Source organism: Anguilla rostrata, chromosome 1, assembly GCF_018555375.3.
Source record: "Anguilla rostrata isolate EN2019 chromosome 1, ASM1855537v3, whole genome shotgun sequence".
Lineage (NCBI taxonomy): Eukaryota > Metazoa > Chordata > Actinopteri > Anguilliformes > Anguillidae > Anguilla > Anguilla rostrata.
Window position 1 is genome coordinate 60842256 of NC_057933.1, and position 114526 is coordinate 60956781.

Here is a 114526-nt window from a genome sequence, read left to right on the forward strand (position 1 = left end):
TTTTTAAATGTCTTCATGGTCTTGCCCTACTTTACCTCAGTGATATGATTGTAAAGTATATCCCGGCTAGGTCACTTAGATCATCTGACAGCAATATGCTGGCCATTCCTAGAACCCGGATAAAAAGTGGGGAATTTGCTTTTAGTTCCTATGGCCCCAAACTCTGGAATTCTCTCCCAGAAAACCTTACAGCCATCAACACTGTCAGCAGTGTATCTGTATCTATTTACTGTTGCTTTTAATTAGGGTGACTGTATTAAAGAGAGTCCCTGGTTTTGTGTTTCATAGTTTTGGGGTTTGAGTCCCCTGAGAGAATCCTTATCCCCCATTTCCCTAAACGTTTTAGGGTTAAAGACGCCTTAGATTGTTGGGGTTTTGAGTCCCCAGACAAAAGCCCTTGGTAGGGCACCTTTTTCACATTCAATTTTATCTTTATTATCTCCTTCTTTCTACATTTTCTATGTATTTATTTTTTTCTTTTTACTTTTTGTTTTTTAATGTTATTTTTATTAAACCAATTCTGGTTTTGCTATTTTTTGCTATTTTCTGTAAAGCACTTTGTAAACTTTGTTTTAAAAATGTGCTAGGCTATCCAAATCAAGTTCTATATATTATTATTATTAGCCTATATTAAATAGTCCTAAACTGAATTTAACGAGTACTATTGAATTATGAGACCCCTACAGGCTAACTGACAGACCATTTGATCAAGTCATAGCACTCCATCATTGCAATACTGTAATTATATACACCAATATTCGCCTTGTTGTAGGCCTATATCGCTGAGCTATGTGAAATATTAAAATGGAGATTTCTGTTGGATGCTCTTCACAGAAATATGTATTTTATTACGAAAACAGACATGAATCACGCGTTATAATTTCAAAATTGTTTCAGAAAATTAACATTTGGTCCAATGTCGTGAAAAAATACGTCCCATAGATCTTTGACAAATGGCTACACATTACATATAACACGATGTAGCGTCTTCCCTCACTGGCTGCCTGCAAAGCTTTTGATACAGATGTAGGTTAAAAACGATACCGGAGATTAACATTAGAAGTCGAATCACACAGCCGTCACGAACTCTTTTTTTGGCATACACTAACTCGAAAAAAAAAACATAAATACTCGTATCTGATGATAAAATCATCCTTCCACAAACTTTATCAATTCTAAAATGTCTTATTTCTAAATGTCGATACGGAATTGCCTTATTTCGGAACATCAGGCGGCACCCACGACTCACAGTCGAATGACACCTGTTGGTCCGCGAAACGCTTGTATGGAAAACGGTATGTCGTGGCACCTGGACAGCTCCTGTGTTCTCAACGGTCGAACCCCAATGTGCCAACTCTTAGGGCGAACCCGAAAAGGTCTAAAGAGAGAAAAAAAGTCAGTTTCTCCTTTTTTAAGCTCCACATTGTCCACGTCCTCACAAGAATGGGTCCAATTAGACGGCTGCACTCGTCATCACCGAGTTAGCAGAGCCAATATTTCTGGAGGAGGCTGGCGGTACAGTAGGGACCACATCATAAGAGCGGGGTTTAGAACGGATCCACTCCCATTGGTTGATGATCTGTTTTTTTGACACGCAGTCAAAGGAACCTCCTGCCGTATAAATAGAGCGGATGATTTTAGCATCCCGGCAGCCAGTTTCTGTTAAGTTTGGAGTTACTCTGCTCACCAAGACTGCATGCGTACTTTTAGTAACTAAATCAAGGCACCGCATCACAAGGAGTCTGCATGTCTGACCTGTAGACATGCTCAGCTTTGTGGATACTCGGATTGTGTTGCTGCTCGCAGTAACTTCATACCTTGCAACATGTCAATGTAAGTTTTAATTATATATGTATTTTTAAAGCGAAGGATTTAAGGTTTTTCTTGTTCTAAACGAGAATTCGTTAGGAGTTGAATTTTTGGACACACTTGAAAAATCTCATGGACGGCGTCACCTGCTTCAGAGTGATTTCCCGCTGGCCGTGTAAAACAAACGGATTAACCTCATCTGATGGAATCTTCAGTTGATCTAAGGATACAATTACGCCTTGACGAATTGATTTCTGTGAAATTAGGGAGAATTAAAGGTAGAATGTATTTTTGGAGAGAGAAAAAACGTTCCCATATGGCTAAATAAACAGGTTTTATTTGATGGTCAAGATTCATCAAATAATATAGAGGAAATATAAGAGAACGTTTAATGAGTTAAATAGATGGTCTGAAGTGCCTTAGGAAGGTCTATTTTAGGGAGGTGGGAAACTGCTACCTGCAGGTCATTTTCGCAGATGTTAAACTAGGCAGATGCCATTCCTCTTTTTCAAGATTTCACCATATTAGGCATTTAGACAGCCTGGTAGCACAATTTCAACTACTTAAAATGTATTCACTGATTTTTAACAGTCACATTTACCATATAACTACATAAGTGTTCTAATTGTAGGAACGATTACCTACAATACCGATAGGCAGTGCTTGCCGTTTCTAAATGACTATTTATTTGATAACCATATTTTAGCAGGTGGGCTGTTTAAAGTCTGCGGGCGCCATCTAGTGGTTCTTTAAAGACAGGATATCAATGTTTCCGATTCAACTTTCACGAGGCTTTCCGAGTAATTGTGGCATTTGCTGCGGTTAGGTAGACGATTGATTTAGCGTTGGAGTTAGACCAATGATAAAACGGTTTAAGTTTATTAACATCTTTAATACGTATAAAAATACTGTTAGCTTAATTTTGTTCATATCTGGCATATATATATATATATATATATATATATATATATATATATATATATATATATATATATACATACACACACACACAGGTAAATTGTGTAGTTGCAAATGCAGATATGAACATTCACACAGATAGTTTGACACGCATGCCAACTCACCCATGGCCATATCACAGACGCTTGCGCCAATATGGACAGTATATATTATATAATATATATGAATTAAGATTTCAGATGAGCATACATATACTTGCACACCAACCACACACATGCATGCAAAATGCAAAAATACACACAAACTAACGTACAAACTCAAAATGTGGTGGGTCGTGGTGTTCATAACTACCAGCTATGAATACTTTAAAAATACTTTAAACTGCCAGGATATGCCGCCACTGAGAAGGCATAATTTACTCTTACAACCCACACAGTAGTTAGACCATTGTCCTCTGTAATTAAAATGGAAAGCCAAATAGGAATGAACAATCTTAGAATGTTCACTGGAGAAGCAAAATGGTGTGGGGGAGTGGTTCCTAACCCTGTTCCTGGAGATCTACCATCCTGTATGTTTTCATTTCAACACTGATTTGGCACACCTGATTCTGCAAATTAGCAGCTCAGTGAGATCTCTAGTTGAAATCCTTCAGGACGGTCGATCGCCACAGACACTGTTGGGATACGCTGGTGTAGAGCATCCTGAATGTGTCAAAAAAGTTTACTGTTGAGTTTAGATTTGTTTTTATTGTTTGTTTAGGTTGTATTATGGTTTGTCAAGCAGCAGATTCAATGCAGTCAGTTATATCAATAATAGTATAAAATAGGAATTTTCAGCATATTACAGTATATATAATTAATTGATTTGCATGCCGATTTGTCATAGTCCTATTTCATTGCTGCAGCATCCCCTCTCTATCTGGGTGAGCACAGGCATTCACCTTCATCTGAAGTGCATAATGCCACCACTGACTTTATTCACTCTGCTGTCCCCCAGCTGAGCTGTATGGTCAGTGTGTCAGTGCTGTACACCTAACATGCAGCAGGCACATGCAGGCTCCAAACTGACCAGAGGAGTCGATTCACTTGGTATTTCATTACCTAACTTTTACTGCCACTGCAAGGTGCACCTGGTTAATTCACCTGCGTGTGAGTGTAGTGTATTGCAGTGAGGGGCAGGTCCAGTCTGGACTGCAGTAGTGCTCACTGTGGACATATTGGCCATAGCATTGCCCAGTGAGAGAGGGCGTATCCTCCGACGCTCAGTAGGGGCACTCCTTCTGTCCATCAGGCACCTGCAATCTGCACAGTACTCAGTAGCAGCGGCTGCAGCGACCTAGATAAGAATTTGCAGACCGACCTACTGCACTGTGGAGGTACAGGTTTTCACCTGTCCAAATTGATGTGGAAAATGTAGTGTTGTCATGAGATTAGTAGTGTTTGGGGAAAACTTTAATTGTTTATATTAAACTGAAATATTAACTATATTATTAATTGTTATTATTACACTTTGCATTAATTGGACAGTTTACGAATGTAATTGCTTTGTATTTTAGCAATACACGGTAATGTTTTAATTCAAGCAATTCAATTCAGAGGTGGAAATTCCAGGAGTCAGAATATAAAAGTCCTGTCATGTGTTTCTTCCGCCAATGACCTCAGCCAGCTGATTTCACTAATTAGTTCCACCTCCTGGCTGAAGAATTGTGCTAATTAATAAATCTAAATGATTGGAACAAAATACTAGGGAGGACTTTTACTTTCTGAACCTGGATTTTCCACCTCTGACTACATTACAGTTATGCAATGCTTACATATTGTGGTTTGTAATGTACAGGTGTTATTGTTTCTTCTGAGGTGTTTTCACAAGATGTAGCTACTTTGTAACAATGTTATAGCAATGTAATTACAATGATAAAAAGTGGCACCATTGCCATAAAAACTCAAGAAGCTTTAAATTGCTTTCGGACAACTACTGGACCAATGACAGAGGTTGAATGTCATTGTAATTATGAACGGTCATGTCATTTTGCTTGTAAGGTGCTGTTATTATTGTCTACATGTCTGTCCAATAGACTATAAGCAGTAGGCATCAATATCTCAGTGTCAGCCACTGTACACTAAATTAATTTCAGATGTTTTGTTTCACGATATTACTTTTATGAATTGTGACCAAGCATTCCCTTTTCTCTTTTCTCTTTTTCTCCTCTATATGTATTTTCACAGTTGAAACGGTTTGTACACTTCTATTAAATTATATATCCTTTACTTCAATCTTTTGACATCAGTATATAGTCAAATTTTTCCTCTTTCTGACTGTAACAATCTCAATAATGGCAGCAGTATTTAAGATTTATGCTTTAAAATGCATCTATGATGTCATTCACCTTCCATTTCCTGGTATTATAATGATATGCACTACCCCAGTGGGCAACTGATCACTCATAGCCTGCATGTCAGCTACTCATGAGTGGTCTTCCTTTGATTCCTCTGTGCTGGTTGGGTGGTGGTGCATAGGGAGGAACAGGTGGCTGAGCCATATGTTTCAGAGGAAAGCCATGGGACTGCACTGAGGTCCGATAACCGCATTTCCCATGCAATGGGGTTTCCCTGTGAATGTGGTAGGGGTGAAAATAGGACATTCCAAATTAGAGTGGGAATTGGACTGCCCCATGTTAGGTGCCAAATTATTTAGAAAAAAAATAAGGACATGAATTATGTCAGCTAGATGTATTGTCAATGAAATGACACTCCACCCTTATCCACTACCTCCAAGGGGCAGGACTTTATGAACTTCCCCATGAATGTGGTTGAGTGACAATTGGACATTCCAAATTAGGGTGGGAATTGGACCTACACTGCCTCATATGGGGTGCCAAATTATTTATTAAAAAAAATAATAATAATGATATGAATTCTGTTGGCTAGATTTAATGTCAGTCAAGCAACACCCCACCCTAATCTGCTACCGCCAAGGGGAAGGGCTGCATGAACTAAGAAAATTCTTAGAAAGAGACAGATCTTGGAAAATGTAAAACTAGACAGGGTACTGGCCAAGAAGATTGTTTCACTCATGGGAATTTTAGTAAGCATTATGGAAATTCTGAGGTCAGTTTTTTAAATTTCTTTGTCTTATAATTGAGATTGTTACAGATTTGTCGCATGAATATCATTATTTTCTTGGACAGTTAAAAAGAAAAGTCTGAGACCACTTTCTAGATAACTTAGTTGATTTCAAGCTTGCGTCATTTATATTGCCAATTTCTGTCCAGCCTTTTGCTTGATTAAGTTTCTGTAAATTACTATGTAGTATTATAGTATAATATAATGACAATAATATATAGTATATTATTGCAGTTATTTCTGTGCATGACTATGCATGTGTGCTCTTTATTACATCATCTTATATCTGTGCTCATGTGCCTGCAAGCAAGAACATAAATCTGTATGATAACGATGACTTGCATATTTACATTTATGAACAAAATACAAAGTGATACATGATTGATTTTTTCTTTTTACAATACCAGGGGCCAAAGGTGAGCAGAAATGTTTAATTTCAAATTAAGCATTCAAAGTTTCCTCACACTATTGAATAGATTTTTGAATAGTATTCAGTCATTAATATTTGCCCACTGGTAATCAGCTTTACTATAAGTTATTTAAGAAGCTTTATTACAGCGTTTATTTCGTAAACTGTGCATGCGACCTGGCAGATTGATGTGTCATTCCTAAAACACTTAATGATTATGACCATAATAAAGCTGCTTGCTTGATGATGCTGATGATGATTGGTTGATGAAGATCATCGTTACGCAGGAAAATATCCAGTGTTAATTCAACTCTAACAGAGTACATATGGTCAGTAGGGACCGAATGTATGCTGTACTAGTTAATTTAACACTGAAACTTTTACTGTTTATTATCATTGTCATCATCACCATCACCACTAAGGGATTATACTTCTGTTTATAGTGTTAAATATTAAGAATTCTTAAATTATATGCATTGTCAAGTACTTAAATAATCTAAAATGTAGGCTTACATTCATATAAAATATTTTTCTAGTTGTAAAACAATATAACAACATAATACAGCATAATCAGTTTTTAAATAATATTTGTGCACAGACTGGTTACATAAGTGTTGCACCTGCCATACCAATTAATTCAGATAATGATATTACTGTACTGTGGCTAAATTATTGAACACATTACTTATACTCAATAGTTACACATTTTTACCACTGTTTTTTTAGAAATGAGAAGGTAAAATTTGATGCAGTTATGAAAAACATAAAAGAACACAAGTACAAAAAATTCACTGGTAATGACTGACTGCATGGAATCTGTAATATGAATGTTAGCAGTATGAACACTGCATAATGACACTGCCTGTGTGTTGTTGTTTTGTTTTTATCCAATTTTGTGTAATTGTGCTTTGCAGGGCCTAACAGGAGACAAAGGACCCAGAGGTGACAGGGTAAATAAAAAAAACTTATATCACTGTTCATCAAGAAGTGTCCCTAACATAAGTTTTTTTTAAATTAAAATAAAATGTCCTGATCTGATTGGTAAATTAAATAGGGCAAGGTTTAACAGTTTACCCAATCATGCTGAATACAAATATCTTATGGAAGCCTATATTTAAATACAAATTTGAACTTGAGGACAAGGTTTTATTTCCATTTCTAATAGTTTATTTTCTGTTTATAATTCATGCTGGTTACTAAGTCATTGTCATTATCATTTGTATTGTCTTCCTGTAGTAGAAGTAAGTGCAATTAAAATATTTTGCAATTAATAAAAAAATTATATTTATATTTATAATTAAATAATAAATAACAATACATGTTTTTTGTGTTTACTTTCTAGATATACATTATTTCTACAAAACAATAATGAATTATTTAACAATAGACAAACTATCACAATTCATCAAAATGAACGTGTTCACAATCATGTATACATATAACAAGCCGTACCTCACTCATTCTAAAAAGCTTCTCACAACTTTCTTGACTGGCATCTACCCCTGTCCTCTCTGTTTTTAGGGTCCTCAGGGACCAAACGGCAAAGATGGCATGCCTGGACTTCCTGGCCCCGCTGGGCCTCCTGGACCCCCTGGACTTGGTGGAGTAAGTTGAAACCTCCTCTCTCAGACCATCCCTACCACTGTCACAGTCTGATGATGACCTGACCAGAGGTTTAATTACCGTGGAGAGTGCATAGTGAAATGTCCAGTGTTTCAGAAGCTCTGATATGGTACATGGGACTTGTATCAACCCCATTAAAGGTTCATTAAGACTGGACATGTAATTGTGCATACTGGACTGTCAGTACTGCAACTGCTCTGTTCCCTCGTGGCATGGGAGCATTGATCACCAAAGAACTAAAATGTTATAGATGGTTTGTTGATTAACCAACCGTATAAAGAGGGAGGGCGTCCTTTTTTTTTTTTTTTACATGAAACGGTTGACCAATTTGTTAACAGCATACCCGATTTCTTCACTATTTAGCATCCACTGCTACTGATATCATTCAAAGTATGCATTCCGTCCTTCATTAACTCAGTGTGTACTGAGTTAATGTGGCTGTTTCACTGATATTCAAGAAGCCATATGAGCTTCCCACCTGTTTAGTCCACCGCATTACAAACTTGTCTAATTTTTTCCAGGAACATTTCATTGTTCCTTTTAAAATGGTGGTTCATTTAAAAATTATAATGGAAGGAGCAAACTTGACCTGAGGTTTCTGGAAGGTTAGCAGGGTAAAACCAGTGAATTGTAATATATTCATATTCAGGATTTATGGTACATTGCACAGCTTTATTTGCTCAGGTGTACCTGCAAAGCATACAGTTTATATTGCAAGCTGTGATGTAACTGCAAGTGAATTGTTGTAGTCTGTTTATATAGTTGAGGTTTGAGGTTTATCTCAAGCATTTTGATGAGTAGGCCAAGAGCACTCCACCCAGAATTTTGATTTTGAGTCCTGTCTCCTAAACCTCAACTACAGATCCTGTCTTTATACTATATATGTACATGTGTGTACTGGACTATTTATTTACACATTCTTATTTCCTGTAGAACTTCGCTGCTCAGTATGGTGCAAAAGGCCCAGACCCAGGCCCTGGCCCCATGGTAAGAATATTCTGGAAATCTGCTTTGTCTTTGTCTGAAGTAGGAATAGCCACATTGATTTTAAAAAACTATTTAATAATGTAACTTGACAAAGGAAACAACTGCTGAGTTGTCATTTTGGTGTGGATCAATCATTTTTGAATAATATTTGATATTTTACATTTACATTTTATGAATACTATTTTACTTTCTTCAATATGAGTTGATTGAGCATTACATTTGTTTTTTTTCTCACAAAAAGGAATTTGTGTGGGAGGTCTTAAGTATTATCATTAATTCATTTATGAATCAATTTCATGTGCATATTCATTCATTCATTTTCATTATCAGGGCATGATGGGACCCAGAGGCCCACCTGGACCTCCTGGAAGCCATGTAAGTATAAAGATCAGTTTGCTACCATAATTTAAAAAAACGTGATTTTCAAATTTGCATCCTGAAATTGTTTACTGTGTGAGTATCAATTTCATTCGATTCAAAAATGACCAGACGGCCATCAAACAGCCTTAATGTTCCATGGTGCAGCTCTCTCCACGCCAGTTTCCTCACTTTGTCTTTGTGAACAGGGCCCTCAAGGATTCCCAGGACATGCTGGTGAGCCTGGTGAACCTGGACAAACTGTAAGTGCACCATCGCGGTACCTCAAGCTTTCACAGATGTCATCTCCTTGTCATCTCCATCTCCCCTTCATCCAGCAGAGTCATCTCCTTGACTATTGATCGTTTGTACTTTTGTATCCCCGAAAAAGGGCCAGCTTGGTGCTCGTGGACCCCCTGGACCCCCAGGAAAAACTGGCGAAGATGTAAGTCATTGTTATTTTCTCAAAGAAATAACCATTTACTGTGCACAAAAAGTGTGCACTTTGGACACACAAAAAGGAGAGGACGCCACAGAGTGACATCATAAAAGACTGGATTGGTAAAAGATAATGGCTTGTCACAGCCACAAGGGTACTGCTTTTGCTTCTATCATCCAGGGAAATTGCTGGTGCAGGACAGTTTTCCTGCACCAGCAGGGATGCCAAACTTATTCTGCCTGAAACTGTGCAGTTTAGGGGACTCTAGTGAAGGCATGTGTTCTGTTAACAGTGATGTATCTATGGTTCAGATCAAATCCTGACTTTTATGTACGGCATCACATGGCCGGCCATAACATAGTTTACATAAGGTACCCTCATCCCAATTAAAAGTCAGTGACTCCGATGGGTGATTGTGTGACTGTGATCAGCCAGCTGCATCCAGGAGAGTCACAACATACAGTAGAGCAGCTGGAGAATGGCAAAGTATAACCATTTAGTTGCATTCAATTTGGAGGATGCCCACTAGTGTGCACCCTCCATTGACAGAAGAAGTTAATAGAATGGGCTTACAATTATGATGTGGCATATAACTTTCAACAGCTGTAGTTTAGATTATGAAACCAAAAAATTCACTGCCTTTAAAAATAGTAATTAGGAAATTTGTGTAAAATTAGTGACTCATTAATTAGTGAAACCTGAATGAAGTGTTTGTGCCTTACAATTAGCCCTTAGTTGTGTTCCAATAGTTGTGAGATTTAGTCATTTGAAACAATGCTTTCCATTGATATAATATTTGCTTTCTTTTAAACACTCATGGAAAACTATGGCCTGAATTTTAACTTTGACTCATAATTAAATGCAATTAATGTGCAGTTCACAAATAGAATTTGGCAAGTTTAGCAATAGCCATAGTGAATCTAGAAATTGTTTGCTATGAAAAAACTAACGCTTTAATAAGTTAACATTAAGGGAAAAGTGTTGTGTGAATCCAGGCTTCACAGTTTTGCTGGGAAGTCAATACAGTGGTGGACAACTCACTTGTAGGATTCTTGTAAGCTAAAGGCCCTTTAATGGCAATTAATCTGATATAATAGTTTACAATATTGACATTATTTTGATTGTGCTTGTTATCTTTAGGACTGAACTACACAAGCAAGAAAAAGGGAAATTCAAATTAGGTCATGGAGATTACATGAATAAGAAACTTACCATTTGATATTATTTTTGTCAAATATGTCAAATAAATGTACACTGACAAGTTACCTACCCACAACGATGAGCATCACATGAGTAAATGTTGCATTGTTTAAACAAAGATAGGCAAATGAATACAGAGCTATAATGTATATGTAAATAATGATATTATCCTTTCAGGGTAACAATGGCAGACCAGGCAAGGCAGGAGACAGAGGTGCACCTGGAGTGCAGGTAAGTGGGAGCTGCTGGAGTCCTGCTGTGAGCTGGACATGCAGGAAGGAATGGAGTTTATATGAGAAATGCAAGTACTGTACCTTACATGAGCATGCTCCCTGGCTATTACGCATTCCATTATTTCAATAATCCATCTTATATTTTCTTACAATAGTGAATATGTTTTGCATCCAGGAGCACAATTTAATTGTGCTAACTAGCGCTTCAATAAATTATTAAGTTTACAGCTTGATCACTGTTCCATACGCCTTCATTTTATGCACCTAAAATGATTTAATGGCAATTTTCATTAGCCTTAATTTCAGGAACGCTTTCACACATCTTATAAGAGTTTGGAAAGGTAACTTTTTCAGTAATGAGATATTTATACAAATGAGTGAGAAAAATGAAATTCAAGTGTTCCTCAGATGAGTACTATAAAATGATGTTTATCATTCTTCTGAGTGTGTACTGTGTTTATATATTATTTAGTGTGTACATGCACTTGCATATCTAAGCATGAGCTGGCATTCCAATTTCAGTAACACAAGGCATGGTGGTTTTATCTCCCTATACGATGCTTGTTTTAGCCATAGAGTAAATTTGTGTCTAGAAATGGCAAATGTTTTCAAATGAGGTACTGTTTTATGCATTTAATATGAGGTTTATTCAGCTCCTTCTGTCTGTTTACCTCAGGGTGCTCGTGGTTTCCCTGGAACCCCTGGCCTTCCGGGCATGAAGGGACACAGAGTGAGTCTCTAACTCTCTGTTAGGCTAAAGGCTAAAGTTCTTCACAGGAAGGGTATAGCACTGCTGTTGGTTACTCTGGCTATTTCACCTGACTAAGCTGAAATTCATTTGGTTCCTGAAATGCTCTACCACTGCAGCTTCATCTTGTGGATGAACAAAGTAGCTACAATAATCAAACTTATGGAAACAGGATGGCTCAGTTTAATCTAAATGTTAAACTAAAGCAAATCATTTTACTCATACAGTATAAACAGTTTTTTCAGCTGTGCTGCATATTTGGATAATACAGTAATTGTAGACTCACCACGACACATTAATATAAGCATCATAATAGTGTTACATAAATTAATAACATTAAGGTTACATTGTATTTTGTAAAGCATTCATAGTCATAACATAACAGATAACAACTAAACTTATTCTGATGTCAACACAAAACAGGGTACTTTAATGTGGCATGCCATATAAAACTTTCAAAATCTTTGATAATATTTTTTATCTGTAATGACATTGAGATTTTGCTTATTGATTGTCTACAAGGGAGAAGTGATGATTTAAAAATTAGAATTCACATACTTTTATGGATTTTTTCATTACCAGAACACTGGTCTATAAGACTACAAGGAAGATTAAAAATAACTTACAGACTTCTATCATCTCAGGGCTACACTGGTCTGGATGGACGCAAAGGGGAGCCTGGATCAGCTGGTGCCAAGGTAAGGAGACACAGATTCCATTTTAACAAACTATACATTTATACCAATAGTATTTCTTTATCAAAGCAATTCAGGTTAAGTACCTTGCAATGGCAGTGCCCCAGTTGACAATCAAAGGCACCACCTTTACAAGCCCAGTTCTTTAACCATTATGGCACGCTGCCACACAGTGTACACTACACTACACATTGCATGCAATATGTTTGCCACTATATACCAAGTTAAGCTGTATTTTTTCCACTTAGAAGCCAGAAACCACAAGGACTCAGTAAAATGTTTGATTTGCATTCATCTTATGGAATACAAGTTAAAAAAAACCAAATGTTTAGGAGGGTAAATGTTTTCTGTTTTTACAGCATTAGTCATACTTAAACATGCGATATTAAACAAAACATTGGACATCAAACAAAACAAGATGGAAAATAAAATAGTGATTTTTCTTGAATCAAATAAATTATGACGGTACACTGGATTTTAACCGATTTAACCGATTTTAATCAGTTCGAACAGCTGACAATAAATGCCACGGTGAAAAATATTATGTCATTAAGTGAAAAAAAGAAAAGACCCAGCAGAGTGATTTGCTCAGTAGTTAGAATGAGTTATATGTAAATTAAAGCAATACAATGGAGCCAGCGAAAGTAATTGAGCAGGGAAGCAGCACTTCAGGGCTGAGGAGCAGAGAAGGTAGGTGGGGATGCTGTACATACAGTAAGCTACAGACAAATCAGAAGCAAAATTAGTCAAAATGTTAATCTACACAGGACCCACTAAAAAAACAAGCACAGAAACTACTTGTCATTATTATTTCATCATCTTGTAGAAACAATTGTCTATTTCTTCTTCTCCGTAGGGTGAGACTGGCGCACGTGGTGCCAATGGATCCCCCGGTCTGGCTGTAAGTGTCACCGCTGACTAACGCGGTTCAGTGTGTGTGATCAGTGTGAGCGCTGAAGAGGGCGGAGCACCCTGGCCCGTGTTCGCGTGGCGGTAAAACACACTGTTGGGCTCTTTTTCTCCCTCAGGGCGCACGCGGCCTCCCCGGTGAGAGAGGGCGCGCTGGAGGAGCCGGCCCCGCTGGAGCGAGAGGGAACGATGGAAACACTGGCCCCGCCGGCCCTGCCGTGAGTACTGGTCTTTGGGAAAATGGTCCGTAAGGGCTGTACAACGCTGCTGTTTGTAGTGGCAAAAGCGAGGATATATGGGGTGGATAACCTGATCTTGGCCTAGTGTCTGGGTTCAGTGTCTATGTGACTATGTGCAAAAAATGCACATAGTCACAGTGCTTTCCGCAATAACAAAAAATAAAATGGACATATTTTAATAACCTAAGGCATATTATAAATTCCAGGACTCTATTTAACCTTTTTAAATAAGCCTTAATTTAATTTGTGTCTTGTGACTTAATTTTGGGTTGAAAGAATACAAAGGATCTTTCAAATCTAAATGTATTGTTTTGTTGTTTGTTTTTTTGGTGTTGCCCTTCAGGGTCCACTGGGAGCAGCTGGTCCTCCAGGTTTCCCAGGAGCCCCTGGTCCTAAGGTATGCATTTCATCATGCCATCACAATCAACATGACATTTAGTTTTTGTAACTATAATGATACATGATACAATACAAGCATGATTTAAAAAATCCTGATACACTACATGATAATACTACTAGCTTGCTCCCACATATACTTGACATTGTTAATTGGATCCTATAATTTGCCATTACAGTCATAACTATATCATCTTTACAGTCAAAATGTTCTTTGCTGACAGTGAACTGTGATTAGCTTGTGAGATAATGATATGGTCATGATGTTGTAAAAAAAATTAAAACCTCTTTGGTGGAACATTGCATTTTGCAGCTTAAGAACATTGTTCAACTTGATTATGAATTGCCTCTGTTCCTATGAACATATATTTTTAAAATGAGAACTGGTAACTATGAAACTAGAAACATAACTTCCTTATGAAGCCTGAGACTCATGTGCTCAGGGAAAGAAATTATAAGACTTCCTGTGACAGTACACCACTTAAGAGAAGAGCTTCAAAGCAGCGACAAATCAACTGGACTCAAAATGGTTCATCCGTTAGACAACCGAGATCTATTGAAAATGTGACTAGTTTCCCTCAAATGGGATATCAGCACACTAGTACAACATTTCCCTCTTCAAGTCTCTACCTGTTGAAACCCCTCATTCATATATTCAGGCTCCAATAATAACATTTAACACGGTAGCTGAAACTCTCTTCTGTTTAATTGTCAGACATAATTGGAGCTTCAGTTTCAATTTATAAGTAGATTAGCTAATACATGGACCACGTATTTTGGAGTGAAGCAATTGTGTATCCCAGGTGACAATGTGCACATCTCACAAGTCTCATTGAGCAGGGAGTGCACTTAAAAAAGCAGTCTTCAAGCGAGAATCTGGCTCTTAAATGTCCTTCAGAACTGCATTAGGGAGAAGTCTTGCCATTTGTGCCAGTTAGTTTTGCATTTCATTACAATTGACTTGGCGATTCAATCATCCATGGTAATGGCAAATCATACTGATGCTAGGTACAGGAAACTAAACAAGGATCCTCCCAATGAATTCACTGCTGCTCGTCTGAAGTATTTCCTACTATATAAATCAATCCTGTGTTGCAAGTCAGAAATAAAGCCTCTTAAAAATAAAATTTGAACTGTCTGAATCAGTATTCAATAGATCATTACTGTCCTCAAAGAGCAATTTGTGTGCAGCATTAGAAATCTACATACATTTAACGACCATGTAGAACATAGATTTTACAGAACGGTTAACATTACAAGGACAGGAAAGAGCCTGAAATTTAGACTATGTATAAAGGAGTAGATGTGTTTTGTATTTGTGATTCCAATCGTTATATCTTTTTTCTTTTCAGGGAGAGGTTGGTGCTGTTGGTGCCTCCGGCGTACAGGGTGCTCAGGGTGCAAGAGGCGAACCTGGGACCAACGGCGCTGTTGGTCCAGCTGGCCCTGCCGTACGTACTTACCTGCACTAGCATCACTGCTGAACCTTCTTTGGTCACAGTAAGTGGTCACAGTGACTTACCACTCTTCCCTTACCATTTTAGGGCAACCCTGGTAACAATGGTCTGGCTGGTGCCAAAGGTGCTGCTGTAAGTATCCACTCATATTGCACTGATCTACTTACATTGTATTTCGTTTTTATCAGTTATTTTATAGGACTTTATGTGCAAATTTCATATTAAATCAGCAGGTAGGTGTCCATTTCAGACTAAAATTTTTAAAAGAAAGAAAATACAAAGGATCTATAGTATGATTCTTTCCAAATTACACTACACTGGGCCAAACTAACCATATCTACCATTTTTCTTTCAATAAACTAAGCCGTTGTAGTGTTATCATCAAAGAATTATAATCTGTTTTTTTTTTACTTAGAAAATTTTGTGCTATACTACAAAATTATATACTTCTCAATATTGGCCACAATAAATATGAAAATGAAAACTCTTCATAGTTTTTTAACTATGAAGTTCAATTTCTAGTAATAGTTGATCGGATCAGATTAAAGAAACATTTGAATGCTACTATGATATTATATTGTAATTGTGAATCTTTAAAAGCATCTCTAAGCATGCAGGATGTCAGCAGGAAAAAGGCGAAATACCTCTATGTGTGGAGCTTTGAGAAGAGGGCCTATTTGTTATTATTTCTAGGGTACCCCTGGTATTGCTGGTGCCCCTGGTTTACCAGGACCAAGAGGTGGACCTGGAGCACAGGGATTATCTGGACCCGCTGGACAAAGAGGTCTGAGTGTAAGTACGCGCAGACTTCAGAGCATCACATAGTTTACTTCGTTTTTCTTTGACACATTATTAAGATCTTCCATACTTGCATTTGCCAGTATTTTAATATTTTTATGATATCATATATTGCCATCAGACTTCTATCCAGAATAATCAACGACAATGACATTTTTCCTACTGTTACATTAAAATTAGCATTACTCTATGAACAGAAGTTATATAGGATACACTTCTTGTACTCAGCTTAAATCATTCTCTCCTCTCATGGGATTTGAAACTTAACAGCTAGTTAAGCATCCAGGGCACTTCTGTCTGTTTCCATTCTTACAGTCTAAACTAGTAAACTAAACTGGAATAACTGCATGTTTCAGAATCTGAACCCGTGTGATGCATATAGTAGGATCAATAATGAGTTATTCAGCCAAACCTGGTTTATAGCAAAAAGGAAATGTAAAAAATAAAAAAATGCCCAATATTAATCATGTCTATACAAATGGAATTTGTAGCAATTGATCTTTGAACCAGGACAAGTGTAAAGTAGTTTTGATAAACTACTGTAATGAACAAGACTTTGCTATTTAGCACTGCTGTACTGCAGTTAACTGCAGGATAGCTATGTTAGCTGGCTCATAACAAAGACCGAGCAATATCTTTTTACTCAGAAAATGTACAACCAAGTTTAATTTGAGACTTGTATGAATTGCATTACAGTATGACTGCGTACGTGCAGCATGCCCTGCATACAGACAGGTTATTAGTGTGATTTTAAATTTAATCATTTAATTAACTGAGATTTCAAGGGAGTACTGACTTTATATTCAATGAGCGCCGTGTCATCATCTTCTTAGGATGAAAATACTCAATCTAAACCTTTCATTAATCTTTTTTATAATGTACTTGTAGGGTGATCCTGGTCTATCTGGTGCCAAGGGAGATGCCGGTGTAAAGGGAGAGCCTGTAAGTATTCTAGGTCTCTGCAGTCATCCTCATAAGGCCAACTAGTATGGGGAAAATTTATTGAATATCAAAATTGAAATTGAATATTTACTTTTTTGATTGTCCAGAGTGACATATAATTACCTCCATTGCTCAAGGGTGTAATTTTCCTTCTAGAAGTTGAACCTGTATCATGGTGGTTCTATTTTTCTATGCACAAGGTTGTATTAAGGAGTATCTAGCCAAGCTGCATATACCGTAAATAAAATGCATTTAGAATTATGAGGTTGGCAAATGTTTATTTGTGAATAATATTTTTTAAATATGATGAATTTATGTTTTTAATTAAGGGTGGCATTGTTGTGCAATGAATAGCACTGCCGCTATTCACTGCGCAAGATACCAAGTTTGAATCCCCCCCCCCCCAGTGTATTATCTTAATAGTTAAGGACCATACAGCAAGCACAGAACTAGTTCTACTGTGTTTTAGTAAGTCTATGAGCAAAACAGATGGTGTAAAGGTTTTACTGATAACAAGGTGTTTGTCTCTCTCTCTGCCATCAGCTGTACTAAAATCTGATTCCCATTCAGGGTTCTGCTGGTCCCCAAGGTCCCATTGGCCCTGCCGGTGAGGAAGGCAAACGTGGTCCAACTGGAGAAGTGGGCCTAACAGGTCTCATTGGCAACCGTGGAGAGCGAGTAAGTTCTTTGATTTCTTTGACTTTTTCTGGAGTTTTTATACTTGTTATCCTAAGAAACACTTGCTGCAAAAAACCTTTTTGAACCATTTGGCTATGGTTTTTGACCCTGTCAAGCACCACCACCCTCCCCCCTGAAAAAAAGATGGTTTTTGACCCTTTGACAGTATTACACGTAGAAAGGTGAAATCATTTTCTGTGTGTCTGCTGTTTATTATCAGAGGTAATCAGAGATTAATAACTTTCTTTTATTTCTCAAAACAGGGTGTTCCTGGAGCTCGTGGTCTTCCTGGAGTCGAGGGCAGAGCTGGTCCCATGGTAAGTGTGTGAACAAAATGGCCTGTCATTTTCTATACACACGGATAATGTTAAATCAGTTAGCATTTCAGAACCTACATCATTACATTAAAGAGTCAAGGGCAATGAAATTAATGCTAATTGCTCAAGCATTAGTGATGGGAGAATGAGGCTTCCTGACAACAAAATTAGGCATAGCTACCATTGGCTATCAGTAACTCATTTCTTTGAACCAGTCTTTTTTTTGCTGTAGAGACAGCTCCACACATATTGGGGATAATGAAATCTCGTTCTCCCATTAATACCAATCCCCTGCTATCCTCATGGAAATTTCTGCTCCTTCTTTTCCGATTTTTGCCACATCTCTTTGTTTGCCTTAAATCATTGCATTGTTGGTATAGACACTAAGATCTGAAAGATTTTCCTCTCTTTCTCCTATAGGGCATGCCTGGTGCCCGCGGTGCCTCCGGTGCCGCTGGCCCTCGGGGCCCCCCTGGGGATGCAGGCCGCGCTGGTGAGCCTGGTGCTGCAGGTGCCAGAGTAAGTACCTGCCCTATGCCACCAGAGGGCGTACATGTGTCCTGTCCCAGATCCACATGCACATGCTGAATGTGTAAGTGACACACATGTATGCCCAGGGTTTTTCTAAACCAGGAAACAAATTCTCATTGCTCTGACACTGTACGAGGGCACCTTCATGTTCATCTAGGTAAAAATGCTGACAATTAGCAATTACAATGATAGGCAGTTTAACTTTAAAAAAGTGTAAGCTTAGCACAGGCCCCTCACCAGCATTTGGATGAGTGTGTTAAAGGCTTCTAGAAAAAACCCTGTATACCCACTGAATCTGTTTTGAAATTTTGTGATTTTATGAAGCAGTTTCATGTAAAATTCATGAATTAGCTTCATTTGTTATTGTTATTTTTATTTTTATTGTTATTGATAAGATATTGTGTTGTGTTAACTCAGGGTCTTCCAGGCAGTCCTGGAAGCGGTGGTCCCCATGGAAAGGAAGGCCCAACTGTGAGTATGCATTTCCTTTACCTAAGACCATTTCAGTCAAACGTGAATCAGCATTTATTTTTCATAAGCCATATTGTTCATTATTTTGCCATGTACCTCCTTCTGATTTGTGGTATCACTTATCTTGTCCAGGGTGCTCCTGGAGCTGATGGTCGCACTGGACCTGCTGGCCCAACTGGGCCCAGAGGACAGGCTGGTACCATTGGTTTCCCTGGTCCCAAGGGCCCTGCCGTAAGTAGAACTGTGTTCTGTAGAAAAGTGCTGCTTGTGATAGAATAGAACTGAATTTTCTATTTACAACACACCTTAACATCAGCGACAGACATAAAATACATAAAACAAGTTGTTACCATAAACCATATACCATTAATTGCAATAATATGTATATTATTTAAAAGTGAAAATTTCAGCAGTATACAGTTATCCCTGTAAAATGTTTGTCAACATCCTGAAATATACATATATTTTGAAACAAAATATATATTTTTGTAATAGATACTGTATTTTACTGAGTATCATTCCATTTCATAAGTATAGTATAATTTGTAAATTCTAACTGTCATTGTTTGTCTCACAGGGTGCACCTGGAAAGCCTGGTGACAAAGGTGCAACTGGACCAGCTGGCTTGAGAGTAAGCATCTCATCAGCATGAAATGTTCTGCTTTCAGATGGGGGATAATTCCACAGCAACTATTCAGTGCAATATTACTCTGCACATGTACCTGTTTAAGGCCTCTTAAATGGCCACTAGAGAGATTTCCTATTATTGACGCAGCATTTTACATTTATTCAGTGCTGATTAAAAGGGGCTTTCATCAGCCACAAATATGAAAAGTGTATTGATTGAAATTCAATTGTTTTTAATTGATTAGGGTGCCCCTGGACCTGATGGTAATAACGGGCCTGCTGGAGCAATTGGAGCTGTTGTAAGTGTTGACTCCAGAACAACTACGCACATTAAAGAAATAATAATTAAGCAATTCACTGACATAAACAATGAAACTGTCTTTTGTGCCTCCTGTTGTAATGTAAATCCTCAAATTGCTCATTTGCTCAAAATGTAACGGCAAAATACAGAAGCCCAAGATCCTAACAGAACAAACTGAGTAATGTTATGGTAATGGTGCGTTGCTCTAATGCAGTATTCCAAGATGTATTTAGAACGTATTTAGTTTAATAAATCCATATATATCCCAGTATTAGTGCTGTTTCCATTAGATTTATTTATTTATGTTTATATATTTTCACATAAAAGTCATATTGATTACACCAAAAGTAGACAAACATATTGCCATTACCTTGTGTAAACCTATTTAGCAATATTGTGATATTATGATAAATCAACACATTCCTCATGCCTGCTATTTGGCAGTAAGGGCGGTTCTTAAATATGCTTTGTTATTTGTCACTTAAGTATTTATCAAAATGCTACAGAGCAAAGGTAAAAGGAGAAGCTGTGGCAAACTGGTTGCTTGAAATACATCTTGTTATCCCTATGCAGGGTAACGCAGGACCAAGAGGAGAAACAGGACCTTCTGGTGCTCCTGGTTTCCAGGTAAGAGATCATATTCAGGAACAACATGTCATCTTAAAAATACATTCCCTTAAAATATGGTAGATATATGTCATGCTTTGAGTGTCTGAGTAAATGTCAGTGATTGAGTCACTGAGTGTTTTGGTTTGAAGGAATGACTGAGTGAATGTGTAATAAACTCTCTCTCTAGGGTCTCCCTGGCCCAGCTGGCGGTGTTGGTGAGGCTGGAAGACCTGGCAACAGGGTGAGTGTCCTCTGAATTTGTCCCACTGCTGCTAAACCCCTCTAAGGCCCGTTATTATAAGTATGTACATGCCCTGTGACACTCAGTGATCAGAATCAGCTGAACCTAAATTAAAGTGGTTAAATCACTCCAGTTCCCATCAGTAACACAACAGCAGGGATAATGTACCACATACATGATGGCGACCAAATGAATCATGAGCGAATATCCATCAGGGCGATTTGATATCAGATTGGAAATCAGAGGTTTACTAGCTAGCAACTGGGTCTAAAATAGTTTAAGATGGGCAGTTATCCATTTCAGTCAGAGCATGAACTTGTATGCGTGTATGCTTTGTAAACTAAAATGTTGAATGTCCAGAATTCTGATGATAAAATATAGTCATGAAAATGGGACCGACTTTACAGTACAATAAAATATTAAATCAAATGCCTGATCTAGTTGGCAACTTATCTGGCTGTTTGCACATGCACTAATCTTGAAGTTCCCATGAATACTGTCAACAAGCTCATGGCTCAGGCTCAACATCACTATAGCTAATCAGCTCACAGTGGCAATGGAATGGGGGAGCCAGAGACCAACAGAGATAGCCTAGAGATAGAGATAGAGTCCCTTAAACTAGTGATAGACAGTGAGGCTTATTGAAACCTTTAATGTATGGTGCTACCCTGCGCTCTCAATTGCACTAATAATGATGGATATCTTTCGTCCATTATCTCTACCTCTGCTATGCTTTGTAATGGTTGATCCTTTTTCCTAAATCTTTTCTAGAGGGAAAAGAGCCTTTGATTTTTACATCTGTCTGATTTCTCTTTAGGGTATCTCTGGAGAGATGGGACCTCATGGCCCTGCTGGGGCAAAGGTAATCCTGTCGTTCTCACTCATTAGTATGTTTTCTGTGCCCTCACTGTTTGTGTGAATTTTTTTTTTTTTTAATAAAATATTGTTTTTTATAAAATACTATTGAAGCTTATGTACATTACAGTACAACTGCTTCTGTGCACAGAAAGGCATCCAAATAGGGTTTTATCTGTCTTTGCGGGCATATCATAGCACACTAATAAATACTGTCCATTATGTGATAATTACTGAATATTGCTTAGCACGATTAATTATTACTAGTGTTGCACTAGTACTAGCATCATAGCAGTCATATGACACTGTTGGTATTAGTGTTAGTATATCGTTGTTTTTTTTAGCATTTATTATTTATATACAGAAAATAATATATGAATGATAAATGCTAATAATGCTAATAATAGTCTATAACTACTAACACTAATACCAACATATACTACTAGATTCTTCGATTTGAATGTTATTCCTTTAATTCCTGTAATATGAAGGGATTTATTTCTTGTTGTACTATATATACTGTAAACTTTACTGTAAATTTTGGTGGCCCTAAATGAGAGTGAGCAGGGTAACCAGGGAGTTGGGGGGAGTTGGCCGATGTAATCAGGACCCGGGGGGAGGGAGGTGGCGGAACATGATCCAGGTTGTGGGGTATGGGAGCGTAAGGATCGGAGAGCCAGCGCAAGAACAATAGCATCCAAAAATGCTATTTACACCCTTTGAATATCGAACAAATAAAATTTCATTTTAAAAAAATTAAAAAAACATTTTTAAATTGAATTGTGTGGACCATGAACAGTTGTGGCCCTGAAGAACCACACAGAGCCTTTACACCAGCAGTGCTGTCTTGCTTGTGAAAGTAATACACAAAATTATTTTATTGTATAAATTAATTCCGCTGTCCTTAATATGTGTAAGTAGCTTAGACTGGAAACACATGCATGTATTTCCATATAAAACACCCTTATCACAGCTTACATTTTATTTTGCATTATGATCAATTTGTACAGCTGGATATTTACTGAAGTAATTCAAAAATATTTTATGTAAGACAGCAGTACCGCACCAGAGAGAGAAACCTGATAACTTCAGCCCACAAGCCCTTATGTCTACCACTTATGCCATACTAGCACCCATGAATGTCATGAATGGTCATGAATGTATAGTATATAGGCCAGAGGCCCAATGAGTGACTGTCTTCTCCCCCTCTCTTACTCTCTGCCCAGGGAGAGCGTGGTAACCCTGGGCCTGCTGGAGCAACTGGCTCTCAGGGCCCCATTGGAACTCGTGGCGCCACTGGACCCCCTGGAGCTGATGGAGGACCAGTAAGCACTCACCTTAAATGTCATTATGAAAATCCACATACATTGTGAACTTGGTCCACTTGATGTTTAACGCATGGAACCCCATTCATTCTGTGCCTGTCACTAATCTTGCCATGCAAAGCATGCTTTATTGCAGACCTAATCAAGCCTTATAGTTACATTTTTTTTAATTTCATTGCATAGCAGCTCAATACTATTTATTCACACAATTTTTTAATAAATTGTTTCATGTATTTGTTTGCCGGTGTTTTATGATATGATAGCGTAAGAGATAAATATATAATAATATGCATAAATATATAATATATAAAATTTAAGACACTCTGAACAAGGGTGCCTTAAGAAAATGTACCACCCTCGAACTGAACCTGGATACTAAGCTCTGCTCTGGAAGCCGAGTGCCACCCTGCTTATGATGTGGTACTGCAGTTAGTGAATGCAAGGCTGCCTGGGTGGATGGATGGATGGACGGATGTTTGGCCAGGTGACTGACTGTGTTCATCTGACCTTCAGGGTGAGCCCGGTCTTGCCGGACTCGCTGGTAATGCTGGACCCCAAGGACCCTCCGGAATGCCCGGTGAGCGTGGTGCAGCCGGCACCCCTGGATCTAAAGGCGAGAAGGTGATCAATCTTCGTTCAGTGCCAGTCAATATGCTAGTGGTTGTAAACCAGAGCATTGCAATCAGTGAAATAAGATGGCGACATTAAGGCTTACTACTACAGAATAAGACTATTTTATGGCTTAGTTACCACAGAATAAGTCTAAAGATATTTAAAGCTAAAAGTCTTTGTTTTTGGCCATTAGGGAGAGCTTGGACACAGAGGACCAGAGGGTAACGTTGGCAGAGATGGCGGTCGTGTAAGTACTCTTCTTGTGTAACAACATTATTGTATGTTAAATGATGTGTCCCCTTATTTAAAGAAAATATATTCAAGCTGAACAAAAGTCCTACCCTTTCTCTCTCAGGGTGCTCCTGGACCCAGCGGACCCCCTGGACCTTCTGGTGCTAATGGTGAAAAGGTACATTTTACCTGGGAATCTTGTGCTGAGGAATAAGTGTTGTTAGAAAAACAAAATGCCATGACAATGGATATTTATGCTTGATTCAACAACTCTTACATATTAATTTTCTCTCAGTTAATGAGTCAGAGAATCCTACAAGAAAAACTCATTTCATCTTTAGAAAATGTTTCTGTAGTATGCGGATCGGCTATAGCCAATAGATCATGAGGCAAATGCGATCCCATAATGTATCATAAGACAAATGAGATCCCGCCAGCTGGAAAGCCATAAAACATCTAAAGTAAAAAATCTATGTATATATATATATATATGTATGTAGTATATATGAAATTTGACTTAAGCCAATATGCAGTTTGAATCTGTCACAAAACTACAGAACTAGCTCATAGAATGTAGCTATCCTGACAGGTTAGCTCCAGCTGTTATCTGTTCTGCAATAACTGATAATTACTAATCCGTGATGTAGTAAATCTCTTTTCTTTCAGTTAAATGATATTTCATCTCAGAACTGGTCACAGTTTAAATGGGGAAGCAGTGTGCATATATCGTATAGGCTCTATCATTAAAGTTAAGTTACAATATGGTTTTCACCTCAAATTTTCATTTGTTATTTAAGATGCAGCTTAGCACATGTGCTCAACAGCCGTCAATGATTACTTATTAGTTAGGAGAAAAAGCACACTTAGTCACCTAATTAGTTAACATCAATGTCAGTGAGGTCAGTTGAAGTCAGTGGGTTGTGTGGTTGTGGTCTCTGCGCTTGATCAGTGTAATGTATTTGGAGTTCTTCTGTGTTTTAGGGTGAGAGTGGTTCTTCTGGCCCAGCTGGACCTCCTGGTGTTCGTGGTGCACCTGTAAGTATTTCAACAAGGTCACCTGTACCTCTGCAAAACCTCTGTGAAGCAACTTGCCCCACAGTTTCACCATTGCCATGCAGTGACTAAGGGCCATAGGACAATCCAAATTGGCCGTAGCATCAGCCAGAGAGGGTGGGTTTCAGTTAGCAGGACTGTTGCTGGTCAGTCCGACAACTGTAGACTGTCTGCGCCAATGCAGCTCACCTGCTCATTACGTGGTGGACAGAAAAGTGAAAAGAAGCACCAGCTGGCTGCATGTATTTTGAAGGACACTCGTCCATGCTCTTATGGATTGATTGAGGATGTTGCAGCATTTGGACAGGCTTTTGGATGAGCCTACAAATATCGGGATTTGGTTATCCATAGAGAAAGAAAAAAGGTAAATAAATAAAGAGGACAAGTGCAAGAACAGGCTATTCATTCTAGATTAGCTATTCATTTTGAGGTTCATCTAGAGTGGCTAACACTGTATGCAGTTTGGTCTTGAAGTCTCGACATCAAATACAAATAGGGCTGTTCCATGCATTATGAATTATGTGTTTGGTGTTAGTGTGAAATGTACTAGTTCCTTACATATTTTATATTCCTGAACATGCTCATGCTGATTTGGACTGGATTAGAATATCTTTGGTTTCTCTGTTCTAGGGAGAGCGTGGTGAACGTGGTCCTGCAGGATCTGCTGGCTTTGCTGGTCCCCCCGTGAGTACTCACGCACAAGCTACAATCAACAGAACATACAGACTGCAACATAAAGATCTGATATACTTAAGCTTCTCACTTATAAATATTGTGGACTGTGTGTTCACTATTTGGAGGGATAAATGTCCCAGGCCAGGCTATGTTGCCTTCTTAATTGGACATATTCCCAACAAGAAACTACTGTAAGATCCCTCCCGTGTTCACATACCTATGCAGTCACACACATTCATATCTTTGTATTTTTTTATATATCATTTTATTTATTCATATCTGTCGCTCCAACCATGCTCAGCTTACTGTGCTATTAGAATTTGTTGGTGTGTACCTGTTTGCTGAAGTGGTATGTGTCTTGTGTCCTCCACAGGGTAGCAGTGGCCAGGCTGGTGCCAGAGGAGAGAAAGGTGTCGCTGGGGCTAAGGGAGAACTTGGCGCCCCTGGTCCTGCTGGCCCTGCCGGAAACTCTGGACCTGCTGTGAGGCTTCATTTTATTATCATCCTGTTATTACTGTTCACTGAGGATGGGAAATGTTCACATTTCTGCAGACACATGTATATCGGTGGGGATAGACAGTTGGTTTAATCTTCAAGTTAGAGTGAGTTTATGATCTCAGGGTTCCTTAAGTTATGGTGTATTAGTTCATCCCAACAATGCTCTGACATTTTAACAGTTATTAAAAATGGTCCAAATGTTCTGTAGTACCATGTTACCTGCAACATTTCCCCTGCTGCGCTCCTCTTGTGGATGTGGGTGGCACAGTAGTAGTACCTAGAGCCACATTTGGCAATTCAAATTTTGGAATAAGAAATAACATTGGATCATTAAAATAATAATGTACTATAAATCAGAAGTCTATATAATGTAAAATATAGATCCTCCAAAGTAACGTTCCCATACTTTTTGTTGCATTGTTTGTTGCCTGAGTGATTGGGCTTTAGCATGTTTTTCTCCTCTCCTCAGGGCCCAGCTGGTCCTGGTGGACCCCCAGGCGCCCGTGGTGATGCCGGTCCCACTGTAAGTAACTGTTTTAGAGATGTGGCTAGTTTTCAGAGGCTCACCAGAGAGGACATGGCCTGTTGGTGATCACCTGTGTTTCTTTCCATCCCAGGGTCTGACTGGGTTCCCTGGCCCTGCTGGACGCGCTGGAGCTTCCGGCCCAGCTGTGAGTATCACTGCTTTCAATGTAACATTTCATACCACCCACATAATACACTTTCCAGTTATGTAGAAGACCAATGTAGAGCTCCAGAAGAAATTAAAAAAGGACTGCATTGCCCACTTCACTGGTCTTTTGTTGCTTGTCCTAATTTACTGTATATGAGCAAAATCAGGCCTTACATGTAAACAGCTGAGTACAGTAATATCAGCAGCTTGACATTCAGTGTATGCTTGAAGAATGCAGCATTGATACACATCTTTCAATATTGAGTATGCTTACTTACTGACTTTGTAGAGCCGTATCCAGAGCAATTTACATAGTTTAATGCATAGAATTATGTAAAACTATCTACATAGTTGGATATTACCTTAGAAAGTTTAGGCCTATGCTCAAGTATAGAGCAGTGGTGCCATACTTGAGATTTATGCAGATCTACGTTCTTCTGAATATGAGCCTGGATCTCTTACCACACTGCTGTTCGCATTTGATATGTGTCCTCAGTAATGTGGCGTTCCTCCATCATGTACACACAGGGCATTGCTGGACCCCCTGGCCCCACGGGTGCTGCTGGGAAGGAAGGCCCCCGTGGTCCTCGTGGTGATCCTGGCCCAGGTGGTGCCCAGGGACCTACTGGTATGGTTGGCCCTCCTGGTATGCAGGGAGAAAAGGGAGCCCCTGGACAGGCGGGTACTCCAGTAAGTGAACATGTACTTTCTAACCCTTCACTCTTACTCAGTATTCCTCTCCTTTGCCATAGTATCCGGTTAAAAGCAATTCTATGACATTTATAAGGCCAAGACAGACATATTTCCCCTCGACATTTAAATCACTTCCACTTGTTAAAAATGGCTTGCAAGTATCTGTGATTTGAGTGTACACTTGGAATATCCAAAGTAGCACTTTTCCTGAAGGTTGGGCAGGTGTACTTTTACATTTAGAAGCCACAACTGATATGAAGTTTGGCTTGTTTCACAGATCCATCATTACTGTTGTTATGGCAGATGTGCCATCTCTCGCTTCAGAGAATCACTTTCGCTGGAAATCCCACCAGTGGCAGGTGTTTTTGTATTGCCTTGTTACCTCATGTTCATTATCATCCCCCCCCCCCCCCCCACTAGGGTCCTGCTGGCTCCCCTGGACCCCAGGGTGTGCTTGGTTCTCAGGGCTTTGTTGGTCTTCCTGGCTCAAGAGGTGACCGTGGTCTTCCTGGTGGCTCTGGGGCAGTGGTGAGTACAGTGGATAAACAAATTCTAATGACAGATAGCAGTATCAGTCCCCTCCCTTCCACTGTGGAAAGCTTAATGCAGACTATTTTCTGAAAATATCTTTTGGTAAAGGTCATGATTTTAAGGATTTGTTAAAGCATTTAACTCTTCAACACTTTATAGGCACCATTTTGTATATAAAAGATCAATGAATGGATTACTGAACATGCAGTACAGCAGGAACATCATATTACCATGATAAGCTCTCCAAGAAATGTGTGCATTCAGTGCTAACACTTGTGCACTGTGTGGTTCAGGGTGAGCCCGGTCGGTTAGGCCCAGCTGGAGCTCCTGGTCCCCGTGGTCCCGCTGGTAACACTGGTATGCCTGGCATGACTGGCGCTCCTGGAGATGCTGGCCGTGAGGTGAGAAACTCGCTCTACACCATTAAGTATCTATTGTACCCATAAGTTGACCTATCAGGTCCATTAGGAAACAGGATGACCATCAATATTATAAATGTAATGCCTCCATTGATTTCACCCATTAGCACATCACCACAATGTCCGTCGAGCTGGATCCATGCATGTCATCGTAGGAATAACATTATTTACTTTTTGTCCTCAGGGTAGCCCTGGTAATGATGGTCCCCCAGGCCGACCTGGTGCTGCTGGCATTAAGGTGACATGGAACAGCCGAATACAAAATAAATGACTGAATTACTGAATTTACTTGTATTACAGGTTTACATGAAGGGTAGTAACCCCTTAGAAAATCATTCATAATTGCACTTGGAGTAATACTACAGCTTGTTTCTTTGTGTCTGTCCTTAACTGAACATATAAAGTTAGATAATAATAAAGATTTTTGTAGTAATGATAATTTAGTTATAATTATTATTTGGTATAATAAATTATAAAGCTCCTCTGATGTGCTTTAAAGTATATATTTGATAAATGTATGAGAAGTATTTGTAACACTTGTACCCTCCAACATAAGGCATAACAGCTGCCATAAGGTGGCATGATGATATCAGTTTCTGTCAAATGACATAAAACTGTCATCAATTTTATTGGGATATGTTATGACAGTAACATCTGTCATAACATTTACCAATAAAAGTATGACAGTTTTACATCATAACATAAACTGACAAATTATTATACCATCTTGTGACAGTGTCTTGCCAGCCTTATGTCAAAGGGTTCTAGTAAAGTGTTACCAAAATATTTCTTATTACATAACTTGAGTAAAACTTTAGTGAAATCGTGGTTAAATATTTTCCTTGCTGCGTCTCTGCAGGGCGATCGTGGAGAGCCTGGAGCTCATGGTGCTCTGGGCTTAGCTGGAGCTCCCGGAGCTGTGGGGCACACTGGTGCTATGGGCAGACCTGGAAACCGTGGAGAGCCTGTGAGTTTCCCTCTCTACCAAAATAATTCAGAGACCTAGTATACCTATTAATGTAGCCATTCTGAAAACATCTCAGATTGAGTTGTCACCCCTGCCTGTCTTCAGATCTGCCTGTCTGTCTGTTCTCATCTGAGGCACAGTAACACGTTTTAGCTACTGGAAAAAGTCTATGAAAAAAATGACATGAACCCAGCCTGAAACAGATACCTTGTCGGATCCGGTCGGGCTTGGGTTTGGTTGCAGACCTTTCGGTCTAATGTTTGGAGTGGAGTAAAGAGAAAACAAGAAGAGGTAGATAAGATTTGGACACAGAGAGATTCAACAGACCAGAGGATTATGATCTCAGCAGACAAGTTATAATGATGTCACATTATATGATGTCCAGGACCCGCAGCGTTATGACGGTACATTCCTAAATTGTGAATTTCAAAAGTGTCATCTGCCTCTCTATAGGGTCCTTCTGGTGCTGTTGGACTTGTTGGCCCCGCTGGTGCCGCAGGTGCTGTTGTAAGTATCCAAGCCATTGGTGCCACCAACGTTGCATTATTTATATATAAATATACCATATTAGATAGCATATATCATAATGCATATATGTGCTTTCCATACAGCTCACTGTGCGCAGGGCTGGAGATTGACTTAATTGCTGAGCAGGTTATGTAGGAGTCCTGGTCCAGTACTTTATGCCTTTTGTGTGTCTCTGTGTTTCAGGGTCCTGCCGGAGCTCGTGGTGAGAAGGGTGGGCCTGGATACAAGGGAGACAGAGGCATGAAGGGACTGCGTGGATTCCCCGGTATGCAGGGAATGAACGGGCCAGCTGTGAGTGCCACTTAATACAAACCAACCCGCCAGACAAGCTTCGCATGAAAATGCGTTTTTAGTCCATTCATATTGTGGAAGTTTCCCCTGATTTTTACTGTTCAAAAATGACTCAGTGGTTCCTTATCTGTATACATGACCTCTGTTAGGTGTCTGTAACTCACCCACTTCTGTAATGCAGGGTATGTCTGGTGAGCAAGGTTCTGCAGGTCCTGCTGGCCCCTCCGGTCCCAGAGTAAGTGTCTATGGGAAGGTTTCCTAAAATATCACCCTGAATCCATCGAAAGCCTCTGAACACTTTCAAACGAAACCTAACGGGTGTCTTTTTATCACTTCTTATTTACCAAACTGCTTTTTAAACCTTACCATCAATCATTGTTAAAACTGTTTTCACTACAAACGTGCATTTTTGCAGGGTTTTATCGCAGTAGCATTAAGCTTCCGAATAAAAGAAAGTGAACAGACTTTGGTTTTCCTTTTTTTCCTCATAAAGACTGAAACAATTTAGCGGTACGTTACATACTGTTATATTGGATCACACTTGTCATGTATACTGTATAATCCTGCTATGTCAGTACATACAGTACATGTGTACATGTGCTCTCTTATTTGCCTGTGAGATGGCATAAAGAATAAAGCATATCCTCAGTCTTTAAATCTGACAGTAATGTATGCATAATATTCCATAAGTAGGTATCTTTAAAGTCCCCTGCCTCTTGTTCTCTCTCAGGGCCCAGCTGGTCCCCATGGTCCCCACGGAAAGGACGGCAGAGCTGGCCCTCACGGTCCCGTGGGACCTGTCGGCCACCGCGGTCCACCCGGTCACATGGGCCCAGCTGTAAGTACATCCTCTCAATGAAAGGAAACAAAGAAAGATTTATCTGTACACGGAAATTGTTTGGGTTTTGGCTGGATCTCTTCACGGTGGAAATTTCTGTGGAGAGTGTTGTCAATATACAACATTCACACCCTTTTTCATTCTTGAGGCCAATAGGCTGTTCAGATAATAAATAGTGTGATGGAATGATACCACCAGACTCCAACAACCTTTGAAAATCATGAAAGCATATGTTTCCATATTCTCAACAATTCTTTAAAAATTATAGCATAAACTAGATTAGTGTCTGATAACTTAATAAAGATAAATGTTGCTTCTAGAAAGATCTTGTATAAACATCTATATTTCATTTCTAGTGTCTCTAGTTCTGGAACAAAAACTGTTTTATAACTGTTATAAAACACTACGGAAGCCATGTCTGTCTTGGGTGTGAGCCCTGGGGAGAATCAGATCTAATATCACTGTGCCTGATTACAGGGCCCCCCTGGATCCCCTGGTATTCCTGGCCCTCCTGGTCCTGCTGGCAATGGCTATGAATTTGGCGGTTATGATGAGTACAGAGCTGACCAGGGAGCCCTCAGAGCTAAGGACTACGAGGTCGATGCCACAATAAAGTCTCTTAGCACCCAGATCGATAGCATTCTCTCCCCAGAAGGCTCAAAGAAGAACCCTGCTCGCACCTGCCGTGACATCAGGCTCGGCCACCCAGATTGGACCACCGGTGAGCTCCCTCCCACCTCCTGAAGAAGAAGGATTTATGTCCTAGTCCCCTCATTTACATTGTACATTTACATTACATCCATTATATTTATTTAGCCGAAAATTATCCAGAGTGACTTAGAACATAAGGGAAACAGAAGTTGATTAATGACCCATACCTGGCTAACAACATTCCCTGACCAGTAAGTAACGATGCCACTAGAGCAAGTTAACTGTGCTCACCAATAACTAAAGTACTATTCTAAATATACAATACATTCATTACAAACCCCAAGAAGAGAAATATAAAACCATAAAAATATAACCTAAAAACTACACTTTCAGGAAAAAAGGGTTCTTTGGCTTGTATCCAACCCTTTAAGTTCTTTATGGGACCCTGTATGGTTGGTGTGAAAATATGGAAAGCTCCCAGATTTAACCATTTTGCCTGTCAAGAACCCTGGAACTAGATAGGGCCCTTCCATGTTACAGAGGAGCCTTTGGGAAACCCTTTGTGAAGGGAGTATACCATAACCTAAATTCATACTTCAGTCTCCACCCTCTTCTGACCCTGAGAGGAGAGGTTTATTAAACCTATAAGAGAGTATCATTCTATTAAAAACAAATAATAAAAGTGTGGTGTGACCTGGTCAAATTAGTTATCCCCAAAAGCTCTTCATGTCACAACATCCAGTAATGAAGAACCTTTTAACATAAACATGACATGGAGGCCATGCTGAGAGCTGGACAAATGTGAGCCATTCGCCCTCTGCAGGATTTTACTGGATCGATCCCAATGAGGGCTGCATCTCGGACGCTATCCAGGCCTACTGCGACTTCTCCACTGGAGAGACCTGCATCCACCCCAAGCCTGCCAGCATCGACCGCAAGAACTGGTACAGGAGCAGCGAGAAGACACACGTCTTCTTTGGCGAGACGATCAACGGTGGCTCAGAGGTGCATTGAGTGAACAGCTGCTTTTAAAATCCCTAGGAATGAACCTTCATTTTAATTTGTTTAAAATGGACACAGTAGCTGATTTACAAATTTGATTTTACAGTACTCTTAATATACATATGATAGAGGCAGTTGTAAATGACATCATCTTTGGCTACAAAGATCTCCCAGACACTGTGATATACCAGTATACCGGAAATGAATCGTCAGCTTTGTTAAATGTTTTCAGGGCAACTACTTTTCAATAACACTTATATCTTAGCAAATATCTTAGCTATTATAGATTAAAATATTGTTTATATTCTAATATTTTTTCCTTCATATTTTCAGTTCACATACAATGATGAGACCATTAGCACTCAGTCCATGGCCACACAACTGGCCTTCATGCGCCTGCTGGCCAACCGCGCCTCCCAGAACATCACCTACCACTGCAGGAACAGCATCGCCTACATGGACGCTGAGAGCGGTGACCTGAAGAAGGCCGTTCGGCTGATGGGCTCCAATGATGTGGAACTGAGGGCAGAGGGCAACAGCCGCTTCACCTACAACGTGCTGGAGGATGGCTGCACTGTACGTTCCTCAGCCTTTCACATCACATTATGCACATCACATTACATACAGTCATATCACATCATGCCACATACAAACACATAAAACCACAAATCACAACGGAACAAATCCACCACACCAACCCACATGACACCACACATCCCATCACATCACACAATCAAAAAATGGATGTATATGAATAATAGAATATGAATTAATTAATTGATGGATATTATCTTAGGGAAATATATTAAAATTATTTTTCTAAAAGAGCATGCTAAATAGATTTAGCATAAAGACCCAGATTGCATTTTCTAGAAGTGTCCTGATACCTTCATGCCGCCTTTACAAAGCCAAAGTTAATTTACTCAGGCTACTTCCCACAGCCATGCATTTCTATTAATAATTAGGCACTTATCCTTCACTGTTGTGGCCACAGTAGTCTTCCTTTTATTGTCTTATTAATTAATTAATTAGAGACCAAGACCAAACCTAGAAGATACCTTTCTCAGTAGTTTTCTGAATCAATCTGTAATAACAAGACATGTTATATGGCTCCATCCTTTGTAAAATGTGTGTTGCAATTTTCTGACACTGCAGAGACACACTGGCCAGTGGGGTAAGACAGTCATCGAGTACAGAACGACAAAACCAACTCGCCTCCCCATCCTTGACATCGCACCAATGGACATCGGTGGAGACGATCAGGAATTTGGTTTGGACATTGGCCCAGTCTGTTTCAAATGAATGGACCCACGATAAAATAAAATAAAAAATGAAACGCCTTTCCTCTGTTTTTTTGATACCAAATGTTCACTCTTTCTACTCATCTAAAACTGCTTAAACTGGGGCCTATTGGTGAAGACAAAATTGGACTGAATGGAGCATGGTGCAATGCAAATTAACACAGCAGCCTGAGACGTACAGGGAACACCTTGTCAAGGGGACATGCCATCGTTTGTAAAATAAGAAAAGTGTAATAAAAATCAGGAAGAATCACATGTCAACTGTGGTCCTTGTGTATTTTCTGAGGAGGAAGTTTAAAACCACAGCTTCCAAAGGTTTAAGCTACCTCGTCTGTGTTAAAGTCTGACCCACACATCCTAAACGTACGAGTCGGAAGGCCTCGGTTAGCCCCCTGTCAAAGGTGCTAAGCTCAGTATTATGTGGCGCAAAAACTTGAAGCAGTATTACGGTGCTATATGTGCAAACTGCAAGGGAAACCACTTTACTGTACTGCATTGTGCTGTCTTGGATACAGAGTTGTCTTGCTGATAACCCCCTCGTTAAGCAGGTGGACCATTCCAGTTGTTTGTTTTGTTTTGTTTCCTTTTGTTTCATTTTTTTAGTTTGGTAACATCGTCTCTCCCCCTCTACTTTTATTTTCCTCAGTCCCAGTGTTAATTCTTTAAGTATATTTCTCCCCGTTCCAATGGGTAAAAGAGGCCTCTTTATCTCTCTCAAACAAACAGAACGTTTATTGTACCTATTTTGTATATGTGAGATGTTTAAATAAATTGTGAAGAGTTCTGAAATAAAGCACGTCCAATGTTCCAACACACCCCTCAATGAGTTAAGTGCTTTTATGTTTATGCATAAAATATCAGTGTTTGCGGTCAGGGTTGGGAATGGGGGGAAGGTTATGCGTTTTTCATCATTTAACATCATTTCACTGAATAGTTCAGAAATTATTTGCTTTGTTTCTAGTTAAATGCTGTATATAGGCAAACATTGCACATATATTTGTAGTAATGGTCTTTGATAATGGTCTTTAGAAATGGCTTTAACTGATCTCGGGCTTTTGTTTTATCTGAATTGCAAGAACAGAGCTGAAACGGTATGATTCATTCTCAAAGTCCACTTTACCTATTAGTTTCCTTACTAACAAAGGGTAGAGTTGCAGATAAATAAATGTACCCAAAAGATAAAAAATATGAGGAAATACTGGGAGAAGCTACATAAGAACAAGCAAAAGCCTGACCATGCCATGCCATGCCAACTGTGGCTTAAAATCTGACAATGCAGTGCAAGAATGTCCACAGCATTGCCCATGGAAGGATGGTTACGGTTGGGAGGGCACCTCATCATGCAACAACAACCCATCTGATAAATCAAATCAGTCTACAATCAGCTTTTAACAGCAGTGCTGTCCCACAGTGAAATAACCATGCAGCTCAGCAGTTGCTAGATAAAATAAAAATAAGCACACGTGTATGTGTGTATCCACTACTGTGGATATGCCAACAGTTTCTACGGAGCATTAAACCTGAAGATCCCGTAAGCATTTCTAATTTTGAAAATGTATTTATGTAATTGTTTTCATTGATTTATTTGCTTTTGCCTTATGACAGATTACCAGAAACTGTGGTGGACATCCACAGATTCAAATTCAGTCACACAAATAAGAAAATCATATTCCCCTGATAATGCATTTCATTTTTTGTATATGAGGGTGCAGTGGATGCAGACCTTGGTGCAGATTCTATACAGTAATGTTTACTGTCTACCATAGGACAAGACAAGTCATATTTTATTTTCATTCAAGGAGATAACTTGTGAAAGTTTAATTAGAAATAAATAGTATAGGGGAAGTTAAACTAGGATGTTTTCAGCCATGGGCGTAGGACCCATTATATACTCTCTCTCTCTCCGACCCCCCCTCCTAACCCCCCCATTTGCTCACAAACCTAACCTTTCATCATGTGTCAACAGACGTGATTTGCTTTTAGGCAGGCAGGGCACAGTGGTTGCTAGCAAGAATCAGTTGTTTACGTGTGTAGCAAAAGCCATGATAGGTCCGATAGACTTCAATATGCTCTAGAACTGAATTTACCGAATTTCAATTAAGTGAAACCAAGACTTCTTGAAAATTGTATTCATCTGAACATACTGAAAGAAAATTTGTCATGGTATGTTTAAGAGTTTAATAGGCATATTATTTTGACCACTTCTCAAACTTTAAATATTATACACTGACACTTCATTTCAAACGTAAGCATTAGCTGCATATTATCTAGTGACCAAAACAAAGTGGCAGTTGAGACATTACGATATGTAACCAGTTAATCTCAATTTAATTTTCAGCACCTTAACATTCACATGACAGCAAAGATTCAGGCACCTATTCCAAACAACATTTTCAATAATTTGACTGCTTTTCATGCAGCAAGCTGCAGGACATAAGTAGAGAGATACACTTTACAAGCATGCTGTGAGTGAGATACTAGTGTTAATCACTTGTGGCTCTCTCTCCTACACTGGGCGAGCAACCCATTTGCACATTGTCATTGAAAGCCTGACATGATTTTACTAGCAGCTACACAACCTGTTAATTTATCACCATAGATTTCCAGGCATTAAATAAAGCTATATTCTACTGTACAATACAAGCTCAGACAACAGAATAAACTGCCATTTTAGAGCTAATTTATGGAACAGTAACAGAAACATGTGGCCGCTGTATTTGTTTGTGAAACAAACGCAACAAAATGTTTTCATGCATGCTTGGATTACAGTACAGGTTAAGACTGGGACTTAAGTGTGCGCGCGCGTGTGTGTCTGTGTGCACCGTCCATGTGCTCCCTTTTGCAGCGCAGTAGTGAAAGTAGGAGGGCCATGTTGTCGGACCAGTGCCACCATTTTACGCTGCCAGCTCCATGGCGCCCTCCTCCTCACCATCACCCCGGTTGGCACGGATCTCCACCAGCGTGCGAGCAAAGCGAGTCCAGTCCTCAGTATGGGACACAGCCAGCTGTGGGTGACAGGATCCACAGTTAACCTGAATATTCTTACAGTGAAAATGATTCTTTGACAAGGTGGGAAGCACTGTATATTTTCAGAGCGCAGGAATGAGTTTTAATTTCTTAATTGCTTACTACTTGCAGCAGCCCAGTCAGGAAGTTCACAATACACACTGGTGTTTTTAGGAGGACGTACCCCTGCTACCTGTGCTCCTCAAACACTGATGCCATCCACACTGCGAGCCCTACAGATGCCTCAATATCAGAGGCAGACCAGGGCCATGGTATACATCCCTACTTTTAACCACTTCAGAGGGTTAAAAGTAGAATGCTCACAGTGAAGCCAAAGTAGGAGCATTAGGCCCATGAGATGTTCTCATTATTTACATTCAGCACAGGTCCAATGACGCTTTTCAGTTTAGTTTTTTCCCTCACCTCTCCTACGTCATAGATCCAGACACGTCCCTCAGAGTCGCCCACTGCCACCTCCTTGCCTCCTGAGGCCCACCTCACCCGGTTGAGGGCAGACGCACCTTCAATGGTCACACTTGCAGTGGGCACCTGGTGATGAGGGACGATTGTGACATTATCATGTAACAGTGTCATTAGACTCCAAATGTGCGAATAATCAGCCCAACGAAGTCAAAAGATGTAGTGCTGCTTGTCTCAAAAGTCAGTAAAGTCACATTGGCCTTCCAGGAATTAAGCAAGAGTAACTGGGGTCTATTCACTGCTCTTATAAACAAATGTATAATTTCGCTTTATAAACAGGATAGTGGTCTATGTGAGAATCAGCATTAATGTCCCAGCAGTGGAACACATTAAAATAAACTACTAAAATGTCACCTCTGTGTCATTGTTCAGGTTCCACAGATCCAACCGTCCCATTCCATCAACAGCAGCAAATAGTGCAGGGTGCACTGGAGACCACATCACGTCATACACATAGTCAGCATTGTCCTCAAAGGAGTAGAGTGGCTTATTGTGCTGGGGAGGGAGGAAGGGAGAGAGGAAAGGAGAGGCAGAGGGAGAGGGAGAGATATTTTCATTTCAACATTTATATAAATATATGAGCTACTGGTATAATAAAATCGATAATAATTTCAAAGTTTAAAGCATTCATTGCTATTCAATAAAGCCAACAAAGTGACAACTTAAGAGACAATATGCCAATCACATCTCAATAAAAAGCTTGTTTTGGCCTTGTCTCCAAAATAAGTGCCAGACATATCTGTCGCATTCAGCTTGTAAAATTATGCATAATGGATGGCCTACTTCAAGGCTGCAGCATTTGAACTGAAATTGTGTACATATTTTAATATTTTTTATAGAAAAAACATGAGCTTGTGTGTGTATGCCTGCAATGATATTCTCTCCCAATTTACTCAATTTACAGTAAACTGCTGGTTATTTGATGTCTAAGTATGCTTTTTTCATTCCCTGGTTTATAGCATAAATAATACTTTTTCTCCTACCTTTGTGGTCCACAGTTTCACAGTCCAGTCAAAGGATGAGGTGACAAAAAGGTGGGAGAAGTCAATCGGGCCGACAGCATTGTGACAGCTGATACCAGTGACAGGCCCCTGGTGGCCCTCAAACATCTCCCCAATGCCGGCCTTACTGAAGGTAAGAAAACAGCAGGGGGACACATTTTAATAATGTAAGCTGTGATTCAGAACTGTTAAAGGCACATAAGGTTTATCACCAGCTGCTGGGTAAGTAACTGGTTGGGTGAACAGAAGGATTTGTAAAATCAGCCTTATAAGTCCTACATACTTTCAGCTAAATACTGTATGTTCTTCAAGGATTTATGATATTAGACCATATAGAAAATACAGATACAGATCGCATAAATGCGATACATGCACATTTGGATCCACTGACCTGCCGTGACGTGACGCTGTGTACACCATCCCCTCCTCACTCCCCACCACATAATTGTTGACGTCTCCAGTGGGAAAAGCCATGCCTGTGACCGCCACTGGCTTGGACTTATTGTACACCAGCTCCATGCTCTCCTGTTTGAGGAATAACAAGTTCAATCATCAATAACACTTCACAGTTAAATACATTTTCAAAACAATCAGACTTAACAGATGATCAGTGGTTAAGACACTGAGCTAATAACATCAGATACTAAATCTGATGTGGGGCTCATCTGTACAAACCTGCTTCTGTAAATATTCAATCGTACAAAGGAAAATACGTAAAACTACACAGCCTTAATTATAGCAGTAGAGCAACATCATTGGGTCTTTGTTCACCTGGGGCTGTGACAGCATGTCCAGACTCCAGGAACACATCTTCCCATCAGTGGACACAGTGATCAGGTTGTTGGCATTCTGAGTCCCCACAACGTTCACACAGTAAACAGGGTGCTGGAGGTGAAGGACACAGAAAACATATTCTTAACATCAGTTTATGTGCTACTGTTTAAACCATCTAAACAGCCATTTTTAGATTAGCTCAGTAGTTAAGCCTATTAAAGATTTAAAGAAAATATAGTGAACATTTCACAGATGCCAGGGGAATGTAGTAGACCTTTGAGGGAAATAGATGCCTGTATACTGAAATAAATGCTCCTAAATAGGTTTAATAATGCAAAAAAAACTTGGAAAAGTCTATGTCACATATAGCTATGATAGCATGTTAAGAGAGCTTACTGTGTGTGCAGCAGCAGACAGTGGTGTCCTTTGCACTGGTGTTCTTCTGTGACTGCGGTTATCCCAAAGCACTATCTGCCCAGAGTAAGTACCCCCCACAACCAGGTTGGGGTGAAATCGGGCAAAGCCAACTGACATCACCGAGGACTGCAAGGAGGAGAGAATTGGAGAGGCAGCTTTTTAGTCCATAATCCATATCGACACTGCAACCAGCATGCAAACAAAGAAAGACTGCGGTATTTAACGTATACAAGCCTGTAACACAGATTCACAGTACACGATTGCACAAGTTTCCAAAATGACAATCGCCTAACCAACCACGAAATGACAGACCTGAACTAGAAATCGCAAATCCTAAGAAAAATGAAACTAAATTTCTAACCCTAACCAGATATCTAAATAAAATATCTAATAACTTCAAAACCCCATTGAAATAATATCCATTAACCAAACACAATTTTTCATTTAAAAAGAGACTTAAAAGTCTATATTCATACATTATTCTTGATTGTGCAATATGGAAACAGCACTGTTTATGTTGGCTATTGGCCATCATTATTCATTCAACATGGTCAGAATCAGTAGGCCATCCATTAAAAAGATATGCATTGAGGGAGATTTCAAAGGGTAAAATTTTCTAAACATTTCTAAAACATATTCATTAAGACTTAGTGTTTAATTCTCCAACAATAAGAACTCACCATTGAGAGAATGATAGGGAGAATAGTGCACTTAAAATAATAATCAAGTGTATGGCAGCGAATAATGAGCAAAAGCAAACCTTCATTAGGGACGAAGCACAGAGAAACTGAACAGCCTCAGCGCACTCTCCCGCTCTATTGATCAAAGGCTTAAGGCATGGGCCGAGAGAGGAAATTACTGTAACACATTCAGCATAAAAAAACGCAAATCCAGTTGGCACTGCAGACCTTTAATCATGCTGTGGCCAAAATCGCTAATAGAAGACAGATGTCCCATCTCAGCTATGTAATGCCAGCTCTTTTATGGCAACCCGTTGGTCGTACCCCTCTATGTGGTATTTTTAGGCTCACAGCTTGCTCTTATCACTCATACTGGTGATTGTAAAATGGGTCACGCCAGCCCACTCCGAAAATATCTTGCCAACATAACATGCCCGAGGACATGAGTCGCTCTACCTTAACTAGTTTAGTAAAATTACAAAAAATCCATGAGGCCAAGGGAAATTCTGGGAGCCCCTATGCTGATGTGGGAAGGTTGGCAACCCTACCTGCATGTCATTCATTCAACAATCTCAGACTGCAAAGCTTCCATTTTAAAACTGCACCTTTTTCTTCAATGGGGAATGCAGTTATTTACCTCTTCACATGGATGTTATTAACCAGACAGTTTTATGCATAGCATTTTAAAAACAGATTTTCAGATTCTACATTTTCTGTGACTATACCCCTGGTGGTGGGTCATATTTGTATTTTGCAGTTCAGTCTTTTTTATGTACATTTTAGGAAAGCGGCCACAAGAAAATCTACAATTTTTACTACCATATTTGTGTTATCTAATACCGTATATATATGACATCTATGCATTGCATATTTAGTATTGGCATGAAAAGAGTTGCATGTTACACTAAATCTCATGTGGGTGTGAAAACAAACAATGAAAAACACATGCACACACACAAAGACAGGGAGACAACTCACTGTATTGATTATTATTTCAATACCGTGCACACACCTGACAGTGGAAGATGTACTCTGGCGTGGTCTTTTTGAATTTCATGTTCCACACAAGCGCAACCCCATCCGGTTCATGTGGGGCATCCTCATTGTTGTTGTAAGAGGCCACCATCAATTCAGGGTACTGGTGATTCAACAAAAGAAAACAGACTGTCAAATTTTTCTCGTTTCAAATATATTTTTAAATGATTCTAGATGCAACTTGCATGCAATATTCAACACGGGTGAAATGAACAGGTATATGCATAGATCAGAAATACCTGAGGAGACCAGTCCAAACAAGTGACAACTCGATGTTTGGACCAGTGCTCATCGTAGAACAAGCGGTTGAAGGATAAATTTGATCCAGCCTGAACATCACTGAGGTAAAAATAAAATAAAAATAGTTATTGCATGTCATTAAATTCAATCATAATACAAGTTTGTGCCCTGAAAGCTTTGGTGACATTTTAGAGGGCATGTACTGCCACAGCATAGCACATTTGAACCAATTCTAATAATAACAATAACAATAATAATCAATGTGGGTATACAAGATTATAACATTATGGAAAAGTTGTAATATATTAGTCAAATAACCAATTGATGAATTAGTTAACCTCAGGCATTTGGTTTGCAATAAAGTTAACTGAACAATTCTCTCACAGATTTATTTCTAGGGGCGGAAACTATGACTGTAAGGAAATTTTACAACCACTCCAGGTTAAGCTATAAAAAAAACAGAAACAGACAGAAAATAAATATAACATATATCTGCATACATAATTGCATGTGTAATGTGATAGCAGTGTGATCTAATAGTTATGGAACAGGTCAAGTGATTAGAAAACTGAAGGACTGAATCTTAGGAGAGACACTACTGGTTTGCCCCTGAATGAGGCATTTAATTTGAATTGCTCAGGTAAATGTCCATTAGTATAAATGAGTAATATGTCTTAAACAATGCTTTCTTCTTCAAAGAAATCTCATTGAAATCAAATAAAATGCATTGGTCTCCTTAAGAAAATACTATAAATGGTTAGAGGCACAGTGATTATTAGCATGTAGAAGCATCCTCTATTTTGGGGTTCATGAAGCTTCCCTGTCACCAGTCTCCTGCCGCTTTCACCTCTTCCTGTCATCTTACCCTTCCTTGTCTTCCAGATCACGGCCACTGTAGTCAAAGAAGATATCGGACTCTTCGGCCAGCGCGCGCTCCACCACACGGATGGTGCGGTCGAAGAAGCTGAGGAATTCCTCAGAGTGAAGAACCTGCTGCTTCTCTTCCTCTGTGAGCTCCCTAGGGTGGACTGAGACACAAACACACATACATGAGCACATGAAAGCACACATATAGATGTGCGCACGCACACACACACACGCATGTGCACACATGCACATGAATGCACGCTCAGTGTGAGCAGAACACTAGGACTCCAGGAGCCCCTCAATCTGTCAATCCTTCCCTCCTTACTTTCTTTGGTCTCCCTGTTCTCCTCCTCCTCCTGCTGATCAGTCTCTGGCCCAGGTTTGGGCTCAGTGATTTCTTCATCCTCTTCTTCCTCTGAGGATAAAAGGGTACACATGTGATCCCCTGACTGTCCCTTAAAATCCAGGAGGTTAAATGTTAGGACAACATCAACAAGAACAAAAAAGTAGGGCGACAGACACTTTCAGACAGTGAATCATTTCAGTAATTCCAAATGTTTTAAACAGCCAACACAAAACATAGGATGAATTCACAATTTTTTACAAACTCCTCCTTTAAAAATCCTTAAAATGTACATGAATTTTATTAAATAATCATCTAGATGCACAACTGAATAATATATTAAAAATATAACATTACCACTCCTTACTCTTGCATATGCCCTACTGATTACTAACTAACAAAAACTAAACAAATACCACAGTTTTGTTTAGTTTGTGTAGGGAAAGGCACTGTACTGGTGTCCACTAAATGAAGATTTTAGGGAAGAAGACAGAACAAAAACTCTAAACATAAATTGCAAAAGGGGAAAGAGAAAAGGAAGATGAGAGCTGTATGCATCTTTTCATTTAAATGTATCATTTAACACTTAATATTTTCTTTAATTTAACTTTGCCACTTTGTGCTGCCATTTCATACACATACACTGTGTTCACTATAAAATTGCAGAATCTCAAGAACTCACTTTTCCTTTAAATCACCTGCGCTTCTACTTACACAAAGCTTAAATGCTAACATGTACAAATGCTAACATTTTCCCAAAACCTTTCTCTTTTCCTTGGGAGAGAAAATCATAATTTACCAGGAGACTAAGCTTATCCTCTTACACCATCTCTCAGGCCTCTGAACCTGACAAGAAAGCAAGCTAATATACCTTCGAGCCTAAATCAAACAGGCTCTGCACAATGATTCCAACGAACAAGGAGGTGGCTCCACCCCCCAACTTCAGCCCAGAGCACATAAAACCAGTCACTTCAGGCTCACTTCGATACCCACAGCCACCGATGCCACCATCGATCTGAATGTATGTGGATATATCTGTTTTTACCTTCAGACTGATGAGCTGCCAGAGGAGTCTGAGTCTCCTTAGAGTATGACACCACCTCTTTGGGCAGGAAGTCCACCTGTGTAATTTTAGAGGCCCCCAGTCTATGCATCCGGCGGCTGAGAGAGAGAGAACAGATGCCACATTAACACTCCTCCCCTCCTCTCAAATCACAGGATTACACAACTATATGTTTTGGGTACAACACCAGGGGGATGAACCCTGCTGAGTGCAAATCTAATAAGGTGGATTAGATGTGTGCGAGTGCAAAAAGTTGTGAACAATATTGTCTTTATTATTTAGGTTTATTCTAAATTCACCGATAAGTAAACAATAAATTAACTTTTATTTAAGGTAAAACATGTAACTGCAAGTTACATTTTTTTTAAATCACTCTTTGGCAGTGAAATTCCTCTCACTGACCATGACATTCATAACTGTTTTTTTAAGCGACAGAATGCAAGCTATCCCCTTACCGCAGTTCAGATAGGACAACGCATTGATACTGTATGAAGGCATCAAATCTAATTCCCTGTCCAACCAAGATAGTGCAAGGAGTATACAAAGTCCAATCATCTGAAGTACCTCAGTCTCCGCATGAATCAAACCAAATTCTGCCATCATAATTTAATCTCTATAGGCCTACTCCATACTCCTACTCCTCACATGGTAAGACCACAGCCCAGTTGACAAAAAAAGGAAATCATACAGGATGCCCATGTGTAACTGACACATAAAAAAGGAATTAGAAAGGAAAGAGCAGGTGTACCCGAGCTCAGAGTCAGCTTGCAGCTGGAGAACAGAGGGGTCAGTATCCCACTGTAGGGTCCTTGGGAGAGCAGCAGAAGGTGTTGCGCAGGGGAGAAAACATGCACCATTAGCCAATATATATATATATACCCCCAACCCACCAACATAAACGTGCATGCAAGGCAGGAAACACACAATGTAATATTTAATGATTATCATAATGTTTAAATTTATTGACGCAAAGCAAGGAGAAAATAAGCACAATGTACTTCAGACTTTAAATGCTGTAGAAAGATCTAATAATAGATCTTTCAAAAAAAGAGCTGACAAAATGGCAGGTACTACTGATAATATGACCAGAAAATACAACATAAAAGACATGACAGAAAAAAGAAAATGGCTGTGTGATATATATATATATATATATATATATATACACACACACACACACACACACACATCAGGACGTAGCCAGACTATATCTGAGTAAAATCTAAAAGCTAACATGAGCTAACCTAGCCTGTTCATGTCAAAACAACTTTCTACCCCTCTAGAGGTCTAGATTCTGTAGACACTTTTTCAACTTTTATTCTGAGAGTGAATTCTGCTGTACAGAGCCAAAACAGCAACAAGACAAGAGATTTATAGAGATTTAAAAAAAACAAACAAGACTGTAAAATGACATTTTGTCATACTAATACAGGCTGCCCAGAAAAAATTCAGATCTGTCTGTCTGTGCTTCTGGATTGCCTTCTTCAATTAAAACCATACATTTCCAACAAAGATCATGTCTAGAAACTGAGATGCCCATTGCAAAACAGTTGTGTGGTTCATTAACCATTTCATGGTTGAGGTATAGTTAGGATCATTGCCTTACTGGAAAATATTTTTGCCATTTTAAGCATCCTGGGTGGTATATTCATGATTCCATTGAGCCCCAGGACCCGAACATGCAAAACGATCTGACATAAAGATCAACCATTATATTTCACTGTTGGGCTGACATTCTTTTAAATAGAAGTGTCCTTCTGAGCTGACAACACAGTGGCAGATGTTCTTGTGTACATTTTCCTAAGATCAAAAAAAAATTCTCATTCATATTTGAAACAGATAGCTTACCCACAAAAACAAGAACATGTTTACTGTTTTAAATCAACAGCACTGGTAATAAGTGTGCTGTCTGCAATAGCTTCTGTGTTAGATAATATTTTGTATGATTAGCCCATATCTGGGGAAACAAAAGTTGTTCCCTTTCTTCATAGTTTTGGACTGTGAAAAATCTTAATGAACTTTCAAGTTAATAGTTGTTGCCTTTATATGGACCCCACATATTGGAGCAGTCTCGAAGCCCAATTAACTACCAAGCAGTTAGAGCATCTAGATATAGGATGCAACAGCAGTGAGATGCACAGCATTTATACCCATAAGCACAGTGGTCTCAAACTTGTTGCCATGGAGGGCCATGTGTATGCAGGTTTTCATTCCAACCAATTAATGCTGCCTTAATTGAGTCCAATTACTCATTCAGCCATATGCATTTAACTGCATTGAAGCACAGAATATAAGCAAGTTTTTATTCAGACAATGCGGGTCACCATAGACGTTGGGTCACCATCATGTGCAAACCTGCATCCCTAATTCAGCAAATAATTGAACTAATTATATAATCAACATCTGAGGCTGGAATAAAACCCAGCATACACACGGCCCTCCATGGCACTGAGTTTGAGACCACTGTGTAAGCAGGTGACTAAAGTATGGCTCTAAAACAACCACATAGCCATCAGTCATAATCATTTGGGGATATAAACTGAAATACTGATTCACATTAAGTACAAAAATGATCACATCACAATTATATTTTTGTACAGATATGTACAGGTTTCCTGAGTGGCTGAGTCGGAAAAAATGTTCAAGCACAGACTGATCCCTATGACAACATGGGTAAGCCTAGGACTCAGCTATGTCATCAGTTGTTTATGACTAGGAATCCACAGTGACTAGTTACCATTTTCCTCATATAATATTTACATATAGGCATTTAGCAAATGCTCCTATCCAGTGGGACTTACACAGCATAAACACAATATTCATTTACACAGCTGGACATATATGAAGCAATTTAGATTAAGCAGCTTACACAGGGACACTTAGGAATCAAATCAAGTCCATATTTCTAACCATTAAACTACACTGTTTTGCAACTCATTTCTTTCAGTACACTGTCAAAATCATAGATTTGGTAATGAAATCCCTTTTCATGTAATTTATTTTATGGCTTTTAATATTGCATTGCCATGGTTAAAGGCAAGCCTGTTACAAAACTTGATCACTTTGAAAATCTTCATATTAATTGAAACCACTTACATCTATATGCTACATTAATTTTATTATTCAGTTAAATTCTCATTGCCTGTTGAATGTCTTTCTTTATTTACCACTTCATAAACACTGTTGGAAAGCTATGTATTCATTTAAAGCCTTCTCCCATTTTTAATTACATTTTTTTTCTCTGCCATACCAGCTTAGAGTGAACTTCCTTATCTTTATAAATGTATGCATGTAATATTTGGTTTCTCTTATCTTTATGCAAGAGTTCTTCGGAACTCAATATTTAAGACTGGCATGGTTCATAAATTATATCATACAGTCAAATTATATTATGCTAAAACATTACATTTAATTAAAACATTGAACAGTGCTTCATATATATATTTTTGTTCCTGTTTTGATAAAGACAGAGAAACATTTTGAATGCATATCAGTTGAGCCACTGAACAGTTACTTCTTTCTTGGTCACATTTATGGAAATGATAAACACATGGCAAATGGAAATTCAAACACATATGTGATACAATGATACAAGGGCTGTAATGATTAACTGATTAATTAGATTTTTATTTTTATTTGCTTAACTATTTATTTTATTTTTTGATATTTTAAATTAATGGTTTCCTCTGGTTTTAGCAGCATGAGTGCAGCCCTTTAAAACTGGACCAAGATCAAGTCCATGGGGCACTAAAGCGCTAAAAACATTTTGACATCATAAAATACACAGCACAAAACTGTACTATTGCTGTATTTGGTGAACCAATTAAATCAACTATTAAAAAAAAAAAAAAAACATCGAGCAATGTAATGACTGACAGCCCTATATGAAGTATGAAATTTCACTGGATGTCAAAACCCAACACAACATCAACAACACAACCATTGTCCTTACCTATATCTGATGTCCCCATTTGAATAGGTAAAGAACAAAAGAATGGGACTTAGTGCATTTTGCTGTATTTAAAAAACACAGAATCTATGTCTATTCCTGTTTCGGTTGTAATGTTAGCCTTACATTGCAATGTAGAGAAATCATAACACAACAGCGCAGAAAAGTGACAGCAAAGACAAATCACTCTAATCTCAGTTAGTCTATGTGATTAACCTTAGGTCAATTAATGAACACCCATACATGTTTTCTTCAAAACCTCACAAGACTTAATCTTTCCAGAAGAATATCCCTAGAAATAACACACAAATACAAGATAAGGAATGATGGGGTTGTTGAGTAACTGTGGTGTACAATTCATATATTTGTCAGTTTAAATATAGTGAGAAACAATTTCTTTAAGACAACTGTCACTATAATATGCAATATTTATGTCAACAATATAGCTTTAAACTGAGAAAAAATACAGTAGTTTAACAGCTGTTGTCACAACAGAATGAAGCAACTCCGCTAAAAGATCTAACTCTCGATCGGTGTTAATAGCAAACAGCTAAATGAATACAGTAATCCAGTTTTACGCTGCAAAGTATGGAATCCCATTTACAATATAAGCATAAGAATAAATGCAGCAATATATATAAATGAGTCAATAAATTGTGAAAGAATTTGATTATACTCATTATTATAAATATTATTTCATCAAACTCATTTTCATAACAACATTGTTGTTACATTTAATTTCATTTTTTTCATAATAAAAGGTTTTATTTTAAAATGGCTTTTTTCCCCAAAATACTAGTTACATTTGTTAAAAGTACTTTTCCAAATAGCACATTTCTGAGGAGCTCTTTTTCCTTTTTTCATTTTATGGCAACACTTTTCATTTCATAACACTTTCATGGTATAGTCATCAGTCAACAGTTTATGCTATTTTGAGCCACATTGAGGATTTGTTTGAAATGTTTGGGTGCTTTGAATCATGAGCAGTTCCTTTCTTTCTCAACTTTTTCCTTTTTCCATCACTTTGATACAGGTTAATACTCGCCTCATCTGTCCATAAGACTTTGTTCCAGAACTCTAGTTTTCTTAATGTACTTTTTGGCAAACTAACTTGGCCATTCTTTTCTTCTTACCATTGATTTGCATCTTGTGGTGAACCCCCTGAGGCTATGCTGATGTAGTCTTCTCTTTTTGTCTTTAACACATTCATGCCTACATCCCAAAGGGTGTTCTTAAAGTTGAAAAAGGGTTTTTTTCCACAATTGAAGGTATTCTTTGGTCATTTACTACAGTAGTCTTCCGTGGTCTACCGGGTCGTTTGCTGTTGCTGAGGTCATTGGTGTGCTCTTGCTTTCTAACAATGTATCAAACAGTTGATTTTGACACACCCAATGTGTGTGTGTGTGTATATATATATATATATATATATATATATATATATATGTATATACATACACACACCTTGTATATAGATATATATTTGCTTATTTCAGTACAGCCTACATTGCTTGCATTGTGGCTGTGTGTATCAATGAGCCCATTTGTTAACTGGAAATGCATGTGGTGGTATGATATGAGGTGAGAAAGTTTATGGTACCTTCCGACCGTCCCTCCATCCACTGATTCCTGGCTGCCGGCTTCGCTGGCCGTGCTCACTGATTTCGAAGAAGGAGACATAGGGGTTGGGACTAAATAATGAAAATAACAGGTATCCCATGTTAAGAGCTGCAGAGGCTGCACTGGGGACCAGCAGTGTCAGACACAGCCAAAGAAAAAGGGTTCCAAATCAACAGGATGGATTGGAATGGTCAAATAATAAAATTCAAAGAAAAACAGGGAGAAAGAAAGTCAAATGTATTCCTGTAATTTTACAGTTTTTTTATTTTTATTTAGCTTGCTGGAAAAAAGGTCAATATGTTTCCAAAACAAACCCCAGGGGAAGTGTTTAATAACACTCACCAAAGGCAAACCAGGCTTAAAAAACACTTTCCCTGGGGTTAGCTCTCAATGTAAAAGCGCAGTTACTTTTACTTTTTGTGTAAATTGTAGGTGACATTAGATGACATATCCCAAGTCCAATATAATCTAACAGATGTGTACATAATTTGTAAAAACAGATTATAGTTTTATACTTATTTGCATGAAACAAAATGAACAAACACTTGAAAAATGTGTTACTCAAAGATAACGACAAAGGCAATTAAGGGTATAAATGGGACCTTAGAAAGAAAACTACAAGTTACTGGACATGTTCATGTTGTCTTCAGCCAGTGAATACCACTGTGCATCTCTCAGATTAATCTATATAGATAATGACACTCTAAATCTCCCCCGCCCCCCAAGTGTTTTTTCATGACACTTGTTACATGTTGCCCCATCCCAGCACTTTTTGGTAATTTGTATTTGTCCTAATACTGTAGCTTATTCTTCTGCCTAGGCTTTGCAGAGGTTAGGTCTGAATAGTGTTCACTGTGTGAACTAAACTGTGTTCTTGGCTAGAAACAGCTGTACAAAATAAGTATTGTACCTTACTGAACCTGTGTTTAGCAGTTGTCTATGACCATGAAATGCACTTTTTGTACGTCGCTTTGGATAAAAGCGTCTGCCAAATTAATGTAATGTAATGTAATGTAATGAAGCAATACAATTAAAATTTACACTGAGTACTGAGACCCACTAAGAATATGAGTATGAGATATGCTTTTTATTTCATAAAATGGCCATTAAACTGTGAAAATATGTCCCCTTTGTAGTTATGTATAAATGCATGATAATACTTAAACATTTTAAGCGGTCAATACACTTTACTACACTCATTATTAATAATTAGCACAAATCGTCATCCATATTGTTGCTTTTAAATCAAGAGAACCTAGGCTAGAAGAGTAGTTTCTTTGGGCACCAATAAATATGTAAGTTATATTTTTGCTCCAATCTTATAAGCAAACTGAATCAACAAATACAATTATTTGTTTAGCTTTATTCATTTAAACTGCATTTCCCAAAATGGGGTATTGTGTACCTAGAGGGGGTTCTGGGGAGATCCCAATACTCTGTAGTAGAGCTTCAGTCTCTCTTCGCTTGCGGTCCAAGTCAGAATCTTCTGGAACAGCCTCTGTCTTCTGCTGCATCTCTGACTGGATATACAATTGGAGGGGGGGGGGGGTGGCAAAAGACGAGTGAAGAAACGTTCACATCTCCGAGTTCCTTTTATATATTATACAATGGAATCAAACTATACTTAAAAAATAGATGTGTACCTAAGGTAAAGTGAAGTGTCATTACTGCAGAGGGTTGTTTAAACCTGATTTTGAGAATCATAACACAACTGAATTGGCAAGTGCAGGATACAGATGTACAACTTTGACATAAGTGGGTGGGAACCAGTAAAATATAAAATTGATGATTTCTTATCAAAAGCATTTTTTCCAACTTACATAGCATACATATCTATGTAACTATTTAAGCTACAAAGACAAGACTAACGAAAAGATGGGGCTACTTTCAAACACTCTTACCTCTTTCTTTTTCCTCTCCTCTTCCTTCCGTTTCTTCTCCTCACGGATCTGGGCCAGGCGCTGTTTCTTGCGCTCTAACTCGGCTTTAAGGTCACTTTTGTCTGACATCTTCCACTGTTGGAGGAAGCATTATAACCACAGTACTCACCTGGCTGTACACACAAACAATATTTACTTTGGAACACATTTACACTCATTTGAGACTGTGTTGGAACCAAATACTCACAGGTGCCAGGTGAGAAGTGAAAAGTGCTCACAAACTTCTTCTCACTGACATGCATGAGATTAATAAAATATCAACTTTACTTTTGATCTCAGCTTCAGCATTAATTAAATTTGTCGCAGTGGTGACACTTGACATGACAATAGCTAATAATCAAGCTCTATAGGCACAAAATTCTGTAGGCTAAATCCTTGTTGTGCTGGCCTATTAGCGACAGTATGCTATAAAATGGGGGCTTTAATCTGTGGCAGTTCAGCACTGATCCTGCATTCATCATGTCTCAGTATCATAGAAAATGCAATTGCATGCTTTTATACTGAAATTACTTTTGTTCTCATACAATATCACAGTATGATAACTTTAAATAGAAAGATTATCTTTATGATGATGATGCACAAATAGTACTCTAATAAGTGTTTATCATCATCCCCCTTTTCCAAATTCAAATAATATGCTTTTTAGAACTTCAGGTTCTGATCAACAGTTCTATACCTATTTTAGGGAAATGCCAGCCAACATCACTCCCATGCAGTGATTACGCACTCACATTAATGCAGGAAACAACATGCATTTGAGCTATTTTATAGTATAGATAATGGGCCTCATTCACAAAACTTGTCTTAAATGATTCTTACTTGTTCTTAAAAATGTTCCAATGAAAAACCAACTTAGGATTCATTACTCAAGTGCAGAACTTCGTTTTTGTGCATATACCAAATGTATGAGATGATAAATGCTAACCATTTGGAAATTTTATGCACAATCCTGTTCATGCGTTTAGCATAAGGAAACAGCCATACACAAATACAGACAAGAAAAAAAATTATGAATTAAAAATGTCACTGGAAACATTCGTACACAGTTGACGATCAAATGTTTCATGAATGTGTAAAGCATAAATTATGCTTCATGCATGGAATTAACAAGAGGGTGAACATGCTGTGAACATTTCATTATATTAAAATGAGATCAATGTGCCAACAAAAAATTCAAGGCATTATTCTAAATATATATTTCAGTTACATCTGGGGCTATTTGGCTTGTCTTGAAAAAAAACAACTCATATAAGCCCGTTAATGAAATAAGTGCAATCAGATAATTATGAACTGCAAGTATTTTAATTCTGTAAAAAAATGCTACATTGCTTAATCAAGGATAGGTTTGCAGCAAGCAGCTGATAGCTAAGAAACAATTATCAGGCTGACTAGCAGCTTGGCTGACCAGTGACATAGGCTATGTTCAGACGTACAGTGAAGATTAGGAAATTTGCAACTTACTTTGACCCTCGTTGTTTGTCAAAATACTTTATATGGCCACATAATACATATAATTAGAAAATATATTTGGCATATGTTATTAGAAAATCTGAAGCCACCATTGTGTCCACTATTTTCTAATGGAAATCAGCATGGCTTTCTAAGGCTGGGTTTACATGGTGACTTGCGTGCGACGAGAAAAGTTGCACATAACTTTGTGAAAAATTTGCATAAAACTAAAATTGCATGCAATTTGACAGTTACACAATGATTGAAAAATAATGCAATATAAATATTTCACATCATGTTGTTATAAAAATGTTTTCATTTAGTTTTTTGTATTTTTATCATACAGTTACTTTGTATTTCTGAGTTTCATAAGTTTTTTATGGCTGCATTGGAAAACTGGAAGAGGGCTATTTATGCAGTGTTGCTTGTAGATTTACATCTGAAATAGGCCTGCCCACAGTACAGCTATTATCAGTCTGTCTGTTTGTTTGTTGACAATGATCAACTGACAAGCTAGCTATAGTTAACAATATGTTAACGTCACTCTAATTTACCATTGGTGCACACAAGCTAAGAAAAAAGCCGCGTTTCCACCGCAGGAACTATACCCCGGAACTAGGAACCTTTTGAGGAACTCAGTGCGTTTCCACCGCAGGAACTAGGGTCTAAATGTAGTTCTGGGGGCTTTGTTTTGCCTCCCAAAACGTTCCTGCTCGGGGGGTAGTACTTTCCGAAAGTACAGGAACCTTTTGGGTGGAGCTTGCAGCGCTGAACATTTCTGATTGGTCGAGTACTCGCAGCACTTCTGTTGTATTTATTTTCCGCCATTACCCGCCATGTTTGAAAATATGCCGGCGCAACCCGATTTATTTTCATAATAACTTCAAATCAAACTTGTATGTTATGCGGCGCAGTAGCCTAGTTTTGGTTATAGCCTGCCAACGTCTTGGAATTATAACGTGTGCTCTTCTGTTCTTTTCTTGCTTTAGTATTCGTTTTATAAAATGCTAAGCATTCGTGCTGGGACAGCATATTACGTACTAAAACATTCAAACGGATTAATTCGGTTGCTGAATATTTTCTTCCGGATTTTCTTTGTTAGCCCATTGTAATTGAATCAAAACGTTTGATACAGTTATGTGAGGTATGCGGTAGTTCTGCGTAATTCACATTGGTGATACAGTAAAAGCAAACTGGAAATCACCTTCCGCACTTTTTGTCATGGTAAAATAACAGGTTAATTCTAGTAATAGTACCTTTATCTTTTTCAGACTGCCGTAATTTTACTCTGCCATTCTTCAATTTCACAAAAAGACCAGGAAGACTATGGACTAATTTATGGTGCATGGTTCGCATCTGGAGGGCACAAACATATGACTGTATTTAGGCTAGCTGTCTTACAGAAACTCAATGACTGTAATCATCTTTTTTAAGTCCAGAAGACTTCTATTTTTCTTTTGTTGCTTCTGTCCGTTTTCTTTTGAAATTATTTAAAAGCGGACTGTTGGCTCTCCCTCTCTGACAAGTTTTGACAGAACACGTTTTCTGTATTTTGATTGGCTGTTGCATGAAACTGGTCTCACAAAGCCAAAATGTTTGCAACTTGTTTCAGCTGAACAGCAAACAAGTTTCAGGTGTTTTGCAGGAGGTTTACACTGTGCAACAAAGTTTCAAGGGACTAAAGTTGCACAAACAATTGCACTGTGCAAAGATGTACTAAAGAAAATGTGCACTGTATTCCACTAAAAAGAGAGCACAAGTATGAATAAAATGTGTGTGCAGTTTACGCTGAAATCTTTATCAGATTCAACTAGTACAGAAAGCTTCCAACCGAGAGGAGTGCCCACCATGCAAGTAACTAATATAACAGCTCATAAATTGAAAACCTGTGCGGTTTATAATTCTGGTAATAATGAGGTGTGAGGATGATGCCTGAAACCTTTAAGGTGAAAACAGAAAATCACAATGGAATAAAATGAATTATGGCAAAGAAAAGAACCAAATGAATGTTTTAAAATAAAATTTATTTGGAAACATAACTCAAAAAATACATCACGAAACAACACAGAAAATAAACAAAAATGAAAAACAAGCAGTCCCACAAACAATTTAAATAATTTTTAGCCCTTATTATATTTTGCGCCATTTAACAATACCAAAGTTTTGTAAAGTTATTGGTTTAAAGGCACACACACACATATATATATGAAACTAGGCTCCATCAGCATAAAAAATGATATTGTTAGCCTGTATTGTATTGTTGAGGCAGATAGGTTCCTTGGACAGAAGCTGTCATTTCCACGAACTTGCCAGTGTCATTGCACTGTCGTCGTTATCTTCCATTTTGTTTTGTTTTTTTGTGTTGTTTCAGATCAATGTCTTAAAAGTATCAGGAAGGCATCATTTCTGCCTGTAGGAATGACAGTTGGAGTAAACATACATTTTTGCATTTGGAATTTCAGCTCCATTACAAGTGCTAAATGACATTACAGCTCAATGCAAAATTATTACTTGGCATACTAATTGCTAGTCTCTATATTTGTATGTAAAGTCATATAAAATCTGTATACAGCGAGCACCATAATGTTTGGGACATTTTTTTTCTTCTACATTTTGCTCTGTACTCCACAATTGCGGCATTATTTTTTGATAGCTGACACCTTGTCGTGGATTATCCCTTACCTGTACAACAGCTTGGCTGAATACTTAATTCTGATTGGCCAGGAGTTGTGCATTATTTATACATAAACACTTGGCTATGAAGTAGTTCTGCAGGCAAGAGCTTAATCACGATTCCAAATGAATATGCATCAACAACCTGACTAGATAACACAAACATGGACAATGATAATTTCTACTGTAACTAGACGAGCAGTTTATCTTGATTTAAGGTTACCAACTGTCCCATAAAATACGGAATTGACCTGTAGGGCAATTGGAAAGCATAAGAGGCATTGTCGCTGTCCGATCTGTACCTGCTGCCCGATTTGTACTGTGCATGTGCACGCTACCCAATCTGTACCACACATACGTAAATAACATTTTATGACAAGCTGTTGTAGTGAGAGCTACCTAGCTAGCTATTAGACAGAGAGATTGCTAGCTTGCTAACTAGTGAGACATAGAAATTGCTAGATAGCTATAGCCAGCTCGCTAGCAGAGTATAAAACAACATGTTTTCGTGTCAATGTGATTTATTTCTCTATATCTAAGTACTGAGAGAGATATACAGAGATGTCGCTAGATAGCTAGCTAGTGAGATAGCTATATCACTAGCTAGCTAGTGAGATCGCAACAAATAATTATTATCAGTGTCATGACATAACTGTAGAAACTTAAGGATAGACTATATGGCAAAAAAGACCACTGCTTTGCACATTCACCACTTATGTAAATGACAACATCCAGATGAACATATCTCGCGTCAGTTTTCTGTCAAGTTTCTAGATTTTTGTAATTTTACAGTAGCTAGAATGTTTGACAATTTAGAAAGGTGGAGTCTACTTGTCAAGTTTGCATAACCAGATGTGAGTGTGTAATGTAACAATACTACTGTAAAATTCAGAAGTGTCGTTAGTTCATTAAAATGAGTAAGCAATTATTTTAGCTCACTAGCTAACAATAGTTAATATTATCTTCCCTATGCTTTCAACTAATGATAAAATGTTCCTAATAAGCATATGTTAACTGACTTTGTGTAGCATCGTAACACACTAATCTGTACATTCAATTCTTATTGCTGATTAGAGGTTTGCATCTTGTGGTGTAGGCTCTATAATTCTGCTCTCAAAGTCATCTGTGCGCAGTGATTTGTGATAGTTTCAACTCTACCCTCTGGAGACTGGTGATGATGTCAATGAGTGTTGTTTTAGGTTTTTTCTTCACAGCCCTTAGGACTCTTTCAACTGCAATTGTCTTCCTTGCCTAACCTATATGGTGTTCATTTCTGAGAACACCAGTGATTTCTTTTTCAAGACTTTCCAAACAGCTGTACTTGATACACCCAGTTTCTAGGCTGTCCTTCTTAATGAATTATTCTGCCCTCTCAGCTTAAGGGTTATTTGCTTTTAAGAGATAGTTATCTGGTCTTCATGCCATGATGGTGCATGCCTCAGAATCCAAGTGCAATCTCCACAAAATACGAAGGCTAAAGATAGGCCGAGATAAGTGGTCTCCAACGCTGGTCCTGGAGAGCTACAGGGTCTGCTGGTTTTCATAGTGACGCTGCACTTCATGGATCAATTAGAGCAGTTGATTACACAGTTAACTCAACTCACCTGGTGTCTTGGGTCTCAATTGGGTGCTGATTTTAAGGTGAAAACAAAAACCAGCAGACCCTGTAGCTCTCCAGGACCAGGGTTGGAGACCACTGGCCTAGACACTCGCTGCTCTTTTATTTCTGAACGATACATGCGAAAGGAAATACTCGTCATTTATCCGTTAACTTTAGCACAGCTGAAAATAGGGGGACTAAACACAAAAAATGCAATTTCTGTAAAATGGTAAAACATATACATATGTGAATATCATGAAATCGAATCTTATTGTCTGATATTCATCTTTTGATTCCAATTTTACATTGAACTGCAGTTTAATTTACTATTTTAATTTAGCACTCGAAATGGAGCTGAAATTCCAAATGCAAAAATCTATGTTTACTCCAAATGTATCATTCCTACAGGCAGAAATTATGCCATCCTGGTACTTGTAAGACACTGATCTGAAGACAATGACGACAGAACAATGACACAGGCAAGTCGGTGTGCAATTGTAAATGATCAGCTTTGGTCCAAGAAACAAATCTGCCTCAACTAATTCAATATAGGCTAACGATGGATGCTTGCTTTTCACGCAAACACTGCTTAATGTATATGCATATATATATATATATATATATATATATATATATATATATATATATATATATCCAACTAAGCGTCACATTCTACAAAGCCGTTTGCATCCACAACTGCTTCAGTTACAAAAATCTGTTGAGAACAAGCACGTTAGTTTTCAGAGAAACCTACTGAAAGGTTTACAATGACCTGTCACTCCCTTTAATTGTTCATTTCCTTATCTATTAGCTTACTTACCTAATGTATCCTTGGGGCAAGCCAACCACTAACCTTACCTAAATGTGTTCACTAAAGGCTAGCTGCTGTACCCATCAACGAGGATAATGCAAATCGTGAGGTGACCAACTTCTCTTCCATTATAGCTACAGCTACATCGCTACAAATATCAGCGACAGTATTAGCAGGCAACGTCTGACATAATTCACTTACAGCTGACAGTGGCGTGTATTTTATTAGGATCAACGAGCATAATCATCTCTTTAGCCTACAGTAACGTTACCTTATTTTGACGGTATATTGTAATCCAAAAATGCTGTATCACTGCAGGGCGAGGCTCAAACAATCATGCCAGAAAAATAGATGCAGTTAGAACATCATGAGTAACAGCTATTATTTTCATATAAAATAAGAAGGAATCAACTATTTTAAGTAACTACATAGGCTACTGCTAGCAGCAGCTAGCTTGGAAAAATATCTAGACTGGCTACAATGCAGGTTAGCTATCTACGGCGAGCCGAGTCACTGAAAATCCACAAAAGGGATTGGGAAGCGTCCACTTCCTGTGAACATAGGTATGATTTTTTCAAAATAAATTGACTAAAGCGTTAATCATAATTCAGAGTACAATATTGATCACACGACTGACATTTTCAGGCCACATTTATAAATTTATAAATTCATAAATTTCAAGACAATGGATGTCCACGGCAAACGGTGTAAAAAGTATCCATTAGAAATGAACAATTTTTCAATAAATCTGTGGTTGTTTAAACAACCTATATCAGACCTATAATATGGACCCCTGGAATACTGGATAGGCATTCCAATTATTATTCCAATTATTATTATTGTTCTGTTCCATCTGACAGCTGTAACCTATTCTGTGTTCAAAATAAGGTTGCAATCCTTGCTAAGGTCGTTTTTGTAGCTGCCTCATGAAACTCTATTAGTTGTTGGTAACCAAAGTGTTGACTAAATTATGCGGCCTTTGATCTATATAATAGTGAAGAGATCATAAATATATGACATTGTTGTGTGGGATAGGAAATACTTTTATTTTGTAAATTCATACTGCGGTTTCAAGGGGATTAAGAGGGAGGGACTTCCTGTTTTACGTTCAGTGACCGGACGCTACTAACAAAAAAGTTGAAAAACCTAAAACAGTTGACAATATCCTTTCAATTTCATATGGAAAAATAAAATTCTCTGTGTTAAAGAATCAGTTATTATGAATACATATGCATTAGGAGGACTTAATTTACTTGACTCCACCACCCTTAACAATGCATTCAAAATCAATAGATTTAAATAATTGTTTAAATAATCCCACTCGATTTGGTACCTCACACATCGTTACACCACAGGAATGCCATGTTTGGTGTAAATACGAGGTCACTCGACTTCACGACCCAATAAGTGTCTTTGGTTCGCGACCCACAGTGTGTGCACCATACCGCTGCTTGTGCATCTATTTATTTGGTTCATAACTGTAGCCTCATTTTATTTACTATTTTAAATATTAAGACCGGAATTTAACTCATTATAAGCCTCCTGAGCACCGTGCTTCCGGCATCTATGCAATTCTCATTTTTTATGCTGAGAAATTGGTCCCTTTTTTGCGTCATGGTATCGGCTGTTTGAATCAGCCAAATCAGAGATCACCGTTCCCACACTTCAGCATCGATATCAGCCTATATGTATCGGCAGCCAATCCATCGGATCATCCTTTGAAAATGTCGTTGTCTACCTCAGCAATGCGCTCAGCAAACTAGAGCACAACTACCGTGTGACAAACATGGTAACCTCTCGCGCTGCCCCCGTGCCAGTACCTCCAGTCGCCACTGTGAGAGAGCTGAGGGAAAGGGGAGGAACTAAGGCCCCTAAAAGTTGAGATACCCCTACTCGAGGTAGAAAGCACAACCATGTTTTTTCATAACTTTAATATGTCTAGTTTTCGAAATGGATGGTTGTATAAAAATATCTTACTACAAAATTAGTTTTTTTGGTTGATGTTTGGATCCTCCCCAAAACCAAAAATGGTGAAAATTTAGGCTTCTTCAAAAGGGACAGCGTCCGCCTTATCACATGTATCTCTGGAAATAATGGTCAGAATGTCACCAAATTTGGACTGGATGTTCACAGACAGTTATTGCATACAGTAAAGCAAAGATTTCATCAATACCTTCGTCAATCTTTGAAAATTTATACACTTAAACACACATGAATTATAGGCGGAAATTGAATGGGAAATTTCCAAAAGTATGTATATATACACTCACCGGTCACTTCATTAGGTGACAGGAGTGGCACCCGGTGTGGTCTTCTGCTGCTGTAGCCCATCTGCTTCAAGGTTTGACGTGGTGTGCATTCAGAGATGCTCTTCTGCATACCTCGGTTGTAACGAGTGGTTATTTGAGTTACTGTTGCCTTTCTATCAGCTCGAATCAGTCTGGCCATTCTCCTCTGACCTCTGCCATCAACAAGGCATTTTCGCCCAGAGAACTTCCACTCACTGGATATTTTCTCTTTTTCGGACCATTCTCTGTAAACCCTAGAGATGGTTGTGCGTGAAAATCCCAGTAGATCAGCAGTTTCTGAAATACTCAAACCAGCCCGTCTGGCACCAACAACCATGCCATGTTCAAAGTCACTTAAATCACCTTTCTTCCCCGTTCTGATGCCTGGTTTGAACTTCAGCAGATCATCTTGACCATGTCTATTTGCCTAAATGCATTGAGTTGCCGGCGCGTGATTGGCTGATTAGATATTTACGTTAATGGGTGCAGTTGTACCTAATTAAGTGGCTGGTGAGTGTATGTCTGTCATTATTAAAGTAAGGAGACCAATCACCAAAAAATGTCATTTACATGTACCAAAGACTATTATCTTATCATAAAAGTAGGTTATTTGACTATTCACTTCACCCTCTGATGTCACCAGCCCCTAACAGGTAACTAGTGCAGCCAGCAAGCGCTGAGGGGCTCAGTGGCCCTCACACTGTAAGCGCTGAGGGGCCCAGGGGCCCTAGTGGTCAGATACGTTTTAAACACCAAGGGGTCTGGGGGCCCTCACATTGTAAGCGCTGAGGGGTGTGGGGAGCAGTAGTGATCAGCTCATGTTTTAAACACCAAGGGGTCTGGGGGCCCTCACATTGTAAGCACTGAGGGGTCTGGGGGTCAGTAGTGGTGAGCTCACATTTTAAACACCAAGGGGCCCGGGGGCCCTCACATTGTAAGCACTGAGAGGTCTGGGGGGCAGTAGTGGTCAGCTCATGTTTTAAACACCAAGGGGTCTGGGGGCCCTCACGTTGTAAGCACTGAGGGGTTTGGGGGGCCCTAGTGGTGAGCTCACATTTTAAACACCAAGGGGCCCGGGGGCCCTCACATTGTAAGCGCTGAGAGGTGTGGGGGGCCCTAGTGGTTAGCTCAGGCTATAAGCACCCAGGGGCCTAGTGGTCAGCTTGCGCTGTGCGCACTGAGGGCCCTGGTGTTCAACTTCCTTCGGAAATAATCACGGGTATAAAATTAGGCCGCCTGTCCCGGTTTTTTCTTTATTTATTTTTTGGGCTATTTAAATATGGATTTGCGGAGAAGACAGTTTTCCTAGACTACTAAAAGCAGTGGTATGGATTTGATTCTGCTACCTCAGTGGTTCCCAACCTCCTTGAGTCCTGGAGTACCCCTGTGTATGCTGGTTTTCGTTCCAACCACAATTGCAATACCAGCATTTTAACAAGATGTTCATTGTTTTTAATTAGGTGCTTTTCATGTTGAGAGATTATTAACCCACTTAAGCCACATCATGTCAAAAATAGCCATAAACAATAAAGTTACCATGTTGTGCTTTTTGTGCTTTATTGCAAACAATTACATAGAAGAGGTAACAAAATTTTTGGACCAATTGAAAGACTGAGATTAATCAATAGACCGCTGAACATGTAGCAAAATATTTTATTCTTCATGGAATGCTTAGCTATTTCTGAGCAAGAAGAGCACATAATTAAGAAAAAAATACAACTTGTTATAAATTCTGGAATTGCATTTGTTGTTGGAACGAAAACCACTGTGCTACCTGATTTGGGGTTTTCAATGCCCTTAAGTCTGCAATTTTATGTAGACCTGGCAACCCTAGTCACCGCCCAGGAATGTTAGATATTGTTATTGAGATACTCTTTTCACGGGTGGGAAGTTGTATGAGCAATGGGTCGATTAATAGCGTTCGGTGTTATTGTGGCAGTTCTCTCTGCATTCATTGGATATAGGATCATCGAATTGCAGTGAGTTTAATTTTTTGGTACAAATGCGCTCTTCCCCACGTTGCCAAATTTATAAACAGTAAATTATCTAACTGGGTAGGCTACTCAGCTAGACGAGACTATAGCCTGTATGCTATCAATTTATATATAAATATAGTTCGATTTTGTTATCTGTTTCATGTCGTAGCGAATATATTCAAATGATAAAGCAAACAGTGTTTCAGTTAGCTAGGAAGAACTATGATGTTGGTTCATCGATCAGATTGAAGGTTGGATTGATTGAGCAGTTGATTTCGTTGCCTTTGACTATTTTCATATTTGTTTCGCTGGTTGTATATTAGGTCATACTAATGTATTAAACGCTACAGGTCAGAATTGAAGTGCAGTAATTAAGTCGATGTAGATCTACTCTGTCATGCCTTAACGTTACGCTTTTACGTTTTATTTTTCTGTGACAAGGCATTGAGAGTTGCAGTTTGTAGTCCTAAAACCGGGAAGTGAATTGGCATTTTCGAGCCGTGGGTTCCCTCGTCAGTTTTCCAATGCATTTTTCCCATAAGGACCTTCACAATTTGTTCTAGTACTAGATAAATGACACCCATTCATATATCAACCGTGAATTGCGACGCTGTTATGTGCTTTTAAAAAGTAAGTTGCTAACAAGTTGCTATAGCGGCTACTGAAATCTTAAATTAGCGTCTTGACTAGTCATGAATGAATTACAGATATCTGAAATGTCAATCCGGACATGTTGAAAGGACTTGTCATTGTCCAATGTCCATTTTCCTTCTACAGGAGAAGAGCGTTATTCAACCGTGAAATTGGACAAAATCACCTGCCGAACTGTGAACTTCTTAAAGGTCTTGGTAAGTAGGCCTAAGCAGAGGTTGGTAGAGTAGCCAAAACCTGTACTCAAGTAAAAGTATTGTTACTTTAAAATAATAATGACTCAAGTAGAAGTAAAAGTAGTTATCCAAATAATTACTTGAGTAAGAGTAAGAAAGTATCTCGTGAAAAGACTAGTCAAGTACTGAGTTACTTCATATAATCTGATTTGATGTTGAAATAAGAAGAGAAAGATGAACGTAAAAATCTAAATGTCCAAAATATAAAATTGTAAATGCTTGTCCAATAGAAATAAACAAAATATAAAATAGCCATGTGCAAATTCAAATATGGCCTAAATCATATCTCTTTAAATAAAACAATACACAGGAGTTTCGTCAGAAGAGGAGAATTTTCGCTTTCTGTTGGACTCTATTAAGTCTGTATACCCCGTCAGTTTGTTGGCTAGGCCAATCAACGTGCTCTAGTTCGGTCATGCAAGTAGACTCACTCAACGTTGTTTTTGCACGCACAGGTTTTATATTTGAGATTTCCAAACATGAATTTTCCAAAAAATGAAATTTTACAGATACATTTTTGTATTTTGTTAAATAAAGTAATATTTTAAGTAATAGACTACTTTTCAGATAAAAACTTGATCAAGGGTCTCTGGGATTACCTGGAGAGCCAGAAGCAAGCGAAACAGCCTAAATGTGCAGAAGAACTGTGGCAAGTTCTCCAAAATGCTTGGAACAACCTACCAGCCGATTTTCTTATAAAACTGCGGGACAGTGTACCTAAGATAATTAAAGGCGAAGGGTGGTCACACCAAACATTGATTTTATTTAGTTTTTAACTATTAACTGCTCTTTATATTATTTTTTCGATATTTATAACCTTTCATTTCATTATTTTTGAAAGCATCTTAGCTGTACAGCATTTTTTTTACAGGTGCCTAAGACTTTTGCACAGTACTGTGTGTGTGTATATATATAGCTATATATATATATATATATATATATATATATATATATATATATATATATATAAGGTCACATGGTTGATCTCAGCGCAATGCAAAGGGAAGGTTAAAGATGGAATCAGCTATTTGTATGTGAGCGTATTTTTTATCTTATGTAAATGTGAAGAGACCGTTATAAATCATGCATTGGCGTATTAACTTATGGGCATTTAAATGGTTGTGTTTTCTCTCATTTTGATTTTACTTCTCATGAAAATGTAACTACATTATAGGATCCTATCCTCATAACTTTCATAATCAGAATATGCATGCCAGCACATGACAATTCTAGAAGTCATTGACAAGCTTGCCATGTGTGAAATGAGGACCCTTGCATTTCACTTATTATAGATACTTCTCCAGCTGAAAAAGCATGAATATTTAAAGACAAAGTATTGAACTGAGAAGAATAGCAGTATATCTATTTCTGAGCTGTAATAACTAACGATAATCCACAAAATATTACAATCTTGTCCAAGGTACACAATACCTTAACAAATAGGCACAAGTGGGACATCAGACGAAGAAGAAAACAGCCATTGCGTCTATGTTTTCTTGTGGGGAAAAATTATTGACTTCGTATTGTGACTATTGTTACCATTGACTTGCATTGAAATGGGTGGCTGAAGCACTTATACTGGTATAAAAATAAACAAGTAAATTACTGAAAAAATGAACAAATACATAAATACATATATAAATGCAAGAAAAATGTAAAAAAAAATAAATGAATATACACAGAGATAAATAATAAATACAATCTGACATAAATGGGTATTTCTGCATTTATTTAATGTATTTATTTATTTTCTAATCTATTCATTTCTCTATTGGGATGGCAGGTATGCCATCCCGCCAAGTTACGCCTTGGCGGGGGCATGCCCCATACCTATACAGCACCGAGAGTTTGGCACTTTTCAGGGTTCCCCACAGAAATAAGCACAACAGCCACAGACACTCAGCCCTTAAAAACATTAAATTCTGTACATTCTGACCCCATTTCAACAAACAGAATTTATAAACAACTTCACATGTCCACACAATAAAGCCCCGAACTAAGGGGATTTTGCGTTTTCTCCTTCTTCTTCTTCTTCTCATTCTTATTTTTCCTGCCGCCTATCCCACTAACAACATGTCTCCCCATTGGACATTTCACTGACACCAGCCAAATCTTCACCTACACGACCCAATCAAAAACGCGCATACACACGCAAAATACCCATACCTTTTTACTCTGAAACATTTCCAGTTTAAACTAGGCCTGTGGCCTAGTGGGCGAGGTTACAGTCTTGAGAACACAGAGTCATAGGTTCAAGCCCAGCTAGGAATGTGTTTCTTTAACCTGCTTCGACCCTCACTAATTATTGTCTACTACTTATCAATTACTGCTTTTGCACCATATCTACCCGCCGTTCACCGTTCAGTTATTAACCGGCTACAATATTGCTAAGCCATATGCATTATGACTTACCGTCTGCACGTTCAGTTATTAACCGGCTACAATATTGCTAAGCCATATGGATTCAACAGGAGCTCTTCTGTGCTTACTGGCCTGTGTTCTTCTTTAAAACCACCGGCAGGTTTGCTAATGATATTTCACGCATTGCATAGCTATGGCATGGTGCTGCACTGACGAAGTCACAGACTGGTAAACCTCCGGTTTAAGGCTTGAATCCCGACTCGCCTTCAGGCAGATCATTTCCTCTTTTACACTAACGTTTTCTTACGGTTATATTTGCTTTACCAAAACTCACTCACGGCCACCATTATGCATTTCATGACGGCAAATGTATTCCTTTTATTAAAAAGTTACACCAGTTCACCGCTGTGCCATTTCTACAAACTATATTTCTTCACTTGGCTACCGTACAAAACCTTCATATCAGCAAACGCCACGTTTCTACATTCATGTTACCTCGCCCTGTTCTCTATCTAGCCACATAGGCTACAAACAATTACTACGTATGTATGTTCTGCAACTCCGTAATCTAAACAGTCAGTCCACCTGTGGCCTAGTGGGCAAAGTTACAGTCTTGGGAACACGGGCTCGTAGGATCAAGCCCAGCTAGGAACACGTTTCTTTAACCTGCTTCGACCCTCACTAATAATTGTCTACTACTTATCAATTATTCATTTGCACCATATCTACCCGCCGTTCACCGTTCAGTTATTAACCGGCTACAATATTGCTAAGCCATATGGATTCAACGGGAGCTCTTCTGTGCTTACTGGCCTGTGTTCTTCTTTAAAACCACCGGCAGGTTTGCTAATGATATTTCACGCATTGCATAGCTATGGCATGGTGCTGCACTAACGAAGTCACAGACTGGTAAACCTCCGGTTTAAGGCTTGAATCCCGACTCGCCCTCAGGCAGATCATTTCCTCTTTTACACTAACATTTTCTTACGCTTATATTTGCTTTACCAAAACTCACTCACGGCCACCCATATGCATTTCATGACGCAAATGTATTCCTTTTATTAAAAAGTTACACCAGTTCACCGCTGTGCCATTTCTACTAACTATATTTCTTCACTTGGCTACCGTACAAAACCTTCATATCAGCAAACGCCACGTTTCTACATTCATGTTACCTCGCCCTGTTCTATATCTAGCCACATAGGCTACAAACAATTACTACGTATGTACGTTCTGCAACTCCGCATTAAAACATTACATTTAAAATCATGATTCACTCATAAGTATAAGACATTCGTGCAATAGATTGCACACGTTATTTAACCCTCCACTTTAACAGCTATTGTTAAATACAGACTGTTATATACCGTTTGATAAGGAAACTAAGCTCGCTCATGGTCACTTCATTTACTTCGCACTATAGTCTGTGATCATGTCAACCTTCACCTACATGCCCATTCTGCTAAAAACCATATTGTTTCAACTACGCAATTTCATCATTTCGCCTAATTTATCTCACACTTGTTATTTTCTCATATGCAAAGCCTGCTGGGACATATGCGTCTGCTCCTATTCTCCACTATCAACTTTTCCGGTTCTAGCTTAACAAAACAGCAAAGAGGATTCCTACCTGCAGATAAGCCTATCAAAATGCCTTATAAACCTTACAAACACTAAAAGTGCATCTTCACGAAATAACAGACAACGGAGCAGGACAGAAGGGTACACACGTTGCGACCTAGGGAGCTCTAATTCTACGGGCTTGCTGATTCTTTTGTCAATCAAGGCTCGTTGGATGCCCGTCAAATCCGTGAGTAGCCTACATAGCTACACTGGCCATATTTCACCTTTTCTGATGCGTTTACAATTACTCCACCGCACTATTTGTCACAGCCACCGTTTTACATATATAGCAAACCGAAACAGCTAAACGTACAGGGTCACTTCGCATTTCTCACTCTCGTAATAAAACGCTTTGCAAAAAGAAATGATATCTCATTAAAAACACGTTTTCAACGTACAAAAATGCCAAGTTACTCAAAAGTATTGATATCAAAATGACGCCAAGTTACGGTACTACAAACAATATAGGCTATCTTGCCTCACCGAAATTTAATAACATGTATTCCAAAGCAATGCTACCCAATATTTCCTCAATTCTTTCAAGTCACTTGGCCCTGTGTTTTGTAATCTTACCATATTACAATGTCATGCAAACGTTGTGTCAGATCAAAGTGTCAAATATTTCGTATTGCCTCATGGAACACATTGAAATTCATGTAGAAAACTGCTGGTCAGTCACTACAGGAAGCATATTTCTCCAGAAAACATATGTTTATACTTGCTTCTGAACTGAATTTGACTAAATGTACAAGTGATTGTATATTTGCAACGTACAATAAATACATGTAAAATACATATTGTACATACATACATAGAGAACTTCTTTATCCCCATGGGGACATTTCCCTCGCAGCATGTTATATTCACATTTACGAACAGACATTTATACCAAGAAACATACAATCATTCACGCAACAGAAAGGCTGACCACCAAAATACATACATACCAATACAAATTGGACATATAGATGCCTATTCAATCAATCATGACTGTGAGAAAGCCATCCACACATATGTTTGGCCTGTCCATGTACTGCACGCTTATATACACACAGGGCCAAGTGACTTGAAAGAATTGAGGAAATATTGGGTAGCATTGCTTTGGAATACATGTTATTAAATTTCGGTGAGGCAAGATAGCCTATATTGTTTGTAGTACCGTAACTTGGCGTCATTTTGATATCAATACTTTTGAGTAACTTGGCATTTTTGTACGTTGAAAACGTGTTTTTTATGAGATATACACTACATCGCCGAAAGTATGTGGACACCTGACGTCCAACATCTCATTCAAAATTATGGGCATTAATATGGAGTTGGCCCACCCTTTGCTGCTATAAAAACCTCAACTCTTCTGGGAAGGCTTTATATTAGATGTTGCAGCATTTCTGCAGGGATTTGCTTCCATTCACCCAGAAGAGCATTGGTGAAGTCAGGTTCGTAGTTGGTTTTCCAAATGGTCCCAAAGGTGTTGGATGGGGTTGAGGTCAGGTCTCTGTGCAGGCCAGTCAAGTTATTCCACACCATTCTCGACAAAACCATTTCTATGTGGACCTCGCTGTGTGCCCAGGGGCATTGTCATATTGAAACAGGAAAGGGCCTTCCCCAAACAGTCAGGGAAGCACAAAATAATCTAGAATGTGATTGTTTTTGCCTTCACTGGAATAAGGAGCCTAGCCCAAACCATGAAAAACAGCCACAGACCAAGGGGTATCCAGATATTTGTAGTCATATTGTGTATCTCTCACTTGCTAGGTAGCTAGCGATCTATTTCTCTGTCACACTGGCTAGCTAGAAATTATATCTAACAAACTCTCTCTCTTGCTTGCTTGTAATTCCATCAGAGCTATCATCCTTGTCTGGAGATCCACTTTGCAGATAATCACAACATTTCCTTTTATTGTTCAAACAGAATATGGATCAGAAGATATCACCATACTTCCAAATGGGCTGGCCATTATTAGCACAGTAAGTTTATGGTTTAGGCCTAAGTGTTATTTGGCAGGCTTACAGTGTGTAGCCTCATTGCTTTTGGTTCATCTTTTTAAAAACCCCAATATTCATTGGGTATATTTTGAAAAAGTACAAATGTATTTTGTTTTTAATGCCAATTTAAAAGTTAAAAATCTATGTAAAAAATGAAAATCTGAATCATTGTTGGTCTATGCTAGGGAAACCATACAACCCTGTAGCTACTCAAACTTCTGCGTTACGGCTAAAGCTAAATGAGATAGGTCCTTTCTGGTACCTAGATGGTACACTTGGGAAAATAAGATTGCTGTTGGAAGTGATCAAGTAGTGTAACAGGAGGAGGCATTGTTTCCTTAAGACTAAGTAGAAACCCAGTACACAACTGCAACCAGGATGCATTAAAATCGAAGATTTAGAAGTTTTTCTTGTTTCATTACTTATGTGCTTAATTTACATAATTTGAACACATGATAAGGAAACATTAAAGGGGAGGAGAGTTGAATCACCAACAGAGGAAAGACATCCTCATGCATTCCAGTATCATTTTGAGGCAGCATCATTCTGGAGTGATGTTGAAACCAACAGAACATACACACTCAAATTTTGCTTCATTAAACATGGCTTTAATATAGGACATTGTAGCAAATCTACCGTATGAGTGATATTTTAAATATGCTATAAGAAATCAAGCCTTTGTGATTATTTAAATATTATCATTAAGCTTTGAACCAACATTTTTGTCACATTTTTGATAGCTTGCTGCAAGCAAAGCCTTGTGTGGTGCATTCAGTCATGTATTGGCTAAATTGTTTCTGCAAAGAAAGCATTCAGCACAATTAAAGCTTTTCTTGTCATGTCAGTCATTCGGCCCCTTCTGAGAGAGGGGACCACGAAGGAACAAAGGATGCAAACAAAGGAATATGTCTTGAACATATTTAAACAACAGGGGGTGTCTCCCAACCCCCGTTTTACCATTCTGTACATTTTATCCCCCACCTTTCTCCACTAATTTTTAATGCTGCACCACAGTGACCTATCCCATTACTGCAACATCCTTCCTCAAATCAAGAGGATGCACCCTTCACCTTTATTTATTTTTTTGGCATCTTTTCACACCGCGAATACAAGCTGCGCACACACATACCAGGAGCAGAGGAGACCCATTCATACGTAGGGAACACTGCTGTATCCCTACCGACTGTATCTGTCCCATATCCCTGTGGACGGCACGGGACCGGCATGCTCACTCATGCGCTGTAAACGGCGCTTTTACCACGCTTTTTCCACCCTCCTCCTAACTGTGCACAGCCAGCCATCACATCTTTACCTACTGTGGTTAGGGAGCCGGTTTATGCTATATGCACAGCTTATTCAGCTGGTAGAGGCACAGGTACCCAATCAGTCAGTGGAGTTTGTGTATTATAAATTTCCTGCTTTTAAATGCTACATTTAAATTGACCGCTTTATGTGTTAGGGCTTGGTGTACCCAGGCATGCCGTCCTTTTCTGATGGTCCTGGGAAGATCTTTATGCTGGACCTGGAGGCCGAGAAGCTGAAACCCGTGGAGCTGCGCATTGGAAGGGGCTTTGATATTGGCTCCTTTAATCCACATGGAATCAGCATTTACACTGATGAGAAGGGTAACTTCAGGAGAGAGAGAGAGAGGAGAGAGAGAGAGAGAGAGAGAGATTCCACTTACCCAGAGTACCAATCTATCCATCCAGATGTTTTCAAACAATACTGACACTGAGCCCCAGAATATTGGTGTGCTATGGCTCAGACTTTGCGTGAATATACATTTTAAATACTTTGTAGACAGTAGTTTTTCTATGAAACCAGGCACAAGCTCCAGATGTTTGTGAGTACATTTGGAAAGAGACGTGAGTTTTTCAAATGTAAATTAAGGTTGGTTGTATCACATCACTCAGCAATCTAGAAAACTTGTTAAATCTCAGCAAAACTACGTATTTGGAATGATAGATAGAAATCTCAGTAAGTGGAAACATACCTCAATTTCATTTTTGGATGAATTGCCCCTTTAAAACATGAAAAGTATAATTAAAAAATTTGATTCTTGTTAAAATTCAGGGATTGCACTTGTGGTTGGAACAAAAACCAGCATACACAAAGGTCCCCCAGGACCGAGTTTGAGAAACACTGTCTTAAGGCCACGGCTGCCTTCATCATCATCATCATCATCATCATCATAACCTTTATTTAATTGTACCTCAGATAATTAAATAAAGGGTATGATGATGATGATGATGATGAAGGCAGCCGTGGCCTAATACAGGGGTACCAAACTCCAGTTCTGGAGGGCTGAGTCTCTGCTGGTTTTTTATGATTTCCTTTCAATCAGCAGCCAATTAAGGTCTTGAAAACAAGATGTGCAGACTCTTTCGCCAAACAATATCTTAAATTAAGCACACAGGAAGTGCTGGGACACATTAAAAACCAGCAGACACCACAGACCTTGAGTTTGAGTTTGAGATCCCTGGCCTGATGGTCTGTGTCAAATTAATTTTATACAGTGTAAGTAATAATAAACTGAGTATTGGGATTACATATGGCTAATATAGAGCGCAGTTAATGCAATCTTGTTGCCAAAACACTATACAAATAATTGTAAGTACACACAGCCACTGATTAGTTATTTATGAATGTATATTATGAACCCAATGTACTGTGTCCCAGTACTTTTCAAGAAGGGTATATCAGTTTAAAAACCTAGATATCACTCAACCATAAAATCTTGTAATCTCAAGCAAAGTTTTTTTTTTGTCCTTCATATAAGATTTCAAACCGGGCTTACAAAATATTTTCAGAACAAACCCTTGTTGACATTCTCTCATTGCACAAATCAAAGGTCGCATGGCATTGCATGCTTTAATAGGTAACCATTTCAACACGATGACAAGCTTTGATATTTACTTGCATTGAACGTAAGGCATTCAAAGAAAATAACCTATATGTGTTTGTTGGTGGGGGGTCTGTGTGCCCCCTGCAACACCCTCTGATCCATTTCCAGATCAATCCGTGTACTTGTTCGTTGTCAATCACCCTGAGGGAAAAAGCCAGGTTGAGATATTCCAATTTGTTCAAGAGGAAAATTCCATTATGCACCTGAAAACAATCCGTCATGAACTTCTGCACAGGTACATCTGATTGACCAATGGGGACAGATGATAAATAAACCACTATAAATAAAAGAGTTAAACCTGTCTAGGACTGCCACCCAGGGCAATAATCAAAAATGGACGTCATGTGCGGGTGATCACCCCACACAAATGGCAGGTCACCACTCTGCTATTTAAAAACCGATATGCTAAAATTTCACGAAGTAGAAATATGATCCGGCAACACGCCCTTAAATACTGTTGCGATTGATTGGAGATTAAGATGAGACAGATCTGGTGTGACACTTGTGTTCATTTATTTGTATAGCAAATAGTTATATGCAAAACATTTTAAGTATTTACATTTTTGAGGTAGTGCAGGTGTCTTGGATCATAGAAAATATTTTCAACAATATTATTTATTTTTATTGTATGCCCCTTGTAGTGTAGGTTTTAGCATAGTAAAACATATCATTCTTGTGATTATGACCAGAGACTTGTGTCTCCTACAGGGGACAAAAATGAACTGTCTGCTCAAAGGAGGATATCACTATATGTTTTGGAACTGTATAATGCATTTTAGGTATACTGTATTCTCCATTTGCTACATTGCTGCAAAAATAAGCAAAATATTGGTGCATTCACATGACTGGAACAAGACTGAATAGTCCCTAACTTTGATGCACACATGCTTCTTTCCGCAGTCAGTTTTACGATGGTACTTACCCACAGTTTGAAGAATAAATGCAACTGCCATATAGATTCGCAGAACTGGTGAAATTACTTGTGTTGCTGCCTGTTAATAATTTGGTTTTCTTTATCTGTTTTTGGCTTCTCCCGATAATGGTGTCCCCTGTTTGGTCTCTCACAGTGTGAACGACATTGTGGCTGTCGGCCTAGAGACCTTCTATGCCACAAACGACCATTTCTTTGCCAACCCGCTGCTGAGACAGCTGGAGATTCTTTTGCTACAGCCCTGGTGTACTGTGATTTATTACAGCCCCAAGGAAGTCAAGGTGGTGGCAGATATTTTCTACTCAGCCAACGGCATAAACATCTCCCCTGATAACAAGTCAGTTTGAATTTAGATTGTTGTCTTTTCTGTCATTTGTGTTTATTGTACATCCAGTTGAAATACTGCTTTAAATTCTACAAGCTGCAAGTGAAATGAGAAAAGCGCCATTAAAGGAGAAAGAGGATACTCTTTTCTTTCCCTTTGTTTCAGATATGTATATGTGTCCGATGTTTTAGACCACGCCATTAAAGTCATGGAGATACAAGAAAACAAGGCCTTACACCTTGTAAAGGTAACAAAATTTTAAAAAGCATTCATTGTAAAGGTTTTTCCCCTTACTGTTTATTGTGGTACAAAGAACCAAAATTAACAGTATGAAAATTGTGAGGATCATACAAACCAGCACAATAGCCTTAAGTTATGAGCTGAGTAAACTAAATGTGGATGTAATACACAAAGTACTGATGCCACTGTGTTGTGAGGGTGAAGCCTTATGAGATAGCTATTTAAGCCTGGATATAATGTGTGCTTGCAATCTGTGATTTTTTATTGATATTAATATTTGATGTGTCGGTGAACATTATCTAATATTGTCTAATATTGTATATTATTATAATATTCCAGTTTCCATCCTTGTGTGATGCATACACCATTGTGTAAACCATTGCATGTTGCAATTTTGTTAATTGAATATATTCTTCATATCATATATATTTAGTCAGTGCCTGTGGGGTCACTGTGTGACAACATAGAGGTGGATGGTGACACAGGTGACTTGTTGATGGGATGTCACCCAAATGGTGCAAAATTTATAATGTATAATCCTGAGGACCCACCTGGATCTGAGGTTAGTGACAGCCACTTAGTCTGTGAATATGACCATTCTTCAATGTGGGTGCATGTGTGAACAAAAACAAATTTGTACATATCTCTTTGTATGTTTTAGCTTTGTACTTGCAAAAGTAGTTTTTGGATATGTTTATATCATCTGTTTATATGTTTCAAAATATATTCCGTACAGCCTATAAGCCTACAACTACTGCAGATGTCTTACAGAACTAATGTTTTAGTTTCTGACTGTGCTCATTTCAGTGCCTGGTGTACTTTCATTTTAATATATTGACACCTACCTATTCTACTTTCTGCAATCCTAAGAAGAAATTGTATTGTACTCACTTAAAAATTAATGTAGTTAGTAAGACAAAGTAGTATTAAGTGGAAAGTAGTATTTTTGGTATGTCCTTGATCATTACATTTCCAGATATGCCCAAACATAATACCAGATTTGACAAATACAAATGTTATGTATTTTCCTGGTATGAATGTTCTTAAAAATGTTTCTGATGTCAAATCCACAATTTGATGTAAATCCTCAGATATTTCTTTAGAAATTTGTAAATGTTGCCCCATTAACGGTGAACAGCAGATTATATAGATTATTTTGAATCTATATTCCACAGGTAATCAGGATCCAGAACATCCACTCAGAGAAGCCCATCGTGTCTCAGGTGTTTGCTGATAATGGCAGTTTGGTATCAGCATCCTCTGTGGCCACACCTTATAATGGAAAGCTCCTCATTGGCTCAGTGTTTCACAAAGCTCTGTTTTGTGACTTGAAGTAAATGTGTAAATTGGAAACACAATTTACTTAGATTTAAATACAAAAACGGATGGGAATGGATGAATTAACATTGAACTTTTAAATTAGTACTTCTTCGAAACACCCTTTCCTCTTGGCCTGCGCTGACAACAATTTGCAGACTACTAACTGGAAGATCTGACCTGTGTTAACATATTACCTGCAGGTTGATGTACAGCCCTCGCTATCAGACATCCTTTCTTATTCACTGAATTTAAGAAATAGCTTATTGTGCATCTTTAAAGTCTATTAGCATCAGTTTGAATTTTAATGAGGCTACCACTTGATGAGTAGTCATGTCTTTGTAGACAACAGGCTATCCCTCTCCAAGAACATCGCAGCAGTAAGCCGGGCATGCAGATTTTTCCTGTATAACCATTTTTGACAATTTTTTTGTAAAATATGCTAAAGAAATAAAATTTGATTGATTGATTGACTGATTGACTGACTGACAGAGCTTGCAAAACATCCATACACCAAAATAAGGGGCTGTACGTATTAACAGATTAACGGATTCATTTCTAGCATTTGTTCATAGTTATAGACATAAATAGCTGTTTTGTATAGTGGCAGTTCTACTTTTCTTGTCCATGCGCCACGTGATTTTTTTCCAATTGAAAATTAAATTAAATGTAATCGTAAAAATGATCATTAAATCATCGCTTAGTCGATTGGTTATTGCATCTGTCGATCAACATAAAAGGGGCGTGTTAACATTTTTTTTAGCTCATCAGTGGTCACTTTCTCGGACTTACGTATGAATGCGTACGGCAGGCGGAGAGGCGGGGTTGTGTTTCCATGACAATTACGTCAATATCAGTGTCGGGTAACTAAAGGTCAAACCGAAGACGAAAGGGACGGAAGGAAACAGAATGGCGGAGTTGAGGAATCTCAAATGGGCTAAAGCAGTCCTATGTAATCGTTATGATTGTGACTGATGCTGTTTTATGAGACTTGAACTGGTTTACAGTAAGTAAACGGGATTGTGGTTTGGACGTGGAGGTCGTGGTAAGGATTCCGTCTGTCAGGCCGAATATATAGGTAACTAGAAGTCGCTTAGCCTACTCTGCAGCGGGGCAAAACGTCACATAGCCTGCAGGGGCTGGACAAAACGAAAACACTTCTTGAAAAACGACTTTAACTTTGAAGTAACTGAGTCACACTTGCAAAGGCAGCGACACAGGTGAGTTGTATTTAGTTAAATATCACTCAGCAGCGTGTGTCAGCTATGATGGGTCTTACAAGTCTCGAAAGCTACGTGAGAGAATTAACGGAGTTCCAAAGTCGGTGCCCGAATTGCGACGTATCGGTCACAAAAAGTGCAAAATATTTAATGTGGTAAGGAGAACCGTTATAAAAGTATGACAACATGCCACATACGAATAGACTAGTGGAAGTGTAAATTGAACACCCCAGAACTAGGCTACAGACTGCCACAAAATTGAACCGACACCTCTGTAACCCAATCTGAACAAAATCTGAATCTTGAATTTAACAAAGCTGGAATGTATGGCTCGGTCACCATTCGGAAACTGTTTATATCCTATAGGCTAGCTTAGACTATGCATAAAGGCACAGACCTGTTAAGATGCACAAATGTTCAACCCCTGAGCATTGGACAAGGTGATGTGTCCTGAGTCGTAGCTTTTCTTTCTTCCTATACCTGGTCGTATTTCCGTTTGGTGAAAGCCAATGGATGGCTTCAGCAACGTGTGCTGCCCGCTGCTACATATGGGGGTATTACTGTCTCACAAATAAATAAATAGCATGAACATTCCACAAATAAATTAAGATCCATAAATATTTTTCATGACTTAAGAATAAAATAATTGGTTCACAATTAAATGTTACCCTTCCACACAAATGTAGCTGATCGGCCCGTAAATGTAGCCGGTTCACAAATAAAAATTATTGGTTCACAAATATGTTTTTGCACTCGCAAACAAATCCCTCCTAGAAAAATGATGTGTATTTTTTCATTGCCTGGCACGTGTGGAATCACATGCATTCGTCTGAATTTTTGAGACTATCCTTGCAGCATGATTTGCAAATAAATCCACAAATGCATCTTTAAATGCACAGATGTCATCTAACACTTTCAACAGTAGAGATAGTGACTATCTGTGCCGACCTCCCATGGCGCTCGGCAGTCGATAATGCCTGGGTGACCCTGATGGCCTGGAGAAATGGTTCATGGTAAATGATGTACAGGACGGATGGGAGAGAGCACCCCTGCCTAACGCCATGACAACTGGCATTGTGCATTGTAATATGGGTCTGAGTTTAAGGAACAGGGTGACTATCTCAGCGACTCTAGTTGGGCCGTACACGTTGACTAATCTGGGGAACCCCGACACTTATGTCAGTGACAAGGATTCGCCTACTTTCAATGTTGTTGCCAGTAATCTTAACAAAAGGATTTTTGGTCAATATGCCGACCCCATCGGCTCAGGCTACATTGGAGCCTGACCAGAAAGAGTCACCCCTTCTCCATTTCTCTCTCCGCACATCGTCCATAGTAGAATTATGGAATTCTGCACTTTTGGTGGGAGACGATGTCTGCTGGGTGCTGCGGTAGAATGGAATAAACTGTGCTGTCTTGTTGGATTCTTTGATGCTTCTTGTATTAAGTGGTGTAATTGTGAGAAAGAAAGTCATGATGGTGAGGTTATTGTTAGTTTCTGTCATTTTTTCCATGGGTTATTGTTGGCAATGTCTCTGGAAATTTTATTGAGGTGTTCTAGTACTATTTCCTGGTTATGGTGGTGCCTACTCACCCCCTGACCTTATCTACTCACAGTTCTCCCCTACTGACTGCCTGGCAGGTTCTGTCCTGGTGAGGTTGGTTTCACCTTGGAGACTGGAAGTGTAGCACAGTGGGTAAGGAACTGGGCTTGTGACCGAAAGGTCATAGGTTTGATTCCTGGGTAGGACAATGCCGTGATCCTGTACAGCCTCAGTATAAAACTATACAGTCACCACTTTGGATCCTGTTGGACAGGCGCTCAACTACAAAGTTCCTTAGGGGACTCTTATCTTTCCCCTCTCAATGCAGGTTCCTGAGTCTTTCAAGAACATTTGGATTTTTGAAGCTAACTTCAAAATGTCAGTTGGACCAGGAACCTTTACCGGGCAATTCAGGTCTGCAGGCAAAAATCTCATGGCTCTCTGGAGCACTGCTCAACTAAATTTCAGGCGGGGGAAACCTATCGCTCTTGACTCATTCCTGACTGGGTTTGGGGCAGCAGCAGCATCAACAAGCTCAGTGGAGAAAAAAAGAAAACTAGTTGTAGATTTATGTGCAAATCGTGCTGTGAAGATTATCTCAAATCCACAAATGAATGCACGCAATTCCACACATGCCAGGTGATGCATACATATGCATTGAGTCATTTTCCAGGAGAGATTTGTTTTGCGAGTGCAAAAAGATATTTGTGAACCACTTATTTTTATACGCTTCCCTGTGATGTCCCCATGCTGCAGGATAACTCCCCCATATACCCAGATTAACAAATTCAAGAGTGGTTTCATGAACACTTCATGGCCTCCACGATCACCAGATCTAAACATAATTTAATCTCAGAGTGCAAAGTAGTTTTCTACCTCCTGCATCCCTCAGAAGTGAAGACCTATTGAATAGGCCTAATGATCCAGTATTCCACTACACAATATTCAGAACTTGTAGGACTGCATTCCAAAAATGTTCTGCTTTACTAATGTTACAAAGCCTATTCTGCTGAATGAGTTGATGCTCATTGGGTTCACTTTCTTGAATTTTCACCAGCTAACCAGCTGTGTTGTTTCCATTGTTCTCTGATGAGCTGTAAGCTGTTGGGTGTTTCTTTGACTCTTGTCGAAGCAAAGACTTTCTACTCTGACCCCTTTCACAAATGGACAATTTCACATGGCTGTCTAATCATTGAACTGTTCAAGGTCACCAGTGTGTTCCATGCACGTATCCAATATGTATTGAATGCATTTTTTGCTGACACTAGAAATGGTTCTGTTTTGATTTGTGGATTGAGCATTGAGATATCTAGCCAGCCTAGTATATTGTTTTATAATATAAATATTTTTGGGCTGAAGACGTAGTCATACAATGCAGGATTTTCTCGCCTTGCTGTGGTCCTGTGTTTACAGATCTCTTCTCAGCAGTCCCATTTCCATTTCAGTACTTGAATATAAAATAAAATAAACTAATTTGCATAGCTTGCACATTACACACAATCTATTTATACACCTGATTAATTGCTGAAGTAATTCACGCTAAGGTTTGTTTTTCCTGAAGGGTACCGCAGCGCCCAAACCTGCCCCCTCTTGGTTGTCTGCTGCTGTAAACATCCCCGACTGGAAGCTGTTTGGAAATGGTGGAGCTTTCAGTCGGATGTTTGCTGCTGTAGGCTTCCTCTAGCTCTGTGGAGACGCGCGAGTGCTACCTGTCTATAGACCAAAATCTTTTTAAAAATTATTTTTAATGGGACATCACTTTTAAATTCTGACCCTTCCTCTTTTTTATCTGCTATGCTTGCTTCTGTCTTTCCAGATTGCTTCATAAAGACAAGCAAGATTGTCCAACAAGGACTGCAAAAATCAATAAAAATGGAGGGTAAAAAAACTATTTAGTGCATCACTACAGTTGTTTCAATGGACAATCTACTCATACATCTTCATGATATGCTGTTCCTTGACCCTTAAGTATTTTGGCATATATTGTTACATTTTGGATGCATTTGTATATTACCCTTGCTGGCACATTTCCCCAATGCATCATTGCCACAGTTTAGCCCTCCATAGTATGCGTTTATGGGTATAGGTGATGTTGCTCATTTGGTTCACTGAAGCTGAATGAGAATGTTCAATGATTGATTCTAAAGCCATACATTTGTATGTGGCTCTGAAGTGTAATCGGTGCATTTAAAGTTTTTTATAGATGTTTTTCAGCGTTTAGCTTCCAAGATCTTATGTTTTCACAATAAAAATGAATGGGCCTAAACAATGTGACTTGTATTCAATAATCTGTTTACTGCAATGTGGTATATATGATCTGGGGACATCACTGTTTTATGCACAGGGGTCATAGTAAGCAGCTTTTCAGACATGCCAATGCAGGAGGCATGAAAAAACTCATTTTCATACCAGTCTTGGTTCTTAGAAAGTAAAGCAACTGTAAAAATAAATTGTGGCTTTCTTTAAACCTTATATTAGTTATAAGGACTTGGAATCCATTTGCAGTAAATATAGCTGCCGGCTGGCTAACTATAAAGTGAAACTAATTTAGTCATTTTAACAACTGCTTTTCATATACTTTTGCATAAAATAATAGAAATGGCTAAGGTACAGTCTGGTCTCTTAAACATGCATATTTTCAGATATTAAACAAGCATATCTTTGTTTTGGAAAAGGAAAAGTTCTATTTGCCTATGAAAATTAATTATGGTACATTATATTCATGCATTTGTTTTAAGATCAATACTCACTAGCAGTCTTCAATGATCATTAATCAGGCTTCAATGACATTATGACAATGTTGTGTGTGACATCACAGTAGTAGACACCTTAAGAAATAGGTTTGATAGCCCTATTAAATGTGCCCTATTGTTAAAGGCTGGTATCAAAAAACACTCAACCTTGATCCAGATAAATTCTGTGTTTACTGTCCTATCTCCAACCCCACAGCCACAGTATTGGAGTGTGCACTCGCATCCTAATTACAAAAAATCATTTTCAGCTATGACCTGTACGCAGTTCTGACTTTTAGCCAATGTGTAGCACAGAAACTGCCCTTGTCAAGGTAGTAAATGGTTTATTAACATCCTGTGGTGCTGATGCCTTCAGTATCCTCATTCTGTAACACTGAAGTGAAGGTATTGACAGTCAACCCCCAGGTCTCAGTTTTCACTGCTATACAGATGATACAAAGACAATCAAATCATGAATGCTCTACAACAACATGCTCAAATGGGATAAAACCCTAGTTATCCTGGCTCTAATTGTATACTGCAGCATTTTCCAACATTCTTTCTTCCGTGGCACACTTCCAGAAATTTACAGAATTTCATGGTTCACCACTCTGAAAAGCAAGCAACGTACTGGTGTTGATCTTATGTCAAGTGTAGGCCTGAATGTTATTTTGGGGGTTTTAAGTGATAGGCATTTTAATGATATTTATTTAGGCATTTTTTTAATGATTGGGTCATTTAAGTTTTTAAAAATTCACTTGAACTTTGCCATTTTTTTATTAAAAGGATTTTTCACATGGCACACGTGACCTCACCTCATGGCACGCCAGAGCGTGCCGTGGCACACCGGTTGGAAAACGCTGGTATACTGGGCAATTTCACCCTCACTGTCAATAGCACCTCTGTCTCTCCAATTCCTCTGGTCTGTAATCTCTGAGTTGGTTTTGATTCTCCCCTTTCCTTTGAACACCACATCAAGAGCAAAAGACAGACTGAAAGTATCCTTTTTCCACCTCAGAAACAGCTCATGTCAGGCTCTCTCAGCCCCCCCAGATGCTGAGAAACTCTTCCATGCATTCATCATCACTTGTATAGGGGAGTCACTGTAATGCATGGTACTGTGGGCTCGGTGCCTGATGGCAACAAAACTCCAAATGAATTCTGCAGCCAAGTTACTCACCCACAGCCTCTCCTACCAACCGTTCAGGAAGCAGATCTCCTCCTCAAAGGTTCATCTAACAGCCCAGTCATCCCAACATTGCAACTTGGGAGTCAGAGCCTTCTCTGTGGTAACTCAAAACCTTTGGAATGCCCAATCCCATCAGACTATCCAACAATCCCATCAGATTCAAACCCAGTGCGTTCAAAATTAACATTTAAATGTGGCACATTGTTACTGTTTTTCAAAATCTTGTGCATGCACTGTGTAAAGATGTTTTACACAGTGATGTTTCTTTCACTGCATAAAACATCTTTACGTTCTGAGAAAAGTGCTATATAAATTAAATGGATGATAACTGTGATCATCAAAATTGAACAAATGAGTTTTCAAAGATCTATGCTTACAGTACTCTTTAGCTTACATGCAAATAAAAAAAATTCTCTCTAGTTCTTAACTTTAAAATGAAAATATATTTCTGGAGATCGTGCTCTATAGATCTCCATCCAGATGTAACGCATATTTAATTTAAACAATTCGCGATTATTAGCTCCTTTTCGGCCTGAACCTTAAACGTACGTATCATAGCAAAGCCCAGATTCGGTTTTCAGGGCTGCCGGCTGTCGAGGTTGCCATCATTTTTTGTAACACATATACATCCCACAAAGAGAGGGCGCCCTGTAAAAATAATAACGTGGGCGGTCCTGGTGCATCCACCACAGAACCAAGTGTAGGAGACTTCATCCGCCATGTCTGATATCGCAGATTCGACAGAATGCCTCTTCAAAACAATATAAATAAAACGAGTCATTTCAATTATTAGATTGAAATAAATGTAATTGTTCAGTTTTAATATTTTTTATTTTATTCTGATAAGCATGGACACTTCGCACGCAGGTAGGCATCATCTAAAACTTTAATGTGTTTCGCCGTTGCAGATAACTAGTCTGCTAGTTAGCTGGCTAGATGTTGAGCTGTTAGGTAAAAGTAGTAGGCAGTTCGGAAAGTGCAGCGAGAAGAGATGCAACATTGCATTTGTTTAAAAATATATATTAATATATATTGTTTGTAGTTTCTTTTAATAGATATTATTTTCTATAGCCGATCTGGGTTCGTGGTAATTACCTTAGCGAGTCATAGGTTGAGATGATGAAATTCGTATATTTCATTCGCGTTCGAGTCAAGTTTTCGTCGCGAAACTGCTTTTGAAAAAAAGTAGCTAGCTGTTAGCTCGCAAGCTGATTTGTACTGTCGTTTGGGATGGGTAGTTGACTGCACTCAGCAAGATGCGTTGCAAACTACATTTGTTATGAATATATCTGGCTCAGTTTTCATTTTATCCTTCTGTCAAGTTGACGAATGTGTCAGCTCTAGCAAATTAACGTTGCTTCCGTGACGTTGTAATGAGTTCATCTTAGCCTGTTCGAGTTATAATCAATCCATATTTATTACAGATTCAGTAAGTATCAACTGACGTGACAACGAAAAACACCTTGCGACTTTTCTGTATTGTCTTAAGTTGGCCGTTTGCAAAAACAAAATACATGATTTATCTATATTTAATGGATATGGTATGTCATCACTACAGTATACGAAAAAACGACAGCATAGCATGTTGTATTATCCCCACATTTCTCTTAACGTCACATGGTGTTCATGGAGTACGCTGGAAAAGTCGTCATGGTAGAATGCTTTTGCTCTAACCCACAGATGGCGCTTCACTATTTATGTGCAAAATCTGCAACCTGTTCTCTCCCAGTCAAGAAAGGCTGCTCACGCATGTCTCCGAGAACCACACCATTGAGGGTGTCACTCCTGACAACATCATCATCCCACTCAGACCTTTATCAACCACAGTCCAACCAGAGAATGGCGGAGGTAAGGAAGTTGCTTTGTCTTAGATTGACCAATCTAACTGTGTTTGTACTCCTGTGGGCTGTCCACAGCCAGGGTAGAGGAGCGCTGTGATGTTCTATCAGCAGCTACAGAACATGCCCAGCTCTGGTGTGAAGGAGAGCTCCAGTCAAACATCCAGAGTTGATATGTATTTAAGATGTGCATCAGGGACTTTACATGCAATTAAACATTCTGAATTATATACTCGAAACATCACATCAGAACCCTACTGTCCTGTGATTATTAAACTGCAAGAGCTTTATTTAAGACCACTACGGTGAAACTAGGGATAATGCTCAAATTAATGAAGTGAATGATGGATCAATTGATGTATCCAGTGAAGGGTGACATTCATAATAGTTTGTTGTATGACTCTGCTCTTTAATTAATCAAATTATCTGTCGGACGGAGGGTAAATTCCATGTGGTAACATTTCCCTGTGAAACATCACATTTATCAATCTCTCTTTATGTATTTGCTATTACATTTTTTTCCATTGCAGATCTGTTTGTCAGCTTGATATTTATTTATTCTGATACCAACAGTACTTTTTAAATTTTTTCTCCCATGATATGCGCTTACTGTATCGCACAGGACAGTATTAACCTTGTAAGTAAGCGAGAGCCTGCCGAGAATTCATTGATTATATACGTAACAATAAAATTGCACTTGGTAACTTTATTTTAATAGACTTTACAGTCAAGAGGAAACGGGGCAGGCCTAAGGGCTCTACCAAAAAGGTTCGCACTGAGGATGCTGTGCCGGACACGCCCCCCAATGAAAAGCCTAGTGAGGGGCCTGAGGACCAGGCTCAGGCCACAGAGGAGCCGCAGGACGAAAGCAGTGACTCACTGGACTGCAAGAAATGCAAGCGCAAGTTCTGCAATAGGCGCCAGATTATGAAGCATATCTGCTTCATCACGCTCGGAGAAGAGGGCGACGAGGAGGAAGACAATGGTATTATGGGGTGGCCTGTCTACTCATTGCTGATTGTGTGAATTGCTGTGTACTTAGGAGTTAGGGCAGCAGTGTAGTATAATGGTAAGGAGCTACTCTTGTAACCTGAAGGTTACAGGTTTGATTCCCGGGTAGGACACTGCCGTTGTGCAACTTAACCTGCATTGCTTCAGTATATGTCCAGCTGTATACATGCAATGTAAATACCATGGAAAAAGTTGTGTACGTCGCTCTGCTAAATGCCTGTAATGTAATGAGTTATGTGATCTCTGGTCTCTGTGACATTGAAGAGTGAAAGCTTTGTTACCATGATGTCTGAGTCTTAAAGGTGGTCATCTAATTGCTCTTGTTTCTGTGTGCTGGAGACCCTGCGCGTGATGGTAAACTGGCAGCACATGGCAGGGAGGAGGGCAGGGAGAGGAATGCGAAGAGAGCACGAGCCCTGCGCTCTGAAAAGATCTCTGGCATTAAAGACATGGAACACGGGGGCGGCGCTAAAAATCCCATAATCAGCGTGGTATTGACAGCCCATGAGGCCATTCCAGGTAAGGAAGATCAGACTTCTCACAGAACGAGGCCATTCAGGGTATGGGGTTGCTGTCTTTAAAATAAAATGCTTAGTTTTCTGTTTACTTTTCTGTTTTTAGTCACCACACAGCCCAAAAGAAAGAACCTGACATCAGTTGAAGGCTGTTTTGCTAACACTGTTTTGCCTTGTGGATGAAGCAGAGTGCCTTGTGTAGGCCTTCATGTCCCTGAAAGTGTATATAAGCAGATCAGCAAAAACATTTAACTGATTGTAAGCACATTTAATTGGTTCTATGGTATGTTACTTTGTTACTACAACATAGAGCTCATTCAGTAATGTTTTATTTGCACTACTGATTGTGGTCTTCAGAGGGGAGATATGGAATTTGGGAAATAACGTGACAACTGCTACAGAAAAGGTGTATATTTTTGTCCAAATATTCAGGTGCCACGAAGATTGTTCCTATTGAGGCCTTCCCTGCAGACTCCACTCCCTCCACAGAACCTGACTCCAGTGACCCAGCTGCAGGGATCAAAAGGGGCTACCAGGAATATGCCATCCAACAAGCTGCTTATGAAATGCCACTGAAGTCAAACAGGTAATTCTGTACAGCAGTATGTCTCATACACCAGAATGGCATTTTACAGTCTTAAAATAATAGCATCTTTTTTGTCTCTGAACAGAAATAGTGGCAAAACACATTGTCTTCCATTTTAGTCTCTGTGTCAAATACACATTTCTGTCCACCATCAAAACAGGTTGGGCCAGACGCAGCTGAAGATCTTCACCTGTGAGTACTGCAACAAACTCTTCAAGTTCAAGCACTCCCTGCACGCCCACCTAAGGATCCACACCAACGAGAAGCCCTACAAGTGCCACCAGTGTGAATATGCCAGCGCAATCAAGGCCAACCTCATCGTGCACATGCGCAAGCACACGGGCGAGAAGTTCAGCTGCGAGCACTGCTCCTTCAACTCTCTCAGCAGAGGGCACCTGAGGGTGCACGTGGAGCGCGTCCACAAGAAGATCAAGCAGCACTGCCGCTTCTGCAAGAAGAAGTACTCCGACGTCAAGAGCCTGCTGAAGCACATGCGGGAGAGCCACGAAATGGAGGACAAGAAGGTCAGGGACACCTACGAAGAGCTCAACCTCCAGACCCGGGAGGGCAAGAGGCAGCTGCTCTTCGACTGCCCTGTCTGCGACCGCAAGTTCAAGAACGAGCTGGAGCGCGACCGCCACATGGTGGTGCATGGCGGCGAGCGGCCGTTTGGCTGCGAGCTCTGCGATCACGGCTCCGCAAAGTTCCAGGCTCTGCAGGTGCACATACGCAAGCACCCCTTTGTGTACGTCTGCGCCTTCTGCCTGCAGGAAGTGGTCAGCTCCATCCGGCTGAAGGCACACCTCCGGGCGGCCCATCCGGAGGTGGAGGAGGCAGCTGCATTCGCCAAATCCATCAACCACAGTTTCTGTCTGCTGGAGCCGGGTGGGGACCTCCAGCGGGACACGCTGAAGCAGGAGGAGTTACAGATGACAGAAGAGCTGTCCCTCCTGAACATGAAGGCGGAGTGCGAGGATGACTTGGGCTCATCTGGGGAAGTGGCCTTAGACCAGGGCTCCAGCAGCTTGGCAGTGGAGGCACAGCTGCTGGAACAGGACGCCATGTTCACTGACACGATTGAAGGGCTCCCTCAAGAAGTGTGCGTCCCTCCAGCCGGCGAAGCCCACACAACTGAGGAGACTCTGATCCAGGACAAAACCGATGAGGCCAACAATGAGAGGCTGTCACAGGATGGAGGAGACCCTCAGACTGAGAGTGACCCTGCCATGGTCTTGCAGCCCATTGAAGAACCTCCTGAGGTGCCTCTGGAGAAGAGTCCCCTGACTAACCCAGAGGAATCGTCATGCAATCAGCTCCTAGAGACTGAGAAAGACACCAGCTCCTCATCCCCCTCCCAGCTGAGCGAGAACATGAGGCTGGTGATGACAGCCGAGCCGCAGCCCAGTGGTGATCCTGGAGAGAATGGCGGCACGGCCTTAGTTCCCTCAGAGGGAAGGACAGCGTTCAGGCAGATCATAGACAGCATGCAGAAACGGCAGCTCAACATGGAAGTCTTCGAAAGGATAAGGAAAGTCTACGGAGATCTCGAGTGTGAATACTGCGGTAATGATATGGAACCCACATTTATTAGGCAATATTCTGAATTGATCCAGATGTACTGAAAACATTCAGGCTGATAAAAATGTACACTGGTCTGTGCTGCTATTTTTTGTTAATACTATGATTGAATAGCAAATGGATTTGTTGCTGCATAGTGCTAGATGTAGGGCTGTTAACCCGATAATAAATGCTCAGAGCTCGGTTAGTTGAGCTCTGATGCAGTGTAAACAGGTGTGTTTTCAGTTTGCGGTAGAAGACAGTGACCTGGCTGTCCTGACTGTGGTGAGGAGCTCATTCCAGCACCGTGGAATGGGAATAGAAAATAAATGTAACAGAGAGAGGGACTCTTTAGGGAGGGGTCAAAAAGGTGAACAGAGGGTGAGAAGTGGTCCAGCAGGAGGGTAGGGTTTGATAATAGATTGAAGATAAGAGGGTGCAGTTGCTCTTACTGCACCATAGGCAGGGACCAGATGGGAGGGGGCCAAAAACAAATCCGTGAGGGACTCCTATGGCAAGGCTGTGGGACGTATGTGATTATCAACAATTGACCATGTTAAAACTGCAGAAATTGTGAAAATGCTATTTATTTATCAATATCATATTTATTTTCTGTCATCATGGTCAGCCATTTACCACAGAGAAGGAGAAACATTACACGATGTGTTAAATCATGAGCTTATTTGCCTAGGAGGGTTGTTAAAGCGTTTTTTCAGAAACTGCTTTTTATGAGAATCAGACACGACTTGAATGCATGAAGTGCCGGGCCGCCTGAACGGAGCAGTCTGAAAGATGGGGAAAGAACAGTTTCTGTAAGACCTGATTCAAGGACCTGATGGTCAGTTGTAACAAGTGCAGCAGAGAGAGCAAGGAGAATAAAGTTCAGTTCAGAGATGCTGCTTTACCATTTTGTGTCATTGTGATCTAACTGCTGTAAAGCACAGACAATCCACGACCATTCTGTCTTGAGTTTGATTTCAGAGGCTTTGCGACAGAAATCAGCGTTAGCACTTCAGCTGAAGTCCCCACCTTATTTTACCCTTGGCAGGTAAACTTTTCTGGTATCAGGTGCACTACGACATGCACGTGCGCACGCATACACGAGAGCACCTACACTACTGCTCCCAGTGCAGCTATTCGTCCATCACAAAGAACTGCCTGAAGCGGCACGTGATCCAGAAACACAGTGACATCCTGCTGAAGTGTCCCTGTGAGGGATGTGAGTACTGCACGCCTGATAAGTACAAGCTGAAGACCCACCTCAGGATCCACTCTGAAGTAGTGAGTCACAAGACCCTCCTCTACACATGCGTCATATTGCAAATATATAGTATGAAAGATTAGCAATACACTGTCATATTTCTGTTTTACAGTACAGTCATTAGGGCCATGAAAGGAAAGTCGTTGTTAATATCCATTTGGCAAAATTACCAAACTAACTTGAGTAGCCTGTTTTTATTTCTTACTTTTCTATGAAAATGTTACAAGTCATTGGCCATCCCCACAGCTGTAGTTAACTTTAAATCTCGAAGTGTTGGTAGATCTTTATCAGGGCATGTATTTTTTATGTATTGCCTGTTTCTCATTCTTGTGAGTGTGCCTGCATGTGTGTTCAAATGCCTGCTTTTTCCAGGACAAGAGAATGTATGACTGTCCTGTGTGCGACGAGTCATTTTCTGAGGACAAACTCATTAAATTCCATATCAAGATCTTTCATCCAGGTGAGAAACAGGAAAAAAACAGACAAAGTCTATGTATCTGTCAATGCAGAGGCACTCTGGATTCGTGGCAAGTATTTATAAATTGAAAATTGCAGTTGAGGGTAGAAAACCCTTTGAGACTAATTTGAACTAATCAGTGATTTTTCAACTTGCTTATGTTTAATCCTTAGTCTTTTAGGAAAATGTTGGCTGTTGAATGTGTTTATAAAATGATATAATTGGTTGAACTACAAATATTTAATTTCCACATTATGTATGTATTGCCTGCAGTGAGGGAATGTGTTAAGGATGTGGATTTGCTAACAAAATCCCAAACTGATATTCTCACTGGATGGGCCAACAAACAATAGCGATGTCATAAAGATGCATGTGTGGACCAAGGATATGAAATTTAATCTACATGCATGCATGAATGTGGAATGAAAGATATACTGTAAGGCCTTTATTTAACTGATCCATGTGGCAATCCCCTCTGCAGATTTGTCCATGGACACCATCTCAGAGGTCCTGGGGAGACGGGCACAGCTGAAGGGACTGATCGGGAAGCGAGCGACAAAGTGCCCTTACTGTGACTGCTACTTCCTGAGGAACAGCACAGAGCTGAAGCAGCATGTATGGGCTCATGAGGGTAGGCCTTAATGCTGCGTCACAGGCAGCCCTTCTATAAGAAATCCAGGCCCAGGTGCCGTTTTATCAGCAGTGTTTCGGGGACTCCACTGCAAAATGAAATGTTGCCATGTGAAAAATCAGGCAAGATGCTGGCATCATGCATGTGAGCCAAGGCAGTTTTGCTTCAGTAAAGCTTCAAACATGGAAATAAATGGTGTGTAAACTAAAGTAAATATGCTGTGTAGACGTCTTCTGAGTCGAATTTTTTTTAGTTTGTATGTCGAGTTTGGGGTTAGTAATGAAGAATGGCAGTGTTAAATGCTTCACATTATTGCTGCACAGTTGGTGTTATGGTCACCAGATTTAGGGTTAGGATTAGGGGTATGTGTGAGTGAAGGAATAGGAAAATGAGATCTTGCGCTACAAGTCTCAGATTTGTTTTGTGGAGTTACCTATCATGATATTCCTAACAGTCGTGTAATTACGTAGGTATGCATTTTTCCATTTCCCTTTGGTTTTCATTGTTAACGTATTAAATTTCCTATCTGTCATCTCAGGAGTGAAGCCCTACAAGTGTTCACTGTGTGAGTATGCTACTCGCAGTAAGAGCAACCTAAAGGTCCACATGAACCGGCACAACTCTGAGAAGACCCACCTCTGTGATCTCTGCGGCAAGAAGTTAAAGTCCAAGTGCAGTCTGAAGAGCCACAAACTGATACACACGGCCGATGGTAAGATGGCCGATGGTCTTCTACTTTTTTCATTATTATCATTATTTAAAAATACATTTTATTGTAAAAAAAATATCAGATATAGTTGGGGATTTTTAAATTTAGCTGATGCTTGTAGTTGGAGCTTTGAGCTTGAGCTCATAATGGTTGAATGTTTGAGGATATTTCAAAGCATATAGGAAATCAATTCTCTCAATTCTGACTGTCTTTTACTTGCATGCACGTGTTCACCTTTACATTACACTGAAAGTGCAAAAGGGGAAATGCATGTAATAACATGACGGTGGCATGTGGAACTGCTCATGATAGCCATGCCTTTGTTTTTGTCTCTCAGGCAGGCAGTTTAAATGCACTAAGTGTGACTTCACAGCAGCTCAGAAACCCCAGCTGGTGCGGCACATGGAACAACATGCCTCCTTCAAGGTAGAGGCAGTAGAAGTGGTCCATCGGTTGAAAGAATTCATCTTTCTTGAATTTTCTTAATTGGATTTAGGAATTTAAGATTGTGGTTTTGGATGTGGGGGTTCTGTCTCCACTTTGCATTAGTGGTTAGGGTCAGTTGCAGGTTGTACAAGGTATTACTCGTATGTTTGCCTAAAGCCTGAATTATACTTCATCGAACAACTGCAGACACTCAGCTGAATACATAAATTAAGTTCAAATTATGTAGCTGTTGATAGTTATGTGTTTGAACACAATAAAAAAGTAAATGATGAATTTTGAGTGATAACTTTTTTTAATGATTGCAATATATTAGCATAGACATGATATCATTATCATGACATTTTTTATGAAATGTGATATTGTGAAATGTGAAAGCCCTAATATATTACAATAGTAAAAGCAAGGACATCCTAGAAAACGAAATGCACGTGGCCTGGCTTAAAGTTGAGGATCCTTGCAAAAATGTGCTACTTTGGTTTTATAGCCTGCTGATAATATCCTCTGTTGTGACAAGCCCAACTACGAGTTGAGGTCATCTTAATGGAAAGGAATTGGGATAGGTCTCATTGTCTTGATCTGTATGCCAAATTAGCCTATCCGTTGTGGACACTGTCTCTACTCCTGCAACATGACCTGCTCTCTGAAGAGGCACTACAACAGGAAGCACCCCAATGAACAGTTGTGTAACGCTGGGCCCGGGCCACCTGCTGCAGTGGCCGTCCAACAGCAAGGTGGGTCTCTCACCTTCCGAGCTTAGTCTGTTTTCATGGGTCATGATTATGGTACTAATGTGCCTGGTTTATGGCTGTCTTGGTATTGGAACACCATTGATTACTGAGAAAGCAAATGACCTTGCTGATCCTTATTTTTTAATAGCAGCAAAGTGGATTCTAGGGTGTTTGCTCTAGGGTTCCCACAATCTGGTTGTAACTTTCAAGCTATCAGTTTAATAGCAGAAAGAAGACTTGTCTTAAGAATGCAGACAGTGTTAGTATAACGCATTTGTTTCACTTAAGAACTGGAGTAGGAAAACAATGAAAAGGAAAAACTCTGTTTCCAGGTGGTGTAAAATGTCCAGTGTGCAACAATGTGTATGGCACCAAGTGGGAGATGAACAGACACCTCAAGAACAAGCATGGCCTCAAACTGGTGGAAAACGATAGCATCGGGATCAACCAGTGGGAGGTATAAGAACTAAGATTGTCTTACATGGTCATTGTTTTAAGGTTTTTCTTGTAATAGGGGTCACCATGTTTTCCAATGTAGTTTTCTCACCTGTATTTCATCTGTCAGAATGAGGTCAGTGGAACCGTGGGTTCATTCCAATTGCTTATTTTATCCATCCTTGTGTCTTTTTTTGTGTGTATTTTGTGACATTCCATCCATGCTTACTTTTTCTTCTCCATGTGTTAAGAAAATGAATTGCCTTAATGAGTCACAATTAGCCACTAATTGTATGATTAGACGGGTGATCCTGTGCCATGGGGACCCCACAAGGATATTGGTTGTCGAATAAATCTGGCTACATCTGTTTTTTCTGTGCATGTCTGTTCTCTCCCAGATGATGGAATCGTTAGAGGAGCCCTCAACCCAGTACCTCCACATCACAGAGACGAAGGACCTGCAGGGCACTGAGGCTGCAGTATCTGCCCTCCAGGACTTACGATACAACACAGAAAATGGTGCGCAAACGGGCCAGACACACAAACGTCACTGTGGTTATATCCCAGTCCTCAGTGCATCTCTTATTTTTGGATACAGCATGTTAGTGCAATGCCTGATCCCTTTCCTTCGGTTTTCATTGGGATTTGTTCAGGTGTGGTGTCCACCGCCTCAGGGGAAAGACTGGATCCTGCCGCAGCGGTCAATATTCTCCAGCAGATCATTGAACTTGGATCAGAGAATCGTGATGCCACCGTTGCCTCAGTGGTTGCCATGGCTCCTGGCACAGTGACCGTAGTGGAACAGGTGAGAACTGTCACTCTTATGTGTAACAGAAACTTCTGATACTTGATCTTTTCTTGAACTGGAGAACTCGGGCCTTTAGCACATGGCTGCTCTAACTAACTGACTAAGTAAAGCAAGTAGTAATAATAATAACAGTGTTGTTGTGTGTTCCCTTGAGCAATCTGAGTACCCTGTACCATCACACAGGTGGCAGAAGAGGAGCAGCAGGCCAACCACACAGTGATGATCCAGGACGCCTTTCAGCAGGCCTCCATGGGGCTGGGGGAGGAGCACCACCTCGTCGTGTCCTCTGACGACGTGGAAGGCATCGAGACGGTCACAGTGTACACTCAGGGTGAGGACGCCTCGCAGTTCATTGTCTACGTCCAGGAAGCAGTGCAAGCGGAAGAGCAGACAGTGGAGACCGTCTAAACTGTCCAACCGCTAACACGAAACGGAAGAACCAGATTGACTTGAATTGGGCTGGCATCACAACCTCCGCTCTTCCCAATCACATACTGCAGCTGTGGTACGTGGTCAAAATAAGAGCACAGTTTGTGTTATTATCATGTGTTCATATTGAAACAATGGTAGGTAGGTCCTCTGTCAAATGAAGGTTGCCAGTTTTACAATTTCTGCATCTACATCGCGCCAATATGACTGAAACTGACATCCATGTCAGGTTGTAGATATTCACACACAAATTAAAAGGACTTGATTTGAAATGTGTCATTTCCTTGTTTGGCTTTTATAAAGGGCTTAATTCTTGAAAAAATCACAATGTATTTTATACTTTTTAATATACGTGATCACAGTGAGATTTTTTGTTACACTGTAAGCCATGATAAAGTATTTTTGGAATTTGTTACCTTTCAAGTAACAACCTTGATATTGTTGAAATCCTGAGATAATTATCGTCACACACAGTGTGACACCCCTGGAAGGGAAGGCAATTCCAGGTTTTCACAACAATGTCAAATAGAGTCCATTCCACACCCACATAGACATGAAATCAAATAAATGAAAATCTTCACCTGTCCGCCTCACAGGTTCTGGGCAATGTACAACACAGTGAAAGCTTTTCAGCTTTCAGTTGTCTCAGCTGGCCAACTTTTCAGCTACCTCAGCTGTTACGTCCACTTTGACTGTCCCGAGCGTGTGTGGTGGTGCAGGCCGGAGCACACGTTTTAAACACCTAGGCTGATTTATGAACACAATCCAGGTGCATGTGCTCTCTGCACCAGTATACATGGCAGAGACTACTCCAACTCTCTCGCTGGATCGGATGCCACAACTATCTTATGATTTTTAGATAACAAACACCAGAATATTTTACCATGGCCCCAAGAAGTAATTGTATTTATTTGTACAGGGTTAGAAAAAACATCTATATACTTTTATCTGTATAAATATTTATACATATCATAGTTTTTTTTTGTCCAGTCTGCTGTTATTCAAATGAATTTGTTGTATCATTTCTTCTTTCTGAAATACTGTCCATCATCACAAGCAGCAGAGGGGTCTGCCTGAGAAATGTGCCACTATCTTGTGGCGCTTTTACCTCTATTTTCAGACCTCACGGTGTTTAATTAGTTGTTATTTTGTGTGTAGGCTGGCCAGCATTCACTACTGCATCATCTATAGAGAAAAATTACAGCTTCAAAGGCAGTTACACTTAAATGACTCCTTTTAATGATATTTATACATTACAAAGGATGGGCATTTACTAAATAAAAAAGCCTTTAAGTTACCATCGCCTGTGCAATCCTTTGAAGTCATGATAGATGATCATCTCTTGCTGTGACTTCCGGCACCTCCGATTCTTCGTTGTCGTATTCTGGATGCTCTACCTCCTCAGCGTCCGTCTCCTGGTCGTACCTGGCCTGCAGGTACGCCTGGGGGGTGACGTCCTTATCCACAGGCCGTCTGGATTTTTTCTTCTTCTCAATCAGTTTCTGCTTCCTCCGTTCCAGCAGCACGTCTAGCTGCTGCTGAGTGATTGAGGGTGCAGGGTTCTTGCATAAGGACTCTTGTGACCCCCTCTTGTACTCCAGGATCTGTTTGTTCAGGGCCTCATGATCAATGCCAAACGGAAGAGCTCTTTTTGTAGTGACAGGCTGTTCTGAAGTATCGGACAGCTGGGCAGATTCCCTGAAGAAATGTTAACAGGCAACGTCAGAGCTTAACAGGTGTGAGGCTGAAGAAATCCCAGTAATCTTTGTATCAACAACTTTCAAATTTGCACAAAGTATATGAGTAGGTGTTTTTTTTTTATATATAAAAATCTCATGTCTTTGTGGCACTTTGAAGGGACTTTCTGCCGAAAAAAGGATAACAGGAGGTCGCTTGACCGTCACTTTTACAGGTGGGTATGGCAAGTGAAGTCCGATTCCAGCATCCAGAAAAGGTTTATCAAAACGATGCATCCAAATTATCACTTCATTTTGGTAGGAAAGTGCCTGTGTGTTATGGCATGGTGTTGTAACACGCCAAAAAGAAAAGGTGTGCGCGCATTTGAGTAAGAGACCCGTTTGATCACTTAGACCAATCTTAAGACCAGTGCGAAGGTTATCTGCTATTGTTCTTCACAGTATGCATGTGAAGAGAAGGAACTATTATTGATGTCTATTTTTAAATGGCATAAAGCATGCAATATATGCTGTATATTTTTGGCTTATGCCCCACTATAGGATGGGAGATGGTACCCTTCCAATGCCAGTTATACTTGCAGCTTAATTTCAACCATTAACCTCATCAATAAACTTAAAAAGAACAAACATTATTTTTAAATGCTCCATGGGGAAAAAATACAAAAGATGCTCACCCTCCATCTTTCACATTATTCTTGATCTCGTCAGTATTTTCTTTCTCACCAAAGTCAGCTATCTTGAGAAGATGTTCTACCTGGTAATGGGGTGAATTATAATGAAATGCTTTTAGTTTTAGTCCTGAACTAAACAAAGCTTACTTCAAAAAGTCTCTAAACAGGCTGAGGGACCACACAAAGAAATTATAGAAAGAATTTAATTCAGGCATAAAATAAAGGATAAAAGATGAGAAAAGCTATACTGCACCTCAGTAAGGGCAGCATACTGTTTGTCTCTCAGGAATACCACGGGAGGAACACTTCCCAGAACCTGGTGTGAAATGAGAAGGTGCCTACAACACAGTTATACGCCTGAATGTTAGAATTTCAGTGCATGACACAGATCTGGTATGATTGATATATACTGCGTTCTATAAATACAGACATTACAAGGTCTTTTTTTTTTTAGACTGCAACAGAGGATGACCCAGACTTGAAGCACAACAAAACATTTACTCGTTTCTTTGAGCCAATAATTTTTGGTGAACAACATTTGTGTTGTTTATAGATTATAATGTGTACAAAGCCATTGTAGCATTGCAAGATTCAAAGAGAAAGTTCTTAATTTAAATGAAGTCTATAACGATGTCACAAGCTAGATAGATTTTATTTTTAAAATATTTTTTTCCTGTGCGTGTGATACATTTTTAATTCCCACTCTGGCAATGTTACTATATCAGTACTAATGACGTTAATAGGTTGTTAATGTTTGTCACTAGAGATGCCCTAAGTAAAAAATCAAGTAGTCTTAACAACAAATAATTGGTCAGAAAATTATCAAGAATTAAACAAATGGACTCCTGAGACCTCCTGGGTCACCATTTGCTCGTTTACTTTTGCTACAGTGAACTGTTTGGGGAAAAGCTAGAAACAGGGAAATTCACTTATACAGTAGACAAATTAACATAACGTCAAATAAAAGAGTCATGTTTTGTATTTGGTTGCATATCATTTGCATGCCATGACTTCCTGATGTCTGTGACCTATCAACATCATCGGAGTCTGGATATCTTATTTTCAGGTTATCCTACAAGCGATACAAAAACTCTTAGCGTTTGAATGGATCTCTATGGGAATTGGGGGGTGGAACTAGATTCAGCTGTAAATTATGCTGATACAGTATGGAACACATTTGTTGGCTAAATGGCTTTAAGCCATCAAGGGTCCAAGGTATCAAATGAGCCTCAAACCACCGTGCTGCTGCCAGATATGCAGTAGATCCTACAAGCGTTGTTTCTCCTGATTAATTTTCCTGTTGAACTCAATGGAAAAAATATTAAGAAGAAACAATTCTTGTTGATTCTTGCTAATTTTCTGACCAATGATTTGTTGTTAAGACCATTAAAAGCTTAATATATTTGCCATTTTGGGCCCATTTTTTTGCCCAGGAGTGTATATTTGCCAATGTCCTATGATACACAAACATGTCTTAGTGGGTGTACTTCCTGTGAATGCTTATATAATGAATAGGAATGTAACAAGAGCTCAAAATGGGTCATATTGGCTTAGATAATGCTGAAATGCATTAGCTTCATTAAATCGCACTCCATAAATCACAAGATGGAGCCATCTTTTCATGTTATCCAACCTATGTACTACATAAACAAGCATAATTATTCACTTACTCTGCTTAACCATCCATGTGAATTACTTGAACTAACAGTAATTACATAATATATTTTCCATATGTTACTTGCTCAAACAGGCATTACCGTAGACGAGGGGCACTTTTGTCCAATACTTGCTGAATCAGACTGTCCCTTTCAGATGTCCCACTTGTCTTCCAATAAACACGGCAGTTGGAAAAATCAGCCGGCAATGAGACCTTGCAGGAATACAAGGAAACACTATTTTAAATGACGATTCAGAGAAAACTGCATAAAGTAAAGAATAATATTTTATAAAAATCATAGTACAACCAAAATTCAAAATTTTAAGAATGTTTTATTTCTTGGAAAAGGTTTATTTTAAATTATTTTTAGCAGGTATTCAGGATCAACAAATAAACCAACAAAAACAATGCCTGGTTTGTTACATTTTTAGGGTACACAAGGGGCACAAAATCCATTCACACAAACTCACAAATGGAAATGTGTGCATGTCTTAACACAAACATCCTGATAAAAAATAAATAAAACCCAAAAAACATTCTCTATTCCAATTCTGTTGCAATCAAAGGGCAGACAATATATACATATCAAGGTTGTAAGCGTCCCAGCAGGGGTTCAGTTGATACGACTGAATATGGTACTTAAACCGAATTGTTTCAATAAAATATCCCGCTGTACAAATGTATTGCATGTGAGAAGTAATTTGCTAGTTGCTCTGGATAAGCACGTCTTACGCCGAAATGCAATGCAAATCTAATCAGGGGAATGTTTTCTTTTTCACACTACTACAACTGAATGTTCAATATGGCTGGACAAACAAACTAGCTCACTTCAGTGACAATATCATTGGAATTGTTGTGTGAACACAAAGGCAGTGCTATTTCAAGACATTTGTATTTTGTAATTATCGTGCCTTGTCCTCAAATCTATCAATATTAAAAAAAATGCGATATTTGTGGTCATCGTTTAATAACGTGCGCATAAAATGGATGGTTTAAAATAAAATTTTGTACGTTTAATGGCGCGTAAAATAAAAGAGAGATATAATCTTACCTTAGAAATCTCTACATTTAGGTTGTAGACTTCCGCACTGACTTCATGTGAACTGAGAAAATCGTTGATAGCCTTGAACAAAATCGTGTTGAGGATTCTCGCTCGCAAGCTGCTTTCTTGCTTTTGTTTCTTCGATTTGGTGAGCTGCAAGGGACCAGTCTGACTGGACGGCGAAATCTATCACACATCAACTGATATTAAGGGATGCTTACAGCATGAAAAGCAACAACAGGAAGGGTTGTATTAGCCAGATCGCTCAAACTACCAGCCATCAACTTACTTGTTTAGGACCGAGGATAGGGGATTCATACCACAGTTTCTTTCTGTAATGTACATATTATTCATTTAGTACAGTGTTCAAAAGGACACATCCAACTGAATTTCAAGTTGAATTAGTCTACGTAGGAATTGGTCACAGACTATACATTCAAAATCAGAAGTTCAACTGCTGGAAGGACGTTTGGAATGCAACCATTTGATTTGTGGCAAGTTGTCGCTTCCTTTTTCAGATTACATTACTATCAATTTAACAACATAGCAGTTTAAAAACGGAGCGAAACGTATATAGCTCTAGCTAGCCACACCTCGCTAGCAATCAAACACGAAGGTAAAACCAGCGAGATCCGTGTACGGGTGCCACCAGCCATAAAGCCAACTTACTTCGATTTATTTGCGAACTTCTTGAATAAATTTTTGCTGCCATACTGAAGGCAAGACGTGTGGATGTCCACTCTGCTCCAGCAACCTAAAACAAGCTTTCCGTTTTCTGTCGAGGGGTGCTCTCGCCTTCTATGTAGAATCTGGTGGTACTGCGTTTTCGCAGATTCTCCGATAAATTTGTTTCCAAAATGCATACTGCGCTGATGGTGAGCAAGGCATTTTCTGAAATAGCTCGATTTTATTGAAGTGAACATGACTGTCTGTTAATGTGTGGTATGTACTGAAGTCTCAGTACCCCATAACCTGACGCCAATCACGGGAAATGATCGACATATCTGTGCTCGACACATTGAGTCTTCTACAAAGGGAGAAGCAAATGATACCAGATGTATTCGACCTGCTGGAGCCCCACCCCCATATTTTAACCAAGACAGCTGCCTTGTTTTTTTTCCGTGTATTTCATGCAATCACTTTCATTATTATGAAAAGTATATAAGGAGTTTCATCAATGGAAAATGTTGAATTTATCATAATTATGATAAAATTAATGTTCTTTGAGCATGTACCCATCAGAACATGTCCCTTCCAGTGTTGCAGTGTGGCCTACTGTATCTATAGTCAGACCTGGGTCAAATATGTATTTGTTTTGGATTCAAATATTTTTCTATGCTTTATTGATCTTGTCCGGTGTATTGGAACCAATGAAATACTCAATGAAAATTGCAGACCCAACCTTCTGGTCATATTGGCAGGCTCAATTACATGAGGCAAGATCAGTAGAGCACAGAAAATTATTTGAATCCTAACCAAATATGTATTTAACCCAAGTCTGTCTATAGTCTAGCTGCCATTGCTGCTTTGTGTGGCAATTCACCCATCTCAGTTCTGACCCTGGGCCACTTGTTTTGTGTAACCTTAAATATAAATGGCAAGCTTTGGGGTCATTATACTACAATGCTATGCATATTTTTTCAGTGTGGTGCAGTGCATTATATAAATGCAGACTAAAAATGTATCAAACTATTTCTAGACCTTATCAATTTAACAATTGTATATTTAAATTTGATCAATGCCATGAGTTTAATTCAGACGTCAAAAACTATTAAATCATTTACACGTAAAATCTTTGCATTGCATCACACTAGTACATGTAATTACAGCACAAATAAGCAGTATTGATGAAGAACATGTGAATGCTGATCCTACAGGCATTTGAGATGCCTGACCTGGGCATTGCAAGGTCTGTGTCCATTTGTGTTTACAGATAAACCAGTTTAACCGGGACATTTTTATGAAAATGTTTGTGTATTACCATTGAACATGTTTGTGAGTATTACCATTGAATATGTTTGACTTGAAAGATTTCAAGAATAAATATGCATACAAAGTGAATAGTAGACACAGGATGTTTACAGACTGGCAGAAAATCAGGCCATATTTCAAAACTTTTTAATTCATTTACTTTATAAACTCAATTATACGATCAATGATGCCTCAGTTTAGAATACAGTATCATCTGAAATAAAAATGACAGAACAAGTACTTTAAGGACATTCAAACTGAACGGACACTTGAAACAAAGAATAAATGTACACATCTGAAACATATTGAAGTAGTTTGCATTTATGAAAATAACACAAAAGGAACACAAATCCATGTATAAAACTGGATATATACACAAAATTTAACTGAATGACAAAATAAGCCAACCAAATGTGATGGTCAAGGACCCTTCATTCTTTAAAACCGTCTATTATGTAACTTTTCAGCTATTCGTTCCTTTAAAGTTCAATGTGAAAAGGAAATAAAGCCCACAGCCAGAGCAATTATGCATATCCAAATTTACACAAGTTCAATAACAATTTTCAACAGTATATATATATATATATATTTCTGTTAATAAATGCATTCCTATTGGTCTACATTACTTAGGGAACTGAATAAGATGCTCATGTTATACATTTTAGTGGCAAGGAAGTATTGCCTTAAATTCTACAAAATATAATTTAAAATCAAATATAGTCTCTCCTCGGTAAAAGTTCTTGAGATCTAGTCAAAAGTGCTTCAACAAAATGGCATGACCCAAGCGCACTGACTTTCCGTGATTGACCCTCTACACACATGGCCTTTCAGCAGGCTTTTCCTTTTCTTTAACGGGGATCTGAATGTTATGCTTCACCTTCTTCAGCTCTGTCATGTTGAACCCTAGCAGAACCACAGTTTTGCGCTTCTGGATCGCCCGCATGCATTTGGAGCGCCTAGTGCCAAAGTGACAGGCCACATCGGTCTTGTTAAACCACAGGCGGGCTGCTAATGTTTCCATCTCCATCTTGGTCAGGTAGGGCTTCTTGTTAAAGTAGTCAGTGAGAAATTTCTTTCGTTCATCAAAGGACAGCATTTCCTTCCCAGTGGTATCAAGGAGCAGGCTGACTGATGTTTCAGAAGTCCCCTCACTTCCTACCACGCTGTCTTGAAAGTTTCTGAACTGGCTGCGCTTGGCTGCTCTGGCATCCCTCTCCTGCTTGTTAGCCTCCAATGCTGCCTTCATTGCTGCCTCAAACCTGCTCTGAATCTGGGCCTCTGTGTCAGAGGTTTTGGAGGCAGGCACCAGAGTGACAACTTTTGAGGTAGCAGGATGTGAGACGCCTCCATTCACAGCAACTACTTGTCTTTTGGAGTCAGGGTTAATCAATCTCTCCACATCCTTGGCAGTCTTGGGTGCACAGCGGCAACGCTGCACATGAGTAGAGATGGCCTGGGGTGTGGTCTTCCCAGTATACACCCCAGAGCAGTACGCGCACTTAAAAGCAGGGGATTTCAAGATGGCGTGAATGGTGGGCACAATGTGGTGTTTTGTCTTCAGGTGGAGTTCATAATCCTCCACAGTCTGTGGCTTCTCAGGGCAGAAGGGGCAATCAGCACGGACACTTTTTATGGGTGTTCGACACACAGGTTGAGCAGAACCAGGTAGCAACTTCACATAGATGAGGTCAAGAGAGACAGTGACCAGCGCTAGGTTCAATTCCTTGTCTCCCAGCAGCTCTTTGGGAGCAGTTGTGTTTATGTCAAAGTGTGGAACCAGAAGGTCGCCGTGATCGTTAATGTGAAGCTGATACTCCTGTTTCATGAAATTCCGATTGGCCAACTGCGAAGTGCTGTGCTCCTTGGCTGTGTGATCCAGGAGCTGCTTAATCGAATAGAACATTCCAGGGCAATGCAAGCACTTCAGACCATGCAACAGGTGTTCAAAGAGTCCTTTTCCAGACAGAGAAATGTTACAAGTCAAACACCTTAAAATTTTACTGTTGACTTTTTTCAAAAAGGGAGCCCGAGCAGCTAGTCCATGCACTTTAGCCTTTTTCATCACTGGAACCTGCCCATGAGCAGTCTCCATATGGACTTTGTGTACATCAGCAGGGAAGAGCTCCTTACAAACAGGACAGGATACCCACTTCTGCGTCTGTTTGGACACAGTGGTACTAGAAAGAATAGTGGTGCTAGGAGCAGCTCCTGTCAGTGGCTTGTTTTGTTGGGGTGTAATGGTTGTAGTACTGCCTTGAACTACTGTCACAGGTCCTTTACCAGTCCCTTGGGCACTGCTGGACTGGACCGGTACTGTGACCTGGACAGGTGCAAGAGTGTAGGTGGGAAGGCCATTGACTTTGTTTCCAGTGGGGATCAGATGGCTGAAAAGCGACTGGGTGGTGAGCACAGTGCCGCGTGAGGTGGACTGAGTCACTGGGAGCCTCTGTGTCACCAGCAGGGGCTGTGGTCCAGGGCCTCGCAGGGCCAGCTTACCTTGGACACTGACCTGAACACCAGGGGGAAGCAGGACCTGTCGTGGCTGCTGTGTCTGTGTGGGTACCCCCACAGTGATTGGCATTGGTTTTGGACCATTTTGAGATACAGTTGGCAGCAATGTGCCAACCGGTGCCCGAACAAGGGTAGTAGCCACACCTCCGGCAGGAATTCCCTTAGGGAGTGGGGCATTTTTCAGGGCAGCTACTGCCTGACCGGTTCTTAGCAAACTCTGGGCTTCTACATTAGCCAGTCGTACTACAGTAGAAGTCTGTCCTGGGAGGAATGCCTGACCAGTCGCTGGGGTACACACCACAGTGGTTGTGTTGCTAGGGGTGCCCCGCAGCACAGTGCCTGAAAAGGGGGGTCTAGCCACCGTGCCTCCGAGCTGCGTGGCACTGGCCCCATGGACCAGCGGAACATTGTAAACATTTTGCTGGGTGACCTTGGGAGCGAGGCTTGGGAGCTTCTGCTGCAAGTACTTCTTGCCAAATTTACTGTGTTCATATATCAAGGCTTTGATATGCACCTCCAATTCTTTGTGTTTTTCTGAGGTCAAGATGTGGTAGATCAAATGGTCCGAGCTTTCAGCCGGCACGCTGCACACCTTGCAGTAAAATTTGGAGGTGCGAGCACCATTAGTAATTTTCATCTCGGTATCTGTCCGCTGCCCAAAATAGCGATTCATGAGATTGGAGTAGTGATTCACAAAGACATGCTTCTTTATGCAGTAAATCAATGAATCCTGGTACCCACACCTTCGACATGAGTACCTGTCTCCAGTCACAGTGGTGTCGACCATGACCGGGAGTCCTTTTGTGGTTGTCACCCCTGTGGGAGGAATGGGAGCACTTGGGCTCTTCATTGAATCAGGATGGAAGATCCTAAAGTGCTCGATGACCACCTTGGGATGGGCGACAAATGAGCAGCAAGAGCAAATCGACAGCGCTCCAATGTCCTGCTCTTCTTCATGATAGCGTCGCATGTGGGACCTGTAGCCATTCCAGGAGCGTGCTGAAAACCTACACAGGGTGCAGCAGAGTCCCCGGGTACGGTACCGCCACTGAAGAGACAAAACAGAGGCAATCAACCCTCACAAATAAACACAGGTGCATTCTATCCATGTACTCCGCTTCCTATAACATGGTCCACAGGTCAATGGATACCTAAGAAAGCAGAAGCAAGTAACAATATCAATTAAAAATATATTGTACAGTGGAAGTATTTCTTTAAATGATCATGTGCCAAAAAGACCATGTGCTAGCTTCAATACATAAAAAAAATAAAATACTGTGGCCACAGATCATGTGTACCGCCCTGTCAAAAACCTTCCATAGCGTATTTTATCATCAAAATTCAACTAAGTCAGCATACCTTTTTTCTCCTTTTTCCATGGTACCCTTCAGTGAAGTCAAACCAGTCTGTGTTATCAAAGGCTTCATCTCCCACATCAAACCTCTGGAGCTCCTGATGGAGAAAAGGGGATCAAGTTAAACTACAGGAACACCCAAGAACCCAAGTACCAATGAGGTTCTCCGTATGGACAGCAAACTTTTTGATTTGTTCATATAAGTCCGTAGTTGACATGATTTATTGAGAAGGGTTTGTTTCTGCATGAAAAATACTGATTTAGGGTTTAAAAATTTTAAAAAGGCTTTGTCACAGGGGCTCCCGTGAGGGCAAGTCATTTCGACCCTGTGGACATTGGGTGCATACATAATATATAGACAACACAAGGGTTAAACAGACATAGGATGGTAAACTTTTTAAGAATCAAGAATTTGTACTGGACTAGTAGGCCATTTCAACAGCACACATCCTGTTTTTAATTTAGAAAAATGACAAGAACATAAGTTTTATGAGCGACTTCTACTACAATTCCTGGCATTTTATGCATTACCAACTTTTTTTGAAAGAACATTACTATGAGGCTGCTGTGGGACTCATTACTATAATCAGTGCAGAATTTACCTTTGACTACTGTCACTTATGACTGCTACTAAACCTGAAAAATGTAAAATAATGAATGTACTTTAACAATTTTCAAATTGTTAAAAACCTCAATCAAATCCCTTTCACTATGCCTGAAGAGATTGTGTGTCTTGTGTCTTCATTATTTTTAAAGGACATATTTCACTGCATTTGGTTCAAGCTGTATGTGACGTATGCATATTGTTCTAGTAATCTATACAAATATGGGCAGATTCATTATAACTTAACATAATTAAATAACTAAAATTATTTACAAGTTATTGATCACAACTTTTAATCGTTATATTATGCTCTGCAAAACTGGGTTTCCGATCTGGCATTATAATACAATACTCAAAAGAAAATTCAGCAACAACTCATATCACCATCATATCACTAATACATATATCAATGTCTTTCACACTATGCACATCCAAATTTAGTCCCTCCCATAATATAATCCAGCTGCTGTAAGAATATGAATATATGAATATACCATTTTGGTAAGATACATTTCATTCGTCTCTTAATCTGCTCAATTCTGGATTCAGTTTAAAACTTCTTAAATCATGTTCATCAATTTACCAGCCCCAATGCTCATCAACTGGGGCTAGTGCCATTGTTACTAAGAGAAAAGGGGCATTTTCAGCTTACACTATATCACAAAATAACTTACATTCAACAAGTCTTTGCAATTCTCAAATCCAACATCACAGAGAACATCTTTTACTCGTTTTCTTGATTTTCTGATTTTTTCCAAATTGCCCACAGGAAGTTGCAACATTTTCCCTTGCCTGCAAGAGGAAAACAGGTGTCAATATCAAGAACAGAACAGTAATCCAAAATGATACCTTCAAACATTTGTACTCAACAAGTGTCAACAGATATGCAAGCAAATCAGAAAGGAAGTACCAACCGGACCCTCCATATTCCAGTACTTATAACAGAAAATCCATAAAATAATGTAAACATTTTAAACAAAAATATAATGCAGAGGTGCACTGATCAAAGCAGATGCACATAACACCATTTTACTGATGTTTTTACTGATGATTTTGAGTCAGGTATATATCATGTTAATGCTAAAATGGTTTAATCTTTTAGTTTATCTTAACTATAAACATTAAATATGGAGCCCTCCTGAATGTAGTCACTGAATTCCTGAGACCTATCCACAGTTGTTTTTGACTTAAAGGCCTGAGATAACAGTGCAATCAACTTCAATTTGAAATGTACCCACTGAATGAATACATATCCAAAACAATCATCATTTGCAGTATACACAATAAAGAGAGCATACCTTTGCTGACACAACCTATTGTCAGTTTACCATGAAAAGTCTGAGGTCATTTGGTGAATTGCACTACACGTGCACAAAACATACACGCACTCCACATCAGCTGATTATTAGCACCATCCAATAAAATACTACTTGACTATTTCTGCAGTCAACAGGGATTGGCCAAAAGTAACCTTTTCAAACCCCTGACAACTCAAGAAAAGCTTGGGATACTCCACATGAAAATTTGGGACTTTTTGTGCACTATATATGAGGATCTTGGATTACAGTGTAATACTAATTACTTTAGTGATCCCTAAAGAGACAGATCGCAATACACCGACCCTAACACTAACAAGCTATGACTTGCCATTTTTAATCCAAATCTAGCCTAATTCAAATCAAAATATTCTCATTTAAAGCTGATTTTGAACAAAATCACAAGCTTTAAACACCATTTTTAATCAAAACTAGCTACAATTTCATAACTGCGCGTTTGAAAAAGACTTATAAGGTAATCATTATACTCTGGTGGTGTACTGCTTTCCTAAAATATTTTTAAAAGGCGCTGTTTAACTTTTTCTAATGGTAGGGTCACACCAGGAAAAGTCATCAAATTTCATGCTGAAAAATGTCATTTTAAGGAGTTTTCACTGCTGTTAAAGGATAGGTTTTGTATTTTTGAACGCAGGCCCTGTTTTCAGATAATCTTGAATAAATGTGAAGTGGAGACCAATATTTTGCTCATTGTTTAAAATGTTTTATACCATTTTGTTGCATCCTCAGACATTGCTCACATTGTAATACACAGGGAGAAAATTTAGCAGCCTTCAAAGACCATGATAAATGTATCTTTTGAAAATGGGAAAATTGGAAGTTCACCATCTTTCTATTGGAAGAATGGGGCCACATCCCTCAAGCAGAATACCCTATGCAGGTAGAATATATCGTATTGCCGTTTCCAACTTTTCCACCTTTTTGGCCACTACCTATAGCTACAAAATGAGAGACTGGTTAAAAAATAAAGCTAGTAATGAAGTAGGCTAATGATTACAATAAATTATTTAAATTCACAAGGGTGTATTCAGGGTTTTTCTGGTACAGGAAAATCTTTGGCATGTGCCAAAGTAAAAGTTGCAAGCACCAAAGCGGGAAAAAAAAGAAGAAAACAAAAGAATTAAATCTAATTAGAATATTATTCTGTGGCACAATGCAGATAATCTGAAAAATGTAAACTGAGAAAGAGGGAAGCAAGACAGTGCGCACTCATGGGCTCTGTGGGCCGGGCTATCACATGCAGAGATGCTTGGCTTGTGAGTATTGCCACCCGCCTCTCAGAGCTCTGAAAGTATGTACCAAGAGAATGCAAAGGCAGATTCAATCCCATTGTGTTCATTCATTCATATAGTTTATTTAGTAGGGACAATGCAAGTTAACATAGTATCACAAGTTGATACAGAGATTATAGCTATTGCTAGTTTCCAACTCCTGTCCCTAGTTAGGCTTTAAGCAATTACGCCAGCATTTATATTTTAATCCTTATACTTAGGAAACGTGTTCTATCATTTCGAGTTTCAGAGGTCGCAACGGCTTGTTTGACAGTTGGAACTTTCTTCTCAAAAAGACAGCTTGGTGACAGTTTTGATTTAAATGAGCATCTCTCACAGAAAATTTTGAGTAGAAAGATATTATTAATACCACGGCCATATATAAAACCCAAAATGTGTTTCTGGGTCAATGTGGCTCCAAAGCACCAAATACCATTTTCTTGCCAGAAAAAAAACCTGGTATTTTGACTTAAACTTTTTATTTACTCATTTATTTCCAAATTCCAGTGCTGCAGAGCTTTACCCCTTAACTACAAGCTACTTTGCAATGAAACAAGTTAAACAAGTGATAGAGAATGAACTGGGGCTTGTGTAACAAAGCAGGGGGGTATTTCACAAAGTAGGATTATTGAGTTAGCTGGATAACTGTGTTGAGTAAAACATGGAACGGCTCTTTTCTTTACCACAGTCCATGTTCCAGATTTGGGAGGGTTCCAGGTTTTACTCAGTGAAGTTATCCAGCTAGTTCACTAATACTGCTTCCTGTTTCACGTACATTGTTTAACAATCCTGGATCAACCCTATGTGGCAGGTGGATGTTTTCGCAACAACATCATTACAATTGCTTGTTACAGCTAGTAACAAGCACATGAACGCACAACGCATGTGATCAGTAGGCACCAATTTGAAAATCTCTGAATCAGGCAGCATGTTCAGATATCTAGTCTAAAAATCACTGTCAATCAACTTAGTGTATGGATAGTCTTACCACAGTCCTCGTGCCGCCAAAACAGCTCTGACCTGTCGAGGCATGGACTCCACCTCTGAAGGTGTCCTCTGGTATATTTGTATTTCTGTATATATTTGCATCTACTGTATATTTGTATCTTATCTTTTGTATATACTGTACATTTGTATCTGATTGTGTTACTTTATTGTCTTTGATGCTGCAACAGTGCATATTCCCCTGGGGATCAATAAAGTACACTGCTATTACTATTACTACTACTACATATTACATTATTGGTTTTTATTACATAAAAAAATTGAAATGGATTACATTATTGGGAGTTATTACACTATTGGTAGTTTATTACATTATTAGTTGCTACAGGGCTATAAAAAGCTAAGATATTATTAGAAGGTGAATTATTTTCACATGATTTTAAAAACTCTCGACGGGTCAGAGCTGTTTTGGCGGCACGAGGGGGACCTACACAATATTGGGCAGGTGGTTTTAAAGCAAGTAAAGTATACCTTAATTGCCTGGTAGGTCATCAGGTACATAAACCTAGCTGAATAAATTCGCCCAGTATAAATTGGTAGCAAGCTGGACGTTAAGCTTGATAGCTAGCAAGCTAAGTACACAGTTGCAGCCAGAATTAACCCACTTGAGGAAATCACCAATACTTTCATTTCAGTAGTGGGTGTGCATTAAAATAGCTTGCTGGCTATCTAGTCAATGATGTACGAAGTATGCACCGAACGATTTCGCTCGTAAACTAGGCGAAATCTATGCGAACTGTTAATGCTGTATAGAATTATGTTCATTAAGCAAGCTAACTACACGGAAAGTTGCCTCAGCTCTAACAAAATATTGTATGTACGCATGCACAATGTTCCACTCAAGTGGAAGTTACTGACCATAAAACAAATGTCAGCGAGATAGCTAGCTAACAATCATGTCGTAATTATCTAAGATGAGGTCTAGTTGTCCTCTGTGATAGGTTTACGTATAGCTACCTTTCGCGTACTGGAGGAGGGAGCTCGCGCTTCGGTGTCTGTCTACTTTCACCAATCCAGAGGCGCGCGCTGTTCACTGTCACTGCAGCACACGCGCAATTCGATGCACTTGGACCGAACGTGAAACCTACGGACTCTTCTGAACAAATATTCAGTTCCAAGAAATGACAAAGTGTTACTGAATTATGTATCTTATTCGGCGGCAACTTCTTTTGTTTGTACTACATCATCATCCTCACCCTACTCTTGAAAGGAAACATGGCGCCCGAGAAACCAGGAAATGACGTGGACTTCCCTAATTAGCATATTGCATGGTTCAGGTTCACCAATAAAACAGGAGCAGCCAGAGTATTGAACGTTCACAACTAAGTTAGAATTATGTTTACAATTATGTTTATCGTGAATTTGATTAGTCCCCCAACTGCCATTCTTTATTGTTTGTGCTGTTAATTGAAATAGGTGAAAGGTTGGGTGAAATTTAACGTCATTTCCTGTGTTAGAATTCGTGGGCGTGTCCAATAAATCTTATTCAAGAAAAGTCACGTGGTATTGAATGACTAGACTAAGTGGGAGGGTCTAATAGACTTTGGCATGACATCATACCTTACCATCCATTGACAGCCAATAATACACAAGGAAATGATAGCATGGACAAGTTGATTAAAATATGGGGAAACATGATGATGGGAAATTTGCCATTTCAACTCTGAGTTTACCATATCCAAATTCAAAGATCATGTAATTGATGATGTTCATCTGAATGGAAAACTCTATAACATAAGGTTGCCACGGCCATATAACAGGACCACACTGATTTGCATGCTGTCATTTAACTGAACGGGAGCGCATACAACAAAACCTAAGATGAATTTACATTAATTGGTTATATTAACAAGTGGTTTACATAGGCCTTGCAATGTGTTGATGGGGTTTAATTACATCAACTGCCGCATCCGACATCCTTGTCTTGTTTCACATTTTCATTTCACAAGTATTTTGTATGTCATAGGGAATTCATAGAGGGCTGAGTTACTGTCGGCTTCATATACAATGCACATGTACAGCATTACTAAAGCCAATCACAACTATTAGCATTTCACAATAGCCATGTTTGTCAAATAATTTTAATATCATAGACTTTGTGCAAATAGGAAGTCAAACAGTGGTTTGTTTACAGAAGTGCTGTTGAACTATGGTACACACCTGAGCCAAGGGATGACCTGAGTTAGAGAGACCCTGGTATCTATGCAGTATGAGTTTTGAGAAAATGTTGTGTCCTTTTCCCATTTTTAACTACAACTCGGACATTAATCCAAATGGTCAATTGACATAATTTTCATGATCAATAAAATACAACAAAACTCAGAGATAGATAAAGCTATTAATGTGTATTGCATGTTTTTATGATATATAAAAATATCATATATAATTCTCATTCATTTAGAACTTCACATATTTCACCATCCGTCACCACCATCTCCACGAGGGGTACTGGAGCATATCCCAGTATGCATTGGGTGAGAGGCAGGAATACACCCTGGGCTGTGGGAGAAAGCTGCAGTACCTGGAGGAAATCCACGCGGACATGGGGCGAACATGCAAACTCCACAAAGAAAGGCCCAGGCCAGGATTTGGACCTTCTTGCTGTGAGGTGACAATGCTGCCCGCTGCACAACTGTGCCACTCCATATTTCACCAGATATTTGAATTTTATATATTTTTTTACTTCAATTGTACTTTCGTACAATTTCATTTAAATCCAGTGAGCATAATTTTAATGCTTGGACATATTTATAAGTTTTAAAGTATTTCTTTTCAACAATTTATGGCTAATTATTACTGACCAAATATATTTTTCCCTCTTGAAAAGTGGAGTATCCTTGTGTACAAGCTAAAAACACTTTCAAGTGGAAAATGCTGTTAGTGTAGCATGATGATGCTTTTACAATATACAATTCACTTGAATGTACGGTGATGAACTAAAAAATGGAATATGCCCAATATGGAAGGGGTTTGGTTGGAAAATAAAAATGAGAGATATTTTATAACGCCTTCAGTTCTATCTAGATATGATAAAAATGCTTTAGATTTGTGTTGAAGGGACTGTGGACATGTTGGGGGCCACACTCATATTTTCTGGGATTGTCCTAAATTGAGACCATACTGGGAAGGCGTTCTTGAAGAACTACCTGCCATCTTAAATATTGAGCTACCACTAGATCCACTGGTGTATATAATGGGAGTAATTATTGAAGGGGTTCTGGACAAAAAAGTAGCCTATATCCTAAACATTCTCTTATTGGTGGCAAGAAAGACTATTACTTTATCCTAGCTCAAACCACAAATGCCAGCTATTTATCAATGGCAGGAGAAGGTCAAACACTTGTATTTGAAAATAGCAGCAAAGTTACATTTTTAAAATTATATTTTTCTATCCCGATGGTCTCCTCTAATTTCTTATTTTGGTATGTCAACATGGTAAGAGAAAACCTTAAGGTTTACGTACTAATGACTTTGTAAAGTGGTGGATAACGGCCCTCTGGAATTCCTATTTATAAGTAATAGATGTAAAATGTATACAGGTAGATTGAAATGGCAAAATGAAAATTGTATATATAAAAATGGAATAATATATTGTGTATTGTGAAATGTATACCAATGGTTGCCAATGTGTTAATAATAGTTTGTCTTATGTGTTGTTTTATGATAAAAACAATATATATATATATATTGTAAAAAAAACAACAACATAAAAGCATCAATGTAAGTTATAAGTTGTTGGGCGACCATGTGTGGCCTTACAGCTTGTATATGTTGTGGAATATTGTCTAATAGTGTCTGGAATTCTACAGGAACAATACAACACCACTCTTCTACATCAATCAACTTGCACATGCTTGATAGAAATGCTGTTTCATGCTTTGTTCCAGGATGTCCCATTAGTGCTTGGCTTAGTTCAGATCGGATCACTGAGATGACCATGACACATGACTAACATCAGTGTCATGGTCCTCAAACCACTGGGAAGCTACTCATGCTTTGGGGCTGGGGGCAATGTCACCATGAAAGACAACTCTGAAGAGATGCTTTTTAGAAAATGCTTACTTTCTGGAGTTTTTTAAATATATCATATCTGTTTCTGCGCATACTTTCAGCTTTTTGTTTGTGATGATGATATTTTAGATACTTTCAGATGTTTTGGATGTCAGCTTTATAATGGCTGGTACATGGGGCATTCTGACATTTGTGATTTAAAACAAGAAAACACACTTCAGGTTAACACCAAAGCATCTTGTACAGTAGTGTTATGTCTCAGAAGGTGTATGTGTATATTTTACCTGATTATTTATATTATTTATTAGTTGCATTTTTAAAATTATATGTTTAATATTATTTTCAATTTTAACTGTTTCCTATGGCACAGACAACAAAGACTGATGAGCTCACGGAAAGAAGGGCACGATCAAAAACAAATTTGAGTTTTAAACAGTGAATACACACTAATGAATAATGCAAATTTTCTAAATTCCACTACTATCAGAACTTACATGTTTTCATAAAATAATGTATAGTCCAGTCTGTTAGTATTTGAGAAGTTATACAATTTTTGTTTTTTTGGCTATATTCTCCAGCACATTAGATTTTAAATGAAACAATGAATATGAGGTAAGAAGTGTCTGTACACTTCAGCGTTCCATGGCGATGCTGGTGTCAGCGATCACATCATCAATAAGGACAAGTGAGCCAGTTCCAGTGGCAGCCATACATGCTCAGGCCATAACACTACCTCTACCATTTTTCACAAATGAGGTATGGTCTGGATCATAGGCATTTCCTTTCTACACACTTTCCTCTTTCCATCACTTTGGTACAGGTAAATTCTTAATTATTATCTGACCCAAACAGTTTATTTTGACACAACTGATGATTTGGCTACATTTCTGATCAATTTATTCAGATTTTTTCAGCCTCACGATAGCCTGTTTTACTGGACTTCTTTCGTCTTTATGTTGAGATACAACAGCAACAGATTCTAAATGCCACACCTAGAATCAACTCTAGACCTTTTGCTAGTTGTGTTGTGCATGAAAGAATGATGAAGAAAAAAAACCCCAGCTGGCTGGGGTGGGGGCTATGTACGAAAAGACTGCAATTCCTACGCTGATATGATACTCTCTCCTTATGGATGTAAACACCCTCAAATTAAAGCTGAGAACTCTTGCAAACTTTTTCAGGGTTTGCGGGACTGCTTGGTGGCACGATTTCCATTCTGATGCATGGCAGTGTGTGTTCTGCAAGGGCTACTGTACCAGAAGCCCTTGCAGAATGATACATGATTGCATTGTGGTTGCAAAGGTTAGGGAGTGCTCAGTCGACAGAGATCTGCATCTTGTTGTTTTCCAGTGACTCTTGTACAACTGGGGATCTGAAAGGTCACACGTTAGTGTCTTCCTCCGACTCATCTCTGCAAGCCCAACTTGCATGCTGTGAGAAGTGGCGTTTGGTATTGCAAGCTTCATAGGAGACCTGTGACCTCACTAATAGCCTAAATCAGTGGTTCCGAATAAGAGAAACACTGTTCTCAACCATGGCTAGAGTTGTTCAGATGTTCATAGTCCCCACACTTTTCCACAGAATGCTTTGTGATTCATGTTTTAATATTTAACTGCCTATGTTTAAGAGTATCACCATACAGAATCGTCTCAATTCACAGTAGAATAAGACAGGAAATTATGACTTGAAAGTTAAAACATTTAAGCAGATTCATGTTTAAATGTCTTTATTAAAACTCCTCTTTACAAAATATTCAAAATACATTCAATAAAAAGTGGTATGGACTTATGTACATCGCTTTCAGTAAACAATTAAAATTGACGAAAGGTTTAGCTCATCTCCAATAGTGACTGATTACTCTATCCAATGTTGTCTATGGAAACAAATTGGAAAAAATCATGGTTTTTTTAACTAGTGAAACAAAATAATGTCAATGCTAAGCAAGAAAGTGACATTTATAAAGAATTAAAACAGAGAAAACCGTTTTCAGAGATTCAAACGGGAAAGGGGGTAGTCATCTGAGGGGGAAAGGGGGGCATGAGGTAATCCTTAATTATGTATGTGGCTATACCCTTTTTTCTATTTGTGTGCCCACATCTGTATTTAAAAAAGTCAATCAAAACTTGTAATGAAAAAGAGATTCAAAAGAAAAGTTACTTTACAAATATGAGTGGTTCAGATGTGTGTGAAAAATGTATTATTGTGTTATATGGTTCATTGTATAAGGTTCATAGTTGCATCACACGTACTTAATGTGTCAGGAATTCCATCTATGACCATGTGGATTATATGAATATTGACATATTCTTTCTCCTTTA

General features: G+C 39.2%; 6 protein-coding genes across 13 annotated transcripts; 3 read left to right on the forward strand and 3 right to left on the reverse strand.

Annotated features, from left to right (window-relative positions):
* The first annotated feature begins 1628 nt into the window (after positions 1 to 1628).
* LOC135260851 (collagen alpha-2(I) chain-like) lies at positions 1629 to 35014 on the forward strand. The gene is made up of 50 exons (XM_064346495.1): positions 1629 to 1833; positions 3729 to 3730; positions 7173 to 7208; positions 7780 to 7863; positions 8815 to 8868; positions 9199 to 9243; positions 9435 to 9488; positions 9617 to 9670; positions 11042 to 11095; positions 11774 to 11827; positions 12490 to 12543; positions 13397 to 13441; positions 13569 to 13667; positions 14032 to 14085; positions 15437 to 15535; positions 15629 to 15673; positions 16235 to 16333; positions 17228 to 17281; positions 17852 to 17959; positions 18223 to 18276; positions 18697 to 18795; positions 19225 to 19278; positions 19411 to 19509; positions 19856 to 19909; positions 20151 to 20204; positions 20780 to 20833; positions 21003 to 21056; positions 21874 to 21918; positions 23138 to 23236; positions 23750 to 23857; positions 24042 to 24095; positions 24204 to 24257; positions 25061 to 25114; positions 25763 to 25816; positions 26181 to 26288; positions 26775 to 26828; positions 26923 to 26976; positions 27507 to 27668; positions 28092 to 28199; positions 28496 to 28603; positions 28806 to 28859; positions 29481 to 29588; positions 30042 to 30095; positions 30300 to 30407; positions 30589 to 30642; positions 31138 to 31245; positions 31723 to 31966; positions 32720 to 32901; positions 33232 to 33474; positions 34054 to 35014. The coding sequence occupies exons 1-50, from the start codon at positions 1764 to 1766 to the stop codon at positions 34198 to 34200; spliced, it is 4050 nt and encodes a 1349-aa protein (XP_064202565.1). The 5' UTR covers positions 1629 to 1763; the 3' UTR covers positions 34201 to 35014.
* Positions 35015 to 36498: 1484 nt separating this feature from the next.
* Positions 36499 to 58662, reverse strand: LOC135260858 (cytoplasmic dynein 1 intermediate chain 1). Of its 4 annotated transcripts, none has more exons than XM_064346517.1 (17): positions 58416 to 58662; positions 51573 to 51686; positions 51077 to 51191; positions 49652 to 49709; positions 44854 to 44913; positions 44088 to 44203; positions 43025 to 43114; positions 42698 to 42860; positions 41832 to 41931; positions 41570 to 41695; positions 39857 to 40003; positions 39458 to 39571; positions 39078 to 39211; positions 38669 to 38813; positions 38040 to 38180; positions 37629 to 37754; positions 36499 to 37204 (listed from the first exon to the last, which is right to left on the reverse strand). In XM_064346517.1, the coding sequence occupies exons 2-17, from the start codon at positions 51678 to 51680 to the stop codon at positions 37094 to 37096; spliced, it is 1854 nt and encodes a 617-aa protein (XP_064202587.1). In that variant the 5' UTR covers positions 51681 to 51686; positions 58416 to 58662; the 3' UTR covers positions 36499 to 37093. The 4 variants fall into 4 exon arrangements, with proteins under 4 accessions (XP_064202587.1, XP_064202578.1, XP_064202605.1 ...); XM_064346508.1 differs by having other exon boundaries at positions 49652 to 49742; XM_064346535.1 differs by lacking the exon at positions 44854 to 44913.
* A 3541-nt stretch (positions 58663 to 62203) lies between these two features.
* Positions 62204 to 75456, forward strand: LOC135260876 (serum paraoxonase/arylesterase 2-like). Of its 2 annotated transcripts, none has more exons than XM_064346558.1 (9): positions 62204 to 62411; positions 63186 to 63256; positions 69192 to 69247; positions 70725 to 70890; positions 72279 to 72405; positions 73367 to 73438; positions 73592 to 73673; positions 74100 to 74228; positions 74842 to 75456. In XM_064346558.1, exons 1-9 carry the CDS (start codon positions 62335 to 62337, stop codon positions 75001 to 75003), a joined length of 942 nt encoding a protein of 313 aa, XP_064202628.1. In that variant the 5' UTR covers positions 62204 to 62334; the 3' UTR covers positions 75004 to 75456. The 2 variants fall into 2 exon arrangements, with proteins under 2 accessions (XP_064202628.1, XP_064202617.1); XM_064346547.1 differs by having other exon boundaries at positions 62208 to 62411; positions 73238 to 73438.
* Positions 75457 to 75856: 400 nt separating this feature from the next.
* On the forward strand, positions 75857 to 94378 carry LOC135260880 (zinc finger protein ZFAT-like). 4 transcript variants are annotated; one of them, XM_064346590.1, is made up of 16 exons: positions 75857 to 76203; positions 83349 to 83516; positions 84225 to 84491; positions 84857 to 85036; positions 85465 to 85618; positions 85779 to 87181; positions 88224 to 88456; positions 88809 to 88896; positions 89375 to 89524; positions 90063 to 90236; positions 90571 to 90659; positions 91273 to 91411; positions 91741 to 91865; positions 92242 to 92362; positions 92497 to 92648; positions 92835 to 94378. In XM_064346590.1, exons 2-16 carry the CDS (start codon positions 83366 to 83368, stop codon positions 93057 to 93059), a joined length of 3651 nt encoding a protein of 1216 aa, XP_064202660.1. In that variant the 5' UTR covers positions 75857 to 76203; positions 83349 to 83365; the 3' UTR covers positions 93060 to 94378. The 4 variants fall into 4 exon arrangements, with proteins under 4 accessions (XP_064202660.1, XP_064202669.1, XP_064202641.1 ...); XM_064346599.1 differs by lacking the exon at positions 75857 to 76203 and adding an exon at positions 82347 to 82535 and having other exon boundaries at positions 91327 to 91411; XM_064346571.1 differs by lacking the exon at positions 75857 to 76203 and adding an exon at positions 82348 to 82535.
* rbfa (ribosome binding factor A) lies at positions 94297 to 99070 on the reverse strand. Its single transcript, XM_064346624.1, has 7 exons — positions 98817 to 99070; positions 98437 to 98479; positions 98157 to 98333; positions 97206 to 97318; positions 95702 to 95786; positions 95452 to 95531; positions 94297 to 94778 (listed from the first exon to the last, which is right to left on the reverse strand). Exons 1-7 carry the CDS (start codon positions 99068 to 99070, stop codon positions 94403 to 94405), a joined length of 1128 nt encoding a protein of 375 aa, XP_064202694.1. The 3' UTR covers positions 94297 to 94402.
* On the reverse strand, positions 98817 to 109441 carry LOC135260897 (activity-dependent neuroprotective protein 2a-like). The gene is made up of 4 exons (XM_064346612.1): positions 109155 to 109441; positions 105262 to 105379; positions 103989 to 104081; positions 98817 to 103677 (listed from the first exon to the last, which is right to left on the reverse strand). Exons 2-4 carry the CDS (start codon positions 105367 to 105369, stop codon positions 100930 to 100932), a joined length of 2949 nt encoding a protein of 982 aa, XP_064202682.1. The 5' UTR covers positions 105370 to 105379; positions 109155 to 109441; the 3' UTR covers positions 98817 to 100929.
* Positions 109442 to 114526: the final 5085 nt, after the last annotated feature.

What these genes read in the sequence shown, in the direction of transcription:
- LOC135260851 (XM_064346495.1), top strand. Translation starts at nt 1,764, where the DNA reads ATGCTCAGCTTTGTGGATACTCGGATTGTGTTGCTGCTCGCAGTAACT. An exon ending in CTGGATCAGCTGGTGCCAAG is followed by an intron (nt 12,544 to 13,396) that starts GTAAGGAGACAC and finishes TCTTCTCCGTAG; the next exon opens with GGTGAGACTGGCGCACGTGG. An exon ending in CTGGTGCTGCAGGTGCCAGA is followed by an intron (nt 18,796 to 19,224) that starts GTAAGTACCTGC and finishes GTGTTAACTCAG; the next exon opens with GGTCTTCCAGGCAGTCCTGG.
- LOC135260858 (XM_064346508.1), bottom strand. Translation starts at nt 51,680, where the DNA reads ATGTCAGACAAAAGTGACCTTAAAGCCGAGTTAGAGCGCAAGAAACAG. An exon ending in AGTACATCTTCCACTGTCAG is followed by an intron (nt 40,004 to 41,569) that starts GTGTGTGCACGG and finishes TCCTCCTTGCAG; the next exon opens with TCCTCGGTGATGTCAGTTGG. An exon ending in TGAAACTGTGGACCACAAAG is followed by an intron (nt 38,181 to 38,668) that starts GTAGGAGAAAAA and finishes CTCCCTCCCCAG; the next exon opens with CACAATAAGCCACTCTACTC.
- LOC135260876 (XM_064346547.1), top strand. Translation starts at nt 62,335, where the DNA reads ATGGGTCGATTAATAGCGTTCGGTGTTATTGTGGCAGTTCTCTCTGCA. An exon ending in CGTCATGAACTTCTGCACAG is followed by an intron (nt 72,406 to 73,237) that starts GTACATCTGATT and finishes GGTCTCTCACAG; the next exon opens with TGTGAACGACATTGTGGCTG. An exon ending in AGGACCCACCTGGATCTGAG is followed by an intron (nt 74,229 to 74,841) that starts GTTAGTGACAGC and finishes TATATTCCACAG; the next exon opens with GTAATCAGGATCCAGAACAT.
- LOC135260880 (XM_064346571.1), top strand. An exon ending in AGCCCATGAGGCCATTCCAG is followed by an intron (nt 85,037 to 85,464) that starts GTAAGGAAGATC and finishes CCAAATATTCAG; the next exon opens with GTGCCACGAAGATTGTTCCT. An exon ending in TATCAAGATCTTTCATCCAG is followed by an intron (nt 88,897 to 89,374) that starts GTGAGAAACAGG and finishes TCCCCTCTGCAG; the next exon opens with ATTTGTCCATGGACACCATC.
- rbfa (XM_064346624.1), bottom strand. Translation starts at nt 99,070, where the DNA reads ATGTTCACTTCAATAAAATCGAGCTATTTCAGAAAATGCCTTGCTCAC. An exon ending in AAGTTCGCAAATAAATCGAA is followed by an intron (nt 98,480 to 98,816) that starts GTAAGTTGGCTT and finishes TGTACATTACAG; the next exon opens with AAAGAAACTGTGGTATGAAT. An exon ending in AATAATGTGAAAGATGGAGG is followed by an intron (nt 94,779 to 95,451) that starts GTGAGCATCTTT and finishes ACATTTCTTCAG; the next exon opens with GGAATCTGCCCAGCTGTCCG.
- LOC135260897 (XM_064346612.1), bottom strand. Translation starts at nt 105,369, where the DNA reads ATGTTGCAACTTCCTGTGGGCAATTTGGAAAAAATCAGAAAATCAAGA. An exon ending in ATTGCAAAGACTTGTTGAAT is followed by an intron (nt 104,082 to 105,261) that starts GTAAGTTATTTT and finishes TTTCTCCATCAG; the next exon opens with GAGCTCCAGAGGTTTGATGT. An exon ending in ATGGAAAAAGGAGAAAAAAG is followed by an intron (nt 103,678 to 103,988) that starts GTATGCTGACTT and finishes TTGTCTCTTCAG; the next exon opens with TGGCGGTACCGTACCCGGGG.